Here is a 140,454-nt window from a genome sequence, read left to right on the forward strand (position 1 = left end):
TGTGCATGCTGTATCATTTTCCTGCCAATGTTTGGGTCCACTTGTCCCCTAGAGAGAGAGAAAGGTCACTGCAAATCAATACAAAGTTATTCAGAGTGTTCACCTTGATCCCACGATGAAACACTTCAGTGACACTTTCTCTGAAACCCTGATACCTGCAACGGCCTTCGCCGTCACCAGATCTCAAACCCAATTGAACACCCACCTACAGGATAGGAGATTTTGGACCTTTGGTGTGTTAGACCAGTGGTTCTCAAACTTTTTCATGTCAAGGACCCCCAAATTGACACTTATTAGCCCGCGGACCCCCATTTGAAAAAAATATGCCAGATATGACCCACATATGTGAAGATTTGTACAGCTCTAGCAATGATTTTCAACCATTTTAATTCCAAGGACCCCCAGTTTGACATGCATTAGGCTACGGACCCCCCATTTAATGGCATTTCTATCTCTGGGACCCCATTTTATATTGAAAATCAATGTTAATTTAACTCTGAGAGTGTACAAATGGAACCAAATGGACCCATTAGGGTCCATTTGGTTCCATTTGTACACTCTCAGAGTTACAGACCCATAAGGGTCCATTTGGTTCACTATCCATCATTTAGCTGGGGACCCCCTGGAACTCCCTCAAGGACCCCTGGGGGTCCCCGGACCCCACTTTGAGAACCAATGTGTTAGACAGTGCTCTCCTCCTCCACCACCATCCAAGCACCAAATGAGGAAATATCTTTTGTTAGAAAGGTGTTCCATTCCTCCAGTAGAGTTCCGGAAACGTGCAACAATGTGTTTCATCGACCATGGTAAGCAGCTAATTCTACTTTCTTAACGCATATATATATTTTTTTCATCTATTTTTTTTTGTACCCCCTTTTTCTCCCCAATTTATGTAATTATGCCAATTACAGGTAGGTGCCGACAGGTGCCGCCCCCCAAACCTGTAGAAATACGTGCGGTGATAATTATCACCCTCTGCGCCCGACTGCCCTCCCCCCGAACACGGGCTAATTGATTTCACACAAAGACGCTCGACAAAGTCGAGTCGGATGCACCACGGTGGATTCGAACCATAGACTGTAAAAAAGAATGGACAAAGCCACTCCCCTGCTTTCTACAGAACGAAAATGAAGCCGATAGTTCAGGAACGTGCATTCCTCCATCGTTAATATATACAGTTGGCCACGCCGGAATTCAAACGCTATTGGTTGAGACCAGACACGTGACCAGCGAACCGGAAAACAACCCCCAAAAATGCTATTGGTTGGGTAGCTTGTCAATCAAGAGTAGGGCGGGGAATGAATGCTATTGGTTGTGTAGGTTGTCAATCAAATCATCCCGCCCCTCCTGGAGCATAGCCTACTTTATCGTCAATTTTAGAATAAATGGGACCATAATTTAGCAAAACGCATATCATGATGATTGAAAGGAGACTTTAAACTAGCGACTGGAAGCATATAGAATTTATGAACATTTTTATTATGGTAAGAAAATCTAGTCTAAAGTTTGTCAAAAACCCATTCACTTGCGTTAAAATAAATTCTTTCTGACACTGCAGGTCGGCGCAGGGTAAAACAATGCCTCACTCTGGCCATTCATAAGCTTCCGTGTTGGCCTCATCGTAAATATCCAAGCCTTGCCCCTTGATTCGAACCCACAACCTCCATAGTGGTGGGCAGGCACTTTGCTGACCACTACGCCACCCCGAGTGCATCTTTCTCTTTTAAGTCTGCTTACCACCCATTGTCCGCTACCTCCCATTAAGCATTCCATGGCTCTGCTCTCTCAAGCAGCCCCCTACCCTCTCACCTCAGCCAGCCCCCCCTGTCCCCCCGGCCCAGGCAAACACGCTGCCAGCCACCCAGGAGTTTGTTTACACTCACAGTGACTGCCCAGACAGCCCTGGCCACAGAGTGACCGCACTGACTGAGTGAATTAACAGAGAGAGAGAGAGAGAGAGACGAAAGAGAGTTTGGTGTGTGTGTGTGTGTGTGTGTGTGTGTGTGTGTGTGTGTGTGTGTGTGTGTGTGTGTGTGTGTGTGTGTGTGTGTGTGTGTGCACGTGCACGCAGTGGTGGAAAAAAGTACTCAAATGTTTTACTTTAGTAAAAGTAATACTGCAATCATGTAATACTCATTTACTTGAATTCAACATTTACTTGAGTAAAAGTTCAAAAGTATAAAAATGTATTTAAAGTACCAAAAGTAGAAAGTACTCATTAAGCAGAACGTCCCATTTCGCAAGTTTTCAAATGTATAAAATGTATACAAATCTTAAGACTATAGCAGATCTACAAAGCTCATAATGCGCCGCATCGCAAATGTATATAGGGCTGAAGTGGTTATGTTTTGTAAAAAAAAAAGTAACTAATAAAAGAAAGAAAGTAACAAGCAACTAAACTTTTCAAATAATTCTAGCGGAGTAAAAGTACAATATTTGCCTCTGAGATGTAGTGGAGTAGAAGTAAAAGTACTGAAAATTGAAATACTCCAGTAAAGTAAATATATATATTTTTTACTGAAGTAGGCTACAGTACTTGAGTAAATGTACTTAGTTAATTTCCACCACTGCGTGTGTGTGTGTGCGTGTGCGTGTGCGGGTGCGTGCGTGCGCGTGCGTGCGCGTGTGTGTGCGCGCGCGTGTGTGTGTGTGTGTGGGGTCACCAGTGACAAACCCTCCACTGGGAGAATTCCACAGTCTTTCCCACTGTCTGGACACAGCTGGCCGGCCTCCAGCACCACTTATTGTGGGCACAGTAATTTATTCAAACTGCATTCTTCTAAACAGGAGGAGGAAGGTTGGTGCTCTGTTGCTCACCACAAACATAGGTGTTTATAGGAATACCAAAACGCTCGCCCCAAAACACAGTCGCCCCCGGGCCAAATACGGCGACCTCGGAACGGTCGCCACCTGGTTTTCCTAAATGTAACCTCAGTAAACTATGCCTAAACCTAACCTTATTCCTAAACTTAACCTCAGTAAACTATGCCTAAACCTAACCTTATTCCTAAACTTAACCTCAGTAAACTATGCCTAAACCTAACCTTATTCCTAACCTTAACCTCAGTAAAACTATGCCTAAACCTAACCTTATTCCTAAACTTAACCTCAGTAAACTATGCCTAAACCTAACCTTATTCCTAACCTTAACCTCAGCAAAACTATGCCTAAACCTAACCTTATTCCTAAACTTAACCTCAGTAAACTATGCCTAAACCTAACCTTATTCCTAACCTTAACCTCAGCAAAACTATGCCTAAACCTAACCTTATTCCTAAACTTAACCTCAGTAAACTATGCCTAAACCTAACCTTATTCCTAACCTTAACCTCAGCAAAACTATGCCTAAACCTAACCTTATTCCTAACCTTAACCTCAGCAAAACTATGCCTAAACCTAACCTTATTCCTAACCTTAACCTCAGCAAAACTATGCCTAAACCTAACCTTATTCCTAACCTTAACCTCAGCAAAACTATGCCCAAACCTAACCTTATTCCTAAACTTAACCTCAGCAAAACTATGTCTAAACCTAACCTTATTCCTTAACTTAACCTCAGTAAAACTATGTCTAAACCTAACCTTATTCCTTAACTTAACCTCAGTAAAACTATGTCTAAACCTAACCTTATTCCTTAACTTAACCTCAGTAAAACTATTTCTAAACCTAACCTTATTCCTAAACGTAACCTTAGTAAACTATGTCTAAACCTAACCTTATTCCTAAACGTAACCTCAGTAAAACTATGTCTAAACCTAACCTTATTCCTAAACGTAACCTCAGTAAACTATGCCTAAACCTAACCTTATTCCTAAACGTAACCTCAGTAAACTATGCCTAAACCTAACCTTATTCCTAAACGTAACCTCAGTAAAACTATGTCTAAACCTAACCTTATTCCTAAACTTAACCTCAGTAAAACTATGTCTAAACCTAACCTTATTCCTTAACTTATCCTCAGTAAAACTATGTCTAAACCTAACCTTATTCCTAAACTTAACCTCAGTAAACTATGCCTAAACCTAACCTTATTCCTAAACGTAACCTCAGTAAACTATGCCTAAACCTAACCTTATTCCTAAACGTAACCTCAGTAAAACTATGTCTAAACCTAACCTTATTCCTAAACTTAACCTCAGTAAAACTATGTCTAAACCTAACCTTATTCCTTAACTTAACCTCAGTAAAACTATGTCTAAACCTAACCTTATTCCTAAACCTAACCTCAGTAAAACTATGCCTAAACCTAACCTTATTCCTAAACTTAACCTCAGTAAACTATGCCTAAACCTAACCTTATTCCTAAACGTAACCTCAGTAAACTATGCCTAAACCTAACCTTATTCCTAAACGTAAACCTCAGTAAAACTATGTCTAAACCTAACCTTATTCCTAAACCTAACCTCAGTAAAACTATGCCTAAACCTAACCTTATTCCTTAACTTAACCTCAGTAAAACTATGTCTAAATCTAACCTTATTCCTAAACGTAACCTCAGTAAAACAAATACAAGAACCGCTGGGGTTGAGCGGTCCGCGGGAAAAATGGGGGGGAGCGTGTTTTGGGGCGAGCGTTCCGGTTACCATTTATTTCATTGTATTGTCACTCCACCACGTGGAGCTGAGGATCACTGTACGATTCAACCACTTGAAACCTCCTGAGTCAAAAAACTATTTGCCGAAAATAGCCGTGTCGCAAACCTTGTCGATCGGCAATTAAAGTTCCCCCCAGAGTCAAGTGGTTAAAAACTATACCAAGTCCTCTTGTCAAGCAGATTTTGCTAAGAATATTCTTCTTCATATTAATATTTTTAACTGCAACCTCATCAGCACAAGTGAATTGGGACCTTGATTTTAAACTACTTGGTGCTAACTTGCATCCGTTAGCTCATTTTTCAGCCTGACAAATGAAGGGAAAACAGTCCTCTGACATGAATGTTTCTTTTCTAACACAGATTTCATTACGAGCTGCAATGGTGGACAAAGTACTCAGCCCCAGGACTTGAGTAGAGATACTCCTGGTCAAATATTGCTCAAGTACTGGAGTACTTGCTTTTAAAAATACTTAAGTATTCAGCGTACATTTTCAATGCATTGCTTCATTGAAATTTAGAAGAAGAAAAAAAAAATCACATCACTATTTTTGAAATAGGGCTTAATTGGTTAATTCATAATGCATTTTTGTGAATTTGGGTCCCGGAGGACCCTTCCTACAAATGTTTATGAGTGAAAAGTACAATATGCAATGTGATACGGGGGTGTGGACTAACGCAGTGATTTACAAATCAATTTTGAATGTATATATATATTTTTTTAAAGCGAACATTTGTAACTCAAATCTTTGCTTCTGGGGGGTCCCTGGAACAAAATATTTTTAGATGGGGGGTCCGCGGCCAAATAAGTATCATTTTGGGGGTCCTTGACATGAAAAAGTTTGAGAACCGCTGCCCTAAGGGAGTGGCAACTTCCAGGAGGGAGTGGCTAGAACACCGTTTGTGACGGTATCTTAATTTCAGCCCTACCGTATATACCAAGGAAAGCTGGGATTCACTACTAGGTAATGCATCGTTCATTTACATATAAATCTGCACTTTAAATATTCATGCAGAGATGACACGGCATTGGCAAGACAAGAGGAGACAATTGTGCAGCCGTGGCACACAGGCAGATTAATGAATGCAGCCCTGCCCTTTACCTCCCTACAGCAAGATGAAATATTCATTAGATATCTCGTCATTAAACTGTCCTCCTCTAATGTACCGCTGGCTTCATTGGAGGCCTCCACACACACGCATGGGTTCTCAGCAGCATTGCCATGTTCGCTTATTATAAGCGACGCTGGGTGTTGCGTTTTTGTTGGGCTTGCTTCTAAAAGTGCAGTTGCTTATTTTGTCAAGCATAAGCAGAACATTTTGCTGTGTGTCGCGTCACAGAGTGGCATTTAAGACAAACACTTCTCTCCCCCCGAATAAAAAAGTCCTTCATTGTTTTGGTGTGAGAGTTGAAATGATAGGCTGTCCAATGAAAACCACAGTCATTCAAAGATGTGTGTCTGACTGTCCACAAGAATGTGATGGAATGGTAATCATTCATTCCAGCCGTGCTGTGGTTAGGATGACTCAGATACACTATGTATTCTTAGCCCTTGTGATGGTCATGTAGGGAGCATGTGATGTCCACACTAAATGGCGTGTGTGTGTGCGTGTGCGTGTGTGTGTGTGTGTGTGTGTGTGTGTGTGTGTGTGTGTGTGTGTGTGTGTGTGTGGGTGGGGGGGGGGGGGGGTAAAGTAAAAGCACTCATTATGCAGAATTCAGGTTTTCAAATGTATGAAAAATCTTTTGAAAATAGCAGAACTACAAGCTCACAATGCGTCACATCCCAAGCATTGTGAGCTTGTAGATCTGCTATTTTCAAATGGCCAAAATGTAGTATATATAGGACTGAAGTGGTTAATGTTTAGTAATACTAATCAAAATCTACAAAGTAACTAGTAACTAAAGTTTTCAAAGAATTGTAGTGGAGTAAAAGTACAATATTTGCCTCTGAGATGTAGTGCAGTAGAAGTAAAAGTACTGAAAATTGGAAACACTCCGTCCAGTAAAGTAAAAGTAGGCTATACCTCAAAATTGTACTTAAGTACAGTACTTGAGTAAATGTACTTTCCACCACTGGTCAAGCTACTGCAAACACTCTTTGCCCTCTGGTTAATGGACCTTTATCTAAATTTGCTGTAACATTCATCTATCTAACCATATGCACCGCTGACCAGCCTGTCACACCCTGACAGGTCCTCTAGCCATTTAAATGTAATCGTGCTGTTAATGTTAACTGCTCCACAATTAGCTGCCAGCCTGACACCTTTGCTGCCTGGATGATGACGTCCCCTTCTCATCGTGATCATAATGGTTATTCATGCTTAACCTGTGCAGAGTTCAGGGGTGATGCAACTTTGATGATGGAGAGGGCCAGGGACGTGCACAGATAGACTCTAGGTGGAGCTAGAGCCCCTGCCCTTTGCCCTCTTGACCAGAAGTGCCCTTTTGAAAAAAACATTTTTTTTTTTTTTTTTTTTTTTTTTTCAGTTTACAGCAGGGGTCTTCAACAGGGGGTCCGGGACCCCTAGGGGGTCCTCAGAGTTACTACAGGGGGTCCGCCAAATCTTTGTGTGATTTGATTTTTCTTTTTACCATAACCACTCGAAACCTAGCATCCCTTTTCTGAGGAGAACTTTAGCCAAAAATAGCCGATCTACAAGCTCACAACGCCTCGCGCTGCGAGGCGTTGTGGGCTTGTAGATCTGCTATTTTTGGCAAAGAGGGATAGGTGTAGAGGGAAAAAAGAGCAGACCAAGTAAACAAAAAAAAGTATAATTTACTTGAGCACCTGCCCCTCAAAATGTCTGTGCACGCCACTGGAGAGGAACACTATCTTTCCACACTCACTCCAGAGGAGCCACATTGCATATACTGTACAGAAACCTCTTATCTCTGTATTTGAACTTTTTTTTCATAATTAATGCCCTACTTAAGTTTTTTCTATGTCACACAAAAGTAGCAAAAATAGCTACAAGCTACAAAACGTGTTGCAATTCTTTTCTTGAAATCGTGAATTATTTGTTGCTATTTTTTAATTGGAATCCTGAAAAGTCAAATTGTTTTTGATTTTATAGTTTTTGATTTTCGAGTGCTCAAACTCCCCCAAACCCCCAAAATGATATGTATTTGGCCGCCGACCCCATCAAAATATGTTGTTCCAGGGACCCCCTGAAGCAAAGATTTCAGTTAAAAGTTTTGTTTCAAAAGAATCTATGTATTAAAAGATTTGCACACATTTGAAAGATTTTTCAAAAATAGCCGATCTACAAGCTCATAGCACGGCACCAAGTGCCGTGCTACGAGCTTGTAGATCTGTTATATTTGAATAGCCAAAGTATAAAATAATGGTTAATCTAAAATCAAATCTAAAATGACACAGATGCGTCCCCGGATCTCTGTCTCTGATCTCTCTGTCTCTCTGTCTCTCTGTCTGTCTGTCTCTCTGTCTCTCTCTGTCTCTCTCTCCATCATGGTTAGGGCAGAAGGCTGCATTCTGCTCGAGGTTTCTTCCATCAAAGTGAAGTTTTTCCTTAGTTGCCTTAGTTGTCACTAAATGTTTGCTAAGGAGGAAAATGTCATGTCCTTGCTCTATATATGTGACCTGAGACAACTTGTTGTGATTTGGCAGTTTAATACAATTTAATTTAAAGGGGCTACAACATGAATTAAAAAAATATATATTATATATAAATATTTCCCCCTAATACGTTTTAAACAGGTTGTAAGCCTAAAAAACATCCATATATTTTTTCTCACAATCTGACTGTCTGTCATTCCAAGCTTTTTCAATGCAAAGTCAAGGCAAGTGATGTCACTTGCCTTGCCATTCTGAAATGGCCTGTTCAGACACGCCCATACTGAAAATCTCTGAAATGAGAATGAATGACTGAATGTTTAAAAAAAAATGTTTTGGGGTACAAGAGACACTGGGGAGCCCAAAAAATACTAAAAACCAAAAAAAAAAAATGAAATTCATGGTGTAGCCCCTTTAAGTTTTTCTTGAGTGAGTAAGTGGCATGACAAGTTTAAGTTTTCTTGCCTCAAGTACTTCATTTCACAACAACCTTGAACCTTTCCATGGGCAGCAGTTGAAAGGCTGTATATCTTACTGTGGCTTTAGGATAACCCTGCAACATTTGATATACTGATGCAAATGATTTATGGAAATTAATACATTGGGCACAGGAGGGCAAAGCTCAACCTCGATGAGGGCCAACATACATTTCAATACTAATTCATCATGACCAAACTTTCATGGGGCTTATCGGAGAGATTCACATTGGGCATCAACCAGTATTGGTATTCATTCATTAATTTATTCATCTGATTCTTCTAATCATTGTGATTCTCAGTTGTAGATGAGTCCATATATATTCCGCCATGGGCTAATCATCTCTTAACCCTTTAAGGCCGGGAAGGAAACGCATTTGTGTGTCATTTTAAGGTTTCTTTGGCTATTCAAAAATAGCAGATATACAAGCTCATAGCGCGGCACCGAGTGCCGCGCTATGAGCTTGTAGATCTGCTATTTTTTTGCTATCTGCTATTTTTGCTATTTTTTTGTCCCTGGAACAAAATATTTTTAGATGGGAGGGGGTCCGCGGACAAATACATATTATTTTGGGGGTCCTTGACACAAAAAGTTTGAAAACCATTGATAATAATAATGAGCAACATAAGTAAAAAAAGATTTTGAAAAAAAACTTTAGGGAAAAAAAACTGTAAGGATTTACAAGACATTTGTAAAATTTTGAGTTATTTTTTTTTGAGTGAATTTGTAAAAAGATTTGAGTTAAAAACTTTCGCTTTAAAAAGGTTTATATATATTCAACCTAAAGATTTGCACACATTTTCACAATTTAAAAAATAACTGATGATTTTCAGATGGGGGTCGGTGGCTAAATACATATAATTTTGGGTGGTCCTTGACATGAAAAAGTTTGAGAACCACTGATATTATAGCAACATACGTTTTTCAGAAAACGGTTATAGGATTTAGAAGACATTTTGTAGAATCGGAACCTCAGGCCTTAATGGGTTAACAATGCATTGCAGTGTGACGCGTTGTGTGAGCTTGTAGATCGGCTATTTTCTCAGCGTGGCACCCACACACACACACACACACACACACATAGTATAACTCAGACTTTACTCTGTGTGGTCCTTCTGAGCCTTTGTTTGTTTTGCCTGGTGATTGGCCTCACCCAGAGTAGAGCGGACAGGAAAGAGGTAACACCAGGTAACACCTCCCCTCTTGCTGTGACACCCAACAAATGTGTCAGTCTATAACAGTGTGACTCCTCACGCCCTCTGACACTGATGTGAGTGACACACAGAAAACAACCTGAATGCTACATACGTCCAGACCAGGCCACAGTGACTCTCAAACTGACTGAGCAATGATATGATGATCAGTGTAAAAAATGAGACAAGGTTTGGATGGAACAGATGAAGTGTTGTTGAGTACTAGAGCCCGATCAGTGCCAGATTATTGGGTCTGATGCCAAGACCTAGAAGACCTAGAACAGGGGTCTTCAACTTTTTCAGGCCAAGGACCCCCTAGCTGAGAGAGAGATGAAGCAGGGACCCCCCTCTATATTGTATAAAATTGTGTATCAGATTAAACCTTTTTTTGTTTACTTGGTATGCTCTTTTTTTCACTCTACACCTATACTGTACCTCTTTGCCACAAATAGCCGATCTACAAGCTCACAACGCCTCGCGCTTGTAGATCTGCTATTTTTGGCTAAAGTTCTCCTCAGAAAAGGGATGCTAGGGTTCAAGTGGTTAAGGTAAAATAAAAAATCATATCACACAAAGATTTGGCGGACCCCCTGTAGTAGCTCTGAGGACCCCCTAGGGGTCCCGGACCCCCTGTTGAAGACCCCTGACCTAGAAGATTACAAATGTTATTGACCAATATTCTTGTGGGCCTAGCGGTCCAGGCACCTATAGGCTCAATGTAGCCTGGCAGCGTTTCGTGGGTTTGAGTCCCGATCCCGACAGCCTTTGATGCATGTCACTCCCCATCTCTCTGCCCATTTCCTGTCAGCCTACTGTGCTGTCAATAAAGACATAAAAGCCCCAAAATAAAACTAAAGAAAAACCCTGCAATGTCAATTCTAATCAACTTGAAAAAAAGGGTGATTAAAGTAAAAAAAAAAGAAAAAAGAAAACAGAAGAAAATTGTAATAATTGCTGACATAAATAATGTCCTCACTAAATGGTGTGTGTGTGTGTGTGTGTGTGTGTGTGTGTGTGTGTGTGCGTGTGTGCGTGTGTGTGTGTGTAGGGTGTAGATCACTCACAATGTGGTCGGTATGGCTCTAGTTGTGAGAAACTCTACAAAAGTGTGGGTTGATCCCAGAACACTATAGCCTATAGGTAGGATACCTGTAACAGCATTACTCTATAACACCAAGCCCAACCACACAGGCTGACATTCCCTTCATCTTAATGAGGAACAGTGGAGAGACATTATCCCCCCGGACCCCCCCCCCCCCCCCCCCCCCCAGCTCCTGATGTTCTACCATCTCAGAGTAAGGTGAGCCGCGCTCATGTCCCGTGATAAAGCATCTTGTCACAAGTCGGCACGCCGCGGCTTGGACTGACGCTGGCCCGGTCTCCTCGCCAACCCCCACCTCCAACCAGTGGGTGTAAAGTAACTAAGTACATTTACTCAAGTACTGTACTTAAGTACAGTTTTGAGATGCTTTTACTACACTGGAGTATTTCCAATTGTCTATTCTTTTACTTCTACTCCATTACATCTCAGAGGCAAATATTGTACTTTCACTCCACTATAATTATTTGAAAACTTAAGTTACTAGTTACTTTGCAGATACAGTATAAATGATTACATTATAAAACATACATTAACCACTTCAGCCCTATTTTATACCAAGGCTATTTGAAAATAGCCGATCTACAAGCTCACAACGCGTCGCATCGCGACGCGTTGTGAGCTTGTAGATCTGCTATTTTCAAACATTTTAGTACTTTTACTTTTGGTACTTCAAGTACATTTTGATACCAATACTTTTGTACTTTTACTCAAGTACATTTTGAATTCCGGACTTCTACATGCAGTGTTGATACTTTTACTTAAGTACAATATGTGAGTACTTTTTCCACCACTGCCCCCAACCCACCCACCCGTCCCGTTCCTTCTCCGCAACCCCTCTCGTTTCCGCCAGGCTGCATGCGGGGGGGGGGGGCTCATCCATCAAGAGCATGGTCTGCTCCGAGGCTGCAGGCAAACGAGACCCCCAGGACCCGTGCCCAGGCCTGCGTTCCCTGCCTGCCTCCCTCGGACCCTCACCCACCCGGCCCCCCTCTCCTCTGGGGACCATGTGCTCCGGGACCACAGTGCATGAGGTCCTGTCTGGCTTGTTGCCGCGGTTACGCCTGACCAGGCCCCCCGGGCCAGCAGAGGTGGAAGAAGTAAAAGTACCGGCATTCAAATTTTGTAAGTAAAAGTACTCATTATGCAGAACGTCCCAACGTCCCATTTCGCAAGTTTCCAAATGTACAAAATAATATAAACATCTTTTGAAAATAGCAGATCTACAAGTTCACAACGCGTCGCATCGCGACGCGTTGTGAACTTGTAGATCTGCTATTATCAAATAGCCTGCACAACATAGGGCTGAAGTGGACAACGTATGATTTTGTAATAATAATCTAAATTTAAAAAAGTTAATTAGTAACTTAAGTTTACAAATAATTGTAGTGGAGTAAAAAGTACGATATTTGCCTTTGAGATGTGGTGGAGTAGAAGTATAAACAAGTATTGGGGAAAAAAAGTAAAAGTTCCTCAAACGTGTACTTAAGGTAGTGTAAGTGATTTACTTTGGTTAAAATAATTGTTAAATAGCTCTATATTCTGATAGTACTCATTGCTATAGAGTGTTTGTTCAGTAAAAGGAGTCTCCATGTCTCTCCAGTTCTTTATTGTGTTCTTTAATGTATTTTCAGTGCTCTCTCCTGATTGGCTTAGATTTTGTCACCTACCTGAAAATGTCCTATATTCTATTTACTATTTGCATCGCGACGCATTTGTGAGCTTGTAGATCGTCTATTTTCGAATGACCAAAATGCATATAGGGCTGAAGTGGTTAATGTATGTTTTGTAATAATAATCAAAATCTAGTAACTAAAGTTTCCAAATAAATGTAGTGGAGTAAAAGTACAACATTTGCCTCTGAGATGTAATGGAGTAGAAGTAAAAGTACTGAAAACTGGAAATACTCCAGTAAAGTAAAAAAAAATACCTCATAATTGTCCTCAAGTACAGTACTTATAAGTAAATGTATTTAGTTACTTTACACCATTGCTCCTGAGGCCCCGCAGAGGCATGCAGCGCTGCCAAGGTCACGCCGCCGCGACCTCTGACATCCTCCCTTCAGCTACGTTTACGGATGACCTGCAATTTCCTCGTGGCAAATGAAGCGTCGCTGATTACAGGCCTGCAAATGCTGCATTCATTTCCTCTCCTCGCAGTGGCGTGCACAGACATTTTGAGGGGCAGGTGCTCAAGTAAATTATACTTTTTTTCCGTTTACTTGGTCTGCTCTTTTTTCCCTCTACACCTATGCCTCTTTGCCAAAAATAGCCGATCTACAAGCTCACAACGCCTCGCAGCGCGAGGCGTTGTGGGCTTGTAGATCTGCTATTTTTGGCTAAAGTTCTCCTCAGAAAAGGGATGCTAGGGTTCAAGTGGTTAAGGTAAAAAAAAAAAATATCATATCACACAAAGATTTGGCGGACCCCCTGTAGTAACTCTGAGGACCCCCTTGGGGTCCCCCTGTTGAAGACCCCTGCTGTAAACTGGAAAAAAAAAAAACTTTTTTGTGTGTGCCCTTTTTTCAAAAGGGCACTTCTGGTCAAGAGGGCAAAGGGCAGGTGCTCTAGCACCACCTAGAGTCTATATCTGTGCACGTCCCTGTCTCCTCGGACGTGCGCTTATGAACGCCTCTTATTGCGGCTACCGGCTATAATATACCGCGTGGAGCATCTGCAAACAATGTGAGTGTCCAGCTGTACTTAGCGATGCAGCCATTTGGTGGTCTCGCAAGTAATCAAGCTGTTACACACGTATGTGCTTATTTAACCCCTTAAGGGATATTTCACTTTCAAAAACATATGGGGTAATTTTATCCTCTACTCAGGCTTTTGTGAGCCCCCCCCCCCCAGACAGTTTTTAAGTTGCTTGATTCAGTATTTAGATATTTGATATTCATTTTATCAGACACGCCCCCTTCCTATACAAACTCATTGTAACTTAAAACGCAATTTTAACGCAATTTGGTAAACGTACTGCTGAAAGGCCTTGCAATCCAAACACGGAATATGATCTGAATGGCTGCATTGAATTACACAGTCACACCCTCGTGGGTCCATCCATCTTAATGTTCTCAGTGTTAAATTAATGATTTTTTTTGTTTGACTGTTTATGCTATCCTTCCCATGCCTGTCATTTAAAGCCAACATGAATGGCTGGCCTCTTGGCATGCTATGAACGTTAAAGCTATGGCCAACTAGCCAGTTTTCCAGCAGAAAAAAAAAATTACCCCTGGCATAATCTCTCTTCTCTCAGGGGCACCATTTGGTAGACATTATGCTGGTGGGGAGGGAAAAATATGGAGAGGGGGGGGGGGCAGCATTGAGGAGGGAGGGAGTTGGACTCGGTGTTGCCAGATTCTGCGAGGGCAATATTAAACAAACCAGGGTCTATGAAAACAAGCCCAAAAGAAGCGACTAACACTCAAGCACTTTAAACATGATACACATCGGCTGTTTGAAAATAGCCGACCATCATACAACAACAAAGGGCTCACAACTTGAGAGCTTGTACTTTCAAACTTTTCAAAATCTTGGGGGAAAAAAAGTTTACATTTCGGGGTCCTTGTCATTCAAATGTTTGAGAACCACTGGTTTAAACAACATTTAGGAAAACAAGCTCAAATAAGCAACTACACTTTAGAAACAAGAAAAAGAAAAAAAACGCAACCCGCAACTAGCAATATTTACAAGCAACTTCACTGAAAAACAAGCCCAAAGTCGCCTACAATAAGCAGACATGGCAACGCTGGTTGGACCGAGGCAGCAGCACACAGGAAACCATCCGGGAGATGACATCCATATGCTAGACATTACCCCCCCAGCCTCTTATCAGGCCCGCGGTCCCCAGCATCATAACCCAGGAGTGAAATACAGTCTGCAATTTATGCAGGCTTCTGAGAGTTCACCTTTGAAGCCCGGGTTGCTTTTTATAACTGGACAAGTATAAGCACTCTGGACGGACGGGGCATTTATCCATCAACTTGGGTCCTGTACTTCATTGGTTCTCAAAGTGGGGTCCGGGGACCCCCAGGGGTACTTGAGGGGGTTCCAGGGGGTCCCCAGCTAAATGATGGACAGGAACCAAATGGACCCTTATGGGTCTGTAACTCTGAGAGTGTCCAAATGGAACCAAATGGACCCGTTAGGGTCCATTTGGTTCCATTTGGACACTCTCAGAGTTAAATTAACATTGATTTTACAATATGAATTGGGGTCCCAGAGGTATAAATGCCATTAAATGGGGTCCGTAGCCTAATGCATGTCAAACTGGGGGGTCCTTGAAATTAAAATGGTTGAGAATCACTGCTAGAGCCGTAACAATCGTCTCTTATGGGGGGTCCCTGGCATATCTTTTCAAATGGGGGTCCGCGGGCTAATAAGTGTCAATTTAGGGGTCCTTGACATGAAAAAGTTTGAGAACCACTGCTGTACTTGACCCTCATGGCTGAGTGCAGGGTTGGGCATACAGATCTGCAGTGCAAGCATCGTTAGGCCAACAGCTGTATGTGCCAGGTGGTCGTTTACTACAGTGTGAATGAAACGGTGTCAGGTGTTGGAGCGGTGGGTGTGTAGGTACAGTATGTACAGTAGGCCTGTATGGATGTTATGTGTGTAGATAGTGGAACAGCATACTGGATATCAGTGGTGGGATAAAAGTACTCGCATGTTTTGCTTAAGTAAAAGTATCAATACTGCAATGTACTGTAGAAGTACTCTGTTACAGGCAAAAGTCCGGAATTCAAAATGTTACTTGAGTAAAAGTGCAAAAGTATTGGTATCAAAATGTACTTAAAGTACCAAAAGTAAAAGTACTGAAATGTTTGAAAATAGCCGATCTACAAGCTCACAACGCGTTGCGATGCAACGCGTTGTGAGCTTGTAGATCTGCTATTTTCAAATAGCAAAGGTATAAAATAGGGCTAAAGTGGTTAATGTAATGTTCTATAATACCATAATTTATATCGGAAAAGTAACTAGTAACTAAAGTTTTCAAATAATTGTAGTGGAGTAAAAGTACAATATTTACCTCTGAGGTGTACTGGAGTAGAAGTAAAAGTATTGGAAATTGGAATTACTCAAGTAAAGTACAATTACCACAACACAAGTGCAGTACTTGAGTACATGTACTTGAGTGTCGGTATATAGGCCTATATGGATGTCATGTACAGTAGATAGCGGAGCAGCATACCGTATTATGCTAAGCTCACCATTCCTATGAATCCGATATCCTGGTCTAAATCCATAGTACATGGACATCGTGGAATGTCAACGAGTTTTAATGCTTGTATGTTATTTTTATGTGAATAATTCATGGGCGTTTCATGCTTGGGTAAACAGTATATAATGGTATTCTGTCCGTGAGAATGCAGCATACTTGCAAAAAGGAAAAAGTGGTGACTCATGGCCGTGTTGAGTTTCATAGTCTCCTGTGTAGTGTATGGAAACTGGAGAGGTTGTAACCACCAACACATAAGCTCTTCGAGGGACTTCAGAAATGCCCAATTAGTACAGGAGGCATCGGGTATGACAGGAGAGGACAGAGGACAGGAATATACAGCAGGTTAAGATAACAAGACCCTGCGCTGATGACACGGATGTCTTAACTGTATGTCTACATCCACCCCCTAACACAACGATCCCCGGCCTCACTTCTCAGTAATTATCAAGCCATACATAACAATTAACTTGCACACTGAGAAACAAAGTATAGCGGGAGCTTTGGCATCCTGGCCAGGACAGCACAGGCGCTCTCGCTTTTCGGGACGAACAAAAAAAAAAAACGTGATTGCGTCGTTTGAAAGGGCTGCCTGCCTCTGCCTAAAAACGAGTTGCTGCATCAGCCAGCAGGCCCACGCAGTGAAGTCACTGTTATTCCCAAAATCAGTTGTGGAGCCCAGAGAGGCACCCAGGCCTTTGGGCTAATGAGACGGAGCAGTCACATGCAATGAGCGTCTGATACAGCCAACCAGTGTTGCCGCGTTTGCTTATTGTAAGCGACATTGGGCTTCTTTTTCTGTGTTTTTTTTGGGCTTCTTTCTAAGGTGTAGTTGCTTATTTGGGCTTGCATCTGATTTTTAAAAATATATTATTGTCTCTCTGTGTCAGGGACCGAGTTGGTCGGAAGGAGAGACACAGGGAAAACTTTGTTGGTTTTAAAACATTGTTCTCTTTTTTTCTTTCTTTTTCTTTCTTTTCCTTTTTCCGTTGCAAATCAAAGGTTTGATAACAAAAAGAAATGTGCTCAACACAAAATAAATTAAACTAAATAATTAAACAGACACTGGACTAAACAACACAGCTGAAAACTGAAAACTGAACTAACTAGAATGACACAGGAGGTGGACATATATAGGGACGGGTCAGACCACTGTTAACAAAAAAGGGGGAAAAGACAAAGACTACTATTAAACACACACACTCAAAACCCCTGCCCCACCCCATGGTACAGAGGGACTGTGGTGCAGTCCAATTTGTCTAGATTAGCTGTATATCTGTAGCAGCTGATCCCCTCTGCTTTGGCCAGCCCATCATGTCCATATATACATTATAGTCTCTATGTGTGGCTGCTGAGTCAGCCATCACACTCTGCCAGCTAATCTCTGCACCGTTGACTTGGTAGCAGCAAAACTGTGCACACACACTCCCTGGGTGCTAGAGCTTAACCTATAGTCTTTTGTCCAAACATCACACAAATCGGTACACAGTATCTCTAGTCATTAAACCAAACAGATCTTTCAGATTTTCCATTTTCCATCCTGATTGGCTAAGATTGGCTTCCAAAGTTTGCAGAAAGGCTTCGTTTTGAACAAAATGCCCTAAATCATGAACACGGCGTGCATTTTTTACATCTGCCTTTTATAGCGCCACCAGGAGGCCGACTTATGTTAAACACATTGTTTGAAAAACATGTAGTAATCCTGGTCACTAAACTCCTCCCCCATGACAGCCGGGGCGCCTGATGGAGAAGAAAGGAACTGGTTGGAATAACGTGTTCCTTCCACGCGCTACGTCCTACCAGGGAAACTCCCTCCTGTCAGGTGACAAGAAGGTCAGTTGGCTCTCATGCATTGAAGGAGGCATGAGCTCTGCCCTGGCCTCCCTAGGATGGTGAGGGGAGTGTAGTGCCCAGGATCACTTAGAAAATTGGCACCGGGTGAAAAATAAGGGTTACAAAAATCGTGGGATAAAAAAATAATTTAGAAAAAAAAAAACACATTGTTTGATATTACTCCTTTAATGTTATCAAAATGTCATGCAAATTGGTACACATGATCTCTATCGTCATGTGATCAAGAGGGATCTGGTTTTCTTATTCCATCCTGATCGGATCTTAAGTTTGCAGGAGTGGCCCGTTTTCAACAAAATGGCGCAAACCATGAACGCAGCGTCCGATTGCGGTGAGACTTTGTACGCACATTCGCACTATGTTGAGGAACAAATGCCACCCTTTTAACATTGCCCTATTATAGCGCCACCAGGGGGACGATTTTTGCGAAACATTTGTTTTATATTACTCCCACACATTTTGTCCAAACATCACATAAATCAGTATAATATTATCTCTATAGTCAACTCATCAAGACGGATCCGTCAGATTTTTCATATTCTATCCTGATTGGCTAAGATTGACATCTAAAGTTTGCAGGAGTGGCCCGTTTTGAACAAAATGCAGCAAATCATCAATGCAGCGTCCGATTGCGGTGAAACTTTGTTACCACATTCGCACTACGTTGAGGCACTACTACTTGACTATTATCTCTATAGTCAAGTGATCAAGACAGATCCGTCAGATTTTCCATATTCCATCCTGATTGGGAGCACTTTTTCTAGTTATTATTCAAACCAGTGGTTCTCAAATATTGGAGTCAGTCATGGACCCCCAAATTAATATGCATTTGTCCCCTAACCCCCATCTGAAAATGTTTTGTGCCATAGAGCCCCGTACCAGATTTGTGTTGTTAGAATGTTTTAAAAATATCTTCCAAATATAATCCACATTTTATTTCGAGATCTTTTTAAAATAGCAGATCTACAAGCTCACAACGCGTCGCATCGTGACGCGTTGTGATCTTGTAGATCGGCTATTTTCAAAGCTTGTAGATTGGGCTTGTTTTCCTAGACCTGGCTGGTTCCTTATTTCTCTCACAAAATCTGGCAACACTGGGCCCAACACATAAGCTACCAGTGGCCGGCAGCCCAGTGACGTCACACTCACAGGGCCCTTTAGTTTATATACATGTTGTTGGACAGAGCGGAGGTTGTATAGAGGGCCCCCCAGGGCCCTTTAGTTTATATACATGTTGTTGGACTTGGACAGAGCGGAGGTTGTATAGAGGGCCCACAGGGCTGGACGCAGCACAAACACAGGCTACTCCCACTTCACTAGAATGAGAAAATGGTACTTTAAGTATATTTTGATGCCAATACTTTTGCACTTTCACTCAAGTAACATTTTGAACACAGGCCTTTTACTTGTAACGGAGTATTTCTACATTGCAGTATTGATACTTTTATTAACCCATTAAGACCTGGAACTTTGTCATTTTTAGATTTAAGCTAAAAAGCATTATTTTACACTTTGGGCTATTCAAAAATAGCAGATATACAAGCTCATAGCGCGGCACCGAGTGCCGCGCTACGAGCTTGTAGATCTGCTATTTTTGAAAAATCGTGAAAATGTGTGAAAATCTTTGAAAATGTATATTTTTAAAGCGAACATTTTTAACTCAAATCTTTGCTTCTGGGGGGTCCCTGGAACAAAATAATTTGATGGGGTTCCGTGGCCAAATACATATCATTTTGGGGGTCCTTGACATGAAACAGATTGAGCACCACTGATATAGAAACATACGTTTTTTCAGAATACTGTACTACTGTAATACTGTTCGGCTTCAGGTCTCAATGGGTTAACTAAGTAGAAAGTGTAAGTACTTTTTCCACCACTGGTGGTCTGTGCTGTGGATCTTCAATTCAAATTGAACATCAAATCCTACAAAGATCCCCAGAGCACAGTACACACCAGGCTGCAGTGCTAACATCCCTGAAGCCTTTACAGGTCTCTGAAAGCAAGTGGCTTCTTCGTCTATGGAAAATATTATGGAAATGAAGGACTTGTGACGTGAAGGTGACAGAAGGTTTTCCAGAATGAAGCACTGCGCTTTCATGGGCCTGAAATGCCACAAAAGAACCTTTCAACCGGGCATCCCTACTTTGGGCATGTCGTTACAGGCCAAAATGTAAAAACTAAAGAATTTAAATCACAAATTCTGCCTTTTGTGAGCTTGTAGATGTAGATTGGCTTCTTTTTTTTGCCACACAACACCATCATACCACGATGTATAAACAGTGGTGGAAAGTAAACCAAGTACATTTACTCAAGTTTTGTACTTAGTACAATCTTTTGGTATTTTTATTTTACTGGAGTATTTCCAGTTTTCAGTACTTTTACTTCTGCTCCACTACACCTCAGAGGCAAATATTGTACTTTTACTCCACTACAATGATTTGAAAACTTTAGTTACTAGTTACATTGCAGATATAAATCATTATATTATAAAACATACATTAACCATTTTCAGCCCTATTTTATACGGCTATTTGAAAATAGCCGATCTACAAGCTCACAACGCGTCGCGACGTGTTGTGCAGCTTGTAGATCTGCTATTTTCAAACATTTTAGAACTTTCACTTGTTGTACTTTAAGTACATTTTGATACCAATACTTTTGTACTTGTAACTGAGTACTTCTACATTGCAATTTTGATACTTTTACTTAAGTAAAACATTTGAGTACTTTCCAAATCAGTCATCAGAAAAAGAATGACGTAGAAGAGGACGCAAAGTAGATGTAATGACAATAATGACGTTAATATTGATCATTTTACAGTTAAAATGTAGCATTTCCCTGAAGGAAAGGATGCTTTTTCATACTAGTGTTAATTTTGACAGCAAATTCTGATATAGTCTAAAGGTCATTACACACCGGGGGCCATAATTTCAATGCAAATAATTTGTTTTTTTTTAAAAAGGTATAAAGTCAATGCAAGCTTCCACATCAAAGACAAAGTCTTTCGAATAACACACCAATTAGTTTTAGTCCTATTTCAGTCATCTGAAATTGTTTAGTCTAGTCTTAGTCATTATCATTATCTGTTGCCCCTCATCTTCTGCTATTACCAGTGGCGTGCACAGACATTTTGAGGGGCAGGTGCTCAAGTAAATTATACTTTTTTTTGTTTACTTGGTCTGCTCTTTTTTCCCTCTACACCTATACCTCTTTGCCAAAAATATCCGATCTACAAGCCCACAACGCCTCGCGCTGTGAGGCGTTGTGAGCTTGTAGATCTGCTATTTTTGGCTAAAGTTCTCCTCAGAAAAGGGATGCTAGGTTTCGAGGGGTTATGGTAAAAAGAAAAATCATATCACATAAAGATTTGGCGGACCCCCTGTAGTAACTCTGAGGACCCCCTAGGGGTCCCGGAGCCCCTGTTGAAGACCCCCGCTGTAAACTGAAAAAGAAAACAACTTTTTTCCCCTTTTTTTCAAAAGGGCACTTCTGGTCAAGAGGGCAAAGGGCAGGTGCTCTAGCGCCACCTAGAGCCTATCTGTGCACGTCCCTGGCTATTACTGTACAAAAGCATCATTCAACCCGTTTTGTTGTATTGTTCCGCATGTTTTTTTTACCATACTGTCCATGCGTAACAGAAACAAACTTTACAGTATCACCTCCAAAATATATAAAATCATCGGACTTCCCATACCCACACTTGCTGATATGAACAACAAGGCCATCACACGCTTAGCACTTTCAATAACAAATGACACTGATCATCCCCTGTATCGCTACTTTGACCTCATGCCATCTGGTCGGAGATACAGAACCTTAAAGTGGTTCTTAAAGCCTTAAAGTTTGTTTTAGCAGGAGTTGTGTCCCCTCAGCCATCGCGGCATTAAACCAATCCCATAGGAGGGTTTTCTGTGTACAGTGGGGACCTCATGTCTTTGTCTTGTGATATGTTGTTTTTGTTGTCATGTTGTTATGTTGTTTTTGTTGTCTTAACGAACAGACCCTGTGAAGACAATTTTCCCCTTGGGGACAATAAACATTATTATTAATATTAGTCGACTAAATATCAAAATATTTTTAGTCTTAGTCAACAAAATGAACACTGTTTCATACATCAATCATATGACAAAGACCATGAAGCCAAACGTAGTAATAAATACAATGTTCAGACATCCCCTGTGGACCAATAGAGTCATGGTTGCAATCAGTGTTGATTTTGACAGCAAATTTTGATTTAGTTTTAGTCATAGTCTTTTGAATAAAATTCCTTTTAGTTTCAGTAACATTTTAGTCATCTGAAATGTTTTAGTTTTTGTCTAGTTTTAGTCGACTAAACATCATAAGGTTATAGTCGACTGAATCTACAGTTGATTTACAGTACTCGACTAAAATGTATTTTGGCGGTGCCTTGATGGCGTCGTAATGGTTGATTTTACACATAGTTGCACGCTGAAAATAGCCGATCTACAAGCTCACAACGCGTCGCAGTGCGACGCGTTGTGAGCTTGTAGATCTGCTATTTTCACAGCGCAACACCCGAGCACAACCAATACATAACATGACTCATCTTTTAGTTCTACTGGATGTCTTCTCCACTAGTCCCTCACTAACATTTTAGTCTAGTTTTTATTTGTTGACGAAATAGTCAGTATATTTAGTCTTAGTTTTAGTCATCATATAGCTTAGTTTTTATGTAGTTTTTATTTAGTTTTCGTCAGTGAAAAAAGGTAGTCGACCAACATTTTTCGTCATAGTTTTAGTCGATGAAATCAGCACTGGTTGCAATATCCTTGTTTGGTCAGAATATACACACACATATCAAATGCATATGAGAATTAGCCTCAGGGATTTCAGATGTTATATACATGATATGTAATAAGGAAATGTCCTATTGTTCAGATGAGACAGTTCTTTTAACGTCTCCATTGTCCACCTCTCCTTTGTTCTTAGTTTGCATGAATGGGAGTTTTTTTGGTCACACGCCTGTTGAGGGCTTGTTTTCTGCTGATGGAATAACAACGTAGTAATCCATAAATAGACGTGCAGTGAGTATTTATCCTGTTTATGGTTTCCCAGTACGAAAAGACAGAGATTACATTTTAACCAACATGAACCCTGTAGCATCCCTATTCTGTCTGGACATGTCATTATAGGGCGAACATTCTGTGAAAATAGTAGCTTTACAAGCGTTGTGATGCATTGTGAGCTTGTAGATCGGCTATATTTTCGGCAAAGAGATCTAGTGTAGAGGGGGGGGGGGCAAGTACAGACACATGGGGGATCCCAGTCAACAAAGTAATTAGGGTTTTTAAGTAGTTAACTTGTGTTATGGTCCATTACTATGAGAGGTACTCATAGTAATGAATGCAAACATGCCATAGGATTGATCATAGTTGACTGCGGTGGCCAGCAGTGGTGGAAGAAGAACTGAGATGTTTTACTTAGGTAAAAGTATCAATACCACCATGTAGAAATACTCTGTTATAAGTAAAAGTTCGTTATTAAAAATCTTGCTCGAGTAAAAGTGCAAAAGTGTTGGCATCAAAACATACTTCAAGCACAAAAAGTAAAAGTACTCACGATGCAGAATGTCCCATTTCACAAGTTTTCAAAATAAAGCATCTTTTGAAAATAGCAGATCTACAAGCTCACAACGCGTAGCATCACGTTGTGAGCTTGTAGATCGGCTATTTTCATATAGCCAAAGTAAATATAGGGCTGAAGTGGTTAATGCATGTTTTCTAATGATCAAAATCTTCAAAGTAACTAGTAACTCAAGATTTGTGTGTGTGTGTGTGTGTGTGTGTGTGTGTGTGTGTGTGTGTGTGTGTGTGTGTGTGTGTGTGTGTGTGTGTGTGTGCCGGATAGCGAGAGAGGGGGTGGTAAAAGCACACGGATGCATTATTTCTCTTCTGTGTTATTGCCTCCCCAATGTGTTGAGGAGTAAAGTAGTTATGTCTTTGCAGAGTGCTCACCTCGCAGTCATTGTATCTTGTTTCTATGGAAACTCAAGTCTACAGTGTTTCCACAGAGGGAAACAAATTGTGTGAGATACGATTAGAAGATTCATAGCTGTGTTCATTCCATTTAACCCGACAGCCAACCCATCATCACCTGAATCAATCCTTCATAGAATGTTTTGTGTTGCTTTGCTAGAAGTTTGTTGCTATGTTTCTTTGGCTGGTTTTATTTGCTTTGCATAACAGCAGCTAATCCCCCTAGAAAGCTTTAATTGTTCATGAATGTTGTAAAGTACTCATTAGGCACAATTATAACACCAAACTTGCTTCACTCAGTCTATAATAGATCATTTCCTACACCCATTTTTACTTCTGAGCAATCAGTAAGGCGTTTAGCTTCTAACTGAACTTAAGATTCATTCCTTTGTGCCAACATGCAAATGACTTTGCAAGTGTTAGATCTAACTGTATAGTAACTTAAATAAACTGCAGACCAAAACTAGCTACAGTAGGCAACATGGTTCTTGTTTGTTTTGTGGTCATATGTTACAAGACAATTTAGTTTAGGTTTTATTGAAGGCCAAGACCAGAATCCTGTTGCCAGAGGCAAGTAGGATATATCAAACTTGGTTTGGATTGATTGATTGATTGATTGACACAAATGCATTCGCATTAAAGGGAAAGACCACTTTGGTAGAGGTTTGGGTTGAGTATACCTTGCCATGACGTAACAAAGGTGGGCAAGAAATCATAGTACAGTAAAACCACTCCGCAGGCTCTTTTTCAGCTTGTAAACTAACACAAACAAACCTGATTCTGACAGTATAGAACATCACGAAACCCAGTGAGTTCATGTACTCAAGTACTGTACTCAACTACAATTTTGAGGTACTTTTACTTTACCGGAGTATGTCCAATTTTCTGTACTTTTACTTCTAAGTACTCCACTACATCTCAGAGGCAAATATTGTACTTTTTACTCCACTAAAATGATTTGAAAACTTTAGTTACTAGTTACTTTGTAGATTTGAATTATTTTTACAAAACATACATTAACCACTTCAACCCTATATATATTTTGGCCATTTGAAAATAGCCGATCTACAAGCTCACAATGCGTCACGATGCGATGCATTGTGAACTTGTAGATCTGCTATTTTCGAAAGATTTTTATACATTTGAAAAGTGGTGAAATGGGACACTCTGCATAATGAGTACTTTCTACTTTTAGCACTTTAAGTACATTTTGATACCAACTACTTTTGCACTTTTACTCAGGTACATTTTGAATTCCGGACTTTTACTTGTAACAGAGTATTTCTACATTGCAGTATTATTGATACTTTTACTTAAGTAAAAATCGAGTGCTGCAATCCAGTCACCACTTCACCACTGTCTGCCATTTCTTTAACTGTCTAGTTGAAAATCTGTTCTATTTTTTTCAGGCTTCAGCTCCAATTACAGTAGCTCAGGTCAGGTCAGGTCAGGAGTGTGTGGTGTGGAGGTGCTTGCTCCTCACACCAGAGTGAGGAGGACATCTCCTCGGTCTTATTAGAGGTGTGGAGGTGCTCCTCACACCAGAGTGAAGGCAGCATACCGATCAGACAGCGATGTGTCATCATTCAGCCAATGTAATGACGTGCAGTGGTGTAAAGTAGCTAAGTACATTTACTCAAGTCCTGTACTTAAGTACAATTTTGAGGCATTTTTCACTTTACTGAAGTATTTCCAATTTCCTGTACTTTTACTTTTTTTTTTTTTACATTGATCAATTATCATATTATAAAACCCTGCAGCATCTCGTTGGAAACGACTAGTTACGTAATTGCTCATCAGTCCCCGGGCAGGGACGTCACGGGCTCTCAGAAGGTGGGGGGAGGGGGGTGTACTTTCGGTGGACTATACCCCTTACTTTACACTTTGGCTATTTTTGAAAAAGCGTGAAAAACATTTGTAACTGTCAAATGTAAACAAATTCTGTATTTTCAAAATTTTGGGCGAATTTTGTTAGTTTTTTTTCTTTGTGTTTTGGTTACTTTATTTTGGTTTTAGGGTTAGGGTTAGGTTATTTTTTAATTCTTATTTTTGCCTGATTTTACCGATTTATTATCAAAAAAATATTTTTATTTTTTCAAAAAGTGGGGGGTATGAAATCACCGATCTGTGAGAGTGAGGGTGTCGCGTCGTACGCACAGTGAATGGCCGTGACGCCCCTGGTTCCGGGGTCCCCGAAGCACTATTGACCAAATATGGGTGAATAGCCTACTAACACATTTTGCAGGCCAGATGTATGGAGCACCGGGATGATGACTGGAGGCCACGATGGAGGGCTCGTCTGAGGACGACCTAGAGAGGGTTGGATTTGCTGGGGGGATGGGGGAGGAGGAGGGCGGGGGGGGTATTCATGCCTCTGCTTTGATATCCACAAGGCCTTTCATTTCTATGGCCGCTGGGGAAATGTTTCATCCCTGCCTTCTGGTCAGGCTGAATTAAATACAGCCATTTTCCTTTGGGAAATGTAGACTGTCTGATATGTTTAATATTTGATTATGATTGATAATATATCAAAATTGCTTTTTTTCCCCTTCATTATTTAAAAAATAGCAGATCTACAAGCATTTCACCATTTGTCATATACGACAAAGTACGGTAATATAGGGCTTAAAGGGATAGTTCACCCCCAAAATGACTTTTTTTCTATCATAGTCACCCCATGGAGACTTGAATACATAGATATGTTTTTTTTTGGTCACATTCCTAAGGCAATAATTTGATGACCGGCAGCGGTTCCGGTAGGAGACACAAAGAGTCTCCTTTGTGTCTCCTACTGGAACCACTGCCTACCGGTCCGCTGGTCAGTAAATAATTCTTAGGAATGCGACAAAAACAAAAAAAATATCGATGAATTCAAGTCTCCATGGGGTGACTAATCGCTAGATTCTTTTTGGGGTGAACTATCCCTTTAAGTGGTTAAGAAAATATCCCCACTCGGTTTGTTTTTGTTTGTGTCTTACAAATCGCACCCTGACAGTTTTGTATCATTATGGACCAGGTCCAGCTGTTTTGGAAAGTGGACATGTTCATCTCATGTATTATTCACGTGGGGGAGGGGGGGGGGGGGGGGGGGTTGCATTAATGTTATTGGAAACGACTCAGAGAGAGAAGGGCTGAATAATTAATTCCAGGAAAATTGTTTCACTTTATTTCGGTGGCGTTCGGGATGCCAGCGGGCTTGTGTCTTGGCGGATGAGTTCACAAGAGCAGCTCGAGTCGTGCCAACGGGATTTTAACGAGCAATATTCATCACTATAGTCAAATTACGGGAGGATAGAAGGTGGGGGATGTGTCATTTTGGAGCCAGCAGCTTTGTCTTTCCTGTTGGCTTCACTCACTTGATGTTATAGTGTCGGACTCATTCTGTCCGTTCCACACGCCTTCACTCTCTCTCTCTCTCTCTCTCTCCACTCCCTCAATGTCACTCTCCCTCTATCTGTGTGTGCCGAGACATATTCCGTCTCTATCCCTCTCTCTCCTCCTCTGGCGTGGGTTTGCCTCAGCAGTGAATGGTAGCGTTAAACGCCACACTACACAAATGTCATTTCTTTGACAAAAAAAGGTGATACCTCAGCAGTCTCGTTCGGAAATGGAAAGCGTCCCGTTTCATTCCATTAAAAGGCCTGGGCACGGCGTCTGACCACGGGCACCCAGGGCCTTGGCAGAGCGGATGCAGCTGCCCTGCGCACACACACACACACACACACACGCGGCAGCCAATTAAAGTGTCTGCCTGGCACAGAGACAGGAAAAGCTGCCATTCTTTTTTCGTGGGACACCTGCATCAGTGACACACCAGGTTTAAATCATTAAGGGACATTTCCTCCCCATTTCACGTTCCAATTATGGTAGGAGCCAGCGGCTGCTAGAGTGTGACCACTTCCTCCGCTGTGCCTGTGTCTGACTACAGGAAGCATGCATGCAGCAATCTGGGAACCCAGACCCAACTGAAAATGAAAAACAGCGACCTCTGCTGTTTGTTCTATCTCAGTTGGCTCTGGGCGGAAGAAAATGTAACGCCCGTGCGCAAGGAAACCGGGGTTTTGGTCTGCCTTCAGCCTTTATGTTTTCATTCCCACTAACAATATTTCTACACGGAACACTAACACCACTTCTCCCAGAGAACATGGATGGTTTTGGTTATAAGCCCACTTGTTTCTATGATGAAAGAGTAAGTTAAAATGTGAATATCTTTCCGTGGTTTTGTCTGCTCCGCGGACGCTATTGTTAAATGAGTTTCGGTTCGTTTCTAGTAGGGAAGGATCAACGGACACGTGAATCCCGCCCACTACATTTAATTGGGTAAAGCGCGGCCTGCTTCCTGATCTGAAGGCACGGCCATTGCGTACACGTTATGACGAACCTCCCCGACAGATTCCAACGCAGAGCAGAATCTGTTCTTGAGAGCTTATGCATGCAGTGGTGGAAAATATACTCCATTTTTTTTACTTCAAAGGACGACTTGACCGATTTTCAACCTATATTCAATTGGTCCTCACTAATGCTCATGATAAAATGGTACAATTTTTTTCTACTCGGTCTGTGTCTCAGACGAGGGCTGTGGACCCGTTCAGAGTCCCGTCTACCAGTGACATCATCAATGGGGAATCCAAGCTAATAGAAACTGCAGGCTTTCTATTCCTGGAAAGTTGCAATGCAATAAAAGAAGCCATTGTTCTCGTGTAAATAAAAATCGAAATAAAAAATGTGAAATCTTGTTTGAAAAAAAAAATCATACCTAATGATGATGTCACTGGTAGACGGCTTTCTGGACTGTCCACGGCCCTCCTATGAGACACAGACCAAGTAGAAAAAATGGTATCCTTTTATCATGAGTATTAGTGAGGACCTATTATATGAAGATAGGTTGAAAATGGGTGAAGTCGTCCTTTAAGTAAAAGTATCAATACTGCAATGTAGAAATACTCTGTTATCCGGAATTCAAAATGTACTCGAGTAAAAGTATAAAAGTATTGGCATCAAAATGTACTTAAAGTACCAAAAGTGACTTAACTAGTGACTTAAGTTTTCAAATAATTGTAGTGGAGTAAAAGTTCAATATTTGTCTGGGTTTTCAGTTTACAGCAGGGGTCTTCAACAGGGGCGTCCGGGACCCCTAGGGGGTCCTCAGAGTTACTACAGGGGGTCCGCCAAATCTTTATGTGATTATGATTTTTCTTTTTACCATAACCACTCGAAACCCAGCATCCATTTTCTGAGGAGAACTTTAGCCAAAAATAGCAGATCTACAAGCCCACAACGCCTCGCAGCGCGAGGCGTTGTGGGCTTGTAGATCGGCTATTTTTTGTCAAAGAGGTATAGGTGTAGAGGGAAAAAAGAGCAGACCAAGTAAACAAAAAAAAGTATAATTTACTTGAGCACCCGCCCCTCAAAATGTCTGTGCACGCCACTGACCTACTTCATCACTGCCATGGACTGGTTCAGTCCTTGAATACTTCAGTCCAATGGGAGCTGAAGCTGAATTTCAAACCAAGATCGAAGAAAAACGTAACTCAAGCACACATGAACAGTTATTCACTTGTTCATGTTCCTTAATATCTGACTGTTTGAGTTCATGGTCACTGGGGCTATAGGCCTAGATCGATTGCTTTTTATTGACGAATAGTATTTGAACCAGGGCTTGAGCAGTTAGGAGATCAAATCAGACTGTCAGGTCATATCAATCATATCTGTGTATAAACAATTAAACATGAAGCTCTGTGGAGAGATGCTTGATGGTTTCCAGCAGTGGTGGAAAGTAACTAAGTACATGTATTCAAGTACTGTACTTAAGTACAGTTTTGAGGTATTTTTTTTACTTTACTGGACTTGTGAGCTTCCAATTTTCAGTACTTTTACTTCTACTCCACTACATCTCAAGAGGCAAATATTGTACTTTTACTCAACTACAATTATTTGAAAACTTTAGTTACTAGTTACTTTGTAGATTTACAAAACCACTTCAGCCCTGTTTAAACTTTGGAAATTTGAAAATAGCCGATCTACAAGCTCACAACGCGTCGCAAAGCAACGCGTTGTGAGCTTGTAGATCTGCTATTTTCAAAGTAATTTTTTTTATACGTTTGAAAACTTGTGTGAAATGGGACCCAATTCTGCATAACGAGTACTTTTACTTTTGGTACATTTTGATACCAAAACGTATGTACTTTTACTCAAGCATATTTTGAATTCCGGACTTTTACTCGTAACAGAGTATTTCTACATTTCAGTATTGGTACTTTTACCTAAGTAAAACATTTCAGTACTTTTCCCATGCACCACTGGTTTCCAGGCACCCTGCTGCAACAGTGTTCATCCTCAAATATGCTCTTTAAAATATAAAATAAAACAATGTCAATTCAATTTCAGTCTTAACTTAAATGCCCCCCCTATCCACCCCCAGGCAATTCATTCGGCAGAGTAAAGGCTATACCACTCCTGAAGCGAGGTCAAACTGAACATCCCCACACAGACGCTTACGGTCAAAGTCAAAGGAAGTGCAATATAATTTCATCAGCCATCAACACAGGAGGGGTCTACATTCTAGGGAGAGAGTAAAGGCAAGGGCTCTTCAATTATAATCCTCCGCACTGCTTCAATGCATTTATATTTACGTCTCCAATTGATTTACCATGGGAGGTTAAGTCGGGGCAAGTCAATAAATATCACGGGAGGCACGGACAGATATTGCATTGCCGTGATTGGAGTTAAATGGTGCACTTTTAAAGCTTTTCAATTATGAAACAAGTCCGTGAAGGTCATTCTGTGATTTATGATTGTGCGCGTCTCCATTCAGAAAGAACATGACTGTACAGATTGTTAAGGACATATATATATATATACACTACAAATCAAAGCCTTGGTGTCTTGTTTGGAGGACGCCTTGTTAAATACACAAATATGTTAATTGCAAAGGGGCAAACGAAGGTCAGCTTTAAGTACACACAGAACTGCAGGTGACTTGCATTCTGCAATACAAGTCTGGTCTTCTGTTGGAACTTTGGTATTACACTGCCACCTAGAGGCCTTATACAAGACCTAATGTGTTATAAACCACATGAACTCTAGTGCCCCTATTCTGGCCATCATGTCACAATACGCAAACAGTCGGCCAAAACAGCAGATCGCCATTATCGCGCCAAGAGATTTGGTGTAGACCAAGTATAGCCCTTGGGGGCGGGTACCCTGGTACACAAGGTATAAATAGTTTTAGTCATTAAAGGGATAGTTCACCCCCAAAATAACTTTTATTGCTATCGATAGAGACTTGAATTCTTAGATATTCGTTTTGTTTTTGTCGCATTCATTTCTTAGCCTTACCTCAGCAGACCGTTCTTGACATGAATGTTGTGTAAGCATAATAAGAAAAATCATAAAGCAGTAGATGCCAAGTAGGAGTAACACTAAAGGTATTGAGTGGGATCCTTCACTACAGTCCCACACTTAATTTTACATAATGGTTTTACTTATTAACATATTTTGTGCTTCTACTTGTAAGAAGAACCTGGACTTCTCATTTCTAACAAATCCATTACTTTGAGAGTATAATGTAATTCAAGGGGGCAACGCAAATGTGGCTTAAGGTTTCATGACGTTCAGTTTTACCACACATTAAAAGTCTTTGTCATGGTCCTTCAAACGTGTATAGAAAGTTTTAACAAAAAAATCCACTCCATTGATCCATGGCAGGTGTTTTTCTCTCACATTTCTAAAGGCTTTTCAACTGCAATGAAAAAAGAAATCTTTGCCTGCGGGTGTCGCTGGTGAGGGATTTTGCCTGTCAATCATCGCCTCTGCTCCGAGGAGAGTGGGCGGGATTAATCGGCTGTGACCTCACTGCCGAAGGGCCAAGCTCAGATTACTTTTCAGCCTAATTATTCAGAAAGCCCCAGACCACAGAAAATCCACTGAATGTTCAAAGTTCAGATTTTTTGGGTGTAATTGAGGTCATAAAACCCCCCAAAAAACATAAAAAATAAACGAAGTGAATATTAATGTCATAGAACCTTTAAATAAAAAGTGAACACTCCAAAGACAGTTCACTTTTTTTCCCTGTCACGTAATAAGCGCATACACCTGTAGCTACTGATTTGAGCTTAAATGTCATACTATATACGTCTAGTATGTTACGTTTTCATTGTTTAACACACAACACATTTCTAACCAGATGGTCAGAATGATCTTACTTTTATTAATGCTATTAAACTATTGACTGGTTGCATTTTTACAAAACAATCATTGACCCAGTGTATGTTTTGCATCATTGTAATTAGCAGCCTTTTAAAACATCTAACGCTGTAAACTAGGCCTCCATCTCAGCCTTGTCCTCGGTGAAGAAGGCGTGGAGGCTCTTTCCGGCGGAGACGTACTTGATGCTCTCCACCTCTCCGCCGTAGTTGCTGGGCTTCTGGAAGTGGATCTCCAGGTGGTCCTGGAGGTCCTCCTCGTCGCCCATGTCCTCGATGTCGTCCAGGAGGATGGTACGCTTTGGCACGCCGCAGAACGTCTGAGATGGAAGCACAACAACAGGAAGGGTGAATGATGCGTTGATTTACCTTTATCTTTCAGTGGTGGAAGAAATACTCAAATGTTTTGTAGAAGTATCAATACTGCAATGCAGAAATACTCTGTTACTAGTAAAAGTCCGGTAATCAAAATTTAGTAAAAGTACAAAAGTATTGGCATCGAAATATACTTAAAAGTACCGAAAGTATGCAGAATGTCCAGTTTCACAAGTTATCATTAGGTCTAAAATGTATTTTTTTTAAAACAATGGAAATAGCAGATCTACAAGCTCACGACGTGTCGCATCGTGACACGTTGTGAGCTTGTAAATCGGCCATTTTCAAATAGCCAAAGTTTAAATAGGGCTGAAGTGGTTAATGTATGTTTTGTAGTAATAATCAAAATCTACAAAGTAACTAGTAACTGAAGTTTTCAAATAATTGCAGTGGAGCAAAAGTACAATATTTTCCTCTGAGATGTAGTGGAGTAGAAGTAAAAGTACTGACAATGGGAAATACTCCAGAAATACTAAAAAAAAAAAAGGAAACCCCTAACCTTGGAGAACCCTGCTGTATGCAACGACTGGTAAAGCATTAAAGTGAGTTTGGATAACTTGACAAAAGGACACACTGCCATCTTCTGGCCATGTAGATGATGACACATTTCATCTCAACACAACACTGTTCAAGCAGATGGACGTACCGCGCATTTACTGTAGTTTGGATAGTTTGGATATCACAGAGCCCTTGTTGAAGACCCCTGCTGTAGTGTGTACTGTATAGTGCAGGGGTCTTCAACAGGGGGTCCGGGACCCCTAGGGGGTCCTCAGAGCTACTATAGGGGGTCCGCCAAATCTTTGTGTGATATGATTTTTTTTTTTTTTACCTTTAACCACTTGAACCCTAGCATCCCTTTTCTGAGGAGAACTTTAGCCAAAAATAGCAGATCTACAAGGTCACAACGCCTCGCGCTGCGAGGCGTTGTGAGCTTGTAGATCGGCTATTTTGGGCAAAGAGGTATAGGTGTAGAGGGGGAAAAAAAGAGCAGACCAAGTAAACCAAAAAAAGTCATCTCGTTTTATACAATATAGAGGGGGTCCCTGCTTCATCGCTCTCTCAGCTAGGGGGTCCTTGGCCTGAAAACGTTGAAGACCCCTGATGTATAGTGTGTACCTCCTCCACATCTCTAGGTGAAGGTGGAGGAGGAAAAGATGACATCAAAGACTACGCTGTCAGATCAGATGTCACAGTTCACTTTCATTTTCACGTGACAGTGACTCGTTGAGAATAATAAACCTGCCAGTCCACTTGGTTGCCCTGCCCTGGCATGCGCCCAGAACCAGAGGGAACAGGTTGAAGACGTTTATTCTTTTTAAGGTTTTTATTTGACCTCATTTTGTACAGTACACTCGTCTTGTGGAGTTTGTGTATTCATTGTGTCTTGTCTGCTTTTAACCCATTGCAACCGGGAAAGAATCTGTGTCATTTTATATATATTAAAGTGCCATGCCACGCTATGAACTTGTAGAAATGCTATTTAAAAAAATAACAATGATAGATTTCAGCTATTAAAAAAAATAGCTGAGAAAGCTACAAGCTCATAGCGCGTGACTTCAGATCTGCTATTTTTGAATTCTGCTATCTGCTATTTAAAAAAAAAATTTTTTTTAAGGCAAATATATTTAAACTCAAATCTTTACTTCTGGGGGTCCCTGGAACAAAATATTTTGAGATGGGGGGTCCGCAGCCAAATACATAATTTTGGGGGTCCTTGACAGGAAAAAGTTTGAGAACCACTGACATAGCAACATAAGGTTTTCAGAAGACTGTTAGGTTTAGCAGACATTTTGTAGAATCGGCCTTAGGTCTTAATGGGTTAAATTGATCACAGTGAGGTCAAAGATTTATCTCCCTCAAGTATGTATACACTATATTTTCAATTGCCCTCTACTCTACTCATGATCCAAAAGTACAAATGCTCAAAGTCCCACCATCACAGCAGGTTCACTATACTAGAACAGTTGAGGGCAAGCTAATGATAGATGAACCATAAAGTTTTTATTACTCTTTTTACCATCTTACCTGAAACTTCCGCAGCTGATAGCCATAAACTGGTCCAACCTTCACGTTGACTTCAGAGTCCAGGTTGACACAATACTTCCCTCGCAGGGCCAGGTTCTCAGCCACTACAGGGGCCAAAACAAGAGCTTTATCAGTGAAATCAAATCGGACTATAGGCTTGTTCACACTGCGTCACACTAGCATGACGCTCAACAACCATGTATTCTCAGCCGGAAAACGTTTTGTCGAAAGACACACTTGTCAAAAGAGTGGTGCGACTAAGTATCAACCCTTAGTGTAGTATGAATGACCTGTTTTGTTGTTGTTATAAAATATACACGGCAACACAATAAAAAATGGTTACAAAAAAAACACAATCTGAAACTGCACAATCGTTTCCATGTTGAATTTTTTTCACACATTTTCAAATATTAAAAAAGCACAAATAGCTGATCTACAAGTGTGCAGACCAGCTATTTCTGCAATTTTTACATGTATGAAAGTATTAAATATGTCAATAATTTCTATATGTATATTTCAGTTACTTGTCACATCTGCCCCATGTGCAATATCTTATAACGAAGCCTATAAGGGTTCACACGTTCCACTGTTCAACGCCAAACACACAATTAAAGTGTTAATCGCAATTATTTGAGTGACAATTAATCGTCACCTTAACTCTTTAAGACCTGGAACTGTGTCATTTTTAGATTTGAGCTAAAAAGCATTATTTTACACTTTAGGCTATTTTTGAAAAATCGTGAAAATGTGTGCAAATCTTCTGAATATATATATTTTTGAAGCAAACATTTTTAACTCAAATCTTTGCTTCTGGGGGGTCCCTGGAACAACATATTTTGATGGGGGTCTGCGGCCAAATACATATAATTTTGGGGGTCCTTGACATGAAAAAGATTGAGCACCACTGATATATAAACAAACTTGGTAGTTCTCAAACTTTTTCATGTCAAGGACCCCCAAAATGATATGTATTTGGCCGCGGACCCCCATCTCAAAATATTTTGTTCCAGGGACCCCCCAGAAGCAAAGATTTGAGTTACAAATGTTCGCTTTAAAAAAAACATATATTCAAAGATTTTCACAAATTTTCAAGATTTTTCAAAAATAGCAGATCTACAAGCTCGTAGCGCGGCACTCGGTGCCGCACTACGAGCTTGTAGATCTGCTATTTTTGAATAGCCCAAAGTATAAAAGGTTATAATTATTCTGATGCTATATTTACACATTTTGCTGGGGACCCCCTGGAACCCCCTCAAGTACCCCAGTGGGGTCCCCGGACCCCACTTTGAGAACCAAGGACTTATTGTACCTCCAGTTTGCAGGAAGGTGATTTGACCCGAGCCACTGTGTTTGTCATAGTCGACCCTCTCCACTTCGCCTCCACCTCTGCTGGGTCTGGAGAAGCTCATTTCCAGCCGGTCCCTCATTCGCTCCTCCGCCATGGCGGGCGGGGCCGGGGCGTTGGAGAACTTGAGGTCCTTCTTGGAAACGTCGATGTGAACCTGCAAGTGTTATTATGCATTATTACGGCAATGACACACGTTGTTCAAGAATCATGATTTTGAGCTTTTCTTTTCATCCAAACCATGAATTCACTCTAGATGTCTTTGGCTATTCAAAAATAGCACATCTACAAAATAGCAGATCTACAAGCTTGTAGATCCGCTATTTTTTGAAAAATGGTGAAAATGTAGGAAAAGGAAATATCTTTAAAAAACTAAAACTAAAATCTTTGCTTCTCGGGATTCTACAAAATAATGTCTTCTAAATCCTAACAGTTTTCTTAAAAATGTATGTTGCTTTAATATCAGTGGTGCTCAAACTTTTTCATGTCAAGGACCACCCACCATGTATTTAGCCGTGGACCCCCCCCCACCCCCCCCCCACCCATCTCAAAATATTTTGTTTCAGCCCCCCCCCCATCCAGAAAAATTGAGTTACAAATGTTGCCTTTAAAAATATATAGATATTCAAATATTTGCACTTGATGGTCAAGATTTTGCAAAAAATAGCAGATCTACAAGCTCATAGCGCGGCGCTATGAGCTTGTAGATCTGCTATTTTTGTATAGCCTAAGTATAAAATATGGATAAAGTGGTTACATAGATGCGTTCCCGGTTTGAATGGGTTAAAATACGAGTGTTACTGTATGTGCTCCCTGACTTATAACTTACCTCAAACTTCACAGAGGGCTCCAGGGTGACACTTTTTGGTTTCACATCCAGCTTCGTTTTCTCACAGGAAACGGAGACCTTGGCCATCTTCAGAATCTGAGAAGTCACTGGGAAAGAAATGATATATTTAAAAAAAGTATTTATTCTAATCACAAGATAGACAACCATCAGAATATTACTTGATGAGCTTCTGTGATTAAACTGCTACAAGTTAACTAATATTATCCAAAACTACAGAACCTAGCATGTGAACTTTGCAAATGACATGTTTTAATTGTTGTAAACACGCACAATAACACAACCAGGTCATATAACTTGTCCGTAGTACATCAAGCCATGAAATCAGTTTTGTGAGATTGGAGGCTTATCAATAAATCATGCCTGCACTGAGTATGATGAGGCATTTTTCACTGTAAACACTTCCTGGTTCATGGGTAATGCCCTCTTGTTTACTCTCTCTCTCTCTGGCATTTGTGTGTGCAATGTAAACACTGGAAACACACACTTAGTCAGGGGATATTAGCAAAATATTTTCCAATCTTGGAATAAATTCCTTACCAAAATAAATCTTCACCAATGTGTTTGTAAAGGTGTCTAGTAACACATCTCACAAAGACTGAAATTCAGTATCCCTAGGAGAATTTTTGACAGCTCCTTAAAGTTGGGGTACCCACCATAACCTTGGTTAAAAAAAATCCAAATGTAATTCTGTTTTAAGTAGCATGGGCCGTTTTTAGCCCAAGGAGTGGTTTTGGTGCAAAACAAATGATTGCAATGGATTCAGAATCATAAAAACACCCTAGTTTGACCCCTCACATGCTACTTAAAACAGAACTAAATTTTAATTTTTTGGGGGGGATTTTTTTTAACCAAGGTTATGGTGGGTACCCCAACTTTAAGGAGCTGTCAAAAATTCTCCATACTGAATTTCAGTCTTTGTGAGATGTGTTACTAGACACCTTTACAAACACATTGGTGAAGATTTTTTTTGGTAAGGAATTTATTCCAAGACTTTTTTAATATCCCCCGACTAACTGTAGAATCCTTACTGGAAATCTGAGGATCTCCTTGCTACTTACAGAGCCTTAACCCTTTTAGACCGGGGACACGTCTCTGTCATTTTTAGATTTCTTTGGGCTTTTCAAAAATAGTAGATCTACAAGCTCATAGCACGGCACAGAGTGACGCGCTATGATCTTGTAGATCTGCTATTTTTTTTGAAAAATTGTGGAACATTTGTGCAAATCTTTGAATATATAATTTTTTAAAGCAAACATATGTAACTCAAATCTTTGCTTCTGGGGGATTCTACAAATGTCTTCTATATCCTAACAGTTTTCAGAAAAAACACGTATACTGTGCTATAATATCAGTGGTTATAAAAAATGATATGTATCATATAAAAAATGATATGTATCATATATATTATATGTATTTGGCCGTGGACCCCCCATATCAAAAAGTTTTGTTCTAGGGACCCCCAGAAGTTGTAACAGAGTTACTCTGTCACCTTATAGTTTACTCTTAGGCAGTTATAGACAATTGGAATGCTTATGAGAAATCCGACTGAAATATCTTGATCACATGAGATTATGTGAACAGTCAGATTTGTGAGATTTGGACAAAAGTTGTAGGAGTTGTAGCAAAAAGTGTGTTTTGAAGGAAAATCTAGTTGGCACAAATGGTGGTGATTGTGCGACCTACGATTCAACAGTTACAACTTTAATCCATGTGTCTATCTCTTTGAAACACCCTGCCAGCCTTGAACTCATTTTCTCACTTCAGTTAACCCATTAACCCATTAAGACCTGGAACTGTGTCATTTTTAGATTTGAGCTAAAAAGCATTATTTTACACTTTGGCCTATTCAAAAATAGCAGATATACAAGCTCGTAGCGCGGCACCGAGTGCCGCGCTACGAGCTTGTAGATCTGCTATTTTTGAAAAATCGTGAAAATGTGTGCAAATCTTTGAATATATATATATTTTTAAGCGAACATTTTTAACTCAAATCTTTGCTTCTGGGGGGTCCCTGGAACACAATATTTTGATGGGGGTCTGCGGCCAAATACTTATAATTTTGGGGGGTCCTTGACATGAAAAAGATTGAGCACCACTGATATAGAAACATCCGTTTTTCAGAATACTGTTGAGATTTAGGAGACACGTAGAATCGGCTTCAGGTCTCAATGGGTTAAGACCGGGAACGCATCCGTGTCATTTTAAGATTTCTTTGGCTATTCAAAAATAGCAGATATACAAGCTCATAACTTGTAGATCTGCTATTTTTGAAAACATCTTGAAAATGTGTGCAAATCTTTGAATATATATATTTTTAGCAAACATTTGTAACCCAAATCTTTGCTAGCAGATATACAAGCTCATGGCGCGGCACTCGGAGCTTGTATATCTGCTGTTTTTGAACAACCAAAGCAGAAAAATAATGGTTAAAGTGGTTACACAGATGCATTTGAGTGGGTTAAATAACACTGTATCAGATCATTTAAGTAAACCACATGTACCTTTCTCCTCTTCAAAGGTGATGAGAGCCTGCCCCCCGTCCAGCAGCACGGTGGGTCTCTGTGTGATGGTGAACACGCCTTTGACGTGATCAGCTCCATCCTCCTCCTGCTCCTCGGTCTCCTGCTTACCAACGAACTTCACCTTAGTCTTTGGGATCTGGGCACAGATCTGTATACAAGGATCAAAGCGAAAACTAAATCTCAGTCACAACTGTAAATGTTTGTATGGCCAAGTCTTAAAGGAGGGGTTCACCCAAAAAATGCCTTATTTTCTATCAATTGCACACCCCATGAAGCCTTCAATTCATGGATTTATTTTTGTTTTTGTGGCATTCCTAAGACAATAATTTGATGACCGGGTGTGTATCCGGTAGGAGACACAAATAATCTACTTTGTGTCTCCTACCGGATACATTAGCCGGTAGGAGACGGGAATCAAATTATTAGCTTAGGAATGCAACACAAACAAAAATAAATCCCTGAATTGAAGGCTTCATGGGGTGTGCAATTGATAGAAAATAAGTCATTTTTGGGGTGAACTCCTCCTTTAATGTGTGATGTGAGACAGTGGGAAAGGAGTCCCCCCCCCCCCCACACACACACAGTTTCCTAAACAATGAACACAAGATTAACACACAGATTGAGGTGATCCGGTGTGGATCAATATACTTTAAGTTCCTATTTATGACAATTATGAGGAGACTCCTTCCAGAGACTCCACCGGTCATCAGATGATTGGCTTGGGAATGCGACCAAAAACATTATTCTAGGCTTCATGGGATGTGTAACTGATAGAGAATAAGTCTTTTTTTTGGGGTGAACTTCTCCTTTAACCCTTTAAGGCCGGGAAGGGAACGCATCTGTGTCATTTTAAGGTTTCTTTGGCTATTCAAAAATAGCAGATATACAAGCTCATAAGTGCCGCGCTATGAGCTTGTAGATCTGCTATTTTTTTGAAAAATCCTGAAAATTTGTGCAAATCTTTATACATTTTTAACTCAAATCTTTGCTTCTGGGGGTCCCTGGATATTTTTAGATGGGAGGGGGTCCGCGGTCAAATACATATTATTTTGGGGGTCCTTGACAAGTTTGAAAACCATTGATAATATAGCAATATAAGTAAAAAAAAAAAAAACAATTCAAACTTTCGTAAAAAAAGTACTTTAGGATTTAGAAGACATTCGTAAAATCCCCAGAAGCAAAGATTTGAGTTAAAAACTTTCGCTTTAAAAAAGTATATATATATATATATATATATTATATTCACGATTTTTCTAAAAAATAGCAGATCTACAAGCTCGTAGCGCGGCACCCGGTGCCGCGCTATGAGCTTGTATATCTGCTATTTTTGAATAGCCAAATAAATCTTAAAATGACACAGATGCGTTCCCGGTCTTAAAGGGTTAAAGAAAACATACCATGACTTTTTTTTCCTCCTGGCCCACAGGTTGAGAATCGCTGATCACAGCCATATACCATTTCAGATTCACACACACACACACACACACACACACACACACACACACACACACACACACACACACACACACACACACACACACACACACACACACACACACACACACACACACACACACACACACACACACACACACACACACACACACACACACACACACACACACACATTTACTTGATTCATGCACACACTGTTTTAGCAAATCAACACGTTGTTCAATTACTATTGTGAAATATCAAAGCATACAAGGTCATTCATTTTTGACATTTCAGTTACATGTTTTTGTCTACCTTAAATCTCTGTTGGAGTTTGATGGCCTCCGCCCTTTTAGATTCCAGTTCAGCCTGGCACGTCTTCAGTTTGTGCATCAGATTCTGGTTACCTCTCTCGAGTTTGACGATTTCCTCCTATGCAAAAGGGAACGTGTAATTAGTCACGTATGCATTATTGTGCTGCAGTAAAACAATAGAATATTCACAGATATACAACTACTCTGGTTGTCTTGCAAAACTGGCCAACAGCAGATGAAAATGAAATAATAATAATCATCAGAATATTCAGCAAAAATACATTATTATATTAACCCATTGAGACCTGTCCTGAGGCCGATTCTACATGTCTCCTAAATCTCAACAGTATTCTGAAAAAAACGTATGTTTCTATATCAGTGGTGCTCAATCTTTTTCATGTCAAGGACCCCCAAAATGATATGTATTTGACCGCGGACCCCCATCAAAATATTTTGTTCCAGGGACCCCCAGAAGCAAAGATTTTAGTTAAAAATGTTCGCTTTAAGAGTATTTATATTCAAAGATTTGCACACATTTTCACGTTTTTGAATAGCCCAAAGTGTAAAATCATGCTTTTTAGCTCAAATCTAAAAATGACACAGTTCCAGCTCTTAATGGGTTAATAATATTTGCATCAGTAATCACATAATGTGAATGTAATTTATTTGAATAGGAGTGGCTACCTTTAACCCGTCGGTAGTTTCAGTGAATTGTTTCTCACTTTCCTCTTGCTGTTCCAAAAGAGTGTTCATTTCTTTCTTGGCTTTAGACTTTCTGTCGTCCTCCTCCAGTTTCTCTAGAATCAGCCTGGCTTTGGCATCGTCTGCCTTTTCAACTTTGACCTGGAAACATAATGCGTTAATTAGGCAGTGGTGGAAAAAGTACTTGCATGTTTTACTTAAAGGAGGAGTTCACCCAAAAAATGCCTTATTTTCTATCAATTGCACACCCCACCATGAAGCCTTGAATTCATGGATTTATTTTTGTTTTTGTGGTATTCCTAAGCCAATAATTTGATGACCGGGTGTGTATCCGGTAGGAGACACAAATAATCTACTTTGTGTCTCCTACCGGATACATTAGCCGGTAGGAGACGGGAATCAAATTATTGGCTTAGGAATGCAACAAAAACAAAAATAAATCCATGGATTCAAGGCTTCATGGGGTGTGCAATTGATAGAAAATAAGTCATTTTTTTGGGTGAACTACTCCTTTAAGTAAAAGTATCAATACTGCAATGTAGAAATACTACTCTGTTACAAGTGAAAGTCCGGAATTCAAAATTGACTTGAGTGAAAGTACAAAAGTTGGTATCACAATATACGTGCAAAAGTAAAAGTACTCATTATGCATAATGTCCCATTTCACAAGTTCAAAATGTATAAAATATATTTTGGAAATAGCAGATCTACAAGTTCACAATGCATCGCATCACGACGCATTGTGAGCTTGTAGATCTGCTATTTTCAAATGGCCGAAATGTATATAGTGCTGAAGTGTTTAGTGTGTTTTGCGATAATAATCAAAGTCTAAAAAGTAACTAAAGTTTTCAAAGAATTGTAGTGGAGTAAAAGTATAATATTCTCTACTGAGATGTAGTGGAGTAGAGGTAAAAGTAGCCTAAGTAAAAATACCTCAAAATGTTACTTAAGTACAGTACTTGAGTAAATGTACTTAGTTACTTTACACAACTGACATGTACAATTGCTTTCAATGACCTGTGCCTACCTCGACGTAGCGTTTATAGACCATGGACTGTTTTCTATACATGTTTTTGGAGATTTTACGTTGTGTATTTGTTTTGTTGTCTGTTGTTGTTTTCCTTTGTGAGTGTTGTCTGTTTGTTTGTTTTTTGTTTTGTTTTGATGTTGTTTATATATCTTACTCACACTGTTTGGAGATACTCTGTTTATTTGTCTACTTGCTTCAGTAAATGTCTGTACTACTAACCATTCAGCTATGGCCGCCCCATATGTTAAGAAGTCAACAAGAATGTGCCATAACGGACCAAAACCACTTGTTTAAAACACATGTATGACTTTATAGTAGCTGTAGAATACAACCCTCGTAGACGTATTTATGATTCTGATGTTTTCAATCTACGAGAGTTGTAGGGTTCACCCCCCAAGGACACAGGGACTTTATGCACTACACCCCGTAGACACTCCAAACATGTACAAATTGAAAATAAAGGTGCTTACCCCCACGCCCCAAATGTTAACTCTCGCTACGGGGTAGTAGTTTAATGTAATAATCCATATCTTTCAATAAAGAAGTGTTTTAATGCCGTCTGTGGCCGATTCTGTCGGAAGTTCCCAATGGGCGGTAGTGACGCGCCCATCCGGTGAAACCCGGAATTACACTCAATGTAAATAGCAAGTAAACGAGGGTGAAAAAATGGCGTTCGGCCACAGACGGCATTAAAACACTTCTTTATTGAAAGATATGGATGATTACATTAAACTACTACCCCGTAGCGAGAGTTAACATTTGGGGCGTGGGGGTAATCACCTTTATATTCTACAGCTAGACCAAAACACTTGTTTAAAACACATGTATGACTTTATAAAGTCAAGTCCAAATAATATCAGTGGCCTACCTTCCACGACTCCAGCTCTTTCTTGGCTTTAGCCAGTTCGTCTTCCTCGATTCTGTCCATCTAGAGAGAGCATGATGTTAATATAATAATTGCAGCATTAAATTAGCACTAAAGTCATTATTAATAGCCTAGCTCTAGTTAAACTTACTCATAAATGACTCTTACCGTGCCGTTCAGCATTACGTTGTTGAGATCCGCCATGGCTTCAGGCTGTTTCGAGGAAAACGAAACTTACATGATTGTCAACATCTCAGAATATAATATTATTATTTATTAAATTATTATTTCAATTATAGCACAACATGCATGCTATTAAAAGGCCAGTCTTACCTGTGTGTTGCCTAAACGTTGCCAAATAAAACCAGCCAGGTTCAGAATGTCATTCAAAGTTAAAAGGAACAAACAAGTCGAACATCAAAAGTGAAAGTCAAAAAGTGGTCGGTGGTTTCCAGAGGAGTACAAGAACCCTCGCCCCAATACACGGTCGCCCCGGGTCAAACCTACAGCCACCAGTGGTCCTTGGGGGGGTTGCAGGGGGTCCCCAGCCAAATTAATAATTAGGAACCAAATTGACCATTATATGTCTGTAACTCTGACTGACTGAGAGTGTACAAATGGAACCAAATGCACCCGTTGTACTCTCTCAGAGTTAAATGAACACTGATGATACAGTAGATGGGACCCCGGGCCCCAAAGAATCAAAATGATTGAGTCCCTGGAATATCTTTTCAAATGGGGGTCCCTGGGCTAATATGTGTCAATTTGGGGGTCCTTGACGCAAAAAAAAAGAGGTTGAAAACCACTAGTTTACATGATGTTCTGCATGTGTATTTCGGTCCGTCATTTAATGTCACTATGAATTGAGTACAAGAGCCAGAGGACTCCAATTTAAACACGCCAGTGGCTTTCTTGGGCTTTTTAAAAAAAAATCCGATTTAGTTGACCTTGTATTAGAACTGTACTTTCATGTGCTGTTTTTTCTGCAGAATTCTAAATCAAGTATTCAATCAAATGAAAAACCGCTGGGCGCGAAAAACTATGGGGGCGAGTGTGTTTTGGGGCGAGCGTTCCGGTTATCTTCCAGAAAGGCGCAGTGACAGTGAACAGGCAGACAGACAGGGTCCTGTTAGCATACAGACAGACAGGTGTATGTACTGTATGTCTACCGTCAACAACAACTGTCTCTAGCATGTCCAGCAGGCTGCATCTCCTTGTGGAGGGTCTGCCTGACCACCTGGACAACATCAGAGCCAAAGTAGAACTCTACTTCAGAAACAAGAGGCGGTCTGGCGGTGAGATATCAGAACTACTCGCTGACCCTGACGACACAAACAGGGCATTCCTGGTCTATGTCGACGAGGCAGGTAAAGATGTGGTTACTTTCACTGAAGGGTGACATGACATCTCCATTTATATGAACATGATTGCATGGCTTTTGCGATATTACGCTCACGCTGCTGTTCTAGCCTTGGATCAAGACGATCGCAGATGTATTTGAACGATTTTGCCTTTTTTTTTTTTTGTTGCTTTGTGTGCGTCCTGAACTTTCACCAGTAAAGTCCGTACATGTACATAAAAAGATATATAAAGGTGCTTACCCGGTTGTCCCAAATGTTAACTAGCGTTGCGGAGTCTTTGTGCAACGTATTAGTCCATACGTTTCAATAGTTATGCGTTTTAATCCCGTCTGTGCATGTACCCCTGACTGGCCGAACGCCATTTCTTCCCCCCTCGTTTACTTCCAGTTTACATTGAGTGTAATTCTGGCTTTCACCGGATGCGCCCCGTCAGTCACTACCGCCCATTGAGGAATAGAACTTCCGACGGGATCGGCCACAGACGGAATTAAAACGCTTCTATATTGAATAGTACGGACTAATACGTTGCACAGAGACTTCGCAGCGCTAGTTAACATTTGGAGCAACCGGGTTAGCACCTTATACATGCATGTTTTTTGTACATGTACGGAGAACTACGGGCTTTACTGGTGAAAGTGCAGGACGCACTGGGGGGTGACAGCCAAGACTATCGTAGATACGAAAGTAAAAGTCAGACGCGATCAAATAACATCTAGTCTTGATTCAATCAAGGCTACTACTGTTCATGCATGCACACTACGTCTGTGACAGTCATGTTCAGGGCTATTCTGGTCCTGGTTTAGCTGTAGAATACAACCCTCGTAGATGTATTTATGATTCTGACGTTTTAGACTGAAAACGTCTACGAGGGTTGTATACTACAGCTAGTCCTGGTTGAAAGCCTGATGACGCGAGGTTACTCTGGTCTATAGACCCCTTAACAGACGACGTCATACTGGCTGCGTGCAGCCAGTATGCGCGCAACGAAACCCATTATATCAGGTCTCGTTAGGACGCGTCTCACTAGCCAACACACACAAGAGGGGGTTGGGGTGTGCTGAAACCAGTGCACCCCGAAACAGGTTGGGAATTGATTGCGTGAAACAATCACCTGTGCGTCCAGGCTCAATGTTAGTAAACAAATAATTGGTCTATAGCCATAGGTTTAGAAGGAGTTCTCCTTGACGCTATGTTACTTTCGAGACGTTCCCCGCACACCGCAGGCTGGCTGCGCAACCTCTCGACTGAAGTAAAAAATAAAAAAGTGTTAAGATGTTGAAAGCCTCATTTCCTCAGTGGGAACACGCGGAAAATACACCTTTTGGCCAGAAAAGACAACATTCCACCGGATGGAGCTGCGCCCCCTACAGATCTGGTCGATGGAATTTTTCTATTGACAAGATATGTAGGTGACGCAGTGGAGCAACTAAAACATTTGTTCCAACTCGCTCCAAGGCTAATATTAGGCGAACTGTGTTCTTCCTTCCTTAGCCTTTCACAACGTGATGTCTAAAAGAAAGCACCAAGTTGACTTCAAAGAGCCATATGGACGGGTCGAGCTGGAAGTCAAAGCGCCAGCAGACGATGAGCAAGGTCCAGTCAAGAAATCCAAACCACCGCTTCCTCCTCGCCCTGACAAAGATAAACTAAACTTGGTAAACAGACAGACCTGCCAATGAGAAGGTTTCTTTATTTCAGTGGTTCTCAAACTATTTCATGTCAAGGACCCCCAAATTGACACTTATTACCCCGCGGACCCCATTTGAAAAGATATGCCAGGGACCCCCATAAGAGAAGATTTTTTTTACAGCTCTCTAGCAGTGATTCTCAACCATTTTAATTTCAAGGACCCCCAGTTTGACATGCATTAGGCTACGGACCCCCATTTAAATGGCATTTATACCGCTGGGACCCCAATTTATATTGTAAAATCATTTTTAATTTAACTCTGAGAGTGTACACTCTCAGAGTTAAATTAACATTGTACACTCTCAGAGTTACAGACCCACAAGGGTCCATTTGGTTCCTGACCATCATTTAGCTGGGGACCCCCTGGAACCCCCTCAAGTACCCCTGGTGGTCCCCGGACCCCACTTTGAGAACCAATAATGCTTTATTTGACTCTAGCTATCTATCACATGATTTTATTGCCTGCTTTATTAATTACTTCCCTGCTCTTGAATATAACTTCCATTAATCAAAAATATGATTTATGTTACAGCCTGAGGTCTGCCAAACAGGTAAGGTATTGGTCTTTACTAAATACAATCATATGGTGATAGACAGTGCAGTGGTTTTCAACCCTTTTCATATCAAGGTCCATTATTTATTCTGCATTTGAGCCACGGAACCACCATTTGATGAGATTTAGCCTCTCAGACCCAATGAATATTTTGTTATCGTTAGATATGATTTTCTCCACAATTCCATCCATGCTGTATTGATGTTGGTACCAATAGGAGAGATAACAGGCAAACGTTGATCAAAATAACAATTCTTCTACATTCTCTAACTGTGGAGACTTCTTGTAGATTAAGTAATGCAGATTTTTAACAATAATTCAACTCTTGAGAGAGTAAAATGAAACCAAATGGACCCGTAAGGGTCCATTTGGTTTCATTTTACACTCTTAAGAGTTAAAGATCTATAAGGGTCCATTTGGTTACCAACTCTCCATCATTTAGCTGGGGACCACCTGGAACCCCCTCAAGGACCACTGGTGGTCCCCGGACCACTGGTTAAGAACCACTGTGATAGTGGATGAATTAATTCTCTAATCAGACTTTTTTTTTTTTTCCTTTTTTAAAAAAGATCAAGCCAAGGCTGAGGAGGGCGGTGTAGGTTCATGCAGTCTTCTTGTCACCAGTGATCAAAAGAAAGCCTTCTTACAGATGTATTTTGAGCAGTTTGCAGCAGAACCCGCTCTTACTAAACATGGAAGAAATACCTGGATCCTCCAACTGTCTGATACATCAGGTAAAATAAAACTACAGTATACATTAGCCTACTGTACTGTATGTCAGCATTAACCTTTGCATGAGCAATTTGATGAATAATTCTGAAGCAGTTATCAACAAGAGCCACCGCTGATGATGATCATTACAAATACTAATACAAAATAAATATTGTGGCAACCTTTTCTGTTACATGTAGTCAGCAAACAACAATGTGTTTAACATGCAGGTAAAATGGTTTTCGGACTATCAAACTTTGACCCGTCGAAACATTCATTAATCATAGCTCACCTTCTGCCATCTTTGAACTGGACAGCATGTTTCCCATCAGTGTCTGATCATATAGATTGCAGCCACCCTCACACCACACCCATGCTCAGTGGAGGAAAAAGTACTCAAATGTTTTACTTGAGTAAAAGTATCAATACTGCAATGTAGAAGTACTTTCAAAATTCAAAATTCACTTGAGTAAAAAAAAAGTATGGTATCAATTATGTACTTAAAGTACCAAAAATAAAAATACTAAAATGTTTGAAAATAGCAGATCTACAAGCTCACAACGCGTCGCGATGCGACGCGTTGTGAGCTTGTAGATCTGCTATTTTCAAATAGCCTAGGTATAAAATAGGGCTAAAGTGGTTAATGTATGTTTTATAATGTAATCATTTATATCTGCAAAGTAACTAGTAACTAAAGTTTTCAAATATTTTTTGTAAAAGTTCAATATTTGCCTCTGAGATGTAGTGGAGTTGAAGTAAAAGTGGTGCAAATTGGAAATACTCCAGTAAAGTTAAAATACCTCAACATTTTATGTGAGTACAGTACTTGAGTAAATGTATTTAGTTACTTTACACCACTGCAGGCCATGCTTCATTCATTACATTAAAGGTTTGATTGGTTTGATAAAACGTTGCATGTTTGGCATCCAACAGTAGGAACGTTTGGTGTCATGTGATGATTAGATGTGTTAATTCATTTGTCATTGTTTCATTTTCATTTGGTCTCATACATGCTTAAAGGACAACTTAGTTTTTTTTACAACCAAGGTTTATGTTTTAACTTGTAATTAAAGTAAATAAAAGATGAGTGTTAAAACCTATTTTCATTTACTGCTTTCTATAGTTTTAGCAATTTTCGCGATCTTTTTCACAGGCATTCTGGCAGGTGGCTAAATATGTCTCTTTTTACACAATTAAAAAGGGCCCAGTGGTCTTTGATGGCCAGATGTGAGTCATTGGGGGCTAGAAGAGCTACTGTAAATAATAATAAAGAAATCTCCGGGTTATTGTGTAAAAAAAAATACATTTTTAGCCACCTGCCCGAAAATGCCCCCGCCCACTGTAAAAAAAAGATATCAAAAATTGCTGAAACTATAGAAAGCAGTAAATGTTTTTTTTTTAACACTCATCTTTTATTTACTTTAATTACAAGCTAAAACATAAACTATTCAAAAATAGCAGATACACAAGCTCATAGCGCTATGAGCTTGTAGATCTGCTATTTTTGGAAAAATCTTGAAAATTTGTGCAAATCATTTTTAACTCAAATCTTTGCTTCTGGGGGTCCCTGGAACAAAATATTTTTAGATGGGAGGGGGTCCGCGGACAAATACATATTATTTTGGGGGTCCTTGACATGAAAAAAGTTTGAAAACCATTGAAAATATAGCAACATAAGTGAAAAAAAAAAAAAAAAAAATTAGGAAAAAAAAACCTGTAAGGATTTAGAAGACTTTTGTAAAATCCCCAGAAGCAAAGATTTGAGTTACAAACTTTCGCTTTAAAAAAGTATATACATATTCAAACTAAAGATTTGCACACATTTTCACGATTCCCCCAAAAAATAGCAGATCTACAAGCTCGTATGAGCTTGTAGATCTGCTATTTTTTATAGAGCCAAAGAAATCTTAAAACGACACAGATGCGTTCCCGGTCTTAAAGGGTTAATTAAACATGAATATGATTTCACGCCTGTCTGTCCATTATGACCAGCCACTCATATACACTTTCCACTGTGCATCATGCAACAACCTTCTATTCTCATAAGTAACACAGAATAAATTCCTGCCTCTACTTCTTTTCCCCTCTCAGACGTGGAGAAGGTCTGCGCCAAGACGGTACACGACCACGGGATATCTGTGGTCGTGTGCCATGAACGGTCTGCAGAGGGGCACCTGGATCCCAGACGCTTTGTCCTGAGCGGGTTCGATGACGGCTGCATCTGCACCCACGTGTCCGTGTACGTTGGGAGCTGTAGCCGCGGGGCTGAACATGTCTGGGAGACACTGGATGATGGAGACAGAATAGTGGTCACCTTCAAACAAGACGTTGGTATGCATGAGTCATCTTTTGCTAAAAATAGGGTGTCTTTTTGTATGAATACATGGTACTAGTGTTGATTTTGACAGCAAATTTTGATTCAGTTTTAGTCATAGTCTCTTGAATCAAATTCCATTTCGTTTTAGTCATATTTTAGTCATCTGAGATGTTTTACTGTTAGTCTAGTTTTAGTCGACTAAATATCATAAGATTTTAGTCAACTAAATCTAGAGTTGATTTAGTCGACAAAATGTATTTTGGCGGTGCCTTGATGGCATCTAAATGGCAGATTTTACACTTGGTTGCATGCTGAAAATAGCCGATCTACAAAGCAACACCTGAGCGCAACCAAACATAAAATGACTAGTCTTTTAGTTCTACTGGATCTCTTGACTTCCCCACCAGTCTCTCCCTAACATTTTAGTCTAGTTTTTACTTGTTGACGAAGTTGTCAACATATTTAGTCATAGTTTTAGTCATCATAGCTTAGTTTTTATTCAGTTTTTATTTAGTTTTCGTCAGTGAAAAAAGGTAGTCGACTAACATTTTTTGTCATAGTTTTAGTCGACGAAATCAACGCTGCATGGTACAAAGGTGTATGATCAAATTTAAAGTTAAAACATATATATTTTGGGATCCACTGAAACAAAATCCTCATGTATCAAGATATTTGCATATGATATGATGAAAAGGTGAATAATAATAACTATGTGTAGTTTTGTAACAATGACATTCTTCTCTTAACCCATTAAGACCTGGAACTGTGTCATTTTTAGATTTGAGCTAAAAAGCATTATTTTACACTCTGGCTATTCAAAAATAGCAGATATACAAGCTCATAGCGCGGCACAGAGTGCCGCGCTACGAGCTTGTATATCTGCTATTTTTGAAAAATCGTGAAAATGTGTGCAAATCTTTGAAATATATATATTTCTAAAGCGAACATTTTTTACTCAAATCTTTGTTTCTGGGGGGTCCCTGGAACACAATATTTTGATGGGGGTCCGCGGCCAAATACATATCATTTTGGGGGCCCTTGACATGAAAAAGATTGAGCACCACTGATATAGAAACATACGTTTTTCAGGATACCGTTGGGATTTAGGAGACGTGTAGAATCGGCTTCAGGTCTCAATGGGTAACAGTCGTCAGTGAAGGGGTGAATTATAACGGAGGGAAGATGCTCTCTCCATGTCTGCAGATGTGAACGACTTCATGAGGAAGTGTTCCTCGAAGAAGCTCCAGGACAAAGAGATAGGGGTCCATCGTCTGGAGATGACGGACTCTGTGTTTGTCCAGGGGGACATGAGCACGATATCAGAGGAGGCCCTCAACCTCTACTTCTCCAGCAAGAGAAGTAGAGGTGGTGATATCAAGTCCATTCGCTGGGTCAGCGAAAACAAGAGTGCCATTATTACATTCGAGGAGTGTGATGGTAAGCTGATGAAAATATGATGCAAATATTGTTATTGTGTGCCGTAAAATACTATTTAACATATGTTGATGGGCATCGGCGGCCAAACACATCATTTGGGGGGTCCTTGACATGAAAAAGTTTGAGAACCACTGATATTATACAGTAGCAACATAAGTTTTTCAGACAACTGGATTTAGAAGACATTTTGTAAAGATTTGCACACATTTTCACGATTAAAAAAAAATAGCAGATCAACAAGTCGAGTGCCGCGCTACGAGGTTGTAGATCTGCTATTTTTTCAATAGCCAAAGAAATCTAAAAAAAAAATGATACAGATGTGTTCCCGGTCTTAATGGGTTAACATTTTGAAAAACGAGCTCAGTAGAGCCAACTAAACATCAGCTGCACACAACTAAATTACTCGTATCTATACACTAAATAAATGAATATAAACTAAACTAAACGGCACATATCTATACACTGATGTCCTACTGGGTGTTCAATCAACATGTATCATGTAACAGAAGTTAGTACTCCACTACAGTTTTACAGGACACTTCACGGTACATTCTGTCGCCCACATTTATGATGTACTGCAGGGGTCTTCAACGTTTTCAGGCCAAGGACCCCTTAGCTGAGAGATGAAGCAGGGACCCCCCCACTACATTTTGTATAAAATTGTGTTGCAGATGAAACATTTTTCATAGATTTCTTAGACAGCTTCGTAGACTTTGACAGCCCTATCATCAGTGTGTGTTCGATTAATGTGCAGTTTCAGACATTTAACCACTTGAACCATCAATACTTAGTCTGCTCTTTTTTCCCCTCTACACCAAACCTCTTTGCCAAAAATAGCAGATCTACAAGCTCACAACGCCTCGCAGCACTTCTATTTTTGGCTAATGTTCCACTCAGAATAGGGATGCTAGGGTTGTGGTTAATGTGAAAAAAAAAGATCCTATCAGACACTGATGTGGGGGGCCCCTGTTGACGATCCCTGATGTACTGTATTTATTCATAATACATTTTGTTTGCCTGTTGTCATCCTTAACAGTTGCTTACAAGGTGGCAGAGCAGAAGCACTCCTATTCCTCCAAGGAGCTCAAAGCTCAGCTGTTCTACTGTAGCCTGCAGAAGGCTTTGACGGGAGGAATGTCTCTCCAAACAGATATCACAACAAACACGGTCGTCCCTGTCAGCGCAGAGCTCCTCAGCTTCATCAGTCGCAACGAGTCCCAAAAACAGAGCTTCGCGTCGGCACTCGAGAAGGTCCATTCCATCGTCTCCATCAGCATGGACATCGAGACGCCTCGGATGGAGCTCAGCATGACCCTGGACGCGGACACCTTGGGCATGCTGCGACAGGGCCCCGCGTGGGAAATGGATGCTCAGAGTGAGGCTCAGGTCCAGTTGAAGAGATACACAGAGGAACGTCTGCCTGCTGAGGTTGAGGTCTGGCAAGAAATCGAAAACAGTTGCTTTGAGTTCAACACGACTGAATCCTGCATCTCTTTCAAGACGAGCACCTCTGAGGTGGTGGTCGTGGGCACGCGAGACGAAGTGAAGACGGCGGCGGAGAGGGTTAGAAACATGGTGAAGAAGACCGGCGATGACCTCCAAGTCAAAAGAGACACTGTAGAAAGAGAAGTCCGCTTGGACACAAAGGAAAAACTGGACCTGATCTGGGATCTCGCCTCTGGCCAAATGGAAACCAACGTGGTGCTGTCCAAAGATGACGAAAGTCTTTCCATTCACCTTAAGGGGCATAGGAACGCGGTGAACACTGCGGAAGGGATCTTGAACAAAGCCCTGGAGGGTGTCGATTCCATAACCCTGGACATGTCCCCTCACCTGATGAACTTCATTAAGTCACTCGACTTGAAGAAGTTCCAAATGGATCACTTTGCTCAGAGCAACATAACAGCCGTATTGATCCCTGGCCAGGAGTCCCTTCAAATCCTCGGCGTTCGTGCTGACATCCATAAAGCTGAAGACAAACTGCGCGAAGTCATACAAAACGATGTCATCGAAATCACTGGCGAACAAGTTAAAATTGTCAGAGGCGAACATTGGGACCATTTTTTAGAAGCACTTCATGAAGATCTTAAATCCAGCCAGAACTTTCACAATGTTAGCATCAAACACACAGGGAAGAAGATTGAGGTGTGTGGATTGTCTGGTGTGGTGACAGATGTTCTGAGCAAGATAAAGGCTTACCTGGAGGACAAGAAGCCAGTGACAGAGGATGTACCATTGAAATCACTGCAGGAGTTGGAGTTTGTCCAGTCTCGCAACATGTTCTCTGATGACACTGACCTCAAGGCTTTGGGAGCGACTATATTACCCTCTAAAAGCCAAGCATCACCTTGCCTGAAAGTCAAAGCTGCAAGTGACAAAATCAAACAAGCCACAGATGCGGTGACCCGTTTAATCGGTACGATACTAACAGAGAAGCTTATGTATTCCAAAGCAGGCGAGGCCAAGATCCTGGAGAAGAATACGCTGATATTGACTGCTAAGGCGAAACTGTTGCATTGTGAACTCTATCTGTCACAAGCAGCAACTACTCAGCCATGCAGCTTTGATATAGAAGGATGTATCACATTGACCCTCAGTCAGGGTGATATTTCCCAGCATACATTGGATGCCTTGATTTGCCCCATGAGCAGCCTGGCCTTTGACAACCCCATCGCACAACGGTTCCTCCAATCTGGAGGGCCAGAGATAAAGAAGGTGATTGACAAGTTTCAGAGGGAGAAGCAGAGTCTTACAGCAGGAGACGTCGTCCTGACCAACCCGGGCACCCTCAAATGCAAGAAGCTCATCTACGCAGTGATCCCAGTTTGGGGGAAGGGCGTACCAAGTCTTCATGCGACCTACCTACAAACGGCAGTCCGTCAAAGCCTTGTGCAATCAGAGAGCAACCGGTGTGTCTCCATAGGCATGTCGGCACTGGGATGTGGCACGTTTGGATGTCCTGTAAAGGACTGCTGTGAAGCAATCATGGGGGGAATCCTCAACTTCATCACTACGGGCCATGGAGTTCTGACAAGCATCCACATGATAGATTCTGATGCCAAAGTTGTGGAAGAATTCAAGTCAGCTGTCGAGGGCATGGTACGGTTCTATTCCATGCCTTTTTTTGTTTGTTATTGATTTCCAGACCTTGCTGGATTTATACTGTACATTCAGAGAGATAACACATTATGTTGTCTCTGGTGTTACAGTTTGACTATTAATCCTCTTGTCTTGTCAAACAGGGATTCGATCAAACAAATATCCCCACAACATCATCAGCAATTCTGCCTTCACACAGTGCTTCATCTCCACCACTACCAGTACCTCCTATAAAAGACTCAAACACTAAAGGTAATTTTGATAACGTTATTATAATATAACTATTATGGAAGCCAAGGCCTGTTTGAGTATATGAGCGAACCTGATTGTTGTCTTGTTCAAACTAGTGATAGGTGGAGTCACTGTGACTCTCAAGAAAGGAGACATCACCAAGGAGGCCGTGGACATCATAGTGAACTCTACCAACCAGGAGCTGAATCTGAACACTGGTGATCATAATGTTAATGACCTCCTTTTGAAATGTGTGCTGAAAGTTTTCTTACATCTCAACACACGGTATTGTGGTCATCTACATCCTTTGTTGCTTCAGTCCATCTACTGTAAAGTAAGAGTGTATTGATGGAATGTTTCACATTGTGTTGGACAGGTGTGTCCGGAGCCATCCTGAAAGAAGCAGGGAAATCTGTTGTGGATGAATGCAACAAACATGGTAGAGAAACTGTTTCAAAGTTATGCTTAGTAATTATTATCATTATTATTACCCTTATTATTACCATTATTATTATTACCCTTATTATTATTATTATTATTATTAACCCATTTCAACTGGGAACGCATCTGTGTAACCACTTAAACCATTATTTTATACTTTGGCTATTCAAAATTAGCAGATGTACAAGCTCATAGCGCGGCAAAAAAATAAATAGCAGATGTACAAGCTCATAGCGCGGCACGGTGCCACGCTATGAGCTTGTAGATCTGCTATTTATTTGTTTTAAATCATGGAAAATGTGTGCAAAATCTTTGAATATGTATTTTTTTAAAGCGAACATTTGTAACTCAAATATTCGCTTCTGTGGGTCCCTGGAACAAAATATTTTGAGATGGGGGTCCGCACCCAAATACATATCATTTTGGGAGCACTGATTATAGCAACATACGCTTAAAAAAAAAGAAATTTAGGATTTAGAAGACATTTGTCGAATCCCCCAGAAGCAAAGATTTGAGTTACAAATGTTCGCTTAAAAAGATATGTATATTCAAAGATTTGCACAAATGTTCACAATTTTTCAAAAAAATAGCAGATCTTCAAGCTTGCATATCTGCTATTTTTGTATAGCCAAAGAAATCTAAAATGACACAGATATGGATTAACCCATTAAGACCTGGAACTGTGTCATTTTTAGATTTGAGCTAAAAAGCATTATTTTACACTTTGGGCTATTCAAAAATAGCAGATCTACAAGCTCGTAGCACGGCACCGAGTGCCGCGCTACGAGCTTGTAGATCTGCTATTTTTGAAAAATCGTGAAAATGTGTGCAAATCTTTGAATATATATATTTTTAAAGCAAACATTTTTAACTCAAATCTTTGCTTCTGGGGGGTCCCTGGAACAAAATATTTTGATGGGGGTCCGCGGCCAAATACATATCATTTTGGGGGTCCTTGGCATGAAAAAGATTGAGCACCACTGATATAGAAACACATGTTTTTCAGAAAACTGTTGGGATTTAGGAGACATGTAGAATCGGCTTCAGGTCTCAATGGATTAAATGACACGTTACTTTACATACAGTAACACAAAAACGTGAACGTTAAAAGCATAGAAATTCAGCGATCGCATATCTCCATCTCTGATGACATTGTCTTTTCTCAGGTGCCCAGACAGCTGATGGTGTGGTGCTAACACGCGGTGGCAACCTTAGATGTAAACACATAGCTCAGATGGTCGGACCCAGCAAGGCCATCGATATCACCTCCTCCATAGAGAAAGTACTTCAGCTTTGTGAGAGCAAAATGGCTGCCACCATTGCCATTCCTACCATCGGCACAGGTGATATATATATACTGTCATACCAGTTATTTTCCCGAAAGGATGAGTCATCATCATTCATGTAAAACATATAGTAAAGGTCCAGTCTCTATAAATCAGGGGTCTTCAACAGGGGGTCCGGGACGGACCCCTAGGGGGTCCTCAGAGTTACTACAGGGGGTCCGCCAAATCTTTGTGTTATGATTGTTTTAGTTTTTTACCACTTGAACCCTAATATCCCTTTTCTGAGGAGAACTTGAGCCAAAAATAGCAGATCTACAAGCTCACAACGCCTCGCGCTGCGAGGCGTTGTGAGCTTGTAGATCGGCTATTTTTGGCAAAGAGGTGTAGAGGGAAAAAAGAGCTGACCAAGAGAACAAAAAAAGTTTACAGACATGCAAAAGTGTCACTTCAGCTACAGTCACCTTTTTGAACCCAAATAGGGCAATTGTGTGACACCTGACCCGAAAGAAAACAACATGTTGTCACCTTTTTCACCTCGGGGCTGTTTGCATGCCTGAGTTTAGTCTGAAACACAATTTTATACAATATAGAGGAGGGGGTCCCTGCTTCATCTCTCTCAGCTAGGGGGTCCTTGGCCTGAAAAGGTTGAAGACCCCTGCTATAAATTGTTGTAATCTTGTCATATTGCAATATATATACAGTATGAGTTCTTTTTTTCTTCTTTTGTTTTCTTGCAGTCAAACACTGTATAAACACTATAATAACAGGTGTTACTTTTTCAAATTGTGGATATTTGTGAACAATCAAGCTATGCAACTGTGGTTTAGATATTTATGCAATATAGTCCCACTCAGTTATACAGTACGTACTCATACACTGCCTAGGACGTAAAAAACATATTTTCTTTCCAATTACCAAACCTGCCTAGGACGTAAAAAACGTAATTTTGCTAAATCATTTTTTAAAAACAAGATCTCACCGTCGTTCATCTCTCGAAGTGACACATTTCATTGTAGCACCACCCGGATACGGAAATACGTCATATCAAAGATTTTCGCTCCCGCCCACTTCCTGTTTGGGTTCCGCTTTCAAACGCCTTTTTCTCGGCTTTGCATTTCTCCGCCGAGGAACACTGTTTCGCGTCGCTGTTTTGAAACTGCTACTGCTGCAAAATGGAATGTCGCCGATTGAAAATGTCTTCTCTGGGCCACTCACACAACTACCCTGTGTGTCTACAAACAGTTGAACACGCGATCATAAGGGATTTAGCGGGGTCTGTGCGGCGAGGTGGAAAAAGAAAGTGAGTTTTCCGTTCAGATGGCCATGCATGCTGTTTAACGCTGGGCTGGAGGAGAAGGGCTCCGCCTCGACCGGAATGTTTGTTGTCTGAGCGCCGTGCACGACTCCTGTGTGTTTAGAAACAACTGGACTTGCGATCATAATGAAAAAAAAAAAGTGTGCATTTTATAAAAAACACTAAATCGCTGGCAGTGGGCAAACACAGCCAGAAATAAGTCTGGCAGGTAATGAGTTAATATTTATTTATCATTTATTTTCTCTTTGATTGTTGTTGTATTGCCACAGGTAGAGGTAGCATTAGCCCTGAGGACTGTCTCAAGGCCATTCTAAAAGCAGTGGACAACCACACGTCACAGGCTGCATCCTCCAGCCTCAAGAGCATTTCTGTAGTGGCCTTTGAAGACAAGATCTTTAACGCAATGAGGGATGTTTTCTGCAAAAACAAACAGCCACAAAAAAGTGTCAGTCAGGTACAGTAGAGTCACATTTATAAATGTTCTCGTTTTTTTTTTCTGTTGCGATCATGAATCTAACCATTTTATCCATATGTATTTACTGAAGAATCTGTGACTTTCCTCATTCGTTTCTGTATTTAATGCAATCTGTACATGATGTGATGTCTTTAATAGGCATCAGCTGCATCAACAAACACCAAGTCTGATCTACCTCAAAATCAAGGTTTGAATTATTTTTGCGTTGTATCGCATTTTCAAGAAAGGCAGACAGATCGCCATTATGTAATTATTTATCTATTGTCCTTCCGCTGTAGTTAAGATCCACGGTGTCAGGGTTGAAGTGAGGAAAGGTGACATCACTCAGGACTCCGTCAGAGGCATCGTGAATACTACCAATGCTGATATCAATTCGAAAGGAGGTTGGTACACTGCCCTCTTGTGTACTGACAATACTAAACAACTTGTAGCTCCTATGCAGAGCTAACACAGTGAGACATGACTAAGAACCCACTTGTTTTCATTTTAGGTGTCAGTGGAGCCATTTTCAAAGCAGCTGGGCCATCAGTTGAACAAGAATGCCAAAACATCCGTGAGTTTTGAATATACATGGTTTTAACCCTTTAATACCTGAGGCCGATTCTACAAATGTCTTCTAAATCCTAACTGTTTTATGAAAAAACGTATGTTACTATGTCAGTGGTTCTCAAACTTTTTCATGTCAAGGACCCCCAAAATTATATGTAGTTGGCCACCGACCCCTATCTCAAAATATTGTGTTCCAGGGACCCCCCAGAAGCAAAGATTTGAGCTAAAAATGTTCGCTTTAAAACAACATATATTCCAAGATTTGCACACATTTTCACGATTTCTCAAAAACAGCAGATCTACAAGCTCATAGCGCGGCACTCGGTGCCGCGCTATGAGCTTGTAGATCTGCTATTTTTGAATAGCCCAAAGTGTAAAATAATGCTTTATTTTTTTTAGCTCAAATCAAAAAGTGACACAGATGCTTCTGTCTTAATGGGTTATTAATGACTTCATGAAGTGGGTTTGATTCTGATTTCGATGCAATGTGATTTGGTCGCCGCCCTCTGGTTGCGTCTGAAGGGCCCCTGAACGGTGACCAGGTTGGGGTGACGAGTGGCGGAGCCTTGCAGTGTGACTTCATCCTGCACATGGTGGGGCCTCACAACGCGGCGGACACCGCCGCACGCGTCCGCAAGGTGCTGGAGCGCTGCGAAGAGAACGCCATCACCACGTTGTCCTTCCCTGCCGTGGGAACTGGTAGGTAGTAGTATTTAAAGGGATAGTTCACCAAAAAAAAAATATGTTTCTTCTATCGATTGGTCGCCTCTTAGAGACTTGGAATTCATGGATATTTTTTTAGTTTTTGTCTCCTCATTCCTAAGCCAATCATTTGATGACCAGCGGACCGGTAGGCAGCGGTTCCGGTAGGATACAGGGTCCCCACGGTCATGAAACTCCTGGAAATATTTTGAAATTAAAAAAAAAAAAATCCAGTACTGGAAAAGGTTTGGAATTGATCAAAGGTCCTGGAAAAATATTTGGCTATGCATTGTTTTTGGCTATTGATTTTGTTAACACAAAACATTTTCATAAACATGTATAACATTACGCGAAATATGTAACATAATAAGTAGTTTTTCGCCGAGCGGGCTGTGTGATGGCAGCCTAATGTATGTCTCAATTGTTAGGTTGCACTGCATAGGGTGCCAGGTTGGTGTCACGTGATAAGAAGAACAGATCTACAAGCTCACAACGTGCTGCAGCGTGATGAGTGGTTAGCTTGTAGAGCTGTTCGTTTGTCACGTGACACCAACCTGGCAACTTGTGCAGGTTGTGTGTTTGCTGTCCCAACAAACAATTGCGAGCAACTTAATAGGAAAAACATAGGAAAACCAACAACAAAAGTGTAATTTAAAACGCCCTTGCATCCTTCATTACTTTTAAATTCATAAATGGGGCAAATGCAAGGCAATATTATTTAAAAAAAAAAAAAGAAAAGTCATACGGATGCCATAATGAGTCTTCCAGTGAGCTATGCCCTAATTTTGCACAAAATGTTGAATGAAATTGTACTATTATATATGCTATGCTTTATTTTTTGCTACACTGCCTATCTTTGGGCATTGTACATAGGAGTAAGAGACACATTATTGCGCTGAATGATTGTTATATAGGCCTGGAAATTGGGCTACTTTGGAAAAGTTTTGGAAATTCATTGCTAAAAATGTGTGGGGACCCTGAATCTTTGTGTCTCCTACCGGAACCGCTGCCGGTCATCAAATTATTGGCTTAGGAAAAATATCCATGAATTCAAGTCTCCATGGGGTGACTAATCGATAGAAAAAAAAATCATTTTGGGGGTGAACTATCCCTTTTTAAGCAATAACTTACTACAGGCCATGGTATGTTGTTATTATACCACAGCCCGGGACACATGGGGCTCTTTGTCTGCCCATATTCCCTCTGGGAAGATTACTATTCCTAGAGAAATACCAAATCATCCCTGATATGGAATATCGCTGTTCTTAGAGAAATGCCTAAACAACCCTAGGGGTTTGAAAAAATACCAAACAATCTATATTCACAATATACAGTCATTGCTTTTATAAAAAACTGTTTTTGATAACTGAATTCCCAAAATAATTTCCACAAGAATCTCATCTCTACATGGATTCTTTTCCTGGAGTTTTCTAGCTTTCCCATTTATAAATAACATATATATATATATATATATATATATATATATATATATATATATATATATATATATATATATATATATATATAATAGCACTTGGCATGTGTATTGTAGTTAACAACAACAGTTAAATGAAATCAGAAAGGGAGTTGAAATGTAATTGATTTGCTTTGATTCTTAGAGCAAAAAGTAAAATGTAAGTGGAAATTAAATGTGAAACTAAACATGCAGAACCACATTAGTTTTGAAGTATGAATGAAATATTCAGCGGGTGAAAATGTTGACAATGTCATCGATTGAACATCAAGCTTTCTCAAAACGAAAGAGACATTTTTGAATCATCATTCATCTGGTCCTCCTCTTCCCTCTCCTCGTTAACTGCAGGCGCCGGAGGCGTGTCGGGCTTGGATTGCGTTGAGGCCATCCTGCAGGGCATCACAGACCATCTGTCCTCTGCTGCCTCCACTGTCCTGAAGCTCATCTACATCGTCATCCAGCAGGACACCATCCTCCAGGCCTTTCTGCAGGGCTTCATCCAGTGGAAGTCAAACCAGAGTGTAAGTTCACACACCTTGCAGGGGTGGAAAAAGTAGAGTAAGAGTACAAAAGTATTGGTATCAAAATGTACTTAAAGTACCAAGATTCTAAAATGTTTGAAAATAGCAGATCTACAAGCTCACAGCGCGTCGCATCGCGACGAATTTTCAAATAGCATAGGTATAATATAGGGCTAAAGTAGTTAATGTACGTTTTATAATGTAATAATTTATATGTGCAAAGTAACTAGTAACTAAAGTTTTCAAATAAATGTAGTGGAGTAAAAGTACAATATTTGCCTGTGAGATGTAGTGGAGTAGAAGTAAAAGTAACAATGAAATACAAATAAAAAAGTGACAAATCAAAAAGTGACGATTTTGAAAAATAATTAAAAAAAACAACTTTTTTTCATCTTTTTTTTTTTTTTTTGACCAGCACCCAGTGGGTGCTCCTCACCCACAGTGGGTGCTTGTGCCCCCGGGCACCCACGTTATCGGCGCCCTTGGCGGATGTACAAGCTCACAAGGCGTCGCGACATGACCCGTGGTGAGCTTGTAGATCGGTTATCTTCAGTAGAGAGATTTGGTGTTGATGGAAAAACAGAGCAGACCAAGTACAGAGTGAACCCTGGTCAATTAACCCATTTAGGCCCGGAAAGTCGTTTTTAGATTTCTTTGGCTATTCAAAAATAGCAGATCTACAAGCTCATAGCTCACAGAGTGCCACGCTATGAGCTTGTAGATCTGCTATTTAAAAATCATGAACATTTGTGCAAATCTTTCAATATAGGGTATATATATTTTTAAAGCATTTTTAACTCAAATCTTTGCTTCTGGGAATTCTACAAATGTCTTCTAAATCCTACAGGTTTTTGAAAAAACGTATGTTTCTGGATCAGTGGTTTTCAAACCTTTTCATGTCAAGGACCCCCAAAATGATATGTATTTAAAAAAAAAAGAAAAATCTAATATTAGCACAACATTTCCCGATTAAAAGAAAAATAGCAGATCTACAAGCTCATAAAATGAGCTTGTAGATCTTGTAGATTTTTTTAATAGCCAAAGAAATCTTAAAATGACACAGATGCGTTCCCAGTCTTAATGGGTTAAGTATTCGTTTACTTAGAGGGTTTAAGTGGTTGAAAAACTGAGTAGTGACATGTGACTTTCCCACCCAATCAGCAACAGACAACGGATGATGAGGAGGATGATGGTGGTAGCTGGTGTACTACGTCAGAAGAAGAAGAAGAAGAAGAAGAAGAAGAGGAAGATGACACCAGCAGCCAGGCTTCAATCCCAGCCACCAACATAGAAGCCATGGTGGGACCAGTGAAGGTCAAGGTGTTTAGTGATGACATCACTAAGGAGAAGACGGACGCTGTTGTCAGCAGCACCAACACCTCCCTCAATCTCAGTTCAGGTACAGTTAACCCATTAAGACCTGAGGCGATTCTTAAAAATCTAAATTTTCTAAATCCTAACAGTTTTTCGAAAAAAAATAATATAATTTAATTATTAATTTTTTTTTTCAAGATTTTTCAAAAATAGCAGATCTACAAGCTCGTAGTGCGGCACTCGGTGCCGCGCTATGAGCTTGTATATCTGCTATTTTTGAATAGCCAAAGAAATCTAAAGTGACACAGATGCGTTCCAGGTCTTAATGGGTTAATACATCTTTATGACGAGGCCAGGAGACAGTGCCGTCACATCATACCACTATGGTTGTATCCTTTATTTTACAAGTCCATACCCGTGGGGGGGGATATGCGCACATGATCTGGCAACCCGGGAGGCCGTTCGTCCCATAGCTGGGCAGTCGTAACCATGGCGACATTCTTTTACACAAAAACGCTGATAAACAGCTGAGATTTGGTGCAATGGGAAAACGGTTGCATCGGATGGTTGGACCCACCCAGCAACTGGGTCCAACCGGCTTCGTTGTCAGATCAATTGCTCCAGCCACTGAGGAGAACCGGGCAGAAGAAATGTTGGCCTCACCACCTCAACGCCCTCACAGAGCTTTGTAGAATTATTGTAGGATATTTTTATCCTTTTATTGTACTCGTTAGGTTTACTCTTTACAGCTTTAAGCCTTTTTTTAAACGTTGCAGATTTCCAACTTAAATCCCCTTTGAGACAGACACAATTTGCGACACTAATTTATTGATCCCCTCACAATGGGATTCAGGAGGAAAATTGGCAAAGTTTCCCTTCACTTAATTAGCTCTGCCAGTGAAGTTGGACAGGGGTCATGGTTTCACCGCATTCCATAGTTGTCCAATCCATGGGTGGATTTTGATGAGAAATTGGGTAAAAAAGGTCAAGGTCAAAACTGAGAATGGATGTGTGGGTTTTCATGGACCGTGATGGGAATGATTAGAAGGCTGCCTTGGAGATATGATTAACTTTTGGACTGAGAAGGTCAAAATCACATAATCACTCATATCTGAGGTGGAAAATCTGCATTTTGATTGATTGATTGATTGAATACTTTTCGTAGTTTGCGCAAAAAAAAGGCACAGTGGCACAGATTTATATGCATAACGTTGCAGTCATTGGCGTTGGGATTGTCGTGGGATTTCCACTGCACTTAATGTTTGTAGTGACAGCTGTTGAGATCAATCCATAAATATGAATACACACGAATCTTGATCTAGTTTAATGTTTGCTAGCATTGCATATCTTGACACTCAAAGTGCCGCAGTGTCTCTGTAAATTGGCTGGTTACGATTGTAACCAATCATTCAGAGACAGGGCAGCTGTTGTCTCACACGCAGCACTTCTTTTTGGGTACCATACCGTATAGGTCAGGGGTGGTGATGCAACTTTGATGATGGAGAGGGCCACTATATTTCCACACTCACTCCAGAGGGCCACACGTTGCATATAGCCTACTGTCTCTCCGTATTTTAACTTTTTTCGCCATTCATGTCACACAAAAGTAGCAAAAATAGCCGATAGCTATAGCTCAAATAGCTATAAGCTCAAATAGCTCAAAACGCGTCGCGCTGCGATGCGTTTTGAGCTTGTAGATCTGCTATTTTTGCTATTTTTGAATTGGAATCCAGATTTTTTTTGCTATTTTTGAATTAAAATCCTGAAAAGTAACATTTTTATTTTATTTCAACAAATGCATTTAGTTATACTTATGTTAACTTTATGAACTTAAATACAAATACATTGGACATAAAAAGACATTAAGCTACTACCATAGACTGAAGTAATTAAAGCGGGTCATGTTTGCATGTTTGGAATTGTAACAGCTGAAATCAACAATATATCTGTAATGCCGTATAGCCTTACCATACAGTAAGGCTATACGACTTGTCTCCCTAATAGGAGACTACATGCACACAAGATAGAAGAACTAACTAGACTTCTGCAAAGTTAAAATGTTGAGCAAGGCAAAAAAAAACACAGGAAAGACACATTTATAGTACTTTTTCATCAGAGTGTGCAGTCTGCTGGGTACAATCTTTCTATTTCTTTTGTGGATATAAAAAAACACAATTAACACATCGGGTGCCAGCATTTTTTCATAACAACTTACCGTGGGTGCCAGCATTCTCCCCATTGACTGCGCTTTGCTGTTTAAAGTTTCCGCGTGCGTTACAAGCAAATCCACGCAAAAAAAAGCATCGATTCATGTTCTGCCATGAGCCTGACTACAGGCTGGAACCATAACATTCCCCTCGCGGGTTACAACGGGGGGGGGGGGGGGATCGCGCATCGCGCATGACCGGTTTTCCCCACAGGAAACATAGGAGATATAGGCGTTTCAAAGTAGGAAATAGACAGGAAGCGGATGGGGGAAAAAAAATTGTTTCCGGTGAGCGATCAGGCACTTCCTTCGCAGGATTACAATGGGTGCTCCCAGAGCTGCTCTAGCCCCGCCCGCGCGGAGAAAAACGAAAAAAACAAAAAGACTAAACTCACGGTTCAGACCGTGTTCGGCACCGAAGCTTCGGAACCGCCACTATGTAAACACACGGTTCAGACCGTGTTTGGCACCCGATGTGTTAAAATACAGCATGTTGGGCAGATGAGCTTTTGTGATGAGAAATCAACATCTACCATTCTCATTGAGGGTGATGTATGTGCCAGAGATCATTGGGGAAATGTTTGTGAAGACGCAAGTAACTTTGTAAACGTTCTATGTGTCTGTGTGCAGGTGTTTCCGGAGCCATTCTGAAAGCTGCTGGACAGAGCGTGGTTGATGAATGCAACGCTCTAGGTAAGATGTTTCACATCCCAGGATTCATCGCCATATGATTTCTGTTGTGGAAAAAAAACATAGTTTAACTCATTAAGACCTGAGGCAGATTCTACAAATGCACTTTAAATCAGTAGTTCTCAAACCCTCATCTGAAAATGTTTAGATTTTTCAACACTTTCAAGATTTTTCATAAATGTTCAAAAATAGTAGATCTACAAGCTTGCAGCGCGGCACAAAGTGAATCTGTTTTTTTTGTCCCGGTTACGACCAGTGGTGGACAGTAACGGAGTAAATGTACATGAGTACTGTACTTAAGTACTCATGTATTCTGAGGATCTGTACTTTACTTGAGTATTAGATTGTTTTGATTCTTATTACTTTTTTATTGTATCCGCCAGGCCGAAAGGCATGGCGAGAGAGTATGTTTTACCCCCTGTCCGTCCGTGTGTCCGTGTGTCTGTGTCTCCTGTCCGTCCGCGAGCAGCTAATCTCCGGCACCGTTGGCCCGGTCGCTGCGAAACTGTCCACACACACTCCCTGGATGCCAATTCAGAACCTCTGCCCCAAATGTTTCACATGGGCCTGTTGTAGTGCCATCAGGAGGCCGATTTGTGCAAAAAAATAATGTTTGATAATACTCCTACAGATTTTATCCAAACGTCATGCAAATCGGCACACAGTATCTCTATAGTCATGTGATCAACACGGATCTGTCTAATTTCTCATATTCCATCCTCATTGGCTAAGGTTGGCTTCCAAAGTTTGCAGGATTGGTCAGTTTTGAACAAAATGACACCTCCATGACTCGCTGACTCATTCGACCCCCACCAACAGGCCCAAACAGTCTATACGTCATAAACCGGATGTGACGTTTTCGACAATCTCTGATCGGGCTAAATTACGATGTGATACACGACTACGATGACTGATCGTCACCCAGACTATAGATTATAGAAGTGGAGCTCTGCGTTCGTTTTTTATACCGTGTGAAAAAAATTGGTTTTCCCTATTCTGGCCGAAAATGACCGGGGGGAAAAAAATGAGAACCGGAAACGGAATCTGCGTCATGAAACCGGAACCCAGTGAGTCTGAAGGAATCAGGAAGCGAAAGTGATGATGAAAAATAAACAGAATAGCGCGATCACAGTGCGATCAGGATTTCTCGTTCTGGCAGGGAGGGTATTCAGAAAAAACTCGGGATATCTCGGGGCGTGGCACTGAGAGAGTTAATATCAAGGAGTTTAATGCATGAGTATGTTTGCTCTGATCCCTGATAAGGAACCCAACCCGGCGATGGTGTCGTCATCACCAAAGCTGGCAAACTCTTGACCAAGCACATCATTCACATGGTGGGACAAACCAAGGACACAGAAATCACCAGCTCCATGCGTAAAGTCTTACAGATGTGTGAAGAGCACAAGCTTCAGTCTGTCTCCTTTCCAGCACTCGGTACAGGTAGGGTACACCTGTGTTACTTTATCCCACAGCTGTACTATGAACCTAACTGTACATTGTATACATGTACAGCCTATATGATTGTTGTGACAGCCACCATTACACACACATATACACCACACACACACGCACGCACGCACGCACGCACGCACGCGCGCGCACACACACACACACACACACACACACACACACACACACACACACCACACACACACACACACACACACACACACACACACACACACACACACACACACACACACACACACACACACACAGTGAAACATCAGCATCATATGCTTTGATTGATTGAATACTTTATTGGCAAGTTCTACCATACAAATTTCTTAAAAAAAACATTGTATTCACTAAAATGTTAGGATTTCCGCTTAACCCATTGAGACCTGAAGCCGATTCTACATGTCTCCTAAATCTCAACAGTATTCTGAAAAACGTATGTTTCTATATCAGTGGTGCTCAATCTTTTTTCATGTCAAGGACCCCCAAAATTATATGTATTTGGCCGCGGACCCCCGTCAAAATATGTTGTTCCAGGGACCCCCCAGAAGCAAAGATTTGAGTTAAAAATGTTCGCTTTAAAAATATATTATGTTCGAAGATTTGCACACATTTTCACGATTTTTCAAAAAAAGCAGATCTACAAGCTCATAGCGCGGCACTCGGTGCCGCGCTATGAGCTTGTAGATCTGCTATTTTTGAACAGCCCAAAGTGTAAAATAATGCTTTTTAGCTCAAATCTAAAAATGACACAGTTCCAGGTCTTAAAGGGTTAAAAGATACAAATAGAATATATTCTGTGCCAAAATAATAAAAAATACAAATACAATACCAAAATATAGGAGGATCGTTCAAAGGTACTTCTGCGTAAAAAACAACAACAACTACGCTCTTTTTACTACAGGAGCTGGGAACCTGGGGGCCTTGCAGGTTGGAAATGCAATGTTGGCAGCAGTTGAAGATCACATAAAAAGCCCCAAAACCACAACGACTCTTCAAACCGTTCACATAGTGATATTCCAAGCCAAGATGATGCAGGACTTTGAGGAGGTCATGAAGAAATACAAGAAGGTGACTCCCAAGAAACCTGGTAAGCAATGAAGCCTAAAGGCCAGTTCAGATCAAACATTCAGACAAAACCCCTTTTAGAACAATATAGAGGATAATTGCAGCAGTGTGGTGTGGAGTGTCTCTTAACCACTCCCACCACTTTGTTAACTAGAGTTAACACAATTCTTTATATGTACAGTTACACCTAGTGGATCTTTGCAGATCTGCTATTTTTGCCGAATGTTCACCCCAGAACAGGGATGCTAGCGTTCATGTGGTTTAGCAGTCAACCCATTAAGACCTGGAACGCATCTGTGTCACTTTCGATTTTTTTTGGCTATTCAAAAATAGCAGATCTACAAGCTCATAGCGCGGCACCGAGTGCCGCGCTATGAGCTTGTAGATCTGCTATTTTTGAAAAATCTTAAAAATAAATTTAAAAAAAAAATCGAAAAAACTGTTAGGATTTAGAAAACATTTTTAAGATTGGCCTCAGGTCTTAATGGATTAAAAATAGCCGATCCAGCATTCATAACGCATATTTGCCTATAACTAAACTATTCCCACAGGGACCAAAAAGGTACACCGCCACCGTCCCGCAACGTCAAAAGCAGCCACGCCCAACCCTGCTTCCACGTCCACCGGGCTGAACAACATGCTGAGCCTGTCCGGCGCCTGCAGAGCCGTGTCCTTCCCCACCATGGAGGCCGAGGTGATGGGCTGCTCTGCGGCCAGCCTGGCCCGAGTGAAGAAGATCATGGACGACTTGATATCCGAGGAGTGCCACCGTCAGGACCTGTCCTCCAGCCAGCTGCCCCTGCTGCTGGAGTCGGAGAAGCAGGCCATCGTGGATCTCAGCCAGAAGAGCCAGGTGAGCAATAAAGTGAGATGTGGCGTGTGTGAAGTAACTAAGTACATTTACTCAAGTACTGTACCTAAATACAATTTTGAGTTATTTGTACTTTTACTTGAGTCCAGTGCTTGAGTTACAATTTCATCTCGGATCCAAATGTTGTACTTTTACTCCACTGCAATTATTTGAAAACTTGAGTTACTTTGTAGATTTTGATAATTATTACACAACATAAATTAACCACTTCAGCCCTATATATACGTTTCGGCCATTTCTACAAGCTCACAATGTGTGGCGATGCGACGCGACGCATTGTGTGCTTGTAGATCTGCTATTTTCAAAAGATGTTTATAGATTTGAAATGGGACATTCTGCATAATGAGTACTTTTACTTTTGGTACTTCCAAGTACATTTTGATACCATTACTTTTGCACTTTTACTCAAGTAAATTTTGAACACCGGACTTTTACTTGCAACGGAGTATTTCTATATTGCAGTATTGATACTTTTACTTAACCCATTAAGACCTGGAACTTTGTCATTTTTAGATTTGAGCTAAAAAAGTTACACTTTGGGCTATTCAAAAATAGCAGATCTACAAGCTCGTAGCGCGGCACCGAGTGCCGCGCTACGAGCTTGTAGATCTGCTATTTTTGAAAAATCGTGAAAATGTGTGCAAATCTTTGAAATATATATATTTTTAAAGCGAACATTTTTAACTCAAATCTTTGCTTCTGGGGGGTCCCTGGAACAATACATTTTGATGGGGGGTCCGCGGCCAAATACATATCATTTTGGGGGTCCTTGACGTGTAAAAGATTGAGCACCACTGATATAGAAACATAGGTTTTTCAGAATACTGTTGAGATTTAGGAGACATGTAGAATCGGCTTCAGGTCTCAATGGGTTAAGTAAAGCATTTTGAGTACTTTTCCCCCACCGCTGACCCACAAGGTGAGCGTGCTCGTGTCGGCCCCGGACAACAAAGCCACCGTCTCGGGGAAGAGGGACGACGTCCTGACCGCCGTCCTGCAGATCACAGGGTTCCTCCAAAAGGCCAAGGAGAGAGAGAGCAGGCTGGAGGAGGAGAAGAGGCTCCGTGAGATGGTGTGCTGGGAGGAGGAGGAGGAGGAGGCGGCGGTGGGCGGCGTTGGGGCCTGGGCAGCGTTGGACCAGAGCGTGAGCCTGGACCTGGAACACGCGCTGTGCGACAGGCGGCCCAGCCTCACCTACATCAGCCACTCGGGCCGGACGTACACCGTGGATCTGAAGAGCATGCGGCGCACCGACGCCAGAGGAGCCGTCACGAGGGTCAAGAGAACCTCAAAGGCCGATTCTGACACAGGTACGTTGTGTAGGAATGTGTTTTTTTTATTGTTAACTCTTTTAACGTCATTGAGACCTGGAACTGTGTCATTTTTAGATTTGAGCTAAAAAGCATTATTTTACACTTTGGGCTATTCAAAAATAGCAGATATACAAGCTCATAGCGCGGCACCGAGTGCCGCGCTACGAGCTTGTAGATCTGCTATTTTTTTGAAAAATCATGAAAATGTGTGCAAATCTTTGAATATAAATACTACTACAGGTACCCCCTGGAACCTCCTCAAGTACCCCTGGGGGGTCCCCGGACCCCACTTTGAGAACCAAGACGTTACACCACACACTCTCTCTCTCTCTTGAAGAAAATATTAAGCACTTTACTCATACTTGGATGCAAACTTGGGTGCTATGTGTACGCACGCACGCACGGACAGACGGATGTGAACACGCGTGCAATGACGTGTTCGCACAAGCACCGGGCGGCAGTGGCTCAGGGGTAGAGTGGCCGGTAGTTCCCAGTTCGATCCCGGGCTCCCCCAGAGTTAGTGTAGAAGCAATCTGGGAATAGCCTGGGATCCAGCCTGCTTCGCTACGTTCGGCAGACTTTTTTTTCTCTCTTCGCTTATCAGTCTGGAAAGCCTCCTATCTCAAAGGGAGGCGGGACATGGCATACGGCTGGAATCGTGCCGTGGCTTCTGACTGGTCTGTGGTGCGGGGCGGGACAAAAAAAAAAAACGGTGTGATCGTTGTGATTCGTCATTCGTTTGAACAACATCCAATCAGCAACGACGTTGCCTAGACGTAACATATGTAGTTCCAGTGTAGTTCTGCAAAACGAGTCAATAGGAGGCATTCCAGAGTGAGAAGCGAAGAGAGAAAAAAAAGTCCGCCAAACGTAGCGAAGCAGGCTGGATCCCAGGCTAATCTGGGAACCCATCGTCAAATAAAAAGGAAAAACAGCGCCCCCAGCGTTTTTCACTTTTGCATTTGACTCTGGGGGGGGGGGGGTGATTAAATAGACAGACGATGACTGGAAACCGGCGTTTGGTCTCTGCCCTCCCCTTCCGGTTGGTACGCCTACTATGTTTTCATTCCCACTGACAAGATTTCTCCACGGAACACTAACACCACTTCTCCCAGAGAACACGGATGGTTTTAGTTACAAGCCCACTTGTTTCTATGATGTTTCTATGTTAAAATGTTACTAACTTTCCGTGGTTTTGTCGGCTCCGAGGACGCTGTTGTTAAATGAGTTTAGGTTTGTTTCCAGTGGCGAGCGAGCGCACAGAGACGTAAATCCCGCCCCCACTACATTTTATTGGGTGAAGCGCGGCCTGCTTCCTGATCTGAAGGCACGCCCACTTGCTCACGCGTTCTGAACGCGGGGCTCCTGACAGATTCAGTAGCGCAGCTTCTGAATCTGTTCTTGAGAGCTTAGCGTGGAAGTGTCCTTGAGCAAAGACGCTGAACCCCTAATTGCTCCCGATGAGCAGGTTGGTGCCTTGCATGGTTTCCTCCTCCATCGGTGTGTGAATGTGTGTGTGTGTGAATGTAATGCACAATCTATGTAAAGCTCTTTGTGCAGTGAGCAACTAATCACATGTGTTCACAACGTGGTGCAAAGTACATTTTCAGAAATTGTCAGGAATTATTCAAAACTACTTCTCCCCCCCCCACACACACACACCCACACAATCATACATTACAGTACGCACGCATGAGCATAATAACATACATTATAATCCATATCCACAGTACGCACATATCACAATATTCATGCATGCATGCACACATGTACTGTACGCACGCATGTACGTGCGCACATACATACTGTACAGTAGATGTGCGCGCGCGCACACGCACGCACACACACATGCACACACACGCACACGCACGCACGCACGCACACGCACGCACACGCGCACAGCAGCCAGGGTGGCTCTTCTTAGGTCCTGCACTGCTTGCAAATATCCTCGCTGTCGATCCGTGACCCAGTGTTGCCAGACTCTGTGAGAGAAACGAGCAACCAGGTCTAGGAAAACCAGCCCAAAAGAAGCGACTCTGGGCCACATGCGCACTTTCACATAATACACCAGCTATTTGAAAATAGCCGATCTACAAGCTCACAACGCGTCGCGATGCGACGCGTTGTGAGCTTGTAGATCTGCTATTTTCACTGTCAAGCAGCCCAAACGTCTCCTCTCTCTCTCTCTCTCTCTCTCTCTCTCTCTCTCTCTCTCTCTCTCTCTCTCTCTCTCTCTCTCTCTCTCTCTCTCTCTCTCTCTCTCTCTCTCTCTCTCTCGTGGCGGTGCAGTGGTTTGCATGGAGCAGCAGATGGGGCGTAGCGGCACGGCACACATTTAGATTCCATTATGATAACAGCACACAGACACAGGTACAGTAAGGGGGGGAGGAGGAGGAGGGGATGATGCAGATGTTAGAGAGGACCCTCATGATGGATCACTGGGGGGCTGCAGGCTGAAGGAGATGTTTGATGGAGGGGGGGGGGGGGGGTGTATGGGGGGTGGGGTCATTTGCCTGATAGAGATAAAACAAGAAACGTGTGAACAGTGTTCGGAGAAAAAATGAAAAACGCGCGCATGTGTGTGTGTGTGTGTGTGTGTGTGTGTGTGTGCGTGTGTGTGTGGGAGTGGGAGAGATTCAGCCCGAGATTTACCCCTTTTCCCTGTATAGTGGACAACACACACACACACACACACACACGCTGTTTCAATGATTGTGAATGTTCATCTACAACAGAGTGTATTAAAGCAGACGTGTTGTGTTGTGTGAGGGCGTGCGAGAGTGACCCTGAAAGAGAGAACAAATGAGAGAGAGAGAGAGAGAGAGGGGGGGGGGTACTTAATACATTGACTGTCAGGTATTAATTAATTAATTAATTCATCCTCCACCGCCAGTGTTTTTTTTCGTGGACCCACAGATCTCCCGTTCTTTAGTTATCTGCAGTTGAATGAAGCTCGTTTTGATCAAAAACGTAATGGACCACGGACGCGTCGACCGGGTATGGACTAGTTTTTATGAATCTGATAACATTGAGGCGGGGGGGAAAAAAGTGGGGGAAAAAAAAAAAGTGTAAAAAAAATTGGGACGACGTCATTTTCCGCTTGTATTCGTCTCTCGAAGACACGGCATCGTTCATACGTTGGCGAAGTATATAGGGTTTAAGTGGTTGTACTGTACGTGCTACTCTGAATCAATGGTCTGCATCTAAGATCAAAAGGAGAATAATATAGTCTAATAAAAACTAGAACCAGAACATTCCCACCGGAGATCGTGCAAAGGCACTCAAAGACCTCGACCTAGATGTCGATCCTGCTCCTATCCAACGCAGCCTTGGGCTTCATTTGGATCTGAAGAAAGACATCTTTACCTTCCGTGTATCTGACACAGAGAAGCCTTTTACACGTAGAGGGATACTCGCTACTGTCAACAGTCTCTTTGACCCACTCGGTTTGTGGCGCCCATCACTATCCAAGGGAAGTTCCTGTTGCGAGAACTGTCAAGTGAGGCCCTAGACTGGGATTCTCCGCTTCCTCAAGATAAGGAGGAAGAGTGGAACACCTGGAGGAAATCACTCCATGATCTCAAACAGCTGGAGATTCCCAGACCATACGCTGCCACCACCCTTTCTACATACAGCTCTGAGAAAAGAACTTCACATCTTCTCAGATGCTTCTATCAAGGCGATAGAAGCAGGGATATCACTTGGCATACAGGACCTGCTTTTCTGGCTCAGGCTGGGAAAGAACGATCGCTGGAAGAGGAGAGGTTTGACCTCATCGACCCAGACATAGATGTGGAAGTTCGCGCTCTGGGAGCTCCTCTCTAGGATCCCATCGCTTTGAGCGATTGTCTTCATGGACGTCACTAGTGAGAGCTACAGCCTCACTCATACACATCGTTCAGTCCTGTAAGGCGACAGATGATTAGCGGCTAACTAGCCTCACTAACAACAACACATAGCAGTGTTGTTTTAGTGCAGCGCATAGCCAGCCCCGCTAAAGCAACACCGCGGTGGCCACCTACCACCGCTATCCTTCCACGGTCTCTAATGGGCGCTGCTCGTGCGGGCCCGCTTGATCACGTGACTACATCACCGGTTCCCTTGGAAACGGACATCAACGTTTCTTTGCTTGTGGTGAGTTAGCCTTGACTAGCTATGATAGCTGCTAGGTTAGCATGGCCTCCAGTCAGGCTACTGTTGTTTCACTTAGCGGCTAACTAGCCTCACTAACAACAACACATAGCAGTGTTGTTTTAGTGCAGCGCTAAGGCAACACCGCGGTGGCCACCTACCACCGCTACCCTTCCACGGTCTCTAACGGGCGCCGCACATGCGGGCCCGCTGGATCACGTGACGACATCACCGGTCCTGTTGGAAACGTCGCGTTGTCCGCGGGACTGGGTCACATCAGAGCTTCAAAGGTACCGGGCCTCCTGAACAGTGGAGCGACTCTGTTGTCCAGGGGCAATTTTTGGTACGCAGATTGGTCTCTCCACCGGAGGTAACGAGCCAGATCTGGGCCAGTTTGGCCGACCACAGGTCGGTTTGTTTGCCTCCAAGAAGGCGAAATGTTCTCGCCTCTTCTCGGTAGAGGGGACCCCCCTCACGGGGTGTGGACGCCTTGGCGCACGGTCGGCCAAACAAACTGCTTCATGCGTTCCCGTCGCTGGAGTTGGTCCTCTCAACAATGGAGAGGGTCAGACTCCACGGACTGTCAGTGCCACCGGTGGCAACGACGTGGGGCGCGTGGTCTGTCCGGTGAGAGCTTTAAAGTTCTACTGTCAGAGAACAGCGGCCGGCCGATTGTCGACGCAGTTTTGTCTCCTTTGGCCAAGGTGGTCAGAGGAAGGCAGTTAGCTCAGACGACGCTTTCTAGATGGATCTTGGATGCCATTAAGCTGGCTTACGCTAGCGGTGGCGCCCCACTTCCAGAAGACGCTCGCTCTACTGGAGGCGTGGCAACATCCTGGGCCCTCTCCAGTGGGGTTTCGGTTCAGGAGATATGCGCGGCTGCACAATGGCAGCTGCAAGATCCAGCAACACTACTCCAGCCTTCTCTTTTAGCTGAAAGCTGCAGTGTCACCCGGTCGACCGCTGACCGTCCGCGACTGAAACCGGCCTATTTCAGTGCCAAATACTGAAATACAATTACAGCACTTTAAATCGAATTCGAAAAAAAAAGGGGAGGGGGGGTTAGGGTGGGGAGGGGGGGGAGGGGGGCTAGAAGAGCTACTGTAAATAATGATAAAGAAAACGCCGGGTTATTGTGTAAAAAAAGACATATTTAGCCACCGGACAGAAACCAGCAATAGGGACGAACTGTAATTACTTAAGCCCCGCCCCCTCTGTCTCCCCATTGGCTGGGCTTTAAACAGCCATCATTCCAGTTTGCAGCATGCTACCAAGTACAAATTTGGTAAGTGGACTCAGACCACCAATAGGGACAAACTGAAATGAGTTAAGCCCCGCCCCAAAGGCACCGCTTCCTTCACACAGGGTGTGATTTTTTTATGGACATTTGTAACTCAAATCTTTGCCTCTGGGGGTCCCTGGAAGTAAATATTTGACAAATGTTCGCTTTAAAAATATATATATATTCCAAGATTTGCCCAAATTGTCAAGATTTTTCAAAAATAGCAGATCTACAAGCTCATAGCGAGGCACTCAGGGCCACGCTTTGAGCTTGTAGATCTGCTATTTTTTAATAGCCAAAGAAATCTTAAAATGACACAGATGAAGCTGTCCCAGTCTTAACGGGTTAAACATACATGAATTATCTATATTTAGTTCATATTTATGTCATGTTAATGTTAATTGTAGTGCCTCTCATACAGTAATAACATGTAGCTGAGACACTAAAATGTCTCCCTCTCTCAGCTGTCATACAGTCTCCACCAACCTGGACCCAGATGGGCAACAAGGACATGGACATCGTTGACGTTGCGCCAACCTCAGCAGAGTACAAGAAAGTTGAGACAGAATTTGTTAAAACATCCCAAAATGCACAAGCTGGTATCAAGCCGACCATTCATGTTGTCAAGGTAATTTATACTTTAGTTAGGTTTGTCTGTGGGTATACTTTGTTATGAATTGTCGATATAAAGCCTTAAACACCTTCACCCTGAATTGTATTGTTTCATAACGCGTCACGCACTGTAGGCTGGTGTCAATTTGCAGTCCCTTTGGTAGATGTACAAAGACAAGCATTGTGAAGGGTTACGATACAGGTTACGGTACAGGTTAAAAGTCACAGTGTCAGTCTGTTTAGTCCTGCACTTATAGAATAATTCACAATAGTCATTCTGACACCAATCTGGGAACCCATTCGGGTGCTTCTATGTTTATTCCTACTAACAACAATAACGGCAGTAGGTGCTGACAGATTCTGCTGTCTTGAGAGATTACACTAATACACTAATACCATTGTACAATATCACTCTGGCAATGTCCACAGATCCAGAGGATCCAGAATATAGACCAGTGGCAGCGGTACGCCGTCAGGAAGCAGCTGCTGGATAAGAGGTATCCCACCAACAAGAATGAGATGAACCTCTACCACGGCACGACCTCAGCCATCTGCCAAAAGATCAACGTCAGTGGCTTCAACAGGAGCTTCTGTGGTAGAAATGGTAGGTTTTGGGGGTACTCTAGTGCAGCGGTTCTCAAGCTTTTCAGCTTGAGACCCAAATGAGTAACTTGATGTCTCTCCTGGGACCCAAACTTGTGAAAATAGCAGATCTGCGAGCTCACAGTGCATCACAATGTGACACGTTGTGAGCTTGTGATCTGCTATTTCCACTTTCTTAAACTTGTTTTCTTTCTTAGATTTTTGTATTTATCTATGAAATTATTTAGCTAAATTTATGAAAAATTGTGGATTTCTTTCGACAGTTATGAAAAATCTGATGAAATAATAATTAAAAAACAAAATGTAGGAAACAAAAAATAAAGGGATATTTAGTCGTGACCCATAAAAATGACGGCACAAACGCATAAACATGAACTCCAGAAAACCAGAAAAAAAGCTACATTTCTCCCCTGTGCTTATCATAGTATTTGATTTACATATTTACGTTCACACATAAGATATGACAGCTAGTTTTCTAGTTGGCACTGTAGTTGTGAGAATGACCTCCTCTAAACACTTGCTATTAGTTATTGTAATGTGTTGTAGTAATTACACAAGCATTTTCTGTTCCCATAACTGACCATACAGTAATAATTAGGGATGTCCGATATTATCGGCCTCCCGATATTATCGGCCGATATTAGCATAAAAATTGATATCGGGAAAATATCGGTATCGGTTTTTGAAAAAAAAAATTTTTTTTTTTTTTTTTTTTTTTTTTTTTGCTTTATAAATAAGTTACAGGAGTTCTTACTGTATATGGTGTGTGTGATATGAAATTTGAGCTTACCCTAATCACAATAATCCCCGCATATATCGGTATCGGTTGATATCGGTATCGGTAATTAAGAGTTGGACAATATCGGTATATCGGTTATCGGTAAAAAAGCCAATATCGGACAACCCTAGTAATAATGTGTTAACTTTATGCAATAGCCACATCAGATCAGGACAGGTTCTTGGGCAGGGCCCGTCAGGCATTTCTAAACTCTGGACTCCAGTGGTCCATGGGGTCTTAGCATGCACAGTATTTATTGTGCCAGTCCTCAATAGCCTTGTGTAGGGGAACACAGCAGGAAGTCTTAACCACTTTCAACCTGGTGTCCCTATTTTGGTCAGGTGAAATATTCAGAATTGTTAAAAAAAGAATCACACCCTGTGTGAAGTGAGTGGTGCCTTTGATGAGCCCCGTATTGACCCCCGTATTGATGTTGTCATCAATGTTTGTGGACAGACATACATACATACGGACACACGGACAAAGTCATGTATAGGAGTGGTTGCCTTCGGCACCACTCAAAAGTGGGTTAGGGTTACGTGTCTGTGTTGTGAACTAGTACAGTATCTGTTTTCACCACGCAACACCATCGTGCAACAAAGCATAAAATAAGGCTTGAGTTTGCAGAGGAAAGTCATCTCTCTCTCACACACACACACACACACACACACACACACACACACACACACACACACACACACACACACACACACACACACACAGTGTATACATAGACGTCATGGGCCCATTTTCAACATATTAATGAGTTTCCTCTTGATTCTGTTTTCTCAGCCACTGTGTATGGTAACGGGACCTATTTTGCCAAAGAATCCTGGTATTCACTACAAGACGCCTACTCCAACCCTGATGCCAATGGCTTCAAGTACATCTACCATGCTCGAGTCCTGGTCGGGAAACCCTGCAAAGGGACGGCAGGCATGTTGGAGCCATCACCTCTCAACCCCGGTAACCTGGGAGCAGGCCTGCATGACTGTGCAGTGGACAACCCACTGAGTCCGTTCGTCTACGTGGTGTTTTGCGATGCAGGCGCTTATCCTGACTATCTGATCACCTTCAAGACATCATGAGGAACACTGGGGAAACAATCAGGGTACAATTTGACGGTTTGCACTCAAAAATATGGCCACGCGATGAAACATTTTGTTCTCTTATCAACCCCCTCGTAAAAAAGGATTTAAACACGTCAGTCTTGTTTTTTAGTGCACACCTTTAAATAGTTTATACTGTGATCATCCTGTTTTTTTTTTTTACTTTTAATGATAAATTGCACGCCAGTATGGCTACACTGTGGGAGAATTATGGTGTTTTACAACCAAATATATTGTGCATTATAGGCTGTATTTACATGAATACGTTTTTCACTTTTTCAATTATATTGATTTACAAACTTGTTTGTTTATTTGGAGTACATCAGTTTTCTTTCCTAATTGAATTGACAAAATCCTTTAAAATACAGTAGTTGTGACTAGATGTGTGATACTGTTGAAGGTAAACAGTTCAATTCAACTCAAACTTTATTCCAGACACACAGGATAGATTAAACATAGAGTAAATACAAATCATCAACATCATACAACAAATTAAACAATAAAAAAACACAAAATCATAAATATAGGCCGACTCTCCAGTGTTTACACAGCCTGGACGATAGAGATAGAGAGATCTCCCAATTTCTTGTCCTCCTGGCATGATAAATTATGTCATGATCATTGCCATGGAAATGCGTACAACTCCTTTGTTCATACCTTTGCTGCTGTAATGTTTTGTTTTTCTCTGATTGCACTGCCAATGTTTTGTTTTTCTCTGATTGCACTGCCAAAATTTAATAATACGATTTTATGGAAAATAAAGTTAAGCCATAGTTTAAAAGATGCATGTTTCGTTCCTTAATTTCCATGGATCACAATAAGTAACGGCAATATAATGCTCAGACCTGAGGAAGAGAGCCTGGTTGCTGGAAACGTTGCCAAATAAATAGTCTGGGAGACTGGGAGACAGAGCCTGGACACCAGGGGCGCGGCCACTGTGTTCTGATTCAAATCAACAGCCAATGAAGAAAAGGGTGGCGGCATCCACATGCAGTGGGTGTTGCATGTAAATAGGCGCGACGGCCGCCATTGTTGTGTGTACTGCTGTTTGCCTCTCGTCTGACTTTTTAGACGAGTTGCACAGCTCTCAGACCGGTAAGAGGCGTGTCCGCTCAGATTCTGAGCATAAGTTACATCCCGCCCACAAATACCAGGGCTCTGGCCCAGAAGTTCCTCGCCACTCCCGTTTGTATGCGAGAGCTGGCGAAAACTTCTGGGAACACAGATTACCAAATAAATGATACAGGCAGGAGATCGTCTCGGTCTGTGGAGTTTGCCAGAGTGATATTGTTCAATGCTATAGACCAATTATTTGTTTACTAACATTGAGACTGGACGCACAGGTGATTGTTTCACGCAATCAATTCCTAACCTGTTGTTTTGGGGTGCGCTGGTTTCAGCACACCCCAACCCCCTCTTGTGTGTTGGCTAGTGAGGCGCGTCCTAGCGAGACCTGATGTAATGGGTTTCATTGCGCGCATAATGGTTGCATGCATACTGGTTCTTATCAGTGTGACGTCGACTATTAACTAGGGGTCTATTAGTGTCAGAATAATCTCTCTGTTAGCACCACTGCCTTAAAGGTCAAGACCTCTTTGGTCGAGATGTGGGTTGTGTAGTTGCCTTGCTCTCCAAAGGTGGACAAGAAATCAACACCCTAATTCTTACTCGGAATTAGTTATATCTTTAAAGTGACTGTGTTTTAACCCAGTGATTCAATCAACTTGTGTAAACTGCTCAGACAGGTATGCTAAATGAATTCGGGCTTGACACTCTGTCCCCCAGGGGACCAAGCTTCAAACGAAATGAATACAATATGACAAAAGCTATATATATATATATATATATATATATATATATATATATATATATATATATATATATATATATATATGAACTTTTATTGTGTATAACGACAGAGGCCATTTGAGAAAAGGAAGTGATGTGTTGTCTGACATGACTCAGTACTAGCAGCGTTGCCATGTCTGCTTATTATAAGTGACTTTGGGCCTATTATTCTATAAAGTCCCTTGTAAATATTGGTAGTTGCGGGTTGCGTTTTTTTTGGCTTGTTTCTAAAGTGTAGTTGTTTATTTGGGCTTGTTTCTAAAGTGTAGTTGTTTATTTGGGCTTGTTTCTAAAGTGTAGTTGTTTATTTGGGCTTGTTTCTAAAGTGTATTGTTTATTTGGGCTTGTTTCTAAAGTGTAGTTGTTTATTTGGGCTTGTTTCTAAATTTGCTTATTTGGGCTTGTTTCTAAAGTTGCTTATTTGGGCTTGTTTCTAAAGTTGCTTATTTGGACTTGTTTCTAAAGTTGCTTATTTGGGCTTGTTTCTAAAGTTGCTTAATTGGGCTTGTTTCTAAAGTTGCTTAATTGGGCTTGTTTCTAAAGTGTAGTTGCTCAGAATAAATACATATTTAAGCATGTTCTAATCATGTATACTTTACTTTACTTGAAAACCTTTTCCAAATATTGAATCTTTTATTGAACATTTTGGAAAACATAGCCAATTTAACACTGAGGTGCCCATTCTTCCCTTAGTGCCCACTCTTCCTTACCCTTCCTCAATGCCCACTCCTTACTCTTCCTATAGTGACCACTCTTCCTTACCCTTCCTCAATGCCCACTCCTCCTTACTCCTCCTCAGTGCCCACTCCTCCTATTGGTGCCCACCTATATATCATGTTATTACCGTGGGCTTGGTTTTCATAGACGTATAGCTGCTTATTTCTCTCGGAAAGTCAAACCTGGCAACCCTCAGCACCAGGGCCAGTAGACCAACAACAAGCTGACTTCACCAGTCTTAAGGATATTGATGTGACTGGTCAACAACAACAACAACAACAACAACATCTTTCCACCAGACAACAGCCTTTCCACCATTAAGATGCGTTGGTTCGACGGCTCCATCCCTGCTGCCATCGCCTCCGCCAAACAGCAGACCTTCATCTTCGTCGTTGTTATAACAGGTATTCTGTCTATGTCTGTGTAGCTTAGCTAGCTAGCTAGCTAGCTAGCTGATTAGCTGTGTCTCTATAACGCTCTGCCAGGCGCGCTGCTCTGCTCATGGACCCAACATTACACTGTCTCCGTCTTTAGTCAAAATAAACTAAACTACTTCGCTACTCACCGACACCAAGACTGTTTTGTGTTGTTGACAGTCCATTCTCCAGGGTGGGAAGCCTCTCAGCACCACACCATCTCTGTATAATGCACTTTTTGTTCGGTAAATAAAATATGTACCGCCAGACGGAAATTCTTTTTAATTTGCTCCACTGCGCCCCCTACAGATCTGGTCAATATAAACTACCATTGATCAGATCTGTAGAGGGCGCGGTGGAGCAAATAAAATAATTTCACCATCCTTTGCAATCATTTCTTTTCAGGCCAAAAAGTGTATTATACAGAGAAGGTGGGGTCCCGAGACATTCCCCATCGTAGAGAATAGACTTTCAACAACACAAAACAGCCTTTGTTTTGGTGAGTAGCGAAATCGTTGTGTTTATTGCTTTTACTAAAGAGAGACCTCGCGCGACAGTGACATGTTGGGTCTATGAGCAGAGCAGCGCCTCTAGCGGAGCGTCAGAGAGAAGTCACTAAAGCTCTGGACCAGAGCTAATCATCAGCTAGCTAGCCAACCTAACGCTAGTTAATGAAGTTTTAGCCATTTAGCTAATACCAGGGTGAGACAGGTGACGTCATTGCAACACAAACATACAGGGGGACATGCCACCTGTCAGGTAAACGTAAACATTACAGTATAACATCATTATGGGCTTTAGAATTGGTGTAGCTGTTCTGTCATGTAAACACGGCTGTGTGTGTTTACACTGCTGTCAAAGCTAATGTTAGCCAATGTCAACGTTACCCGGACACTGGTTACCTATCAAACTGTGTGTGTGTGATGATTCACAATAGGCTCATATGCACAGCAGCCATATTATCACTTCCTTCACAGGTGTTAACAATGATACTAATGAAGGCTCTGTTCCATTTAATAGTGTAGCACAGTGGTTTCCACGACCCCCATAACTCTGAGAGTGTACAAATGGAACCAAATGGACCCGTTACGGGTCCATTTGGTTCCATTTGTACACTCTCAGAGTTACACACCTGCAAGGGGCCATTTGGAAGCCCATGAGGGTCCCCTGGACCCCAACATTTAGACCCACTGGTGTAACAGAGTGTTTCCAGTGGGCCAGCATTCCACAACATCAGCATCCTGACTCTGTTTGACCAGAATGGAACACCTGTGAATGTCTTCATAATATGGCTGCTGTGAATAGAGCCTATTATGCTGTTTCGGTGAAATCCTGTGGAGAAAGCATAGACCAGTGGTTTCTCAAACTTTTTCATGTCAAGGACCCCCAAAGTGATATATATAGATATATATTTGTCCACGCCGGACCCCCATCTGAAAATATTTTGAGCCAGGGACCCCCAGAAGAGAAGGTTAAGTGTTGCAAATGCAAAAAATAGCAGATCTACAAGCTCGCAGCGCGCCACGAAGAGACGCACTGTGAGCTTGTATATCTGCTATTTTTGAATAGTCAACTTATATAATGGGTAAAGTGGTTAACTACTTTTCCTGGGGAACCCCTGGAACCACCCCAAGGACCCCCACTTTGAGAACCAATGGCATAGACAGTAGGGAGACAGCTAAGAGAGCATGATTCAGAATCAGATTTTGTGTGTATGGCGATATGTGATGTGTTTAATGTTTCCCAATTCGTCTACAAACGGTCGAAAATCTTGAAAATGTGTGGAAATCTTTGAATACATAATATATCTTTAAAGCCAACATTTGTAACTCAAATCTTTGCTTCTGGGGGTCCCTGGAACAAAATATTTTACAAATGTTTGCTTTAAAAACAATACTTTTTTTTGGACATATTTCAATTTCAATTAAAACTTTATTCCAGGCACACAGGGGGTCCATGAAGTACATACAAATATCACACAACAAATAAATAACAAGACATTATAAAAATAATAATAATAATAATAAAAAAATCATAAATGGATGCTGACTCTCCAGGGTTTACGCAGCTTGGACAAGTACCGGAGACAGCTCTTCCCAGGATTGACAATATCCTCAATAATACTGTTCCGGGACTCATCCAGGCGAGACATGAGACATCCATACATAGATCTTAACCCATTGAGACCTGAAGCCGATTCTACATGTCTCCTAAATCTCAACAGTTTTCTGATATCTCACACCACTGATTTCTATGTCAGTGGTGCTCAATCTTTTTCATGTCAAGGACCCCCACAATTATATGTATTTGGCCGCGGAGTCGCGGACCCCCATCAAAATATTTTGTTCCAGGGACCCCCCCAGAAGCAAAGATTTGAGTTAAAAATGTTCGCTTTAAAAATATATATATTCAGAAGATTTGCACACATTTTCACGATTTTTCAAAAATAGCAGATCTACAAGCTCGTAGCGCGGCACTCGGTGCCGCGCTATGAGCTTGTAGATCTGCTATTTTTGAATAGCCCAAAGTGTAAAATAATGCTTTTTAGCTCAAATCTAAAAATGACACCGTTCCAGGTCTTAATGGGTTTAAGTGAGCCTCGTAAGTGTGGATTCCACATGTTACAAACAGGTGACTGGCTCTATGCCATCTAGGGACCTTAAGTAGTATCCTCAGGGCATCATTGTAGGACACTTTAAGCCTCCGCATGCTTACCTTTCTTGCATAAGCACCACAGGAAAGCTGTATATACATGGGAGTGCAGAATGCCTTTAAAAAAGTGCACACTTGACAGGATTTGAACACCTGCGAAGCAGCATATTAGCCTGGGCATAAAGTATGCGGCACTGCCTAGAGATATCTTTATCATCATGGAGGTGGTCATCACGTAGCGCTGCACGATTCTTGCTCAAATGTGAATCACGATTTTCCTCCATAAGAATTGAGATCACGATTCTCTTTGAACCCCATTAAGACCTGAGAACGATTCTAATTTTTTTCCTTCTAAACACTAAAAAATATAAAAAAGTATTTTTTCACGATGTAAAAAAAAAAAAATAGCAGATCTACAAGGTCATGGTGCGGCTCGGTGCCGCACCATGACCTTGTAAATCTGCTATTTTTTTGAATAGCCAAATAAATCTTAAGTGACACAGATGCGTTCCAGGTCTTATTGGGTTAAATATAAAAAAAAATACATTTATATATATATATATATATATATATATATTAATTTAATGTTAAATTTATATTTATGTTTTGCTTTACATCGTTTAGGTATGATTGACATAGCAAGTTGGTATTATTCAGAAGCAAAAAAATAAATAAATACATTAAAAAAAGTATTAACGTATTATTAAAATGTAAAAATAAAAATAAATCGCCATAATTTAGAAATGAGATTGCATAGGTGTCTGAATCGAGATCACGATCTTTTTTCGATTAATTGTGCAGCACTAATTGTCAGTTGAAATGTGGCCAAGGTACTTGATTTCCTGGCACACAGATAGACGGCTGTCACATAGGTGAAAGGCCAATTTCTTGTCCTCATGGCTTCTCATTATCATTCATGACTACTCTTTTTTTTGATGGAACCAAATGGACCCTAACGGGTCCATTTGGTTCCATTTTGGACACTCTCAGAGTTAAGTTAACATCGATTTTACAATATAAATTGGGGTCCCAGAGATATAAATGTCATTATATGGGGGTCCGTAGCCTAAATGCATGTCAAACTGGGGGCCCTTGAAATTGAAATGGTTGAAATCACTGCTAGAGCCGTAAAAATCGTCTCTTATGGGGGGTCCCTGGCATATCTTTTCAAATGGGGGTCCGCGGGCTAATAAGTGTCAATTTAGGGGTCCTTGACATGAAAATGTTTGAGAACCACTGCTGTACATGTACACAGTTAACAGTCAGTAATACTGTTAAGCAAGAGCCCTTTCTGTTCGTTTACCTGACAAACACCACGTAACGTCCACATTCCCCTGCTGCCAAAAGGCAAAAAACTGCGACCTCTGCAGGCAAGGCATTTCACAGGACACTAATTCCACCGCAACGCCTGTTTCACCGACGATTACAAGGATGTAGTGGAGTGAGTTCACACTTTCTGCGCCAACGTCAGTGTTGTTGCCAACATAATGCACTGTCTGTCACCCCGTTGATCTGATCATAGAACAATGTGTCATCAGCCTAACTGTAGAGATGATCACCATTGACATCATGATCACATATAGTGGAGGCGGTGGGGCATGATGATGACTATAAGCAGGGACGTGCACAGATAGACTCTAGGTGGTGCACCTGCCCTTTGCCCTCTTGACCAGAAGTGCCCTTTTGAAAAAAATAAAAAAACGTTTTTTTTCCCCCAGTTTACAGCAGGGGTCTTCAACAGGGGGTCCGGGACCCCTAGCGGGTCCTCAGAGTTACTACAGGGGGTCCGCCAAATCTTTATGTGATATGATTTTTCTTTTTACCATAACCACTCGAAACCTAGCATCCCTTTTCTGAGGAGAACTTTAGCCAAAAATAGCAGATCTACAAGCCCACAACGCCTCGCGCTGCGAGGCGTTGTGGGCTTGTAGATCTGCTATTTTTGGCAAAGAGGTATAGGTGTAGAGGGAAAAAAGAGCAGACCAAGTAAACAAAAAAAAAGTATAATTTACTTGAGCACCTGCCCCTCAAAATGTCTGTGCACGCCACTAGCTATAAGTGACTCATCACTAAACGTTCTCTCCCTCTGAAGGTGACGATGAGCAGTCTGCACAGCTCATGTCCAGCTGGGAGGACGACACGGTCCATGAAGCTGCACAGACCTGTGTGGCCATCAAAGTGGACGCCAAGAGGTAAATGTGTAGCAGTGGTTTCCCAAACCGGGGGTCCCCAGATGATTAGCTCAATGTGCAAGATTGTCTTCTCACTCAACGGTAAACAAACCAACATACTGTAGTGTACAGTATGTGTATGTTGGTGTATACAGGGTATCTGCGCATTTCTTAAAGGTAGGGTAAGTGATATTTTTGGCTTAAAACAAAAAGTATTTTGTTAAAAGGTTAAAGCACTATATTCTGATAGTAATCATTGCTATAGAGTGTTTGTTCAGTAACGAGTCTCCCCGTCTCTCCAGCTCTTTAATAAACAGAAAATACATTTTCTGGTAGGTGTCAAAGTCTCAGCCAATCAGGAGAAAGTACCCATTTTTAAGCTTCATTTTTATAGTGTTCCAGTTCCAATTTTGCCTGCTCATTTCTTAGTGTCATCACTTCCAATTTCACTTGTTTAATCTATATCCTGATTGATTTCTCTATCCTGATTGGATAAAATTGGAAATGAAACTGAAACGAAAATGCATTTTCTGTTCTATAAAGAGCTGGAGAGACATGGAGACTCCTTATATGGACAGGACACTCTATAGTAACGAGCACTATCAGAACATAGACCCATTTTGCAATGATTTGAATAATTGCAAATCACTTACCCTACCTTTTAAGTTACAATGTAATGACTTTTAACAACTTTTAATACTAAATTAGCAAATACCGGTATTGCGTAAGAAATAGGCAAACATTGGGAAAATACCCAATCTACAAGCCCACAACACCTCGCAGTGTGGCTATTTTCACAATATTTATCTGTGGAACCGAGTCAAACTAAATGTAATGCCTACAATTCCAAGTGCTTGTCAGGGTGGGGGGTCCCCAGTTCTTCAAATATGATTATTTTTGGGGGTCACGGCCTGTAAAGTTTGGGAACCCTTGACGTTTAGTATGTGAAAGGTCACAACATTTTAGCCTTTTATATGCTGTATGACTCATGACCTAAAACTGTAATATCACCCCAGTTGAATAGCTCAAATTAAATCACATAATATGAAAGTACAGTACACTAACTGCGGAATCGATTGCCACAGTATGACAATAAAACCTATTTGGATAGACTTTTGTAATCCAAAGCACTGCAGTACTGTAATTAATTGCGGTGTCAACTTCCGCATCTTAACACATAGCCTGCGTTTTTAGAAGAACTTTTTTTTTGACCCAAAGACGAAGGAGATATGATTTTTCGAAGATCTAGACTCCTATCCACTTCCTTGTTAACTTAAAACTTAAAAATTCTGTATCTCGGCTCCTGAGTACTTTTTTAATTTCAATGAAAAATCTCTGGCAGAAAACTGCAAAAAATCTGAAATAATTCTGGCAGTCAATCGGTTAATTATCAGCAGAAGTAAATCTTATTGGTGATACGTTTTGGTGGAGGTATTTGTTCTCTCATATCAATTTCTAGCATCTGGAACAACTAATAGGCATAACAGTGGAAGATTGAAACTTTGAATTGTATCGCATTGGCTTTTAATGTTTGACAGTAACTTTGGACGTGTGGATGTGAAGATATGTATTGACCTTGTGATGTTCTTCTCATGTTTCCTTACAGTGAGACATGTGTGCAGTTCTCCCAGATCTGTATCCTTTTCCATGAACTCCATTTGTCCATGTGCACTAAATGTTATTATGTGGCGAAGGCCCCAGAAGATGCTGTGAAGATGTATGACCGAATAAAATACAAATCTCTCAAGAATATCTGTACAAAGACCTATTAGATTTGTTTTCCTGTTGGATGATATTGAACACAAAGTGCTCATGTTGGACATCCTTATCTGCTGTTTGGGCTGTAGGTAGACTCACGCGTGTCCATGTGTAACGGCCGGGATTCGAACCCAGGCCTCCCGCGTGGAAAGCCAACATCTTAACCACTACACTAGGTATTAGGCTAGGATCAGGCAGAGGCGCTGAGCAGCAAGGAGTCTGCAGCAAATGTTACTTTTTCAAACTGTAATTGTCTCCGCCACGCCGTAAGGCATGGCCAAGACTATGTTTTGTTTAACCCATTAAGACCTGGAATTGTGTCATTTTTAGATTTGAGCTAAAAAGCATTATTGTACACTTTGGGCTATTTTTGAAAAATCGTGAAAATGTGTGCAAATATTTTTATATATATTTTTTTAAAGCAAACATTTTTAACTCAACTCTTTGCTTCTGGGGGGTCCCTGGAACAAAATATTTTGATGGGGGTCCGCGGCCAAATACATATCATTTTGGGGGTCCTTGACATGAAAAAGATTGAGCACCACTGATATAGAAACATACGTTTTTCAGAATACTGTTGAAATTTAGGAGACATGTAGAATCGGCTTCAGGTCTCAATGGGTTAAATGTGAGTTTTTGGTGGGTTTGTGCCTTAACTCCCCCCCCCGTGTGAAGACCCGGTGGTCTGCATACCGTCCAGCTTTTTCATCGGAGAGAATGGTATTCCCCTTGAGGTCATTGCTGGCAGCGTGTCTGCAGAGGAACTCACTAACAGACTGGACAAAGTCAAACAGGTAGGAGGGGGGAATAGGGCCGCTATCACTTACTTTCTTGGTGATTATTTTATCGATGACTTTTTCAATTGATCAACTAATCAAAGCATGTTTTTTTTTCTCAAATCACAATGAAAGTCTTTTTGAAATATACTTTTAGTTGAGTAACTAAATTGATCATAATAATTGATAAATATAATTGCTATACATAATATAGCCAAAATAACCGATCTGCAAGCCCACAATGCTATTGTGGGATTGCATTTGTACTTTTTTTTTTTTTTGCTATTGTATTTTGAAAAATATAAAAAAATTAAGAAAGAAAAAACCCCACCCTATTAAATCGATTAGTTTGATTAACTGATGTACCTTAGGTGGGATTCAAACATCCAGTTATGGGGAGACTGCTACTGAGATGACCAAACGGATGACAGGGCATTAAGACCCATCTAACCCCTGATCATTTTGATAGGATCGGATGGCTTAGGGACGGGTTGAGGACAAAGTGCAGCAACTTGCTATGGGCCTGGTCTTCAAGATACACCACAACATTGGGATCCCCCTGTATTTGTCAAAATACTTCCAAAATGTTAATGATGTCCATGACCACAATACCAGAGGCAGCTCCACAAACCTTGTCCAACCCTTTTTTGGCTCAACAAAGGGAAGTAACTCGTTCTCATGCTATTCATCAAAAATGTGGAACGCCCTACCAAAAGGAGTAAAGGAGTGTAAAACCCTACTCTCTTTCAAAACTGCCCTAAAGATACACCTTCAGGAGGCTGCAATTGGAAAATGGCCCCTGTCTAAGTCCTAACCTACCTACCCCCCTACCCCCCCCCCCCCCTCTCTCCTTCTTCTTTTGTACATATTTCTCACTTTTCATACCAGTAACCTGTAAACTGATTGTATGACATATGGGGGAACTCATTTGAAACAAGCTCAGTGCTTTTATGAGTCTTCCAGTTTAGTAGACCTCGTATTGTGAATTTGTACTTCCATGTACTGTTGTTCTCATGTCTTACTAAATAAAGTACATCAATCAATCAATCAAGATGTCTTAACCCATTAAGGCCTGGAACTGTGTCATTTTTAGATTTGAGCTAAAAAGCATTATTTTACACTTTGGGCTATTCAAAAATCGTGAAACTGTGCAAATCTTCTGAATATATATATATTTTTAAAGCGAACATTTTTTAACTCAAAAATTTGCTTCTGGGGGGTCCCTGGAACAAAATATTTTGATGGGGGTCCGCGGCCAAATACATATAATTTTGGGGGTCCTTGACATGAAAAAGATTGAGCGCCACTGATATAGAAACATAGGTTTTTCAGAAAACTGTTGAGATTTAGGAGACACGTAGAATCGGCTTCAGGTCTCAATGGGTTAAGTCGTTTCGCTATGCATCCGCTCCTTTTATCACGTTGTACTCTCTGCTCACACTACACCTGTGTCTCTTGTCTTGACAAGTTGCACTCTCAGCAGATGCATGGAGGGGGAGCAGAGTTAGCAGAGCCAGAAGTTCCAATGGAGGCCAGTCCGTCTGTCAGCACACCCACAGAACCAGCCCCGGCCCCAACAGAGCCCATTTCTGCTCCTGTGGAGCCCACCACCGAGGAACCAGTGGAAGACACAGAGCCTGCTCCAGCCACATCTAAAGGTCAGTCACTGTAGAGATGGGCCATTCATGGATTAAAGTTCTCAGTCGCCAAGACTGATTTCAGTAATTTGGATTCCATAGTAGAAGCCAGCATGTCTTCTATGGAAGCATGTTGCGCAGCGAAAATAGCCTTTCTACAAGCTCTCAATGCGTCTGCGACGCATTGAGAGCTTGTAGAAAGGCTATTTTCGGTTATTTTAACACATTGAACGCCAGAGGTTAATCTCATAATGTACTCACCAGTGCCAAGCTTTTATTGTTGTTTTTTTGTTTTCTTCATGTCGCCATAGACCCCGCTAAATCCGGTAAAAAATCGCGTTCATTTGGTTCGACACAAACACGGGATCCGTGTGAAGCGAGCAGTGAAAAAAGCGAGTCGATCCGTGCCTCCATTTTGAAGTTACAGCCTATAACGTTAGACCGGTGGATGCGGAGAGAAAAACCACAAAGGCGATAATCGACTTCAAAGTTGATTCCTAGACAGGAAACGGATGCAAGCGAAAAAAACGGAACCAGTTTTATTTCGTTTCCGGTCGGCCCCCGGAACCGGAAGGGGTCAAAAAAAAATCCGGAAAGTGCACTTTTTTGATTTAACATGGGATTTCAATTTGTAAACAGTTGGCGTAGATCTACACGACTGGCACGCTGCGGCTTTAAATAGGTTCGCGTAGATCTACGCGATTGGCAGTCAATGTTTTAAGATTAGAGCATTTGAAGTGGTCAAACTAGCAATATGTTCAGAAGTATCTTCCATAATATCTTAATTGTCTCGGATATTTCATATAAAAGCAAAGGTTAAAGCCTGAATCTGTGATTACAGTATGTAGAACAGCAGGAACAATATTACTAAAGCATCCTAATTGTACATAGTGTATTCATTGTTTAGGAATCGGCGCTAGTGTGTGTGTGGGGGATCCTTTAACATGGTTTCACAAATCACACATTAGGACATTTTCAGTCGTGAGATTTAAACTAGCTTTAATCCATGGCCATTGAAAGGATTTGATGGAATCTGATTCCATTATCCATTGAATCTGCATATTGATCCAATTCTTGTCATTTACTTTTTGATAAATTGTTGGGTGGAAAAAGAGTTCATACAATACAGGTTTAATGGCATATTAGTTTAGTCTCAAAGCTGCACTATGTAACTTTCCTCTTCTACGCTGGATTTGAACCAGCTTTCCTGCGCAAGTGCTGCCATTTTTACCGGCTAAATAGCGCCTGCCTGCTTGATCAGGGGATAAATCATGACTAAAACATGAATCTTGACCATCAGGTCAAAATCTGTGTCAGATCCTGTGTCTAGGTGAGACATGACCTTTGACACGATCTAAATGTCTCAATAGAAGAGCAGGGAGACACAATACAACCACCCAATTGTATAAGTTATATTGTAGTAACATACTCTACCATACAGATTGGACAAAACATTTTATTCATAAAGTAAAGTTACATAGTGCCGCCTGCTTTAAACTCTGTTGAATAAAAACTTCACTTACTGAAAAGAACATACAGTAAACCACAAAAATGTATGTAGTAGAAGAACAAAGAAAAACATACTATTATGTCAAAGTTCAATCACAATTATAGATTTTTTTTAAAGGTTGTGCTGGAACTAGTAGCTGCAGCCTGACTGATCTGTCTAAAATGGGAGAAATATCCATTTTTCTTTTTAGATTTTCCTATTTAAAGACAATTTGTCAGTTAACACTTATTTGTTAAAATAAACAGCTCCATATATTGAGATGGCAATCATTGCTATAGAGTGCTTCTTCAGTAACAGGGCTCTCCCTGTATCTCCAGCTCTTAGTAAACAGAAAATACACTTTCAGGCTGTGGATAACAATTGTATTCAATCAGGAGAGAGAACTCATACAGTATAAGCAAGTGAAATTAGAAGTGATGAACAAAAACAATGAGCAGACAAAATTGGAACTGGAACACTAACGTTTTTACGCTAGATTTGACCTGAGGTAACAATGCCATTTTACTGGCTTGACAGTACACACTGTATCAAAACACACTTTGTATAGTGTTTACAAAGTTTACAAAGTTAAACTAAAAATAGTGAAAACACTGTAGATCTACAAGCTCACTGTGAGTGTTTTCTATGATTTCCACCCTGGAAGGAGGTTTCACTTTGTTACGTTTTAGTTTTCGGTCCCGGTAACGCCGTTGCCATCTAAACGGACGGCACATCTGATATTTTATTTTGTGGTTTTCTCTAGAGACTGTTGTCTTCTAAAGGGGGCCTTAGTCTCAGAGTGAAGCTACAAACACTCTGCTCAAGACAGGAACTCGGCCCGTCAAGTGTTAACTCTCCCTCCTCTAGAATGTTCCCTGAAGTTTACTTTCACTTTGAATCCTTGTTCTTGTTAAGTTCTCCCGCTCAGCTGACAGAGTAGAGCAGCTGTGTGTCTTATGCGTGTGATAGTGATATGCAACAACATTCTGCCAAGACCCGCCCCAGACCCGAAAAGTCGCGCTGTGATTGGCCAGTGGTCACTTTGAGTGACAGTTGGGGCAAACGCAGTCCCCACAACATCATTTACTATTCTGTGCCTATCGGTACATAACTCGGACGGGGCTGAGTAGGCTCAAAGCGAACTTCGCAACGTTCGGCACGGCAACTCGCGCGCTTTAGCGTGCGAGGTGGTTCCTCTCGTGGCTCAAGTTCGCTTGAGACTGCGCCCCTCCGTCGCGGTCCGGTCCAAAACTATACTTTATTAGCCAAAAAAAAGTTGTCTGCAGTTGTTGGAAAAAACGTGCCTCCAGCGGGAGTCAAACTCGAGCCTGAGGGTCGGCAGCTTAACGCCTAGTTAGGCACGCCACGAGTCCAGTTGGAATGCTAGGGTTTTTGTCTGTATTAGACCAGTGGTTCTCAAACTTTTTCATGTCAAGGACCCCCAAATAGACGCTTATTACCCCACGGACCCCCATTTGAAAAGATATGCCAGGGACCCCAATAAGAGAAGGTTTTTATGGCTCTCTAGCAGTGATTCTCAACCATTTTAATTTCAAGGACCCCCAGTTTAACATGCATTAGGCTACGGACCCCCATTTAATGGCATTTATACCTCTGGGACCCCAATTCATATTGTAAAATCAATGTTAATTTAACTCTGAGAGTGTACAAATGGAACCAAATGGACCCGTTAGGGTCCATTTGGTTCCATTTGTACACTCTCAGAGTTACAGAACCATAAGGGTCCATTTGGTTCCATTTGTATACTCTCAGAGTTACAGAACCATAAGGGTCCATTTGGTTCCATTTGTACACTCTCAGAGTTACAGAACCATAAGGGTCCATTTGGTTCCTGTCCATCACATAGCTGGGAACCCCTGGAACCCCCTCAAGTACCCCTAGGGGTCCCCGGACCCCACTTTGAGAACCAATGTATTAGACTGTAAATGCCCCCCCGCCGTTCCCTCTGGGGGCGGAGTCCCTGTTTTCTCGTTTTTGTATTCAGCCAATCGCAGGACGGCAGGGCGGGGTTTGGTCGAATGTTGTTGTAGAACAATATTACGCGTCTTATGCTGCGTTCCTGTGTCAGTTTCTTGTCTAGAAATAAACCAGTTTAGAGTTGATGTCTCTGCAGTTGTGTGCACCTTGTGGGGAGGGTCGGGTGAGAGCTCTCTCATATTGATGCCTGGTGACATCAGTGAGGAACTCCGTTTGGGTACGAGCAGGAGACACACAGACGGATATCGTCTCTGTCGGGTGGAAACCTCATATGTCCAAAACTGTTACTTTTCAGGATTTAAAAAAAAGCCCAAAAGCACTGCGTTTCGAGCTTGCAGATCTGCTACTTACTGCGTACTTTCGTGTGACGCTGTAGTATGATCAAGTAGGGGGGCGTTAATTTATGGAAAAAACGTACACACAGAGATTTGTCGATTTTTTTGTTTTTAAGTTCCGAGTTTGTGATGTCCATCTCTTTCCATCCCTTAGTCGCTGGGGAACATAGAAATGTGCAAATAATGTTTCTCTCATCCAGTTTCTTAACACTCACCGCCAGGCCCGTAGCCTACTGGCTGATAAATCCAACTGTAAAGCGCCGATCCCGTAGCCTACGGGCCGTGGTGCTTTTTCCTTTTTTTTTTATTTTTTTTTTTTTTCAATTTCCGGTACGGCACATTTCATTGTAACACCACCGGAAACAGAATTAATTGGGATCCGGTTTTGCCGATGCCGTCAGCCCTCGTTCTAATGACGAAACTGAAACTCAATTTTCTCCTTGTTGTTTTCTTCTCCTCGGTGATCACTGTCTAACATAAACCGTTCTAACTACAACATGGAGGCACCGTTTGACACGTGGTTTTCACTGCTCGAACCAGGCAGATGTCCGTGATGTTTACAAACAGTGCGCAGCTCAATTTTAAGGATTTTAACAAGGTCTATGGCGACGTGAAAAAAACAACAATAAAACGTTGGCACTGGTGAGTACATTATGAGATTAACCTCTGGCGGTCAATGTGTTAAAGAAACGGACCCGGTAGAGGCAAACCCCAGCAAAGTGTGGGGAGGCACAGTGGAGAAAATAACTGTTTTCTAATCTTTGGTTTGTTGTTTTATACAAATAGCTCTGTTGAAAAGTTTAGTCATTTTTTTTGGTGCAAAATACATTGGCAGGGATTCTAAATATTCTATATTCTCTGCAGAATCCCTGACCAGGCCAGTAGATGAAGGTAGCAGTTCAGGAGCGGCGACCCCAGGTGAGGACAGGAGCGCTTCATCAGATGACACGTCTAACAGCTCTCAGCCTGAGGAAAACCTGGAGGCCAAGGTGGAAAGGTAGGAGCACACACACACACACACCATATATTTTGGCCAGGTAAACATGACTCTTTTATTGGATATAATCCTCTATTGTCCTAAATCAACTCTTTTTGTTTTGTTTTACTTTGTGTATCTGCTTGCTCAGGCTGGTCTCTGCTCTACATGTAAAGTGTCTTGAGACAACTTGTTGTGATTTGACACTTTAGTTGCAATTTAGTTGAATTGACAAGGTGGAAGACTCCACCTTAAATGATCTAGCGTGCTCATTTTCACACTCTGAATAGGTTATGGAACACATTAACCCATTGAGACCTGAAGCCGATTCTACATGTCTCCTAAATCCCAACATTTTTCTGAAAAACGTATGTTTCTATATCAGTGGTTCTCAAACTTTTTCATGTCAAGGACCCCCAAAATGATATGTATTTGGCCGCGGACCCCCATCAAAATATGTTGTTCCAGGGACCCCCTGAAGCAAAGATTTGAGTTAAAAATGTTTGCTTTAGAAATCTATATATTCAAAGATTTGCACACATTTTCACGATTTTTCAAAAATAGTAGATCTACAAGCTCGTAGTGCGGCACTCGGTGCCGCGCTATGAGCTTGTATATCTGCTATTTTTGAATAGCCCAAAGTGTAAAATAATGCTTTTTAGCTCAAATCTAAAAATGACACAGTTCCAGGTCTTAATGGGTTAAAACATTGTCTATACCACTGTGTTCAGGTTAACAAAGACCCTGGAGGACAAACGAGAGCAGAAGAAGAAAGGAGAGGAAGAGGTGAGGAAGGTTCTCTTTGCACTTCAGATTCAAGCATCTGTTGAGTGGCTTTCACTGGTTTGTCATCAAGTCTCTCCTCCTGAAATTCAACACTCCACTCTTCAAGTAGAAAGAACAACTATATTCAAAAGATAGCCAGGATTCAGTAACTGATTACATAACAGATGAGTACTTTCCACTGCCTAGTATAAAAACAAACCAGTCAAATGATTAAACGCAGTGTATCAAAGTTTTGTTAAGACCTGAGGCCAATTCCACAAATTCCTTCTAAACCAGTGGTTCTTTTCAAAATAGCAGATGTAAAAAGCTCGCAGCGCGGCATGAAGTGACAGGCTGTGAACTTGTAGATCTGCTATTTTTTGAATAGCCCCAAACTAAAATTTAAAATGACATGGATGCTTTCCCGGTTTTAATGGGTTGACACGTTTAAACCACTTTAAACCCTATATACTTCATTGACTAGGCCCCGTCTTACACCAAATGTCTTTGATGAAAATGACAAATCTACTATAGCTCACAACGCAACGTTTTGTGCCTCCTCCTGTAGTTCCAATTACATGATGACTGTAACCTTTTGGCGGTGGTGTAAAGTAACTAAGTACATTTTCTCAAGTACTGTGCTTAGTACAATTTTGAGATATTTCCAATTTTATTTCCAATTTTCAGTACTTGAACTTCTATTCCACTACATCACAGAGGCAAATATTATACTTTTACTCCACTACAATTATTTGAAAACTTTAGTTGTGTAGATTTAGATTATTATTACAAAACATACATTAACCACTTCAGCCCTATATACATTTCGGCCATTTGAAAATAGCCGATCTACAAGCTCACAATGCGTCGCATTGTGAGCTTGTAGATCGGCTATTTTCAAAATATTTTTAGACATTTGTTTATACAAGTTGTGAAACGGGACATTCTACATAACGACTCATTTTACTTTTGGTACTTTAAGTACATTTTCATACCAATACTTTTGTACTTTTACTCAAGTTCATTCAGCATTCCGTACTTTTACTTATAACAGAGTATTTCTACAGTGCAGTATTGATACTTTTACTTAACACATTGACTGCCTGAATTATTTTCACTGCCTATTGTTATTCATGCCAGAGATTTTTCAATGAAAAAAAAAAAAGTACTCAGGAGCCGAGATACAAATTTTTAAAGTTTTAAGTTAACAAGGAAGTGGATGAGAGTAAAGATCTTCGAAAATTCATATCTCCTTGGTCTTTGGGTCAAAAAAAAAAAAAAAAAAAGTAAAAAAAAAAAGAAAAATTGTTTTTTTTTTGAATTTTTTTTTTTTTGCTAAAATCGAGTTAACTCGATCTTGGCAGGCAAGTGATGAAAAGCTAATATCGAGTTAATTCGATCTAGGCAGTCAATGTGTTAAGTAAAACATGCGAGTACTTTTTTCCACCGGTGCCTTTTGGTAGCGGCGCTCATTTGCCTCATACGCCTGTGTGTCCGATGTGATTCAGGAGCAGATCAAGAGGGAGATGGAGCGGAGGAAGGTGGGGAAGGACATGGTGGACTTCAAGAGGAAACAGGAGGACGACAAGACCAAGCGGCTGATGGACGAGAGGAACCGGGAGAAGGCTGAGGAGAAGGCCGCCAGGGATCGGGTTAAACAGCAGATCGCTTTGGTAGAATAACCACACCGTCCTCTGACTAGAGTAGTGTGTGAATTGCGCAGCCTTTTCTGGCTTTAACCCATTAAGACCTGGAACTGTGTCATTTTTAGATTTGAGCTAAGAAAGCATTATTTTACACTTTGGGCTATTCAAAAATAGCAGATATACAAGCTCGTAGCGCGGCACCGCGCTATGAGCTTGTAGATCTTACACATATAATTTTGAGGGTCCTTGACATGAAAAAGATTGAGCACCGCTGATATAGAAACATACGTTTTTCAGAAAACTGTTGGGATTTAGGAGACACGGTTCAGGTCTCAATGGGTTAACAGACTTCATATGATGAAGTGGCGGCCATAGCTGAGTGGGCCGAGAGGCCATCTGAGAAACAGAGGTCCCCGGTTTCGGTTTGTGCCCCCGGTCTATGTGTCGGAAGTGTCCCTGAGCAGGACACCTAGAATACAAAGCCTTTATTTGCCATTCGCACGAATGCATACGACATCTTGCAGCTCAGCTCCCAGGGTCGGCATTTAAAAAGACAGAAAATACATACATCCTACAATCATACATACATACATATATCCTACAATACTCTTTAAAAAAGACAAATGAAATAAATCAGTTCATAACCCTAACTGTTCCCCGGGTGCACTGTATATTTGCAATGTGTCCTCTGCATTTATAGCCTGGTAAACCCTCCCTCCAGAAATCTCATTTCCATTTGATTTCAGAAGTGAGTCTGGCCTGATCCGCCTTTCTGCAATATTGGCTGTGGGCTGGAGTTGGGCGGGAGTAATACCGTTGACTGACAACCCCTTCAGCCAATGATCGTTTTTCCCCTTCAGCCAATTGCAGTGGATTTTTACCACCTCCGTCACTAATGTGACGCAACGGGACTTTTGAGATCGCCATGCCCAAAATAGGTTGCCTTATTGGGATACATGCGTGTCACAGCCCGCCCCTCCAGGTTCTCTGAATTTATATTTTTAAATAGGCTCTGTCATGATTAATTGACCTCATGTATGAAGTTAAACAACTAAATTCTATCCAAACGATATCTTAACAGTAAATTCCGTGCCTCAAAAAATAAGTTTGAGGCCGTTTTAAAAACAAAAGTAAACAGTGAAGGCACTCGGACAACAACAATGGCTGCCGTTCGTCTTTTGTCGGAGGCACTCAGGCTGCACTCGGCTTCATTCGGGCTCACTCGAACTCGCCACCTGATTGGCCAACTGTCGCTGTCAATCACAGAACGATGAGCGACGACGCTGATAGGCTCGTCAGTTCGGCGTACAGAGCCAATATTGCAGAAAGGCGGATCAGGCCAGACTCACTTCTGAAATCAAATGGAAATGAGATTTCCGGAGGGAGGGTTTACCAGGCTACTGCATTTACCCATCCTATAACTACTAGGAGCAGTGAGCACTGAGCAGCCATTCCCCGGCGCTCGGGGAGCAATTAGGGGTTAAGAGTCTTGCTCAGGGACACACATGGACACGTTGCTGGCCTGTCCTGGAATGGCCCAGGGCCTTTGGCTTCCCAGACGCGAACAGCCTTTTTGCATGCAACTATCGGGCGGGCACGTGTGCGCGCGCGGACTTCTTTCCTCTACATTAGAAGAGTTAGAACGTCACATTCTAATCCAGCCCGAATATCCAATCTCAGCATCGGCCTCAGTGGCGCACCTCGCTAATCACTAGACTCCAAATCCATTACCACTGAGAGTCTGGGTTCGACTACTTTTCAAACAACCGCAGACTACTTTTTTTCGTCGATAAAGTATAGTTTTGGACCATGACGGAGTCCGAGTTATGTACCGATAGGCACAGAATTCTGTGCCACAGAATCGATAGGCAGAATCGATAGGCACAGAAACGTAAATGATGTTGTGAGGACTGCGTTTGCCCCAACTGCCACTCAGTGCACCAACATAGCTCGCGTCGCCAGGCTCTCTCCCCACTGAGAGTGTACAAATGGAACCAAATGGACCCTAACGGGTCCATTTGGTTCCATTTGTACACTCTCAGTGTTAACATTGATGAGTTAACATTGATTTTACGATATGAATTGTGGTTGAAATGGTTGAGAAACCCTGCTAGAGCCGTAAAAAAAAAACTCTTCTCTTATGGGGGTCCCTGGCTTATCTTTTCAAATGGGGGTCCGCGGGCTAATAAGTGTCAATTTGGGGGTCCTTGACATGAAAACGTTTGAGAACCACTGCACTAAACACTCGGCTATGGCCGGCCGCCCCCATATGCTGTTGAGCTGATGATGAAATAGCATGCTAGGTTGGCTGATACAGGCTTTCGACTTCCCCTTCCCTTCCAGGACCGCGCTGACAGAGCCGTTCGCTACGCCAAGAACCAGGAGGAGCTGGAGGCTACCAGGCAGGCGGCGCTACAGGCCAGGCAGGCCGAAATGGAGGCCAGGAAGGAGGCCATGGTCAGGGAGAGGAGGTATGAGAGACGTGCTGGTAGTCAAGACACTAATGTCACGCAGTAATGCAAATCATTGTTGTCGGGGCAGAAACCGCCTATGTCCATATTCTAACTTTTTGTCTTTTTCTTAAAGGTAGGGTAAGGGATATTTTTTGGTTAAAACAAAAAGTATTTTGTTAAAAGGTTAAATCACTATATTCTGATAGTAATCATTGCTATAGAGTGTTTGTTCAGTAACAGGAGTCTCCCCGTCTCTCCAGCTATTTAATAAACAGAACATACATTTTTCGGTAGGTGTCAAAATCTCAGCCAATCAGGACAAAGTACCCATTGTTAAGCTTAATTTCTATAGTGTTCCAGTTCCAGTTTTACCTGCTCATTTCTTAGTGTCATCACTTCCAATTTCACATGTTTAATCTATATCCTGATTGAGTTCTCTGTCCTGATTGGATAAAATTGGAAATGAAACTGAAACTGAAACGAAATTGCATTTTCTGTTTAATAAAGAGGTGGAGAGACATGGAGACTCCTTTTACTGAACAAACACTCTATAGCAATGAGTACTATCACAATATAGAGCTATTTAACACTTATTTTAACCAAAGCAAATCACTTACCCTACCTTTTAAATGAATGCCCTACTTGATCATACTACAGCAGGGTTCTCCCAATAGGCGGCCAGCGGGCCAATTGTGGCCCGTGAAAGCCAGTTGTGTGTGTGGCCCGCCGCCCACACACCCCTGTCATTAACTTGAGTATTGAATGAAGTCTGTGCTGCGCTTTTTGGGCACACAGGTGTCACACAAAAGCGTTTGAGCTTGTAGATCTGCTACTTTTGAATCCTGAAAAAGTAACAGTTGTGGACATACGAGGTTTCCACCAGACCGACGAAATATTGTTTGTACATGATATTAAAATAACACGTACTTAGATGTTGTTGCATTGTGATTGTTTGTTTGTTTAATCCATTAACCCCCCTGGAACTGTCTCATTTTTAGATTTGAGATAAAAAAAAACATTATTTTACACTTTGGGCTATTCAAAAATAGCAGATATACAAGCTCATAGCGCGGCACCGAGTGTAGATCTGCTATTTTTGAAAAATCGTGAAAATGTGTGCAAATCTTTGAATATATATATAATTTTAAAGCGAACATTTTTAACTCAAATCTTTGCTTCTGGGGGTCCCTGGAACAAAATATTTTGATGGGGTTCCGCGGCCAAATATATATAATTTTGGGGGTCCTTGACATGAAAAAGATTGAGCACCACTGATATAGAAACATACGTTTTTCAGAAAACTGTTGAGATTTAGGAGACATGTAGAATCGGCTTCAGGTCTCAAGACCGGGAACGCATCTGGTGTCATATTAAGATTTCTTTGGCTATTCAAAAAATAGCAGATCTACAAGCCAAATACAATTTTGGGTGTCCTTGACATGAAAAGGTTTGAGAACCACTGATATTATAGCAACATCATTTTTTTAAACTGTTATCATGTTATCATTTAGAAGACATTTATAGAATCCCCAGGAGCAAGTGACAAATGTTCGCTTGAAAATATTATATATTCAAAGATTTGCACACACATTTTCATGATGAAAAATAATAGCAGATATACAAGCACTCGGTGCCGCGCCATGAGCTTGTAGATCTGCTATTTTTGAATAGCCAAAGTATAAAAATAAAGGTTAAAGTGGTTACACAGATGCGTTGCCAGTTTGAGTGGGTTAAGGCTGAGTTTTTTGCCAGCCCATAGAGCCCCATTGTGAACCCGGACATGTTGAGTACTCCAACGTTTTATGTTAGAAATGTTGAGTATGGGTCCCCAGCATGTGGAAACTGCCGGATGCTAACTTGGATATGTTGAGCAATTTTCAGAATTAGCGTAATTAGCTTTTATTAGCATAATCACCTATATGGACAATATTTCAGCAATTGTCCCGGGCCTTAGGGATATTTTCGCGCTAATCAGTCTTAAATGCACCAAATTTGGCCCAGATGTAGCCCAGGGCATGCTCTAATGATTTAGCTAGGTCGCCCGAGCGGGCGACCTTTGGGGTCGCCATAGCGGCCAAATCCAAAATGGCCGCCATGTAAAACGGTTTTGGCTGTAACTTTTGAACCAGATGAGCTACAAATACAAACTTGGTGTCTATTTCATGTTTTTTGACCATTGCAAGCACATTGGAATGCTTATCATTACGATTGGGTGTTTCTGGAACCCTAATTTGCATAATTCCAAGATGGCGGCTATGTGAAAACGTTAACTTTTGACAAGCTTGGCAAACTTAGTGTCTATTTTATGTTTTTTAAGCATTAGAAACATGAAATGCTCCGATTTTCTGATTGCATCCATCTAGAGCACTCTAATTTACTTATTAACAATATCAACACTATCCCCAAAAAGGTATTCAACATTTTCACAAAGAACACTTTTAGGAACAACCTTAACTAGAAAGTACTGTTCCTGAAGAAACAGTGTGGGATTGCTAAGAATGTTGAGCTGGTATTGAGTATTGATAGTGTTAGTAGTGTTATAGTAGGGTCATAATACAATGACATCAGTATTATGACGTCACTAGAATGGCATTACCATTCACTAGAATGGCATTATGCATTATGACGTCACTAAATGGCACTTCTCCATTGAAATGACCCAAAAAACAGGGGGAATAATAATAACTAGAATGGCATGGAATGATCGCTAAAGTGATCCCACAATAAGCAACCTTTGTATGTTACACATATAATGTATTTGAAAGACAGAACAATGCAGTGCAGCAGAACAATGGAGTGCAGCACATTCCTATTGATATAGATAGGAGTATTTGAAACAATCTTACAATGAATGCACAAAAACTCTGTACGTGCATACGTGGGCTGGGCGTATCAGTATAGTATAAGCATATATGGAGATCCGGTTGTCCTGATCCAAACAATATGCCTCTCTCTGAAGACGGGGAGGTTGCCGCAACTGTGGCAATCTTCCTGCATTGTCCCGGTGCCTAAGAAAAGTCGCACCTTGTGACTACAGGCCAGTGGCTCTGACATCAAAGAGCACAAAGACCTTTGAGCGTCTGGTACTGAATCAACTGAGACCGACGGTGAGGGAATACCTCAACCAGGCGGACATTGGGTTTGATGATGCCATCATCTACATGCTAAACAGGGCATTCACACACCTTAGCACCCTGGGCAACACAGTCAGAATCATGTGTTTTTACTTCAACACTATCCAACCACAACTGCTTGCTGAGAAGCTTGCGTTGATGATGTGGACCACGGCTTGGTGGCATGGATCACAGACTACCTCTCGGGCAGACCGCAGTATGTGAGACTGCAGGGTTGTCAGTCGGAGGTGCTGGTGAACAACACGGCTGTCCCCAGGGCACAGTGCTTTCACCTTTCCTGTTCACCCTATACACATCTGACTTTCGATCAACTCCAAGACATGTCCCCTACAAAAGTTCTCAGATGACACTGCGGTGGTCTGCTGCATCTCAGGTGACAACACTGTTGAGCACGATAGCATGGTGAAGGACTTTGTGGACTGGAGCGAGGCAAACCGCCTCTGGCCCAATGCTAGCAAGACCAAGGATGATGGTGGTGGACTATGGCACGACCAAGAGGGTACCTCCGGTCCCCATCAACATAAATGCTGAGGTGGTGGAGATTGTAGCCAACTACAAGTTTCTAGGAGTGCACCTGAACAGGTCGTTGGGCTGGTCTGACATACTCTAATGTAGGAGCAGGCTGTTCTTCCTGAGAAGACTCCGATGTTTTGGCGTGTGCAACAGGATGCTGTAAATGGCTGGTGAGGAAGGTGGGCTCCGTCGTGGGGACCTCACTGGAGGGGGTGGCTAAGGTGCGTACAGTGAGGAGGCTGGACGCCATCATGGCAAACACGTCCCTCTCCCTTCACAAGGATATAGTGGGGCATCCCGGGGTAGATTCACCCACCCTGGGTGGAACTGTTTGAGACTCGGCATGTCTTTTCTGCAGGTAGCTATGAGGATTTACAACGAGACACACGTTGGTTGCTCTGCCAAGTCAACTGTCTATAAAGAATACATCTCATGGATGCACCTGGGACGTATCATCAGTGTTGTAGCCTGGGGTCATAGGGTGTTTCGGGTCTCGCAACATACACCCTCGCCCAGGTGACCCAGCCGGGGTTGATCAAGCCCCAACTTACGTCCCAGGACCCACGGTCAGTCCTATAGGGAAAGACAGGGCCACTCAGTCCGCTTCTGCGGAACTACTCTGCCGGAACTCGGGGAGGCTCTGGCACGTGGAGGGACTAGGCTCTGTGGGTGGCCTCCTGGCCGGACTCGTCCTTCGTCTCACCAGGTCCAGGACCTGAGCACTGTACCAGATCCGCTGCACCACCCCGATCCCCGATTTCCTTCTGGCGTGATGGTTCCTTGGGCCGGTTTGCTTGAATGGCCCTCCTAAAGCCCTCACCGTGGGTTTGTTGGGCTTCTTCCTCAAGGAAGACACAGGCTGGGGGCGCTAACCCATATTGCTCCCGGTCATATAACTTGGAATAAAAGATGTACCAAGGACTCTGATCTCTAATTAAACTTAGATAGTTATTGTACTGATTGCACTGTGCACACTTTGTCACTTTTCTTGGCATTGCAGTGATTGGTTGCACGGTTTGACAGGACACTGTAACCTGGTGTTATTGTTATTTTTCTGCATAGTGCAGGATAGTTTGTACAGGTGTATACTTTTGTTCTTTAGTGATGGTGCATCTTATTGTTATGTCTTACCTTTGTATTGCTGTATACATTCCTTACTCTGTATCTGTAACTTTGTAACTCTGACTGCTGTGCTGCCTCTGGGTGACTGACATTCCCCTGTGCGATCAATAAAGGTATCCATCTATGCCCATATATGGGCATGTCCATTGTGATTATATGTTGTCGTCTGGACCCCTCATTGTTGGTGAGGCATCCTCACATCCACATAATCAGGTGCTACTGTGAGATCCAGTGTTGCCTCCCAAGCTGCCCATGCACTCTTTTCCCATGGCCAAGGAAGGCTGATGTAGTATCACATCCTGCTAGCGCATGGAAGAGAGGAAAAGCCTGAGTTTGTTACACCTCATCATGTGGATGTGAGGAACATTGAGGTTCTACACAACAAACCTTGTTGTGTGGTGCGTGGAGGGGTGGGGCGGGGGGATCCCCCCCCTCCCCTCCCTCCACGCACGCATTTACATTTTTATTTGTATTGTTTAATATACTCTAGCCTACTGGCTATTATCTGTATCAATAGGGATGTGCTCCATTCCATTTTTCTATTGTTTCAATAAAATTGTATGTGTAACATACATAGGTTTCTTTTTTTAGGTTGTTGATAGTGGTCATATTGGTAATAAGCTAATTAGAGTGCTCTAGATAGATGTAATCATTAATCGGAGAATTCCAATGTGTTTCTAATGCTTAAAAAAACATAAAATCGACACCAAGTTTGCCAAAAGTGTCAAAGGTTAAGTTATAACTTGTTTTCACATCTTGGAAATATGCATATTAGGGGTTCAGACACACCCAATCATAATGGTAAGCATTCCAATGTGTTTGCAATGGTCAAAAAACATGAAATAGACACCAAGTTTGTATTTGTAGCTCATCTGGTTCAAAAGTTACAGCCAAAAACGTTTTACATGGCGGCCATTTTGGATTTGGCCGCTATGGCGACCCCAAAGGTCGCCCGCTCGGGCGCCCTAGCTAAATCATTAGAGCATACCCTGGGCTACATCTGGGCCAAATTTGGTGCATTTAAGACTGATTAGCGCGAAAATATCCCTAAGGCCCGGGACAATTGCTGAAATATTGTCCATATAGGTGATTATGCTAATAAAAGCTAATTACACTGATTCTGAAAATTGCTCAACATATCCAAGTTAGCATCCGGCAGTTTCCACATGCTGGGGACCCATACTCAACATTTCTAACATAAAACGTTGGAGTACTCAACATGTCCGGGTTCACATTCTGGCAAGCGGACTATTTTTGACATATCCTGTCAAAAAGAATGCTGTCTCAATATTGCCTAGACCCTCCAGAAAAATGCGATTATGTGATAGCAGAATTTACCGCATAATCAGCAAAATGGCGCATAATTATGCGGGGGTAAAGTTTTTTCAAAAAGGCCGCATCGCATAATATGCGCATCGCATCGCATAATTCGCACATCGCATCGCATAATATGCGATTTGCATCGCATATTTCTGCATATTTCGCATCTTTTCACATAGTTCGCACTTTTCGCAACTTTTCACATATCGCATATTTCGCATATTGCCGCATATTTCACAACTTTTCGCACATTTTGCAACTTCTCGCAATTTCACCGCATAAAATTGCAAAAAAACCTGCATATTTCATCGCAAAATCAAGGATTTTAGCCCACATAATCAAGAGTTTTAGCCCACATAATCAAGAGTTTTAGCCCACATAATCAAGAGTTTTAGCCCACATAATCAAGAGTTTTAGCCCACATAATCAAGAGTTTTAGCCCACATAATCAAGAGTTTTAGCCCACATAATCAAGAGTTTTAGCCCACATAATCAAGAGTTTTAGCCCGCATAATCAAGAGTTTTAGCCCACATAATCAAGAGTTTTAGCCCGCATAATCAAGAGTTTTAGCCCGCATAATCAAGAGTTTTAGCCCGCATAATCAAGAGTTTTAGCCCACATAATCAAGAGTTTTAGCCCACATAATCAAGAGTTTTAGCCCACATAATCAAGAGTTTTAGCCCGCATAATCAAGAGTTTTATCCCACATAATCAAGAGTTTTAGCCCACATAATCAAGAGTTTTAGCCCGCATAATCAAGAGTTTTAGCCCACATAATCAAGAGTTTTAGCCCGCATGATCAAGGATTTTTGCCCGCGTTTTTGCTGGAGGGTCTAATTGCCTTTCCACCACAACAAATGAACATTCTGGTGGAGGCACTGATTACATTCAGAGTTCATTAAAATGCTGTCATAATGAATTGTGTGTGTGTGTGTGTGTGTGTGTGTGTGTGTGTGTGTGTGTGTGTGTGTGTGTGTGTGTGTGTGTGTGTGTGTGTGTGTGTGTGTGTGTGTGTGTGTGTGTGTGTGTGTGTGTGTGTGTGTGTGTGTGTGTGTGTGTGTGTGTGTGTGTGTGTGTGTGTTTGTGCCCACAGTACCATAGCGAGGATACAGTTTCGGCTCCCAGACGGCTCTTCCTTCACCAACCAGTTCCCCTCAGAGAGCAGACTACAGGAGGCCAGGCAGTTTGCCGTTCAGGTAGAACAAAGTGATTTGAAGGATATATGGCATAAGGGCCAGAGCACGTGAGGGGAGCGGAGCGGGTGGAAATGCCGCTCGGCGCTCCAGGGGGCTGGTTTCACGCTCGCTATTCGCTCACGTCGACTCCCCCCCCCCGCGCTCCGCTCCCCGTCGCTCCTCGCTCGCGTTGATTTGCGCACCTCTCGCTCCATGCTCCGCTCAAACCGGGTCGCTCAACAGTAAAAAAAAAAAGAAGAAAAGAACTAGAAAATGTGCTCCTCAGAGCACAAGTCTCCGCCAGCAGACCTGTGCTATTTTAATGTTGCGGGAATGTTGGGAATGTTCTAATTCTTACTAAAAATAGAACATGTTACTATGTCATAGTAATTATATTATTATAGCAATAACTAATGAGATATAGAGGTGGCAAGCAACCACAATCAAATCAACCATTGAATAGCCATTGTTACTATGATCTGAGGCTGATTCTAAAAATGATTTCTAAAACTTAAAGGTAGGGTAAAACATTGGTTCTCAAAGTGGGGTCCGGGGACCCCCAGGGGTACTTGAGGGGGTTCCAGGGGGTCCCCAGCTAGATGATGGACAGGAACCAAATGGACCCTTATGGGTCTGTAACTCTGAGAGTGTACAAATGGACCCTAACGGGTCCATTTGGTTCCATTTGTACACTCTCAGAGTTAAATTAACATTGGTTTTACAATGTGAATTGGGGTCCCAGAGGTATAAGTGCCATTAAATGGGGGTCCGTAGCCTAATGCATGCCAAACTGGGGGTCCTTGAAATTAAAATGGTTGAGAATCACTGCTAGAGAGCGTAAAAACCTTCTCTTATTGGGGTCCCTGGCTTATTTTTTCAAATGGGGGTCCGCGGGGTAATAAGTGTCAATTAGGGGGTCCTTGACCTGAAAAAGTTTGAGAACCACTGGGGTAAAAGATATATCTTCAACAAAAAAGTTTTTTGTTAAAAGGTGAATGTTAAAGTTAGACATGTTCAATCAGCCAAGCTAACATGTCCAATGTTAGCTTGGCTGATGGCACTGATGTCACTTTGAAACATGTAAACAATGTTTCAAAGTGACACACTTATTTATAGGGCCCTATTTCGTCATGCGTCTCGCTAGCCAATGAAAGCACACCCTTTCAACATATTGTCACGTGTCACGTGATGCTTGACCAATGTTAGCTTGGCTAGGGGGGGGGACACACAGCGGGACGGGAACGAAAAACATACTCTCCACCATGCCTTCGGCCTGGCGGAGACAAAAAGAAAGTAGAAATCCTAATGAAATGTGGGTGCGCTGTGCACTGCTGGATGTCTGTGTGTCTCTGAGTCCGTGCGACCGGGCATGCTCAAACATTCGGTGCGCGGCCCCCGCGAGGGCGGCTTGGAGCGGGAGGCGGTCCTCGCTCTGAGTAGCGCTCCAACCTTTTTATAAACCAGCTCCGCGCTCACGTCAAAATCGCGTCGCTCCGCTCGCATGCTCTGATAAGGGCACGGTCACACCAAACTATGGCTGCCGGCTGATAAACTCAGGTTGTGAGCGGCCGACTGTTTTTTTTTTGTTGCAGCCAGCGGGTTCTAAAAAACGGAGTAGCTTGCTTCTGTCCCAATAACCAGTGACACACCTGTCACTTACTTTCAGGACCCTCCCCGTAGCCCGCCTTGCTCAATCAAGCAAGCGCCATGTCTCTTCCCGAGTCTTGGGCCGGTCCGCCTTCGAAAAGCAGCATCTGTCTCGAGCATTTCTCTGCTTCAAATAGACAAGGCCCATAGAACGCATAAACGCAAGGTGTGCGCGTCGCACGGAAAGATGCGCAAGACTATCAAACCACGAAACCATTCCCATTGAAAAGCATTGGCAGAATCCACCCTGACAGGTAGAATTGAAGTGCGGTGTGACCGTGCGCCCAAAGTTTCTTATTCACGGTGGCAGTTAAATATTTAAAATCTAAAAGAATGTCTGTTGTCTCTTCCAACAGAGAGGTAATTGCAATACTTGTGCACCGTCTGCTTCAACCAGTGTTCATCTTGACAGCAGATTTTGATGTAGTTTTAGTCCTAGTCTTTTGAATACAAGTATTTTAGTTTTAGTCATAGTTTAGTCTAGTCTTAGATCTACAAGCTGTGAGCTTGCAGATCTGCTATTTTTGAATAGCCAAAGACATCTTAAATGACACGGATGCTTTCCCGGTTTTAATGGGGATTTTAATCAATCTGTATGATTGATTAGAATAGGTTCTGGATTGCAGTTTGAACTTCATTGATGAAACTAAAGCTCAGTGTTTTGCTTTGTGAATTTAAACGGCAGTAATTAGTAATGAAGTTAACTTGTGCGTTTGGGGAGCAGAATAGACAAATGATGGCGTCTTATGAGATTTTGACATTGTGTTTACGGTGGGAATCATGAACCACAGATCTATCTCCCTCTCTCACCATGTTTGTTTAACCCATTAAGACCGGGGACGCATCTGCGTCTCATTTTAAGATTTCTTTGGGATATTCAAAAATAGCAGATCTACAAGCTCGTAGATCGAGCTTGTAGATCTGCTATTTTTGAAAAATCTTGAAAAAATATTTTCCTGATTTTTTTTTTTTCTTTCAAAAAACTGTTAGGTTTTAGATTTTTTTAGAAGAATCGCCTCAGGTCTTAAAGGGTTAACAACCAACGGGTGTAAATATCTGTCTCCATCATACAATATCTTGTATGTATTTTTGTGTCCGGGGCAGCTAAGTCGGCAGAACACTCGCCAGTTGTTGTTTTTTTGTTTTCCCTGCCAGCCTCTGAATGTGACTTTTTGTCCCTCCTTCCAGGAAGTCGGGAACCGCTACGGTAACTTCTCCCTGGCCACCATGTTCCCCCGGAGGGAGTTCACGGGCGAGGACCTGAACAAGACCCTGCTGGAGTTGGAGCTGGCCCCCAGTGCCTCCGTAGTGCTGCTGCCTGTGAGTAATAGAGGAACCCCCCCCCCACCTGCTTTCAACCCATTCAATCTGGGAACGCATCTGTGTCATTTTAGATCAGGGGTCTTCAACAGGGGGTCCGGGACCCCTAGGGGGTCCTCAGAGCTACTATAGGGGGTCCGCCAAATCTTTGTGATATGATTTTTTTTTTTTACCTTAACCACTTGAACCCTAGCATCTCTTTTCTGAGAACTTTAGTCACAAATAGTTGTGAGCTTGTAGATCGGCTATTTTGGGCAAAGAGGTATAGGTGTAGAGGGAAAAAAAAAAGAGCAGACCAAGTAAACCAAAAAAAGTCATCTCAAACACAATTTTATACAATATAGAGGGGGTCCCTGCTTCATCGCTCTCTCAGCTAGGGGGTCCTTGGCCTGAAAACGTTGAAGTTGATTTTATACTTTTGGCTATTCAAAAATAGCTGATCTGCAAGCTCAAGCTTGCAGATCTGCTATTTTTGAAAGATTCTTGAACATTTTGTGCAAATCTTTGAATACATATATATATATATATATATATATTGAAAGATTTGCAAAAATGTTCACGATTAAAAGAAAATAGCATGAGCTTGTATATCTGCTATTATTGAATTGACAAAGTATAAAATAATGGTTAAAAAGTCTAAACTGACACAGATGCGTTCTGTGTTGAATTGAATGGGATAAAAGACCATATTGATGCCTTGCTCTCGGGCAGAAACCTCTTCTCTTTTTTTTTGTTTTCTCTTCATCTTTTAACTTTTCGTGTTTTTTTCGTAAATGAACGCCCCACTTGACCACACTGCAGCGTCGTAAAAAAGCATGGAAAGTAGCAGATCTACAAGCTCGAGACGTTTGAGCTTGCAGATCTGCTGCAATTGCTATTTTAGAATTAAAATCCTGAAAACGGTTGTGGACATAATGAGGTCTCCACAGAGACAATTTGCATGTTTAGCCCATCAGGGACGTGCACAGATAGACTCTAGGTGGTGCTAGAGCACCTGCCCTTTGCCCTCTTGACCAGAAGTGCCCTTTTGAAAAAAAGGGGAAAAAAAGTTGTTTTCTTTTTCAGTTTACAGCAGGGGTCTTCAACAGGGGGTCCGGGACCCCTAGGGGGTCCTCAGAGTTACTACAGGGGGTCCGCCAAATCTTTATGTGATATGATTTTTATTTTTACCATAACCACTCGAAACCTAGCATCCCTTTTCTGAGGAGAACTTTAGCCAAAAATAGCAGATCTACAAGCCCACAACGCCTCGCGCTGCGAGGCGTTGTGGGCTTGTAGATCGGCTATTTTTGGCAAAGGGGTATAGGTGTAGAGGGAAAAAAGAGCAGACCAAGTAAACAAAAAAAAGTATAATTTACTTGAGCACCTGCCCCTCAAAATGTCTGTGCACGCCACTGCAGCCCATTGACTACAAGTCAAGTATATTTGACATTACTGCTCTTCCATTGTAATGTGTTGGGAACAGGAGTAGAAGACTAGTAGCATATGGTCAGCACCAGGCGTGCTTTATTTAGCAGCCTATCATGTAAACGTCGACCATATCAAGCCAGGTCTCACGGCACTAACATATTTTGATCCATAACAAGATATCAAGAACATACCTCCATGCATTTACTCCGGTGGTGTGTTCTAGATTCTTTTTGGAGGGTATACTATAACAATTCCCCCCCAGTTACTCCTACACGCACGCACGGGCGTATAATTAATTCATGTAAGAAAAATTGCGCGCGTTTCTGCCCCGCACAAACTCGGCCAGGCCCACTCAGGCCCAGTTTCACAGTAACACTGAGTAGCCTACACTAGTTACAATATGCTTTGTACTGATTTTCTACTGTTTCTAATGTTAATCACCCTGTAACTCAACCACTTCGGAGCTGCTTTTAGCCTTGGATGCATTTAAAAAAATATATATATATTACCATAGAAGTGCAAGGATTGTTATAAATAAATGCTGGTTAGGCTTATCAGATATAATAGCAGTGTTAACAGCAAGCCTTCCTGTATCTATTACAGAATGAACTTGGCATTGAAGACACAAACTGTATTGACAAAACTGTGTTTTTCTGTGCTATGACGCGCAATTTGAGTACTAATAGACGCCTTAACAGACGACGTCACACTGATACGAAACAGTATGCGCGTGCAGGTCGGCAGCAAAAGAACCCCACCGCTCATAAGATGCAATGTAAAAGTGGTCACAGTCTCACGTGTAAAAATGCATCCCATCAAACTTTCAGATGCTGTTTTTCTCCCAGTGTGGAGGAAGAATACTTAGGATTTTTACTGTGATCTCTCGCTCTTGAAATATATAATCCTTGGTTTCTGTTGTGTGTAAACAATAATAACAATTCAAAGCAGTTGTCCTCAACACTCCACCTCCAGTGGCTGTCATAGGAACGGAGGGAGCGCTCTATGATCATGGCACCAGAACCTGCTTGGCTCGCGCAGCTGCAGCCCGTCAAGACTAATTTATGCTCCGTCCCGCGAAGGTGTCGCGCGCAGAGAACGGCCGAGAATAGCAGATCTCCAAGCTCACAGCGGTCGCATCCGTGACGCGGTTGTGAGCTTGTATGTCAGCTGTTCTCGGTGCGCAATACCGTTGCGCGATGAAGTGTATGTGTGTCGCCAGGGCGCACCCCACTAGCCTACACACAGAGGAGGTTGAATGAACTGAAACAAGCTCACCCTAAAACAGCAGGTTTGGGGATCTGTTGGGAATTGATTACATGAAACAGTCACCTGTGCGTCCAGTCTCAATGTTTGTAAACAAATAATTGGTCTATGAAGTACTCAATTCAGTGACCTACGTTCAATGAAGTGAATGGCAGGTCGTTGAAATGTGTGAATTCCTTCGCCAGTAGCCATTAATTATCACCTCAAGAACAATAGCCACGCACATGATAAGCCATCACCTCAGAGTTAGACTAGTCAGACGGTCATTGTTGCTGTTTGTATTGCTGCTCCCCCCAGCCCAGCCAGCATTCACTCCTGGGTGCAGCGTATCAGATGCGTATCAACGTATCAGATACGCTGTTTTGAACAGTTTTTGAAGGTATACGGTGGCGACGGGAAAAAAAACTACAGGGCATACTACGTGTACAGCGTACCACGGTAGAACACATCACTGATTTACTCTGGGGGCGGCAGTGGCTCAGGGGTAGAGTGGCCGGGTAGAGTGAGCTGGAAAACCGCAAGGTTCCCAGTTCGATCCCGGGCTGGGGCGCTCCCCTAGAGTTAGTGTCGAAGTGTCCTTGAGCAAGACGCTGAACCCCTAATTGCTCCCGATGAGCAGGTTGGTGCCTTGCATGGTTTCCTCCTCCATCGGTGTATGAATGTGTGTGTGAATGGGTTAATGGCACAATCAATGTAAAGCGCTTCGGATAGAAGCGCTACATAAATGCACCATTTACCATTTATTTTACTCTGCCCGGCAACATACTACTGGGTAATATTGGAACTTGTGATGTCCGGTATATTGTATATACCCTGAGAGACAGCAAAACAAAAGGAAGCAGTGCACCACCTAGTGGTACCAACTGGCATTGCATATGCCTGTTACAACTGTAGTTGTCTAAGAGTTTTTCTTTCATGTGTTTTAGCATTTTTCCCGGCCTTCCATTCCATTTGGTTTCCATGCATTTTGTACGGTAGGAAACGTCACGCTCTTGATTGAGATGGGCAATCCCAATCACAGAATACTTGATGATACTTGATTTGAATACTCTAGCAGCCAGAAAATATAAAGCATTGTTTTATGAACGGGAATTCAAATGTCGGATATAATTATTCTGAAATTCAATACATGGTGGTACGCTTTGGAGAATGTTCAGAAGTAAATGTATAGTATATTATTTCAATCAGTCAATAGGCGTTTTTTTTTATCATAAAATTGAAAAGATTGTGCAAATCTTTGAATATATATATATATATATATATATATATATATATATATATATTGCTATAATCAGCGGTTCTCCAACTTATGATATGTATTTGGCCGTGGACCCCCATCTCAAAATATTTTTGTTCTAGGGACCCCCTAGAAGTAAATATTTGAGTAAAATATGTTTGCTTGAAAAGGTATATATATTCAAAGATGTGCAAACATTTTCAAGATTTTTCAAAAATAGCAGATCTACAAGCTCATAGCACGGCTCCGAGTATATCTGTACATCTGCTATTTTTGAATAGCCAAAGTATGAAATAATGGTTTAAGCGGTTACACAGATGCGTCCCCTGTCTTAAAGGGTCAATCCCTCTGAAAGCCTTCTTTCATTTCACCCTGTAGCAGACGGGCCGACCCAACAACACGGTCATCCAGTCCACCGGATCAGGAGGTGGGTTCTGGGCCCTGCTGGGCCACATCCTGTACCCCCTGCTGGCCGTGTGGAGGTTCCTCAGTGGGTTCCTGTTCGCCAGCCCCCCGCCTCCCCCGGCAGGCCCCCAGCGGCCCAACACTCACCCCAGGCCCGGCTCATCGACAGCCGGCTCTGAAGAACCACAGAGGTAAAGGTGGACCTCTGTCGTTAGCATGAATTGTGCCACGGACATTAGTGTTGTAAAAGATGCTCACATACACAGTTAATTTAACCCATTAAGACCGGGAACACATCTGAGTCATTTTTTGATTTCTTTGGCTATTCAAAAATAGCAGATATATATTTTAACTCAAATGTTTGCTTCTGGGGGGTCCCTGCAACAAAATATTTTGAGATGGGGGGGGGGGGGTCCATGGCCAAATATCATTTTGGGGGTCCATAATGGGTTAATATTATAATTATTTATTTTTGCACCTTTTGCTTTGCTCAGAGAAACCCTCCGCAAGCGCACTCTGGAGAACCGGCCAGACGACTTCAAGAAAGACGGCAAAATCTACCGGTTACGCACCCAGGAGGACAGTGAGGACGAGAACAACACTTGGAACGGCAACTCCACCCAGCAGATGTAGTATCATCAATGAAGGGCTGTCTTTCTACCCCTCTGCTCCCCAGCGTTGAGTTTGAGTGTGCGGCAGTATAACAAAGAAGTTGTGCTGTTTTTATAGGGCTATTGTTTTCTCTCTCTCTCTCTCTCTCTCTTGTCCAAGGCCTGTGCTCCCGCTCCTCCCTTGCATGGGTAAAATAATAGTACAAAAAAATTAAGTAATAATACAATGAGCTTTGAACTGAGATTCTGTCTCTTAGACGGCAGCCAGGGGTTTGCTGCTGGCTGAATGTGTTCTATAAAAAGGATGTGATGTTGGGAGTTTCAGCAGACTGTTCCAGCCAGTTCCATCCAGATTATTATATTTAACATTGGAAAAAGAAGATTTGTGTGTTTTATTTAATATAGCAGTAACCCCAGATGTATGAAATAAAAAAAATAAAAAAACTCTCTTTAATGAAAACTTACTGTATGTGAGGGATCTTCTGGCAGAAGGAGGAGGGGCCAGTCTGTTTAACTGTTTTGTTTTCTAGCTAAGGAGTTGGCCCACCCTCCTGGCAAAACCGGGCCATGTTGTTGGCAGTGGAATGTTTCTACTACTGTAGTTGAGAATGGGCGACCACTGTACTGCTCTCATTAATTAATTAATGATGAGAATTAAAGCGACCTGTTTTTTCAATAAACTTTTGACTTGTGTCAAACTTTGACAGTTGGTGCATGCATGGGTTGTTTTCTGTTCCGTTGAGTGATTGACAGAACTCACCTTTTTTCCCCATCGATCGGTCTCCCCGTGGAGATTTGAATTAACCCATTAATACCTGGAACTGTGTCATTTTTAGATTTGAGCTAAAAGGCATTATTTTACACTTTGGGCGCTATGAGCTTGTATATCTGCTATTTTTGAAAAATCGTGAAAATGTGTGCAAATCTTTGAATATTTAAATATATATATTTTTTTAAAGCGAACATTTTTAACTCAAATCTTTGCTTCTGGGGGGTCCCTGGAACAAAATATTTTGATGGGGGTCCGTGGCCAAATACATATCATTTTGGGGGTCCTTGACATGAAAAAGATTGAACACCACTGATATAGAAACATACGTTTTTTCAGAAAACTGTTGAGATTTAGGAGACATGTAGAATCGGCTTCAGGTCTCAATGGGTTAATGGAGGTTTTTTTGTCTCATTCCTAAACCAGTAATTTGATGACCAGCGGACCGGTAGGCAGCGGTTCCGGTAGGAGACACAAAGGAGACTCTTTATGTCTCCTACCGGAACCGCTGCCGGTCATCAAATGATTGGCTTAGGAATGAAACAAAAACACATCCATGAATTCAAATCTCCATGGGGGGGGGGGGGCTAATAGATAGAAAAAAAGTCATTTTGGGGGTGAACTATCCCTTTAACCCAGTAAGACCTCAGGCCGTTTTCTTCAAATACCTTCTAAATCCTATCAGTTTTCTGGAAAAAAAAAACCTATGTGTCGTTGTCGGGAAGAAACACCTTGTGTCCATATTTTAACTCTTTGTGTTTGTTCTTAAATGACCGTACACTCAAGGTATAATAGTATGAATCTTGCATATCACCGCATTTTCTAGAAATTCCCTAGTAATCATTAGGGGAGCCACAGGTTGAGAACCACTGTTTAACTGGCTGAGCCACCAGGCACATCCTAACAGCTTTTTCAATCTTGCCATTCTATATATCAGTGGTTCTCAAACTTTTTCATGTCAAGGACCCCTAAATTGACACTTATTAGCCCGCGGACCCCCATTTGAAAAGATATGCCAGGGACCCCCCATAAGAGACGATTTTAATTTCAAGGACCCCCAGTTTGACATGCATTAGGCTACGGACACCCATTTAATGGCATTTATACCTCTGGGACCCCAATTTATATTGTAAAATCAATGTTAATTTAACTCTGAGAGTGTCCAAATGGAACCAAATGGACCCGTTAGGGACCATTTGGTCCATTTGGTCCTCAAGTACCCCTGGGGGTCCCCGGACCCCACTTTGAGAACCAATGCTATATACTGTCATCAAAAGTACAATATGCTGTTTGCCCCCCCAAAAAATCAAACTCTTAACCTATTCCAAACGTGTACACATTGAAAATAAAGGTGCTTACCCCCAAGCCCCAAATGTTAACTGTCTCTACGGGGTAGTAGTTTAATGTAATAATCCATATCTTTCAATAAAGAAGTGTTTTAATGCCGTCTGTGGCCGAACGCCATTTTTTCACCCTCGTTTACTTCCTGTTTACATTTAGTGTAATTCCGGGTTTCACCGGTTGCGCCGCGTCACTACACGTCACTACCGCCCATTGGGAACTTCCGACAGAATCGGCCACAGACGGCATTAAAACACTTCTTTATTGAAAGATATGGATTATGACATTAAACTACTACCGCGTAGAAGTAGTTAACATTTGGGGCTTTGGGGTAAGCACCTTTATTTTCAATTTGTACACGTTTGGAGTATCTGAGGGGCATAGTGCAGAAAGTCCATGTCTCCATGGGGCGTAAACCCTACAATTCTCGTAGATTTCTACAGCTAGTTCAGGCAGAAGCTGTGTTCACGTTCACTCTCCCCCATTGGAATCAATAGACTCCAACCTGCTTCCTGTCTCCTAAAAAGGCTTCCACCTACGTCACGCAGAAACGGGAAGTAAACCGGAGATTGTGTGTATCTTAGCTCCGTTCCGTCAGCAACGATAGGACATCCGGTTTTTGAGCTAGCAACAATAAGGTTTCCGGTTGCCTTCAAAATAAGATCGCGAATTTGTAATGTTTTTTAAAAGACACAAATCTATTTTAAAAATACATTTATGATGTATGTCTTTTAAATGGCGCATACTAGAACACTTCTAATTGCCTTTTTTTTTTAAAAAGACACACATTTATTGAAAAAATATATTTATGATGTAGGCTATGTCTTTTAAATGGCTTACACTAGAGCAGTGGTTCTCAAACTTTTTCATGTCAAGGACCCCCAAATTGATGTATATTTGTATTATATTATTGTATCGTATTATTATTTGTATTATATTTGAAAATATCTTGTGCAGGGACCCCCAGAAGAGAAGATTTGTGTTGCAAATGAAAAAGTTCAAAAGAATTTCAAGATTTTTCAAAAATGTAAAAAAAATAGCAGATCTACAAGCTCGCAGCACGGCACGAAGTGACGCGCTGCGAGCTTGTAGATCTGCTATATTTAAAATAGCGAACTTATAAATGGATAAAGTGGTTAACTACTTTTGCTGGGGACCCCCTGGAACCATCCCAAAGACCCCTGGGGGTCCCCGGACCCCACTTTGAGAACCAATGTAGGCCTACTATAGCACTTCTAAGTGAGGTTGTTCCAGATTTAAATTGGCTATTGATCCCCATTAAATGTGCACAGTTTCTGATCCTGTTTTGCACTTGGATATTGTGTTCATTTGTATGTGTTAGATATATGTATTTGCAGGAGCAAAAGAACAATGATAAAAGCAACAACAAAATATGCTACAAGTAATAATAGTAGATGCAGAGCAGGTAAGATAAATAAAAAAAAAGTATAGGGTTTATTAAGTTGATCTCACCTATTTAAAAAATAAAATACAATACAAATAAGAATGTAATCAGAAAAATAAATTTAAAACGTATATTATTTAACGACATACATACAACATGGACACAGTATCAAAAGAAAATATTAAAGGCATATTGGTAGATTTGTAGTATATGTGCTGTTCCATAACTGAGCGCCCCTGCACTTGATAGGAAAAAAAATGGTGGGCCGCCCAGTGCGGCCAGAGATCAGAAAAGTGCCGCTTTCAGACAATAGTGGACACTGGACAGGAGACCGCTCAGCGAGGCAGCACATTGGACATACGCACACGTTCAGGGAGACCTCCTCTACAATACCACACTCTCCGCTAAGCCCGAGAGGTGTAAAAAAAAGTGTGGCGGACCGTCCAGTGAGGTCAGAGGTCAGAAAAGTGGCAAAAAGTGCCGCTTTCAGACAATAGTGGGCGCTGCACAGGAGACGGCTCCGCGAGGCAACACTTTGGACATACGCACGCGTTCAGGGAGACCTCCTCTACAATACCACACTCTTGGATAAGCCCGAGAGGTGTAAAAAAAAGTGTGGCGGACCGTCCAGTGAGGTCAGAGGTCAGAAAAGTGGCAAAAAGTGCCGCTTTCAGACAATAGTGGGCGCTGCACAGGAGACGGCTCCGCGAGGCAACACTTTGGACATACGCACGCGTTCAGGCAGACCTCCTCTACAATACCACACTCTCGGATAAGCCCGAGAGGTGTAAAAAAAAGTGTGGCGGACCGTCCAGTGAGGTCAGAGGTCAGAAAAGTGGCAAAAAGTGCCGCTTTCAGACAATAGTGGGCGCTGCACAGGAGACGGCTCCGCGAGGCAACACTTTGAACATACGCACGCGTTCAGGGAGTCCTCCTCTACAATACCACACTCTCGGATAAGCCCGAGAGGTGTAAAAAAAAAGTGTGGCGGGCCGTCCAGTGAGGTCAGAGGTCAGAAAAGTGCCACTTTTAGACAATAGTGGGCGCTGCACAGGAGACGGCTCCGCGAGGCAACACTTTGAACATACGCACGCGTTCAGGGAGTCCTCCTCTACGACACCACACTCTCCGCTAAGCCGGACGGGGCTCAAACAAAAAGTGGCGGGTCGTCCGGGGAGTAGGGGGAGAGAGGCAGAGAGAGGCAGAGAGAGGCAGGGGAAGAGAGGCAAAGCTTTTGGAGCTGGGGTTAGTGATATTAGTGATATTGCCAGTGATAAGAACGACAAAGTCACAAATCGTACAGATACTAACAAGTTGAAATTATGTGGTGGCAGCAAAGACTTTGCTGTAACAGACAAAGGTAGACAGAAACACACTGTGAATTATCTTAACATTGCTAAAGCAATACATCATGCAGTGCAAAAACACACAGAATTCAGTGGCAGCTTCTGGAGAGATGTTGCCATAGAACTTGATTTTCCAATGAGTACACAACAAAGAGAGAGATGTTCTGTTAGAAAGCTCCAATCCATTTGGCAACAAAATAGAGGTGATGTGAAAGGCCTCCTTAATCTGTTTGACCAAAAAACTCTTGTACAAAACCACAATGTAACAACTAGTCATGTTACGAGTGCTTGTTCAGTTGATATTGGTAACAGCCTACACATACAGGATATAGCTGACAATAGTGAATGTCCAGATATTGGTGATACCTTGACCACAGAGAAGAAAAATATTAGTGCATATTCAGATAAAGCCGAGAAGAGAACTGGAGAGATTCTACAAGCTAATACATGTGCTACACCCATGAAAATGCGTGTGGGCAACAGAAATGCCAAACGTACACTAGGTGATGAGTGGGTGAGGCAAAAAAAAAGAATTAAAAAAACTGTCTATTGCATTTGTGAAAAAACAAATGACCCAGCAAAAGCTATGCTTGAATGTAATCTCTGTGGATGCTGGTATCATATGGACTGTGTGGGAGTTTCACAGAGTCGAGACATTAAGACCCTTACTTATGTGTGTTTATCCACCACTTGCAATCATGAGGCATTGATACAGGGGATTTTACATACAGAAAAAAATAGTTGTGTTCAGGCACAGCCTAAGCCAGTTGTTGTGCACCAGGAGGAAAAGTTGGTTGTGCAAGACAGCCCTGTAGTTAAACAGCCTTTTGTGGAACGTGAAATTCACATAGAAATAGATCACCATTCCCCTGCACTTCATGACGAAGATGAAGAGCCTTTTGTGGAAATAAATAACTCTCATGCACTTCATGAGAGCCCTGTAGATCAGGGGTCGGCAACAGGCGGCCCGCAGAGAGCCCGTAGAAAAATATTTTTTGATTTTTTTTTGGGGGGGAGGGATTTTATTTGTATACAGTATCAGACCGATATCTATTATATCCAAATACAGAAAGATACAGTATGAATGATTTACTGAAAAGTGTTATAAAAAAAGTATTAAAAATTAATGTTAAAATAATTATAAATACTTATTTCATAGAACCTGAACCCACTTTTGAAATCATGCACTCATAAACACGATGCATTTTAAAGGATTTATAACATTTTATAGCTAGATTAGAGGAAAATGAAGAAGAAAAAAAAAATCACCAGAAAAATCGCCTGTGCTGATATTTAAACCGGAAAAAATGTTGATTTATATTGGTCAAACAGAACCGAATTAGACCCAAATTAGACCCGAATTAGACCCGAGTTAGACCCGAATTAGACCCGAAAAATGTTGCGCCTCGCGCGCAACATGCACGCGCGCTGCGCGCGCGTGCATGTTCGCAGGGAGGCCCGGCCCGCGATGGAATGTCTGGGAGTGATATTGGCCCTAGGCTTATCTCAGTTGCCTACCCCTGCTGTAGATGAACAGCCTTTTGTGGAATGTGAAATTCACATAGAAATAGATCACCATTCCCCTGCACTTCATGACGAAGACGAAGAGCCTTTTGTGGAAATAAATAACTCTCATGCACTTCATGAGAGCCCTGTAGATGAACAGGATGACATGCAGACTCTAGATATTAGTACTGTTCAGAGTGTCATGGGACCTGGTGCAACATTAGGACCCTTCAAACACGATGCCCTTGAACCTGCTAGCTTTACTTTGCAGGCTTCTGATTGGAAAATGTTTCACTCCTACAGACCAAAAGGAAGTAGACATTTTAAGAGGTTTGAATGGCAAGGGCTATTTGCCAGAAAATGCAAAATATATATTTATTCACAATCGATAAAGTACAATGTATTGGTAGCTTTAATGATTAAAAACTCTGTCCACATGTCAACCAGTACTAAAGTGCATAGGGCTACTAAAGAGACAAAAAGCTTGGCCAAATAGCTGTACTGAAATGTAGGCCTACTCATTGAAGTCTGTACACACTAGTTAAACACTGCAAATCAGCAAGATATAAACACTCAGAGCCATGTGTAATTTGGCATTAAAGATCACTGCAAATGTACACTCAAAAAGGCCAAAAGCCATGAACACCACAAAAAGAGACAGCAATCAATTAAGTGCCAATCTGCAGTATAACTATTAGCCAAGTATCTTATCTGTCTCAGGCCGTAGCCGAATTAAACCTGTGGTTGGTTAGACAGCTTGTTGTAACGTTTATAGCCGCAGGGGCTGTAGCATCTGACCAAACAGTGCTCAACTAATAAAAAGGTAGCAACATAAAACATAAAAACAAAAAGGTTAAAAGAACAGCGGTCAACAGTACACAGGCACAAGCTGTACTGAAAGCGGCACTTTTTGCCACTTTTCTGACCTCTGACCTCACTGGACGGTCCGCCACACTTTTTTTTACACCTCTCGGGCTTATCCGAGAGTGTGGTATTGTAGAGGAGCTCTCCCTGAACGCGTGCGTATGTTCAAAGTGTTGCCTCGCGGAGCCGTCTCCTGTGCAGCGCCCACTATTGTCTGAAAGCGGCACTTTTTGCCACTTTTCTGACCTCTGACCTCACTGGACGGTCCGCCACACTTTTTTTTACACCTCTCGGGCTTATCCGAGAGTGTGGTATTGTAGAGGAGGTCTGCCTGAACGCGTGCGTATGTCCAAAGTGTTGCCTCGCGGAGCCGTCTCCTGTGCAGCGCCCACTATTGTCTGAAAGCGGCACTTTTTGCCACTTTTCTGACCTCTGACCTCACTGGACGGTCCGCCACACTTTTTTTTACACCTCTCGGGCTTATCCGAGAGTGTGGTATTGTAGAGGAGGACTCCCTGAACGCGTGCGTATGTTCAAAGTGTTGCCTCGCGGAGCCGTCTCCTGTGCAGCGCCCACTATTGTCTGAAAGCGGCACTTTTTGCCACTTTTCTGACCTCTGACCTCACTGGACGGTCCGCCACACTTTTTTTTACACCTCTCGGGCTTATCCGAGAGTGTGGTATTGTAGAGGAGGTCTCCCTGAACGCGTGCGTATGTCCAAAGTGTTGCCTCGCGGAGCCGTCTCCTGTGCAGCGCCCACTATTGTCTAAAAGTGGCACTTTTCTGACCTCTGACCTCACTGGACGGCCCGCCACACTTTTTTTTACACCTCTCCCGCTTAGCGGAGAGTGTGGTATTGTAGAGGAGGTCTCCCTGAACGCGTGCGTATGTTCAAAGTGTTGCCTCGCGGAGCCGTCTCCTGTACAGCGCCCACTATTGTCTAAAAGTGGCACTTTTCTGACCTCTGACCTCACTGGACGGCCCGCCACACTTTTTTTTACACCTCTCCCGCTTAGCGGAGAGTGTGGTATTGTAGAGGAGGTCTCCCTGAACGCGTGCGTATGTCCAAAGTGTTGCCTCGCGGAGCCGTCTCCTGTGCAGCGCCCACTATTGTCTAAAAGTGGCACTTTTCTGACCTCTGACCTCACTGGACGGCCCGCCACACTTTTTTTTACACCTCTCCCGCTTAGCGGAGAGTGTGGTATTGTAGAGGAGGTCTCCCTGAACGCGTGCGTATGTTCAAAGTGTTGCCTCGCGGAGCCGTCTCCTGTACAGCGCCCACTATTGTCTAAAAGTGGCACTTTTCTGACCTCTGACCTCACTGGACGGCCCGCCACACTTTTTTTTACACCTCTCCCGCTTAGCGGAGAGTGTGGTATTGTAGAGGAGGTCTCCCTGAACGCGTGCGTATGTTCAAAGTGTTGCCTCGCGGAGCCGTCTCCTGTGCAGCGCCCACTATTGTCTGAAAGCGGCACTTTTTGCCACTTTTCTGACCTCTGACCTCACTGGACGGTCCGCCACACTTTTTTTTACACCTCTCGGGCTTAACGGAGAGTGTGGTATTGTAGAGGAAGTCTCCCTGAACGCGTGCGTATGTCCAAAGTGTTGCCTCGCGGAGCCGTCTCCTGTCCAGTGTCCAATTTGTATAGGCTATGCATTCCTTTGAACAGCATTTATCCATTTATATAAATTATTAATGTTTTAAATCCCTTTTTGTTACACAGAAACATAATATGTGTTGTATAGAAACATAATATGTCGTTTAAATGCTTAATTTATAGTTTTAATGTGCAAATTAACCGTTTTTCAATGGCTCCTTTTTGCTCTAGAGGGTACTCTTATTCTGAAGAGATCGTCCACCGGAAGTCTTATTGTTTTTGCCACCTTATCGTTGCTGACGGAACACAGCTGTGTATCTTGCTAAATGAACAATCTTTGCTATGGTTGGTTGGTTCACGCCACGGAACAACACAGCTCAGACAAACAGCTTGCTGTGCTTTGCTTGGCTCGAGTTCGGCTGCATGCGTTTTGAAATTCCGATTCGGTTTTGGGAAGAAGATTACTGTTGTGAATATATAATAATAATGTCGTGTTGTGCAGTGGGGTGCCAGAACCGAGCGAGTGATAACAAAGGTCTTCGTTTCTACCGGATACCATCCAAAAACACTTCATTCAATGCTAACCGCAGACGACTCTGGCTGGAAGCTATCCGAAGATCTGAATGGAAGGAGGACCTCGTAAAGAATGCGCGTCTATGCAGCGCGCATTTCATATCGGGTACATTAATTAACTAAGCCAGAGGTTCTCAAACTTTTTCATGTCAAGGACCCCCAGATTGACATTTATTAGCCCGCGGACCCCCCATTTGAAAAGATATGCCAGGGACCCCCATAAGAGAAGATGTCTACAGCCCTATAGACCCCTTAACAGACGACGTCATACTGGCTGCGTGCAGCCAGTATGCGCGCAACGAAACCCATTATATCAGGTCTCGTTAGGACGCGTCTCACTAGCCAACACACACAAGAGGGGGTTGGGGTGTGCTGAAACCAGTGCACCCCGAAACAGGTTGGGAATTGATTGCGTGAAACAATCACCTGTGCGTCCAGGCTCAATGTTAGTAAACAAATAATTGGTCTATAGCAGTGATTCTCAACCATTTTAATTTCAAGGACCCCCTGTTTGACATCCATTAGGGCTACGGACCCCCATTTAATGGCATTTCTATCTCTTGGACCCCAAATTTATATTGTAAAATCAATGTTAATGTAGCTCTGAGAGTGTACAAATGGACTGGTTCCATTTGTACACTCTCAGAGTTACAGACCCATAAGGGTCCATTTGGTTCCTGTCCATCATGTAGCTGGGAACCCCCTCAAGTACCCCTGGGGGTCCCCGGACCCCACTTTGAGAACCAATTCTAAGCGACATCATGCATAACAGTAGCCATGGTTCACATGACGCGTCATGGTGCCGAGTCCCCCTGGTTTATAGCGGTGTTCGATTTGTTTACATTGCCAAGTCTCACATGTACATAAACGTTCAGATTTCAAATATAAAGTGCTTACCCCCGAGCCACGGATGTTAAAAGGCGACCCGGACCGCGATAAATACCCGTATCTCCCGTATTGTTCAATAAAAAGCATTTTAATCCGATCGCCGGCCATTTTCTCCACATTTTCTCCGATACTTTCAAGCATGCGACACTAAAGGTTGGGAGGTGTATTGCACTCTGATACATTACAAAAAATGGGATTGGCGATGGGATTAAAATGCTTTTTATTGAACAATACGGGAGATACGGGTACTTATCGCGGTCCGGGTCGCCTTGTAACATCCGTGGCTCGGGGGTAAGCACTTTATATTTGAAATCTGAACGTTTATGTACATGTGAGACTTGGCAATGTAACAAAAATCGAACACCACTATAAACCAGGGGAACTCGGTACCATGACTGTCATGGTATGACAGTCATGTTTCAGGGCTTGCAGCATAACAGAATTCTGGTTTCATTTAAATGCATAGTTAACTATAGATATGCAGTGGTGGAAAGTAACTAAGTACATTCACTTAAGTACTGTACTTAAGTACAATTCTGAGGTATTTGTACTTTACTACAATTATTTGAAAGCTTTAGCTACTAGTTACTTTGTATGTTTTAATTATTATTACAAAACATTCATTAAGCACTTCAGTCCTATATACATTTCGGCCATTTGAAAATAGCCGATCTACAAGCTCTCAATGAGCTTGTAATGTAGATCGGCTATTTTCAAATGATTTGTATACATTTTATTCATTTGAAAACGTGGAATGGGACATTCTGCATAATGAGTACTTCTACTTTTGTACTTAAAGTATGTTTTGATACCAATAATTTTGTACTTTTACTCAAGTACATTTTGAATTTCAGGACTTCTACTTGTAACAGAGTATTTCTACATTGCAGTATTAATATATTTACTTTAGTAAAAAAGACAGTACTTTTTCCACCACTGTTAACTATAGATATGTTCGTAACTCGGTACCCTGACCCCTAGCCGTAGAATACGACTCTCGTAGATGTATTTTATGATTCTGACATTTTTCAAGCTACGAGAGTCGTAGGGAATATTCTCCATGGCCAACTGGACTCTCAGGTCCTAACCCATACGGGCTCCAAACATGTACAAATGCAAAAAGAAAAGGTGCTTACCCCTACGCCCCAAATGTTAACTCTTTGTTCGGAGTTCTAGTGCAATGTAATAATCCATATTCTTCAATAAATACGTGTTTTAATGCAGTCTGTGGACGATTCTGTCGGAAATTCACAATGGGCGGAAATAAAAAGAATGTTAACGAGGGGGGGGGGGGGGGGGGGGGGGGGCAGACGGCATTTAAACACTTCTTTGTTGAAATATAAGCTTATTTTTTTTTGACCGTGTGTGTGGGTCCATCCGTCTGTCCGTCCGTTTGAGCACGGCCTCAACAGCTGCAGCTGATTGCAACACTTCACAGTGTGATTTGGGTGTGATTTTTATTTTTATTTTTTTACAGGAGAAGCGTCTATGGTCTATGGGACTCCAGACTTCGTGCCTTCGATCTTCCGTCACACAACGAAAGACCGCAACAAATCTAAAGGCAAACTTGAGAGGTAAACATTGCAACATGACCAATAGTTGCTCATTAGATTAGTTTGTTGTATTATTTTTGGTCTGTAATCGTGTCCCACTGTGTGTACCTCCTATGTAAATCAGTGGTTTTCAACCCTTTCCATATCAAGGTCCATTATTTATTTGGCATTTGTGCCACGGACCACCGTTAGATGATGTCACTCACTCCCTTCACAGATGAGTCAGTTGGGTTTGTTCACTGGTAGTTTATTTAAGCACTCTTGCGGCTCCATATAAACCAACGTCAAACTGTTGATAAAAAGTAAATGACGTTCAGGAAGATAAACAATAAACATGTAGCATAACAAAAGAAAATACTATTGAAATGGATATTAAATTACCTCTCTGGCTGCATAGTGCTTGTAAAGGGAATGAGTCCAAGGTACTCAAAAGGTTTCAGCGCCACGCTGCTTACAAACACACACACACACACACACACACACACACACACACACACACACACACACACACACACGTTCACATGGGCGTGTGGCACACACTGCTGCTAGGGAGCCATTTGACTGGGACACCATATATGGCCAAATGTCCGGAATTACATAGAAACGCCACTTCCGGTACAACAATTTCAGCATAATAACTAAACATTAACAAATGAAGAAAACTACAAACAAGTACAACAATAAATGATAATGCCAGCAGCTACAGATGAGATTTAGACTCTCAGACCCAACACTTTGAAGATTTTGTCCACAATTCCATGCTGTATTGATAGTGGTATCATAGGAGAGATAACAGGCAAACGTTGATCAAAATAACAATTCTTTAATTAAGTAATGCAGATGTTTAACAATAATGTAACTCTTGTAAACCAAATGGACCAGTAAGGGTCTTTAACTCAAGAGTTAAAGATCTATTAGGGTCCATTTGGTTACCAACTCCATCATTTAGCTGGGAACCACCTGGAACCCCCTTAAGGACCACTGGTGGTCCCCGGACCACTGGTTGAGAACCACTGTTGTAAATGATTAAACTGGATTAAGTTATGTGGTCAGTGGTGTAGTCAACTTGTATAAAATACCCTATGTCTATTACAATTTGCATGATCATTTACCATTATTTGAGGTTGATTTTCTTGCTCTTCCCTTACCTCAATGGATTACGTTATACACAGCTGTGGGTAAATAGACGAGATTAGTAGCCCAGTCTTCTTGCCCAGCAGCGAGTGAGTTTGCAGAGATGTGCAAAGCATTCTTTATTCTCTTGTCATTGTTGGATGTGTGTAAATGAGAAAAATAAGTGCTAGCTCTCTTCCCAACAGATTTGAGAGGAAAATAAAAAGGGATGATGAATCTATTCATCACAGACCACTGGCGGATGGTGGTGATCCACAGCAGCCCATAGAAGATGAGGTGGCATTGGATTCCACAGTGAAGCCTTGCACTGGTAAGAACCTTTGTCCAGGGGTCTTCAACGTTTTTCAGTTTTCAGGCCAAGGACCCCTTATCAGAGACCGATGAAGCAGGGATCCCCACTACATACTGTAAAAGATTGTGTTGTACATTTTTATAGATAGGTTCATAGTAGGGGTGTGCCGATACACTAATTTCACCAAACGATACGATACGATATTTGGCTCACAACTTCGATACGATATCGATACGATACGATACGCACTTTTTTATTATGAAAATATATGGGGAAGGAAAAAAGTAAATGCAAACAAATAATTCTGTTTTTGCATTATTCAGACATGCGAACTTGTAGCTTTTCAGCTACAATAGCCGTTTTCAATCCAAATAGGGCAATAGTGTGACACCTGACCCCAAAAAAAAAACATGTTGTCACCCTTTTCACCTCGGGGCTGTTTGCATGCCTGATTATAATGATTGTAAAAAAAAAAATTAGAAAAAAATATATATATATATATTTCAAAACTATATTTTTTCCCCCCAAAACGATACATATCGTCACGAAAACGTATCGCGATATATTGTGGGACGATATATCGGCACACCCCTAGTTCATAGTGACATGATACTGACCATGATACTGTCTATGACATTGGTTCTCAAAGTGGGGTCCGGGGACCCCCAGGGGTCCTTGAGGGAGTTCCAGGGTCCCCAGCTAAATGATAGATTAGGCACCAAATGGACCCTTATGGGTCTTTAACTCTGAGAGTGTACAAATGGAACCAAATGGACCCTAACGGGTCCATTTGGTTCCATTTGTACACTCTCAGAGTTAAATTGACATAGATTTTACAATATAAATTGCGGTACAAGTGACAGAAATGCCATTTAAATGGGGGTCCGTAGCCCTAATGCATGTCAAACTGGGGGTCCTTGAAATTAAAATGGTTGAGAATCACTGCTAGAGCCGTACAAAATCTTCTCTTGTGGGGGTCCCTGGCATATCTTCTGAAATGGGGTTCCGCGGGCTAATGAGTGTCAATTTAGGGGTCCTTGACATGAAAAAGTTTGAGAACCACTGGTCTATGATACTGACCTGATACTGACCTAGTAGCACTACTGTCATGGTTGTTGTTTGATTGTTTACACATGATCTTTTCTATTAATATTGGATTCATGTTAATGTGTAGTTTACTTTGTAAACTTGATCTTTAGCTTTGTAGTGTACTTGGTCTGCCCATTTTTTTTATTAGACCCCCCCTCCACCCCCTCAAAATGTGCACTATTTTTCAAGGTTTCGTAGAATGTTTTGACCTACAAGCTCAGGCTATGCACCGTCAGCTTGTATTTTTGAAGAGCTGAGCTGAAGTATACAATAGGAGTACTGTAAGTGGTTAACCCCTGTAATTACCGCTCTTCTCTTTCAGAAGCGACGGTCCCAAAGGCTGTTTATGAAGATCTCCAACTCAACTACAGCCAGCTTTCTACAGAGTGTGTCAACCTACGCTCAGACATCAACGAACTGAAAGCTGAAATTGAGCCTTGCACTGGTAAGAACCTCAAACACCTTTGTCCAGGGGTCTTCAATGTTTTTCAGGCCAAGGACCTCTTAGCAGAGACGGATGAAGCAGGGATCCCCACTACATACTGTATACAATTGTGTTGTACATTCAATGTTTTTATAGATAGCTTCATAGTGACAGGATACTGACCATGATACTGACATGATACTGACCATGATACTGACATGATACTGACATGATACTGACCATGTTACTGACATGATACTGACCATGATACTGACCATGATACTGACCATGATACTGACCATGATACTGACCATGATACTGACCATGATACTGACCATGTTACTGACATGATACTGACATGATACTGACCATGATACTGACATGATACTGACCATGTTACTGACATGATACTGACCATGATACTGACATGATACTGACATGATACTGACCATGATACTGACCATGATACTGACCATGTTACTGACATGATACTGACCATGATACTGACCATGATACTGACATGATACTGACATGATACTGACCATGATACTGACCATGATACTGACATGATACTGACCATGATACTGACCATGATACTGACATGATACTGACCATGATACTGACCATGTTACTGACATGATACTGACCATGATACTGACATGATACTGACCATGATACTGACCATGTTACTGACATGATACTGACCATGATACTGACATGATACTGACATGATACTGACATGATACTGACCATGATACTGACCATGTTACTGACATGATACTGACCATGATACTGACATGATACTGACATGATACTGACCATGATACTGACCATGTTACTGACATGATACTGACCATGATACTGACCATGATACTGACATGATACTGACCATGATACTGACCATGATACTGACCATGATACTGACCATGATACTGACATGATACTGACCATGTTACTGACATGATACTGACCATGTTACTGACATGATACTGACCATGTTACTGACATGATACTGACATGATACTGACCATGTTACTGACATGATACTGACCATGATACTGACCATGATACTGACCATGATACTGACATGATACTGACCATGATACTGACCTAATAGCACTACTGTCATGGTTGTTGTTTGATTGTTTACACATGATCTTTTCTATTTATATTGGATTCATGTTAACGTGTAGTTTACTTTGTAAACTTGATCTTTAGCTTTGTAGTGTACTTTTTTTTTATCAGACCCCCCCCCTCAAAATGTGCACTATTTTTCAAGATTTTCTTTTTTTAAATAGCAGACCTACAAGCTCATGCTATGCACCGTCAGCTTTGTAGCTTGTATTTTTGAAGAGCTGAAGTATAAAATAGGAGTACTGTAAGTGGTTAACCCCTGTAATACCGCTCTTCTCTTTCAGAAGCGACGGTCCCAAAGGCTGTCTATGATGATCTCCAACTCAACTACAGCCAGCTTTCCTTCGAGTGTGTCAACCTACGCTCAGACATCAACGAACTGAAAGCTGAAATTGAGCAACTAAAAGAAAACCTGAGAAACACTGAGTTTTCCTACCGCTCAATCAAAAGCAAAGCGGCAAGTGTTCTGTTACTCACAGGTCTAACCAGGGCTGCCAACATTGGACTATCAGAATCCAAGAGATTTTGTGGGGCCACGCCTCCAGGGGGGGGGGACGACGACTCCGCAAGCGGGGGGTGTGGGGGGCCTTCTCCCCAAAACTTAGTAGATTAGTAATTTCCTGTGTTTAGGTGAATTTTGTGCGTTTTTGATGACTTTTCTTAACACATCGAGACCTGAAGCCGATTCTACATGTCTCCTAAATCCCAACAGTTTTCTGAAAAACTTATGTTTCTATATCAGTGGTGCTCAATCTTTTTCATGTCAAGGACCCCCCAAAATTATATTTATTTGGCCACGGACCCCAATCAAAATAGTTTGTCCCAGGGACCCCCCCAGAAGCAAAGATTTGAGTTAAAAATGTTCGCTTTAAAAACATATGTATTCGAAGATTTGCTCACATTTTCATGATTTTTCAAAAATAGCAGATCTACAAGCTCGTAGCGCGGCACTCGGTGCCGCACTATGAGCTTGTATATCTGCTATTTTTGATTAGACCAAAGTGTAAAATAATGCTTTTTAGCTCAAATCTAAAAATGGCACAGTTCCAGGTCTTAATGGGTTAAGTTTAAGTGATTTGTCTAGGCAGAACTGTGCGTCCTCCCCAATCCCTGTGAGTCCATCACGGTATTTGTATGGGCACTTAATCTCAAGTGTTCCTCTCCCACAACACGAACAGCTCGTCACGCCATCCGGCGAGGCCCCGAGATGTGGTCTTTGGCTGTACTAATGGACCACATAGTTTTTTTTTGCATCAATTGTTTGTATTGTCTTCTGGCTGTGTCCTCATTGTCTCTTCATTGTGGCAGCGGTGGCCTAGTGGTTAGAGGGGCGGCCTTGATACCGGAAGGTCCCTAGTTCGATTCCCCAATTCATCAATCATGAATCACCGCTGAATAGCCCTTGAGCAAGGCTTCCATGCAGGGTCCGGCTGGAAACAAGCTTCGTGCTTAGTCCGAAACCCTGGGTAAACAACAAACTTTGCTTTTTTGCTTCCCCAAAGTTTAGTTTACTTTTAGCAGACTCAGATTTCACTGTGTATGTGCGATGAAAGGTTGTGCTAGTTATCCTTCCAATCCTGTGTGTGTGTGTGTGTGTGTGTGTGTGTGTGTGTGTGTGTGTGTGTGTGTGTGTGTGTGTGTGTGTGTGTGTGTGTGTGTGTGTGTGTGTGTGTGTGTGTGTGTGTGTGTGTGTGTGTGTGTGTGTGTGTGTGTGTGTGTGTGTGTGTGTGTGTGCCAGGGCTTCGATTGGGCCTGTTCTTTGGTTGTAACTTTTTTACACACTGCACTTGCGTTAACCTTTGTTTCAGTTTGTTGAATGCTAATTCACTCCTCTCCTGTATTTCATTTAGGCCAAGGCCCCTCAGATCTGCATCATACAGACCTACTAGGGGCTCTGGCAGTTTGTGTCACAGTCCTCTGTTTCAGATGCTGAGTCACTGTCACTGTTGCCCACAGCTGTGAGGATAACTGCTTTAGGTGCCAGTGTTCTCGGTTCTAGTATATCTTCATCTGTGAACACTGGAAAAAAAAATAAAGACACATTATTACCATGACCTGTTTTTCTTATACACGTTTTAACAAAAGTTGGTTCCATGTGTCATAAATGTGTTACCTGGCAATTAAGAATGTTTTATAGTAAGTCTGATAGTGGCTTTTGCGATTCACTGTCTTTTTTTTTAAAGAAGTATTGTCAAAACTGCTTCCATGTACTGATAATTGCATTATGTATGCATTATTTATATATATATATATATATATATATATATATATATATATATATATATATATATATATATATATATATATATATATATATATATATATATATATATATATATACACACACATACACATACACATACACATACACATGTGTGTGTATATATATATATGTATATATATATATATATATATATATATATATATATATATATATATATATATACACACACACACATACACATACACATACACATGTGTGTGTGTGTGTGTGTGTGTGTATATATTATATAGTATATGTGTGTGTATATATTTAAACTATCGCTGTGGTCATCAAGAGGCCGTTATTCATTGTATTGTGAATCTCACACTTGTTTAGTGAGACAGTTATGGTAAGGTTATGAGAGAGATTACGGCCCACAGGCCTCAGTTCTTATGCATTCAGCATTGCTTCAATTTCAATAATGACCACCTACCCATGCATTATCCCTTAAGTATTTGATGCTCTCTGTGTTGCACCGTGTTCAAGTTGCACCCTGTTTGAATTGAACCTGCTGAAGTAGTGTTGAGATAGTCATTCTAAAGGAGTAAAGCTTAACCATAATTCTGTTGGAATTTGTTTGACCACCAGTACCACCTTTTTGCTTTAGTTTAGATTAGGGAAGTTAGATTAGATTAGGGAATTAATGTAATTTTGATTTGTTAGAGGTTAGGTTAAGTAGGGGTTTAAAAGCATAGCGTCACCTTGCTAAACTAATGGCCTAAGTCATTTTGTAACGTTTTTCAGGAAAAATAAAAAACTGATCCAAAACAAATATATTTCTTAATCATTTCACCCAAAACGTTTATAACAAATTATGACTATTAATTTAAAAATAACACTGTCTGTCAGTTATGTAACATGAATAGGTTTAAATAGGATTAAATCTGACTTAGGCCAAATGATTTTGGCCTAAGCCTAAATCCTTTGCCAATTCTTTTGGCCTAAGTCACAAAAACAACTTAGGCCAAAAACAGAAGAAGAGGGGTGGGGGGCAAGTGGGAAGGAGATCAAACAAGAGAACAACAGAAGGCCAAACAAGTTATCTACATATTTACAAAGTACCTGAGGTAAAGAAATCAGTTCATTATTTCCTGCATATAAATAGATGAATACAACTGACGTGTATAAATTGGAGCAATGCTATCATCTTATAATTATTTATTTGAAGTATATTGGTCCTAACTTTTGCAGTGCAATTTTAATTTACTCTAAATTGTTCCACTAAATTAAGTGGTTGACAGATTTAAATGACTCAAACTTGGTTTCATTATTATTATTATTATTATTATTATTATTATTATTATTATGTATAAACTCCTCTCACAGCACCACCGACTCCTTACATTAGTATTAATATTATTATTACATCACCACAGACCCCTTACATTATAACATTATATTATAATGTTATAACGTGGCTGTAGACCGGATGTGCGCCCTGAACAGTAAATAGAACCAGAATGACGACGTGCGCCGACAATAGCCGATCTGTAGAGCTTGTAGATCGGCTATTTTCGACGACAGCGCAGCCGCAGTATCCAGTCACAGAATTACATAGATCATCAATTTCAGTGTAACACACCGGAAATCCCTGTTAAATCCTGCGACCTGACTGTGTTGACATCAGCTAGCCAGCTAGCTATAGCTAACTTCCCATATGATGTAAAAACAAGCCTGTATTTGTTGTAAAACTTTCATTATTGTAATCGACAGTTGTGTTGAATAACCTTCTATCCTTTAGAACAACAATAAAACACGTAACACGTCATAATAGCATGAAGATAATAAACAAAGCTAACAATAGCTATAGCTAACGCAAACTGCGCATGCTCAGTTCTCTATACAAAACCTCGCTTTTATTTTGAAAATAAAAAGGAAAAGCTTATATGACGTCAGAACTGTTGACGCGTACCTTGACACGCAACGATTGGTTTTATTTTGAGAACCCTTTACCGGAAGTGGACAGAAGAGCTTTCGCCTTTGACATCATGTGACCACTGTTTACATCCGGTATTATGTTAGCATGCTAGGCTAGCAGTTAGCCTGCTAGGCTAGCTAGCTCCTCTAATGATGTAAAACGTCCTTCATTTGTTGTAAAAATGTTCTTTATTTTAATGAGTCCAACAGTTACGATAAATAATCACGAATCGTTTATTAGGTAAAATAACGCTAATAAATAAATAAAACCACTTTACTAAATGACATAGAGTTGGTAGATGAACCACCAGAGGGCGCTATTATCCAATTTTGAATGCTTTTGCGTCACAATGCATCTCAGAGATCAGAGTGTGGAGGTAATGATGAACCACACATATATATATATATATATATGTATATATGTATGTATGTATGTATGTATGTATGTATGTATTAATAATATAATCTCTGTTGTCGTACACTATAATATATATAATAATATAATATTAATGAATATTATCTCTGCTGTTTACATTATAATATATTGATTGATTGATTGATTGATTGAATACTTTATTTAGAAGTTTGCAGAGAGAAAAAGCACATGGAAGTACAGTTCACAATACGGTCAACTAAAAACGATGAAAAACCCTAAGAAGTCCTCAAGTACTCTATCTATAATAATATTATAATAATAAATATCCCCGCTGTCGGACACTATAATATAAGTAATCTATAATAATATAATATTAATGAATATCTCTGTTGTCGGACAAAAAACAGCTATGTCCCAAAATATTAGCTTTTCAGTAAATTCACGTTTTTAAAACAACACAACACTGTCTCATCAAAGTTAGTGACTTATACATTGTTTTATACATTACACAATATAATTTATTTCATATAATAATAATACAAAAATGTGTATATATATATATATATATATATATATATATATATATATATATATATATATATATATATATATATATATATATATATATATATATATATATATTCACGTTTTGTCCGCTCATTCTTTTTCTCCTTCTATTTATGGAAGTCGTGCGTCATTTGACGTACACACGTGACGTCATTTGACGGACACACGTGCCGTCCAATAGAACGTGGGCATGACGTCACTGGGCGTCGTGTTTCCACGTCCAAAAAAAGCCTGAACTTGTACTTATGCTCCACCGCGCCGCGGTGTCTTGCGCACGAGAACAACGCAGATCTACAAGCTCACCGCGCGGCGTGGAGGTGGCGCGCAGTGAGCTTGTAGATCTGCGTTGTTCTGGGGGTAGGGGGGGGGGCTTCGGGCATGCGACCAATTGTGGTGTCTAGTGGGCGGGGCCTAGTGGCGGTGGTGACCAATAGAGGCGTCCGGTGGGCGGGGACTCTGAGGCTGAGTATTTGTAGCTCCGTCAGACGGGTTTGTTCTGTTTCTGCTCAATGTGAACGACATTCACTACTTGAACTACTTTAATTACTTTAATTACTTTACTTACTTTAACTACTTTAACCACTATAACCACTTTAACCCTTCCATTCATCTGGTGGATCTAAAGCTCTTTTCTCCTTCAGGACGTCTGGCTCCACGTTGAGATGTTCTTCTGTCTGAGGCCACAGACCTCAGTGCTGAGGAGAGCCTGGATCTACACATCTAACCACAACAGATCTCACAGCATCAACACCACGCCATGTGGGTCTGTTGGTAGGAGGCTGCTGGGGGGTCCGCGGGCCCCACGTTGGACCCCCGGCTCTCCTCCTCATCATCATCATTATTATTATTATTGCACTAAAAGTGACTCTGTTGCCCCGACGACCAGCCCCGCCCCCGATACCAGCAGCGAAAAGTAATTACTATTTATTATTAATATTATTGTTATTATTATTATTATCATTATTATAGTTGTGATCAGATACATGATTAATCGGCTTATCGTGATACTGTCACCTCTGAGTCACCGCAGACATCCTGCTGCTCTGTCTCTGTAGATCTATAGATCTATAGATCTACAGATCTATCTACCGCTGTGTCAGGCTGTCAGCTCCATGTTATTCACTAGACCGTCTGTAGTGAAGATAATACGATAATAATAATAATATAATATAATATGACGTCCTGCTAAGGCTGGTATCTCTGTTAGCCATGGTTCACATGAGGAAGCGTCATGGCGCCACTTGTTCCTGTTTTTTTAAAATGTTTTACATTTACAACCCGTACATCTACATAAACGTTCACATTTCTAATATAAAGTGCTGACCTCACGGCCACGGATGTTACAAGTTAAAGCGCCGGGGTCTATGTGCCCGTATCTTCCGTATTGTTCAATACAAAGCTTATTAATCCGATCGGCGGCCATTTTCATTTATTTTATTATTTTTGTATTAGTATCAACGTGCAGTACATCTCCCAACGGATAGGGGCGCGTGGTCGAAAGCATATGGAGAAAATTCGAAGAAGATGGCCACCAATTGGATTAAAATGCTTTTTACTGAACATTACGGGAGATACGGGTATTTAGACCAAGGCGCTTTAACTTGTAACATCCATGACCGTGAGGTCAGCACTTTATATTTGAAATCTGAACGTTAATGTAGATGTACAGGTTGTAAATGTAAAATATTCAAAAAGCAGGAACAAGCAGCGCCATGACTGTCATGGTATGACGGTCATGTTTCAGGACTGTCTCTGCATGAGCCGCTGTGTCAGCTTCATGTTATTCTGTCTATTAGACTTTAGAAACTGTAGTTAATATAATAATATAACCTAACACTAGGTATACTCTTAGTTGCTTGTTTTAGAAGAGGATGCACTTAAGACTTCTGGTGATTAGTAGTTTTCTTGCCTACCTATGCTGAATGCACTTATTGTAAGTTGCTTTGGATAAAAGCGTCTGTTAAATGACTGTAATGTAATGTATATTATTATAAATCATTATACTGTCTATTAGACTTTATAAACTGTAGTTAATATAGTAATATAATATGACATCCTGCTATAAAAGATACATTAATAAATGAATAAATAATAAATTAATTAATAAAGATGTATGTAATATTATATAAAGATGGCGGTCTGACACGTGAAACACCGCAGAGACAAGTCTTTGAAAGTCATAACAGTGTCTTTGTTTCAGTGAGAAGTGAAATGGTTGTCTTTCTTCTGACTACAGTTCAGAGCGCACGTTACAGTCAATGAGAACAACAGTGTTTCATTCATGATGAACATTATGATTGTATATGTAGTTTATGGTTGCTAGGCTACAGTGAGTGTTTAAACTACATTTAATAGGTTTAGTAATCCTTGACGTCTTGTAATCCTTGAGCCTTGGCATGATGCCAAAAATATGATACGAATGTGTTTATAAACACAATAATACTATACTGCACAACGATACAATACTACACACCATACACACAACGATACACTACTACACACCATACACATAACGATACAATACTACACACCATACACACAACGATTACTACACTGATGTTATAAGCGTAATAAACACCACGTGTGTGTGTGTGTGTGTGTGTGTGTGTGTGTGTGTGTGTGTGTGTGTGTGTGTGTGTGTGTGTGTGTGTGTGTGTGTGTGTGTGTGTGTGTGTGTGTGTGTGTGTGTGTGAATTAATGTTTTATTAACTGATAAAACATTAATTCATGTTTTATCAGTTAATTTACTCAATTTACCCACTTTTTGCAAAAATGTTTTGATAATAAACAATTATCAAATAACCTATTATAATTAAATAACCTTCGCGAGCGCGAACGGGACAGCGCGCGGTCGCGGGAAATAATATCATTATTTTGGGGGTCGCGGCCTGAAAAGGTTGAGAACCCCTGGTCTATACCAGTGGTTTTACACACTGGCAGCTGTTTACACGCTTTTACTTTCAAAGACTGTGTGTGTGTGTGTGTCTGTCTGTCTGTCTGTGTGTGTGTGTGTGTGTGTGTGTGTGTGTGTGTGTGTGTGTGTGTGTGTGTGTGTGTGTGTGTGTGTGTGTGTGTGTGTGTGTGTGTGTGTGTGTGTGTGTGTGTGTGTGTGTGTGTGTGTGTGTGTGTGTGTGTGTGTGTGGACACCTATAGGTCTATACATCAACAGTAACTCATGCATTGTACTCACTCATTTTAATGTATTTTATTTTAGTTCATGTACACAAAACAATGGGGGCGGGGTCTTTCTGTCAGGACGTGTCAGGGCGTGTGATGTCATGCTGTCATGCTGTCAGGGCGTTCCACACTTTGATGTCAGAGTAGTAGAATGTTCCCATGTTTGTTCTATAGATGGG

General features: G+C 41.6%; 5 protein-coding genes across 12 annotated transcripts in view; 4 read left to right on the forward strand and 1 right to left on the reverse strand.

Moving 5' to 3' along the window:
• Nucleotides 1-32,314: 32,314 nt before the first annotated feature.
• nmi (N-myc (and STAT) interactor) lies at nt 32,315-44,115 on the reverse strand. Its single transcript, XM_084084752.1, has 10 exons — nt 44,002-44,115; nt 43,837-43,881; nt 43,672-43,731; nt 41,756-41,914; nt 41,073-41,189; nt 39,303-39,471; nt 36,781-36,887; nt 35,916-36,108; nt 34,607-34,710; nt 32,315-32,526 (listed from the first exon to the last, which is right to left on the reverse strand). Exons 2-10 carry the CDS (start codon nt 43,870-43,872, stop codon nt 32,323-32,325), a joined length of 1,149 nt encoding a protein of 382 aa, XP_083940878.1. The 5' UTR covers nt 43,873-43,881; nt 44,002-44,115; the 3' UTR covers nt 32,315-32,322.
• A 668-nt stretch (nt 44,116-44,783) lies between these two features.
• parp14rs3 (poly(ADP-ribose) polymerase family member 14-related sequence 3) lies at nt 44,784-80,026 on the forward strand. 5 transcript variants are annotated; one of them, XM_084085005.1, is made up of 26 exons: nt 44,784-45,035; nt 46,521-46,684; nt 47,251-47,269; nt 47,841-48,005; nt 50,074-50,313; nt 51,503-51,736; nt 52,773-54,835; nt 54,979-55,087; nt 55,183-55,284; nt 55,443-55,505; nt 56,674-56,850; nt 58,378-58,562; nt 58,722-58,770; nt 58,862-58,966; nt 59,074-59,136; nt 59,655-59,831; nt 61,657-61,829; nt 62,991-63,228; nt 65,980-66,042; nt 67,303-67,479; nt 68,402-68,587; nt 69,117-69,418; nt 70,356-70,746; nt 76,627-76,790; nt 77,204-77,378; nt 78,948-80,026. In XM_084085005.1, the coding sequence occupies exons 1-26, from the start codon at nt 44,861-44,863 to the stop codon at nt 79,241-79,243; spliced, it is 6,255 nt and encodes a 2,084-aa protein (XP_083941131.1). In that variant the 5' UTR covers nt 44,784-44,860; the 3' UTR covers nt 79,244-80,026. The 5 variants fall into 5 exon arrangements, with proteins under 5 accessions (XP_083941131.1, XP_083941132.1, XP_083941133.1 ...); XM_084085006.1 differs by having other exon boundaries at nt 63,096-63,228; XM_084085007.1 differs by lacking the exon at nt 47,841-48,005.
• Nucleotides 80,027-82,021: 1,995 nt separating this feature from the next.
• ubxn4 (UBX domain protein 4) lies at nt 82,022-116,768 on the forward strand. The gene is made up of 13 exons (XM_084085020.1): nt 82,022-82,233; nt 86,990-87,089; nt 88,675-88,703; nt 89,502-89,620; nt 91,071-91,260; nt 95,926-96,058; nt 96,769-96,823; nt 98,311-98,475; nt 100,792-100,919; nt 108,085-108,187; nt 111,002-111,133; nt 115,422-115,639; nt 115,943-116,768. Exons 1-13 carry the CDS (start codon nt 82,152-82,154, stop codon nt 116,079-116,081), a joined length of 1,593 nt encoding a protein of 530 aa, XP_083941146.1. The 5' UTR covers nt 82,022-82,151; the 3' UTR covers nt 116,082-116,768.
• An 8,454-nt stretch (nt 116,769-125,222) lies between these two features.
• On the forward strand, nt 125,223-132,866 carry LOC311064673 (uncharacterized protein). Of its 2 annotated transcripts, XM_084084585.1 has the most exons (5): nt 125,223-125,567; nt 127,827-127,923; nt 129,222-129,346; nt 130,740-130,862; nt 132,260-132,866. In XM_084084585.1, exons 1-5 carry the CDS (start codon nt 125,231-125,233, stop codon nt 132,586-132,588), a joined length of 1,011 nt encoding a protein of 336 aa, XP_083940711.1. In that variant the 5' UTR covers nt 125,223-125,230; the 3' UTR covers nt 132,589-132,866. The 2 variants fall into 2 exon arrangements, with proteins under 2 accessions (XP_083940711.1, XP_083940712.1); XM_084084586.1 differs by lacking the exon at nt 130,740-130,862.
• Nucleotides 132,867-137,569: 4,703 nt separating this feature from the next.
• LOC311064937 (glutaminase kidney isoform, mitochondrial-like) overlaps nt 137,570-140,454 on the forward strand; it is a 50,632-nt gene continuing 47,747 nt past the window's right edge. For 2 of the 3 annotated variants that reach the window (XR_014602767.1, XM_084085019.1), the window contains exon 1: nt 137,594-138,011. Coding sequence is in view for 2 of the 3 variants with exons in the window: in XM_084085019.1 (XP_083941145.1) it covers nt 137,761-138,011 (251 nt within the window). In the remaining variant the exon portion in view is untranslated. The other variant, XM_084085018.1, reaches the window with a different exon arrangement.

This window comes from Gymnoscopelus microlampas (assembly GCF_963454915.1).
Source record: "Gymnoscopelus microlampas genome assembly, chromosome: 17".
NCBI lineage: Eukaryota > Metazoa > Chordata > Actinopteri > Myctophiformes > Myctophidae > Gymnoscopelus > Gymnoscopelus microlampas.

Bases quoted from the DNA above. Each gene is read 5' to 3' on its own strand.
- nmi (XM_084084752.1), bottom strand. From the start codon at position 43,872: ATGGCGGATCTCAACAACGTAATGCTGAACGGCACG. The intron at 41,915-43,671 runs GTAGGCCACTGA...TTATGTTTCCAG, and splicing joins AAGAGCTGGAGTCGTGGAAG to GTCAAAGTTGAAAAGGCAGA. The intron at 36,109-36,780 runs GTAAGTTATAAG...TAACACTTGCAG, and splicing joins AGCCCTCTGTGAAGTTTGAG to GTTCACATCGACGTTTCCAA.
- parp14rs3 (XM_084085005.1), top strand. From the start codon at position 44,861: ATGTCCAGCAGGCTGCATCTCCTTGTGGAGGGTCTGCCTGACCACCTG. The intron at 55,285-55,442 runs GTGATCATAATG...TGTGTTGGACAG, and splicing joins GGAGCTGAATCTGAACACTG to GTGTGTCCGGAGCCATCCTG. The intron at 59,137-59,654 runs GTGAGTTTTGAA...TTGCGTCTGAAG, and splicing joins ACAAGAATGCCAAAACATCC to GGCCCCTGAACGGTGACCAG.
- ubxn4 (XM_084085020.1), top strand. From the start codon at position 82,152: ATGCGTTGGTTCGACGGCTCCATCCCTGCTGCCATCGCCTCCGCCAAA. The intron at 96,059-96,768 runs GTAGGAGCACAC...CACTGTGTTCAG, and splicing joins CTGGAGGCCAAGGTGGAAAG to GTTAACAAAGACCCTGGAGG. The intron at 100,920-108,084 runs GTATGAGAGACG...TTGTGCCCACAG, and splicing joins GCCATGGTCAGGGAGAGGAG to TACCATAGCGAGGATACAGT.
- LOC311064673 (XM_084084585.1), top strand. From the start codon at position 125,231: ATGGTTGGTTGGTTCACGCCACGGAACAACACAGCTCAGACAAACAGC. The intron at 125,568-127,826 runs GTACATTAATTA...ATTTTTTTACAG, and splicing joins CAGCGCGCATTTCATATCGG to GAGAAGCGTCTATGGTCTAT. The intron at 130,863-132,259 runs GTAAGAACCTCA...CTTCTCTTTCAG, and splicing joins TGAAATTGAGCCTTGCACTG to AAGCGACGGTCCCAAAGGCT.